Here is a 144179-nt window from a genome sequence, read left to right on the forward strand (position 1 = left end):
AAAGAATGTTAGGGAGAGTTCAAGGTTTTGTTTGTCATCACTCTTGTCCAGTCAGCTAGAACTTTTCAGAAACAAAGTTACATCCAGGGCTCTGAGAACACAACATGAGAAGGTTATCTGTGTGGGCGCTTCAGACACACTTTTTTAAAATTGGGGTTTAGTTGCTTTACAATGTTGCCTTGGCTTCTGCTGTACAAGGAAAGTGAATCAGCTATTGTTGTTCAGTTGCTCAGTCCACTGACTCTTTGCGATCCCCTGGACTGCAGCATGCCATGCTGTCCTTCACTAATCTCCTGGAGTTTGCTCAAATTCATGTTGGAGCTATATGTATACACATATCCCGCCCTTCTTGAGCCTCCCTCCCAAGCCCCTATCCCACCCCTCTACATCATCACAGAGCATTGAACTGAGCTCCCTGTGCTATACAGCAGCTTCCCGCTAGCTATCTGTTTTACAAACAGCTCATGAAACTCAATTATCAAAAAACTCAAACAATCCAATCCACAAATGGGCAAAAGACCTAAATAGACATTTCTGCAAAGAAGACATATAGATGGCCAAAAGGTACACAAAAAAATGTTCAGGCACACTTAACCATCCAGGATGCTGTCAGATCCTAGCACGGTTTAAAAAAAAGGAGTCAGTAGTCAGGCAAGGGTAAACTCTGCAGAGTTAGATGGGGAATATAGCCAATATTTTATAATAACTATAAATGGAATATAAGCTTTAAAATTGTATCATTATATCATACACTTATAACATATTGTATATAACTATACTTCAATTTTTAAAAATTAAAACAAAAGTTTTCAGAGTTCGGAAGGCTGTCCTGCAAGTTGGCTTGGAAGGAGGAGGGGCTGGGTCAGTGGGAACATGTGAGATAAGATGGCCTGGAATCAGAAGGCCTGGGATGAGGGGGCATTACAAGAGGGGCTGATTGCTGACCCCCTTCTCTAGGCCCAGCGATGATTGAGGCTGACCAGTGATTACCCTGTAAGAGGCTGAGTCTGGCTCAGCCTCTTCTTGGTTCTCATCTCCTGTTCTGAGTACCTCTGCCGAGGCTGGACCTTGGTTTTGGTTAAGTCTGCCCTGGGAAAGAAGGCATGAAGGGCAGTCTCTGGCAATGGTAGGTGGTCTGACTCATTTTCTGTCATGGTTCTGTCATGGTCCCTGTGCAGGTTGGAAAAGAATTTTCAGACATAAGGTGGAATGAGAGGAGAACAGTTTATTAGAGTAGAGGCCCTGTTGGAACAACAGGCAGGCTCAAGGGAGAGCCGACGCTTTTCATGGGCTAGTAACCAATTTTTATAGCCTCAAGATAAAGAAAATTCCTGCTGGGAGGGTGGCATTAAGTAGGTGATTTGTTAGGATGCTACAGCGTGGGTGCATGCGTGTGTGCCAAGTCACTTCAGTCGTGTCTGACTCTTTGAGACCCTATGGACTGTAACCCACCAGGTTCCTCTGTCCATACGGATTCTCCAGGCAAGAATACTGGAGTGGGTTGCCATGCCCTCCTCCAGGAGATCTTCCCAATCAGGGATTGAACCCATGTCTCCTGTGGCTCCTGCATTGCAGGCAGATTCTTTACTACTGAGCCACTGGGGAAACCCTATAGAGTGGGCATTTTACCTAATTTGGAGTCAGGAAGCTGGAGGGGCTTAGGTCAGCTTAGGTCAGGGGGGCTCATGGCAACAAGTGCTATGGGGGTTGGTCAGTTCTGAGAGGACCCTGGCACAGGGCTCTGGATCTGGAACCTCTGCACAGGTTCCAGAAAGGGGGAAAAGAAAGAGGAAAGGGTCCCAGCTCTGTTCTGTGGCTTTATTGTCAGAGGCCTTCTGCAATGGAGTAACAGAGCAGAAGGCCTCTTCCCCTCCACTCCCCTGTCCGCAGCCTGCCTTTTCTCTCTTTTAAAATCAGAGAAGTGAGAAAATGCAGAAGCAAAGAAAAGGAGTCAAATAGGACAAAACAATAGTATTTTAAGCAGTAGGCAAAGTCAAGGACCTTTCATGCCTTCTCAAGGGCTACGATAATATTCTGAGCCGTATCGTTTGAGCTCTCTTGTATTGATAGATACTGAAACCGGTACCAGGTGGAAGAAGTTAGCTATATGATGATCAGACTGTAGCCACACACTTCCAAGAATTGGCCTCAAAGAAATGGAAACAAATTGATCCTGGAAATGAAGATTAACTGTACCTAAAACAATCAAGATGACTCTGGTCAGACCACCCATGACCGATTTGAAGATGACTGTGGAGCTAGCTGACTGTGTTGTTTCTGCATGGAGCCCCCTCCCTTGGGCTATAAGAGGCCCTGCCCACTGATTGTCAGTGGGGGGCAGCCAGCCTTTGGACAGGAATCTGCCTACCCCACCCCACTCCCTGCTGGCATCCAAAATAAAGCAGACTTTCCTTTCCACCAACCTGGCCTCTTCACTGGCTTTTGAGTGAGGAGCAGCCAGACTCTTTTATTTTTGGTTCCCCTTCCAGGTACCACCTAATATCTACCGAATTCTAGCGACTCTTCAGCTACAAGGCAATGAACTATTTGGGGTTCCTAGGATGGCTCAGCGGAGAAGGCAATGGCACCCCACTCCAGTACTCTTGCCTGGAGAATCCCATGGACAGAGGAGCCTGGAACACTGCAGTCCATGGGGTCGCTGAGGGTCGAACACGACTGAGCGACTTCACTTTCACTTTTCACTTTCCTGCATTGGAGAAGGAAATGGCAACCCACTCCAGTGTTCTTGCCTGGAGAATCCCAGGGATGGGGGAGCCTGGTGGGCTGCTGTCTATGGGGTCACACAGAGTCGGACACGACTGAAGCGACTTAGCAGCAGCAGCAGCAGCAGCAGGATGGCTCAGTGGTAAAGATTCCGCCTGCCAATGCAAGAGACACAGGAGACTTGGATTATATCCCTGTGTTGGGATGATTCCCTGGAGGAGGGCATGGCAACCCACTCCAGTAGTCTTGCCTGGAGAATCCCATGGACAGAGGAGCCTTGTGGGCTATAGTCCATAGAGTGGCCAAGAGTTGGACACGACTACGTGACTAAGCACACACAGTGAACTATTTGCTTGTTCCATACTGGCCTGGTCTCTCCCCTTAGAGACAGGAACTGTCTTACTCTTTCTGTAGCTTTGTTAATGCCCAGCAAAAATGTCTGGCACAGAATCGGTGCTCCATAAATACTTAAGTAAATAATACAAAACTGTTGACTAATGGCAATTAATCAATAACCAATGAGCACCCCCACCTCATCCAGGCACTACTGGGAATAGTGCACAACTGCTTCCTTATTTACTGAGTGTGTGCTGTGTGAGCAACGGGCCAGGAACTTCCACTGAACACATAAGCTAGTGAAAGCCTAGATTACAAAAGCTTCAGTTGTGTTTGACTGTGACCCCATGGACTGTAGTCCACCAGGCTCCTCTGTCCATGAGATTCTCCAGGCAAGAACACTGGAGTGGATTGCCATTTCCTTCTCTGATAAAAGCCATGTAGAGAGAAAATCAACCTTTTGGGGGAAGGGCATAGGGCTGATGTGTGTGTGAGAAGGGGTGTGGGCGTGAGATGGCTGTAGGGAGAGTAAGATTTCATAGTTTTAAAATAGACTTGCCAACCCACTAATTATATATAGTGTCTGAAAAGTACCAAAGCTGTTCTCTGTTTGGAAAAAAATTGAAGTAAATAACTTGCAAGTACACTATATTTTCTTTCTCCTCTTCTGGGAGGGAGTGTGTTGAGCATGTACAACAATCATAAAAAAGAATTTTAAGGAAAAAAATGTCTGTAATCCCACCACCCTGCAGTTTTCACGTTATTTGCTCATTCTATTTGTATGTGCATGATTTTTTCCACCTTTACAGAAAAGCTAATTTTCAGTCTTTCCTTAGACTTTTCTCCTGAACATTTTTCCTTGTGCCCAAATAAGCTTCGTTATTATTTTCATCGGCTGAAGAAATTGCAGTGCTTGAGACTGTTGTAGTACTGGAGCCATGGAGATCTGCATGCACAAAATGTTTTCCTTTTCCTACTCTGCTGCCGGAGTGTAAATTCCTGGGTGGCAGGGTCTGGATGCTTTCAGGACTGGAGGCGAGTCTGGCACCTCCATCATGAAGGGCTGGTTTGAGCCTCTGTAGCACCAAGCTCAGTGCCTCCCTCGGATGCGAAAATGCAGCACAGGAGACTCCCGCAGCTGCCGCTGACTCTGAGAACTGGAGAGGGCTGTCTGAATACAGAGTGAAAAAGTCTTGCCAGAGGCTGGCCCCTGCCATTCAGATTTGTAGGATGTGGAGCTGCCTGCACTGGGAGCAGGGGAGTAGCCTTTTTGGGCAACACTCAGGAGTCCATCCATTCCCCTTCTCCCCACCCTACAAATTTCACTTGCACATCAATTACCTGAACTCATTTCCAAGGTTCTCTAAATATTGAACTCCTTGCAGAGAACCAAATGTCACTCACGTTTGCACAATATATCCTTCTGATGCTAAAGTGTATGGTATACATGCCAAATACATGGTGTGCCCTTGAAAACGTGTACTGCTCTGCTCAGTTGTGTCCAACTCTTTGGGATCCCATGGACTGTAGCCCACCAGGATCCTCTGTCCACTGAATTTTCCATGCAAGAATACGGGAGTGGGTTAACATTTCCTTCTCCAGATCTCTTGCATCTCCTGCATTGGCAGGTGGACTCTTTACCACTAGCGCCACCTGGGAAGCCCGACAAACACAGTGTGCCCTCTAAAATATGTACTATAAGCATTTCTGAGCTTGAGCCTTAAGAAAAGACATTTGCTTCACTGAAGTGCTTTGTCTTTTATCATAGTTCCCTCTTTTTCTCAACTATTCTGAACAGAGCTAAATGAACCAGCTCAACAAGTGCTGGGTTTTCTGCAAATTTTCTTCTTTCCTGCCTTTTTTTTTTTTTTGTCTTTGAACGTGAACGTGAAGTCGCTCAGTCGTGTCCGACTCTGCAACCCCATGGGCTGTAGCCTACCAGGCTCCTCTGTCCATGGGATTTTCCAGGCAATAGTACTGGAGTGGATTGCCATTTCTTTCTCCAAGGGATCTTCCCAACCCAGGGATCGAACCCAGGTCTCCCGCATCGTAGACACACACTTTACCATCTGAGCCAGTGTTGCAGACACTGTTCATCCATGTTTTAATGGAATACTGCCTCAAAGCTATTTCTCATTGTTTTTTAAACATATGCCAGCTGAGTTGGCCTTTTTTAACTGGACCATTTTTAAAGTCTTTATTGCATTTGTTACAGTATTACTCCTGATTTGTTTTGATTTTTAGGCCTGGAGGCACCATGGGATTAGCTCCCTGACCAGGAATCAAACCTGCACTCTCTGTGTTGAAAGGTGGTCTAAACCCCTGACCGCCAGGTAAGTCCCAGGGTTTTTGCTTTTTGTGTTGTAGGATTCTACAAGTTTGGACAGATGCATAGTTATGTATCCACCATTACTGTGTCATGAAAGCTGTTTCCCTGCCTTAAAACCCCGTGCTTCACCTTTTCATCCCTTCCTTTTTCTACCTGAACACAGAGCACCTCTTGACTGTAGTTTTGAGTTTTCCAGAATGTCATATATTAGCGAGTCTTTTTGGACTGCTTCACTGAGCAATATATATTTAAGGTTCCTTCACTTCTTCTTGTGCCTTGATGGCTCATTTTTTTTTATTGCTAAATACCATTTCATTATACAGATGTACCACCGTTTATCGGTACATATGAAGGACATCTTGGCTAATTTTTGGCAATTATGGATAAATAAAGCTGCTAAAAACATTTGGGTGCAGGTTTTGGTGTGGACATGGTCTTTAACTCATTTGGACAAATACCTAGGAATGCAACTAATTGCTTGTCTGTAAGACTATGGCTAACTTTAAGAGACTGCCCAACTTCTTCCTTCTGTCCCATGTTGCGTTCCCATCACCAATGAACTCAAATTCCTGTTGCTCCACATCCTCAATAGCATTTGGTGTTGTATTTTGGATTTTAGCTATTCTTGTAGGTATTAGTGTCATCTCATTTTAATTTGCTATTCTCCAATGACATTGACCACCTTTTCGTTTTATTTGCCATCTGTGTATCTTCTTGGATGAGGTGTCTAGATATTCGGACCATTTTTTAACGTTGGGTTTGTTTTCTTATTTTTTATTTAGGGTAAGCCTTTGTCACTGTGTTTTGCTCATATTTTCTCCCAGTCTGTGACTTGTCTTTCTGTTCTCTTGGCAATGCCTTTTGCAGAGAAATTTTTAACTTTGAAGTTCAACTTACCCATTTTTTTCTTTCCATGAATCGTGGTTTTGGTGTTTCATTTAAAAAAACATCAAACGTTAGAAACAGTCTATATTAGAAACGGTGGGCATACTAGTAAACTGAGTTACTCAGAACCAAAATCTCAATTAAGCAATTTGTATAATAATCTTGAAAAATGATGACCTCCTTTAAGTATCTGGGGCTTTTTCCTTAAAGTTTTAAGGAATAAATGATGTACATGGGAAAAACATATCAAAACAAAAAAACCATTACCCAGACTCCCGACTTTAACATGTGGTCACCTAAAAATCTTTGTAATTAAGACCATGGACTTTGGGTACTTCTATTTTGTTGTCTCTAGGGCCCACTAGTTTTGATCACTATTTATACTCCATTGTAAGAATATGTCACATTTTATCCATTCTTCAAAGGGAAGGAGTGGTTTCTGGATTTTTGCTTTCTGTAAACAAGGCTTTGAAAATTGCTGTACATGTGTATTGTTCTCTATATGCAGGTTTTTCTTAGAGGAGTAAAACTTGTGCATTATAGGATATATAAAAGTCCAATTTTAAAAGGTACTAGTTTCCAAACCGTCCTAAAGACTGAACCACTTTTGGTTAATGTCAGCAACCTTTCAAACACTGCTGCTAAGTCGCTTCAGTCGTGTCTGACTCTGTGCGACCCCAGAGACGGCAGTCCACCAGGCTCCCCCGTCCCTGGGATTCTCCAGGCAAGAACACTGGGGTGGGTTGCCATTTCCTTCTCCAACGCCTGAAAGTGAGAAGTGAAAGTGAAGTTGCTCAGTCGTGTCCGACTCTTAGCGACTCCATGGACTGCGGCCCACCAGGGTCCTCCGTCCATGGGATTTTCCAGGCAACAGCACTGGAATGGGGTGCCATTAAGAACTAGATACTGCCAAACACTTTTAAATCTTTGCCAACTGAATGGGTATAAAATACTATCTTATTGTGGTCTTAATTTACATTTTAACTTTTCCTGGTTTGTAACTTGGCTTTTCACTTTCTTTGATGGTTTTACCATATGGTATTTTTGGTTTAAAATGCCTCATTTTAATAGACAAATTCATCAGTAACACTTGCAGTCAATACTCTGTGTCTTAAACAGTCCTTCTATATCCAAGGTTGAAGCAGTAATCATCTTTTTTTTGAGAGTTAGAAAATTTTGTGTTTTACATTTAATTCATGAATTTTTTCCTTGTGGTGTGAGATAGGGAGCAATTTTCACCTCTTTTCTATGCTGACGACCAGTTGGGCTAGCTGTCATGATCACAGTCTCCTTCCCCTGATGTGGTGTGCTGTATCTCTTACACCCAGTTCATTTCGTGCATGGCTTTTTTGGGGTATTTTGGTCTAATCTATTAGGATTCTGTACGACCCTTAGTGAATACCATGCTATTTTAATGAACGTGGCTTCTTGCATAGAGTGGAAAAATGCCCACTTCCCTGATTTTTCTTTATTGAAATGTCCTAGCCTTGGGCTCATCTTTATCTTTTAATTTAGAACCACCTTAACAAGTTTCAGGAGGAAACTTGGTGGGGCTCTGAGAGGGACTGCTTTGAATCTATAGGTCTATTTGGGTACAAAATACATCTTCTTGACATTGTCTGCCTAGCCGCAAACTTCTCTCTGTCCCTACTTTTTCAGGTCTTAGTTATTATCTCTTAATAATGTTGGAAAATTTTTTCTTAAAAGAGGTCTTCAACATACATTGTTAATTTCCTAGGTACTTGGTGTTAATACTATTGTAAAATGTGTCCTCCAGTTTTCTGATTGTTACTGATACAAAGAAATGCAACTGGCTTCAGAAAATTAATGTTACACCTACCTCTGTAATGAAACCCTGGTATTTCTGGTACTTTCTCTTTAGATTTGAGTTTTCTACAAAATAAGAACGTGTAATGTACAAATAATTAGTGTTTCCTACTTTTTATTTCTTATAACATTTTTTATTCTATTGACTAGGATCTCCAACACAATTTTGAACATAACCAGTCATAGTGGAAAACCAGCCCTTTGTTTCTGAATTTAAAAGGGTATGAAATTTCCTCTTTGTGGCAGACGCTTGTTTTTTGTTTTACAGATTTACACAGAAGCTACCACCTTAAAGAAATTCCTTTCGAGTCCTAATTTATCAAGAGTTTTTATTATGACTGGGTGGTGTTAAATCCTATTATATACTTTAATTGGATCTACTAAGATAGTCATAATGGTTTTCTCTTATTTAATATTTACAGATTCCAATGCTAAGTCATCATTACAGATGGAGGGAGAATACACATACTAAGATGGAATACACAAGTATTAAGTAAACAAATATAACCTTAGAAATCTGTATTGTAAAATACTATTTAATCTGTTTTACATACTATTTCAAGTTTTTAAAAGGCTGGCTGCCAGATAAGTTTAAAAACCACAGAACAAACGGCTTTTTGGAGATCTTTCTACTCCACAGTTCTCCAGCTCTCCGTGTTTGAGTTGTGCTCTTTCAGTTTCTCTAATCCTACTAGAAAAAGAAGCTTCTACTAGATACTAATTCGTTGTGACAGAGTTCAGAACAGAGAAACAAACAAGAGCTAGAAAATATGACACGTTCAACTCATGGGAATGTAAGATCACAATTTATCATCGTTAAGTATCAGTCACAGATAGACGTGAGAGCTCATCTCACAAAATCAGTAAAGCAGAAAACTAAAGGACCAGAAGTCAAAATGAACTACCAGCAAGAGTAATGGAGAAAAAGTAATACAAGGGAACGTTATGGTTTTCCTTTTTATTTAATCAAAGACTGGTGGATAAACATAAATACAGCACAATTACTTCAGATCATTCTTCATATTGTATACACACAGACCGATGAACATCATCTGAAAGAAACCTGCAGTCAGCAATGAAATGCGTACAGCTTTTCCTTCCTTCGCTCAAAAAAACTTAAAAACACACAAACTTAGAATCTCATCAGCACACACTCTCCTGTGACAAATGATTCAGACATAAATAGTGGGTGCAAAGAAACTATATGCTAACATATGTATAACCTTTGTTAAGGAAAAACAGAAGCAGCCATAATGATTAAGATACATTCAGTTACTGATAACTAGCTGTGCCCTAAAGGACATTATCAAAACAGAAATCGTGCTGCAGAGAAAAGCTATATATACATACACAATGAGAAAATAAACTGCAAGATTAAAGCATGCATGTTTAATACTGGGAAAAATCACAGCCCTCCAAAATTTCTCCACGTTTGTTATAAAAGCCCTCTGCACTCAACTAAAATTTAAATGATCTTAAAAGGATAATACTCGTAAAGTTTACTTTTTTCAGCCACAGAAACTGCAATGGAAATAAATGTTCAGAGTCATTTTCAAAACAAAAACAAAAATCTATTCTTCTGATGACATGTATGATTAAAGGTCTATGCAAGATACATTGCTCTACATTCCCAATGACTAGGAAAAAAAAAAACCTCAAGTCAGTTTTTAGTTTGCAGATGGTCAAAGGATTTTGTATTCCATCAGGAGTTCAAATCTTCTGGATCTTTTCACCAACAACTACTGGATTTTCTTTTCTGATTTTCTCAGCAGCATCAGCTTTGTAATTGTAAGAGCAATTGTGTACATCTGAGTAACGGTGTACACCACAGTAAACATTTCCACACCGGCATTCAAACCCTGAAAATGGATCAATACACGTACATGAGTTGAGTGCAAGGTCTAAATATTAAACTCTCTACATAATTAATGTTAAAAAGATCATGTCTGTAGGGCAGCAATCTAAAGAATCATTCCAAACTAGCAGTTGCACAACCTAGTATACTCTCAAATTCACCAGCTGATGGCTTCAGTTCTTGTTACCACCTACAAACACAGGTCTGTGCCAGCCCAAGTCACAGCCACTTCTCTGAGCTCAAGTTTCTTCACCTGAAACACAACTGCTTCCTATCAAAAACAGGACTGATAAACTGAAAATGTAAGACACTTCTCAAATACTAAAATGTGAAAAAATAAGCATACTGTCAGAAGACAACCTTAAGATTTAGTTAAGAAAGATGAAACTTTGGACAGAACTGTTAACAAATAGAACAGCTCTCCCTGGCCAATCTCTAATGGAGATATGAACTGTAATCTGGCTCAGTGACTAAGAGCATGAGATCCAGTTGCGGTTGCCTAAGCATGAATCTATTTACTAACACAGGCAAATTACCAAGCCTCCCTGAGCCCCAGTTTCTGCACCTCTAATTCTGGAAATCAGTTATAGTAAGAATTAAACAAGGAAGTATTACCTGCCTAACATACAGTGAAGATGCAATAAATGCTACTTATTTTAGGGAAATGCCCCAAGAATTGAAGCCAAAAGAGAGAAATAAGCAGGGTGAATAGTCTTTAAATAATACTAGTCCTGCACCCCTAAAAAGGATTTTACTATATGATGGAATTGTTAGAACACAGCAATCAATATTTTAAATGTTGACATTTGATGCAAACTTCCTTTACCACATTTTTTTAAAACTTCCAAAAGATATTCTGTAACTTCATTTTATTTTTTAAATTTTATTAGTATTATTTTGGCTGCACTACATATCTTGTGGGATCTTAGTTCCCCAGCCAGGGATTGAACCCAGGAGTGAAAGTGTGCAGTCCTAACTCCTGGACCACCAGGAAGTCTCCTGTGACTTCGTAATAATGAATGAAAAATGAAGCCAAAAGTAACACCAGACTAACAAGACTGGACAAGATAGAAGTTACTAAGTCACAGCCTTCTATTCATGAAGTCTAAGTTTCTGAGATTTAGAAAGATAGTATTTGATACTATACATATATATTAGGTAGTATATATATACACACAACCACTTTAAAATGCCTTATTTGTTCATGTTTGTATTCTTTAAATAAATACACTCGCCAAGGCATGAGCCAGTCTTAAAACATCTTTGATATCAGACTATAAATCTCCTTTCCTCTTTTATCTACTCCTTAGTCATATAACCCTCCTAAAACATAATTTTGCTCAAAATCCTATCTATTCTTAAGTCAGTTTCTTAGGCAGAGTTTTCAGCAGAATGCCCTTCACACAGTAAACAATAAATGGAAACTATTTATAGCTGCCACTCTTCCTCATAACCAGAGTACACATCATCAGCCTCATCTGATGGTCTCAAACACCCTTCTGCACATATTTTGTGCTACATTCCCTATTTATTTATGGTCCCTCAACATGCCCTATTCTTTCCTTTCTCTGAGCTTTCATTCAAGCTATCTTTTTTTCTGCCTGAAATGCTCCTATGTCCATCAGTTATAAGTCCTACTCACTTTTCAGGACCCAGCTGAAACATCCTACCTTCCAGATTCTTTGATGGGCCTCTGCTCCTCTCCTATGAATTATCAATAATTACGCACATCTCTGAACTCCCAAAGCAATCTACTTGACTGCATTTAAATGTACTTGCTTTGCCAAATAGCCAAGTAGTATTTCGAACATTTCCCCGTCTCTTAATACCATCTAATAGCTCTGTTACAGCAGTCAGCATGTACTGATTACTTACTGGGTGGCAGGACAGGTCTATCACCTTACATGTATGAACTCTGTGAGCCACACCACCAACCAATGACTGGCCGTTTTACACACAGCTCACCAAGTACTTAAACACCCTCTCTCACACAACAATTTCTGGCTCTCTAAAGGCAGGAGACACACCCCTGCCCTTTCACAGAGCCTGGCATACTGACTTTACTTGTCTAACATTCTCAAATGCAGCTAAAATGAATTTTAAAAGAAAAGCTATTCATTTCACTATTAGGTATGTAATTAAAGCTACTTTTACTTAAGAAAATTCAGGAGGTGAAGCATATCCATTATTAACTCACATGGAAACAGAAATAATCTTAACTGAAGCCATTAATAGTAAGTCAAACATTATCTTAAATAAAATCTTAATTTAAACCTTGTGACTCAGGCCCTTACCAGTAAGTCCCACTTTCTTTCTGCACATGAAACAGCGATTCTTTTTCTGTTTTGGTTTTTCAAGAGACTTGCTTTGCTCTTCAGATGCCTGTTGTGCCGTTTCTGATACTGAAGCTGACAAAAATAGGAAGGCAGTGAAACTTAATTGTGCAATGAGATTCTGAGGTGAGGTGGTTGCTACCCCAACTTGCCCCCACTGATCTGTTTATTCAGATAATTGAGTGTTTATTTATTAGCATGGAAAGATGCCCACAGTTTAAAAAGTTACAAAGTAGTTTATATAATATGACCCCCTTTGCATATATGTATGTTAAAATATGTACATATTTTCTGCATATGTATACACACATGCGGAAAAGCTGAACTATACATTGAGATTTTAACAATAACTCTAGAAAGTGCTGTATTTTCAAAATTTTCTGGTAATTATGTATTTGACCCATAAAAGACATACAACACACAAACACTACTTGGGTATTCTAAAGGAGAAAGCAAGAAAATGTGTAAGAAAATGGTCACATGCAAACTTCTAAATATTGCTGAGTCAGAACTATGTAGATTTCAAAGAGTACAAGGGAAAGAAATCCTAAAACCAAGATTCAGTGGAATACTAAGTATGTTCAAAATTCTCAGAATATTTCATATAAAACCTTTAAAATATGGGTAATAAGATATATTGATTAAAACACTACAATTAAGATAGTAAATTAAGTAGTGAACCCAAGGCCATCTGCACCAAAATTCAGGTCAAATTATTGCCCCTACACCCTAACTTATGGGTTTAATAAACTGGAAACCTGTCACTGGAAACCTGTCATTCCTAACTGATACACATTCCTCACTGTATAAGTGAGATACTGCTATTTATTAAATCACAAGGCATAATTAAAAGAGAAAGATGTTTTAACACAGTAAATCCCCAATTAAACATGAAAAAAATTCTTCAGAGTCATGAGGACCAAATGGAAGCAGTACCACCCACCTGGTGGCAACATATCCTGATTTATGAGCAAAATACCTACAGAAGCAAAATATCTAAAAGAGCTGTTTCAAGGACACCACTCTGAAAACTCCAATAAACAATGTTAGGGAATTCTGGTTTAGGCACACAGCAGCTACTCGTGTGCCTTCTTCCACCTGAGATGATTTTCCTATCCAATAAATTCTGCTTGAGGGATACAAGTGGAACAAAAAGGAAGAGAGAGAACAGATACCTGGGCAAGTCACCAAACCAGCTGACCCTACCCTGGGAACTGAGAGGGGCTGGAGCTGGCAGCAGGAACACACACACAGAGAGCCAACTCCAGGAAGCACCACAGCTGTCTAGTGGAAAGAATAATGGCCTGGAGTCAGGTGCCCAGGTTCCAGTTCCAGCTCAAATGACTACGGCACTTGAGTCAAAGACATCTTTTCTTTTTGTCCATCTATTAAGTAGATGGAAAAAATATTCTCTGCATTTATTCCTATCAAATAGGGAAATCACAGGTATATTGTGTGTCATGAGTGTGTGTATCTGTATAGATACACAGTTGTATGTGGGTTTATAATAAAACATTTTCAACTCAACAGTATAAGCAAGACTTACAAAAAAAAAAAAAAAACAAAAAACTAGCCTAAGAGATTTTACACATGGAAAACTAACCCTCTCAAACTCAAATGAAACTTACACCTGATTGTTCAATAATTCTGCTATGCTGAAATTATGAATGCTAAGTTCTTGAAAGGTACTTAAGTTAATACTGGTTTAACTTAAGTCACTGAAATTACATGTAAAAAAAAAAAGGAGTCTATACAATTTAAAACCCCACTATTTAAAACCTCAACAGTGGTACAGAAAGCGCTTGCCAATGCAGGAGACATAAGAGACATGGGTTCAATTCCTCGTCAGGAAGATCTCCTGGAGGAGAGCATGGCAACCCAGTCTAGTATTCTTTCCTGGAGAATCCTATAGACAGAGGAGTCTGGCAGGCTACAGTCCATGGGGTTGCAAAGAGTTTGGACACAACTGAAGCGACTCAGCATGCACAATTTCTCCTAACATAGCATCAAGACCATCTTTTCCATTAATGTACTCAACACTAGGCGAAGAAAATTGTTATTATTATCCATATACCATAAATGGGTCTTTGAATACAAAGACCCATTTATGGTATATGGATAATAATAATTTACCAACTTAAAATCTTTTTTTTGGTCAAACTTGTAAAATAACCGCTGTTTTATTCTTAAGCAGCATGTAACTTCCCACTACCAACATTCTAAAATTTGTTCAACTTTAAGACGTAAATAACATCTTCATAGTTAGCAGCCTGTTTTCATTCTTCCATCCTTAGCTCTCTCTGGAGACTGCCAAGCAACCCCTGTTTCTCAATTCTCTGCATCTAGGGCCTGAAAGTAACCAGGATCCAGATAATGTATCCTCTCCCTGGTGCAGACTTGGTACCCTACCTGCTCTTCTCCATTCTGCCTCTCATCTTCCAACCTGGGCCAAGGACTTCCAAACCTCAGACTGCTCATACATATAAACACCCATTTACCCATCTACTGCCTCCAATTGAGTCTTTAAGTTTTGAAATGTGACCACTTCCAATTTGCTCTATCTAAAATCTTGTCTCACCATTACTTCTTTCAACCTCCCTGTTGAAAACAAACACATCATTGCCGTTTTCAACTGTCATCCAACTGAAAGCTTTAACATCACCCTTGTCTTATTTCCCATGTCTAATGGATAACTAAATTTGGGGAATTTTTCTATTTCTCCTTTAAAAAATACCCTTTGTCTCCACCCATCCTTAAACTTTTCTATTTAACTAAAAATAAAAGTTATTCACTTATAGTAATCATATTTACAATATTCATAATTGCATGGAATATTTATCCTGATCAAACAGTTAACATTCTCTTTCTACAGCAAAATGTGTAAGGAGGCAAATTATGCCAATCATTTGTTGGGCATGAAATCAGAGGAAGGGGAATTAGCTAGCTTAACTAAATTTTAAACTAAACTTTAGCAAACTTCAGCTAAGATTGCCAGGTATATCTGTCGTCACCCTGTGAACACCATGTACAGTGGAAGGGTTCAATAGGTACAGCATCGTGTCTGTTTAAATCATGTCACAGGTCAAGTGACACACAGCTCATCTTCAGGCTTCTTTCCAGAGTATCCTCTTCAATTAATACATCGTTTCCACACACTAGTAGAATATCATTAACCAAGCACAGATTTTTCACAGCATCCTAAGTGCCTCCTCTACTAGCTCTGCCCATGAAGAAAGCCTTCATACACATATTCCAGTCTTCCTAGATCCACTTCACTTTGGTTCACATAATGGGGATACGAAGAGCATGGGCAAGAACTTGAGATGCCATGCTATAAATAAGAGTAACTGAGTGTGACTGTTGTGCTGGAAGTCACATGTGGGGAAGGGGGGGGTCACTGCCAGTTGAAGTAAATAGATAATCCAAGTCCAAAGCAAGAGATTCCTCTTAAACCAGCAGCCCTGGTTCATGGGAGAGGGAAGAATATTTAGGTTAAAACAGACAAAACAGTAAAAGAGAACAGTATAACACAACCACTCATTCATTTAATTATACTGCTCAAACAAAACAGATTTTAAATTTCTATGTTGATGCTGATGACCTAATTACATATAAGTGGGAAAGGGCTCCCTACATTTCAGTCAATTAAATACTTAAGAATGTAAAACACCCTGCTCATAAAGAAAACAAATATAAAAAATCTGTATCAGGCAGGTAATTTTAAAAACACATGCATCTAGGACAGTGCCTGGCTAGGAATACTCAAACATTAAATAAATGACCAAACATGTGCTAGATCATGTGCAAACCTTGCAGGTCTTCTGTTTCAGGTATTGCTTTGTCCACAGATGTACTGTCCACTTGCGAAGACGCTATAGATTCTGATAAAAGTGACTGATTTGACACAGGGCTAGAAAAGCAAAAATATTTAGATTTTAAAAGATGATTTCTATTCATGACTAGAAACTAAGTGATTAATAAGTAAGAGTTCAACATATCTAAGCAGATCATTAAGACAGGAATTAACCAGAAATGCTTTTTTTTTAAAAAATAACTTTCACATAACTACAGAATTTTGAAACTTAAGACCAATTTGGACCAGAAATTTTTTGATTTTGAAAGCAATAGTACATGTCCACTGTGTATGAATTTACTAAATGAACACTAGTATGATAAAGACATGCTTCAGGAACCCTAACACAAAGTTGTATATGATGCACTGATGGACACAGGAGAACTGGAAAAAGGAACTTCAGAGCAGAAACTTAGTATATGTTTCCTAACAGCAGGGTAAGAATGAAACAAGTATTTCTGTGTTTCCAACTTCTAAAAGACTTCAGTTAAAAAGAAAATACACTACAATACAAATAGATATCAGGACGACATCATGATACATTACACAGAGAACAGGATCACACGATATTAAACAGAGAACCTGTGACAAAACCGTTTTTTAATACAAAGCACTAGTATTTCCACCAAAGGCCTATGACTAGAAGAACTTAACATGCTTCAAAAGGACTTCAGGGGTTGGTCAGGATACATTATGAAGAAAAATAAAGAAAAAAGCTGTCTGAAAAACAAAATCTTTTCATTAAATTTTAAGACAACTCCCTACTCTCACTGTAATGTAATACCAATAAAAAGATTTTTTTGACTAGTCAGTGATAATAATGAGACAGATAACAAGTTTCTGCTAGTTAATCCTAAAGTGACTTTAAATAGTTTTCCTTAAATAACAGAACTGACCAGATACGGAAAAAATGCCTTACTTTTTGATAGCTCTCTGGCCACAGCTCAGAGGCGGCCTCTTACCTTGGCTGCATAGATGAAGCTGTCGAGTCTAGCGCTGACTGAGCCTCTGGGACACTACCGTCTGTGCACTGGACTGGTAAGGACTCAGACAGACTTGTGACAGAAGGCGCTGCAACAGGACCACATCGCACGTTAGTGACTCTGTGCCCTGGGAGGGCCGGCACCTTATCTAAAAAAACCAAGACCAGTTTCCCACGAAATACAGTATACGGGTTTTGTTTTACTATGTAATATACCAGTTCATTACTTTAGCTAAAAGTTTTCAATAATTTTCCTATGAAAAGGATGCTAATTTTACCACATACAAAATATACATAGTCAAGACCTAAACTACTATTTTTCAGGATTATCGCGCAAACTCTTTAATTCATAAATGTCTTCCAAATAATAGTGCACAATGAGATCTTTAAAATAAAAAAGAATTCAGGAGTAAGGCAAATGTAAGTTCAGAATTAAAATCTGCACTCAGGTTATATTATTTTACCTGTTCTTCATAAGGCAAAAATGTAGATAATGATTTTACAAAACAATATAGTAACTTATATTCACTTGATTTTAGCCTCAAGAAAATTTAAAGTCCGGCTTGAACAGGAAGCAATGATGAAATAGACTCCACAAGCAATTTTAAATGAACTAAGTAACAGCCTACACTTTCATTAACCACAGAAACCTACATTCAGGCATTAACCTACATGAGAACTATCCTAGATGAGTAAAGCTCATGTTCAAAATCCCTTTTTACACAATCACTGAAGCAAAAGCCACATCAATTCCAGGAGAATCCTCTGACATAAAACCGCATAAAGAACTCAAGTGAACTGGGGATGAACAAACACCCTTTTCTCTAAGTCAAACTGCCCCCACCTCTCCTTCCTATGCAAAATGGAGGAAGGCTTTCTCTGAAATCATCTGTGGCTATCCATCTGGAACTCTCTCCTCCAACTACCTTGGCCTCAGAAGTCATCCTAGAGAAAAGAATCAAGGTCCTCCTACAGCCCCCACTCCTTCAGAGCTTATTTTCCAAGACACCTCTACATACTTGGAGTGTGCATCTATTTTATTAATTAGTAAGATAAGAGTTCTCAAGCACAGCACGTAAGACTGAGATGGATCTACAGTAGTTCTTTTCAATGAGTGGAGATACTCCTCTTTCTCTTGCCCTACCACTGATCATTTTCCTGATGAAAATGTAGTAATTCAAGTACAGTGTGGAAGCAGGAAGAGGTGCTGGGTATCCTGTGCTACTCAGGTGTATCTCAGTTATGAACAGCGCTGTGTTTTACTTACCAGGTAAGAACTACTTACCAGGTGGGCTTATTCTACCATTACTACTATTCTGTCTTTGAAGATGTTCTTTATAGCACACTGAACACATGCCGTTCGTACGAGGGTTTCCATAAAATCCGCAGCCAGTGGAACAAAGCATAGGCACTTGGCTGTGATTAGTTTCTTGAGCCATGTTCCTCTGTTGCACACCTGAAATTTACACAGAATGAGCAGAGAACTCTGATACATACTACAATCATATATTATCCAAATCTGTTTTATGCAATAAAGGAAAATGCACATATACTCCTCCCCAAACCACTCTACAGCTGTCTGGCATAGAGAGAGGAAAAAAAAAATATCGAAAGGATACAAAAACTGAACTTTTATCTCCGACCCTCACTGTACAAAAGGAGGATTGTACTGGCTCAAACAATGTTATGAACTAGAGAAAGATCTAAAGACTCCACACCATCAGAATGTTAAGAAAAATCCTTTAAGTCTAGTTCAGCTTGGACACCTAGGAATGAGAAATACAGTTTTCTCTTTGTTGTATTAGTAAGGCCTAATCACTTAACTTTTGCTTAAAAAAGTTTGTTTTAACTTGCATAATGTTTTCTGTTTAAAAAGCATTTAACATAATATCAATGCTGGTGAAGATGTGGAGAAATAGAACACTGGTAAAATGAGAAAGTGAGTCAGCCATTTTAGAAAGCGACATTGACAATCCATCTTAAGGGCCTTGTGAAAGACTGCCCTTTTAAAAAAGAACCCATCATCTCCTTCAACAGAATAACTTAGGTAGAATCAGAAAAAAATTATAAATACATATGTACATATGTATATATTCACAGCTTATTTATAATGCTGACAAACCTATTAATCATCAACAAGGATCAGAAAGAATAAATCTAAGGATGGGAAAGCTAACAGATTTTTTTTTTTCTGTTGTGTATCTTCTTTGTACTTTTAAAATCCTCTTAAATGAAGATACTACTATATAATTGGGGACAGAATATTTAAAGTACTTAAAATTTAAAAACTAACAGGCAGAGGAATTGTTTGGGAACCACAGGCAATAATCAATTACAGCAGACAGAAGAACCCTGTGTGCCATTTCTCCCATAGAGCAAGCGGTTCTTTGGCATGAATAACGTGACAGAAGGTAATAACAGGTTCTATCTTATTTAAAAAACAACAACAACAAAAAGCCTCCCAAATGAAATGAAGGTTACTCCAAAATGGGTATAGGTGTCTTTACAGAGGAGTCTATGTTCAAACATCATAAATGATAAGACTAACAATGAAGGACAGTGTTTTGCCACTGAAGTTTTCTCGAATTGATAAACAATGAAAGAAACCTTCACTGTTTACCACTAACGGATTTTTTTTTTTCACCTAAATTATTTGCAAACACTGTTGTGGATTGAGGGGTGAATGGGGTGGGTTTAATGCAAATTTCAGAACCAAGAGCAATAATGCATTTGACTGGATTATAAAACAAAGCAGGTTTAGGTTTAGCATTTACCTTTAAAAAGAAAAACCTAAAACTGTTGATAATCTTTAGACCTTTGGGCCTAGGAACAGAATCTGAGATTCTGAAAAACATCTTTTTTACTTTATGAAGCCAAGTCATCTCAGAATCCAATGATGAGTAAACAGCAAAGGTGGTAAGAACCTGGAGCCTCATCAAGGAGTCAAACCATGACATACAGTACCATTACATTCTTGATCATCATACTGTCACAGCAAAATTCTTAATTTATTAAATCCTGAGACTGAACACACACAACTTGTTAATATTTTGTGTGACAAACTGGGAAATACACATAAAGCATTCCTGTGGCATACAGAGGTATGGTGAGTGAAGAAAAAGCACTTGAACAATTATTTGAGTTACAAGCTGAGTCATCTTCACAGAACAGGTTTTTTGTTTCAAAGAACTGACAAACTGATTATTCAGACTTGATTATATCAGATATTTTCTCAGAAATGAATGAAGCTTGTTACTTCAAGAAAAATAACTAATGGTATTTATTGCCAAGGACAAAATTTAAATAATAAAGTAAAAAAGCTTGACAAGTAATTTTTAGAGAGTCTCTTGAAATGATTAGTGAAAAAAGTGAAAGTGAAAGTGTTAGTCGCCCGGCCATGTCCTAGTCTTTGTGACCCCATGGACTGTAGCCCACCAGGCTCCTCTGTCCATGGGGTTCTCCAGGTAAGCATACTAGAGTGGGCTGCCATTTCCTTCTCCAGGGGATCTTCCCAACCCAAGAATCAAGCCCGTGTCTCCTGAACTGCAGGCAGATTCTTTACCATCTGAGCCACCAGGGAAGCTGATTAGTGGTGATATTAATGACGTGTGAGTACTGGTTCTATTATCAACATTTGGGAGATCTGCATAAGCCAGGAAACCAATATTTTCTAAATGACCAACGTACTATGGTACAAATTATTCATGAACAAAACACTCACTCAAAGGGAAAGATAGACCCATGGGTTTCAGAGTAACAGGACAAAACATTTTTACACAGTATGAGATTCTACACTGTAACTTATCCCTTTAAGAAACTACAAATTGTCACATTTTGGTGTAATACCAAAGAAGAGAGACATCTACTATCCGAAAAGGTTATCAAAATACTCCTTCCTTTTCCTACATATCTGTATGACATCAGCTTTTTTTTTTACACATTGTTCAGTTCAGTTGCTCAGTCGTGTCTGACTCTTTGCGACCCCATGAACCAAAAGACTGAATACGGAGGCAACCATGAGAATCCAGCTGTTTGTTCTAAGCCAGACCTTAAAGAACTTGCAAAAATGCATAACAATGTCATGTTTCTTACTGAACCCTTTGAAGGGGGAGTTATTTTTCACAATAACTTTTAAATAAATTAATAACTAATAAATATTTGTGATTCTCTCACTTTAATTTGTAATATGATAAAATTTTCACAAGATATGACAGACAAAGGCTAAAAGTCTTCAACGTACTCAATAACTTTTGAGAACTCAAAGGTCCTGAAACCAAAAATTCTGAGAACCTGCTGCTGTAACCAGCACGGCAAGCAGCACCAGCTCAAGAAGACAGACTCTGACCCTGGAGATGGGAATACAAAACCCCCTTACTCTGTATGTATAAAACAGATGTACATATAATACATACATAGATAACTGCATCTGTGGAATTAAAATTTTATGGAGGTAGGAAGCCAATAAGGAAAAAACTGTTTCAAAAGACTCCTGGGAGTGGGGTGGGGGGCTATAAAGGAAAAAGATTGAGACACGGTGTTCTTATTTATTTTCACGGCTTGCTGGATCTTAGTTCCCTAAACCACAGATCGAACCTGGGCCTGGGCAGTTAAAGTGCCGGGTTCTAACCACTGGACAGCCAGGGAATTCCCAGGAAACACTGTTCTAAATCACCAACTATTCTATACTGCATATTAATGACATTAAAATTATATAAGAATTAAAAACTTTCCCTACCAGTACTGACAAATTTTTCAGTATATGCTGGCAATTACAAGCATCCAGAAAAGAGACTGGAGAAGGAAATGGTAACCCACTCCAGTATTCTTTCCTGGAGAATCCCAGGGACAGAGTAGCCTGGTGGGCTGCCGTCTATGGGGTCACACAGAGTCGGACACAACTGAAGTGACTTAGCAGCAGCAGAAAAGAGAACTATCTTATTTCTATAAAAACTCAAGCAGAGAGTCACAGGTAAGAAGTACAGCATGACCATGAAGCTTTTTGTATCACAACCTCTGCTTTTGAACAGTAAGACTAAAATTCAAAATGTTGTAACAATTTCCCCAAGCCAAAATACCCTGCACAGTAGCAAATTAGCAGTAATTTTGTAAGTCAAAAGCTTTCAAAAACTATTATCATGGCAGATAAAAAGCACAAAGGATTTCACAGGAAAAAAAGAGAGAAATAAAAGGAAAAAATCAGTTTTATTTATTCATGGTTAGGCCACAAAATGTAACTTTCCATGAAGATTCAGAAAAAAGACGAAGAGCCATAAAAAGGTGTCTTAGTTTATCTTTAAGTGTAGTGGCAAAGATGGGGTGGCTCTGCAGAAACTGAAAGTCTGGTGTCCCCATGCTCTGGTACCTTTTTGGTAGGTAACTATGAAGGGCCCACAAACCTGGCATTCAGGAAGGAAAAGAGGAAAGAGAAGGAGAAAGCAGAACAATTCCTTGATTGCTCTAGGTATTGTGGGATTATAGATAGAATCACAAATCCAAGGAGGTAAAGACTGAGATCACCAGAGAAAAATGGATCAGCACGGTGGAATTGAAAAAAAAAGTACGAATTAGAAGAGAATTCAGAAAATGTGATTTGACTCTTAACAACATTCATAATCAAATCCACACCTAACTGTCTTCTCTACCTTCCTCGGATACTTACTCAGAGCTTACTATGGGCCACAAACCACTTTCATTGTTTTATTTATATTACCTCACTAATTCTCTCCAGAACCCTATGATGTCAGTATTAGTGATATCCTCATTTTAAATGAGAAAACTGATATTCAAAGAAAGTTAGTAACTTGCCCAAGGCCACATATCTGTAAGCTTTGAGGTCAATGTCTTTTTTTTCCAATCAAAAACAAAATTAAAAGAGAATGACTTTCAAAGTCCATCCTGTCCTGCCAAACCTACAAATTTGGGAACATTCACGAATTATTACTCTTTTCATTTAAAGATAATTTAAAATTTTATTCATTTACTCAACCTTAAGGTTGAATACGCAGCTTTTTAAAATTTTTCATTATGCAGCTTTAATAAGCTTAACTAAGTTCTTGAGAAACTTTTTTCCTGTATGTCTTTTAACCTAAGAAATTTTCATTAGCATAAAAAATGCAAGATCAAATACTTTTAAGACTACAAAGAAAGTTCATTACTAATTATTAAAATTCTGACAAAAGAACAGCAATGAATGAATGGAACATACACTCAATTATAACTGCAAATACATGTCAAACTTATTTCACTCTGCTTCATTCCCTAGAGTTCAGTCACCAAGTTCCAATAATTTTCATTTGGAAATATCTCATGCTCTGTTCTTTTCATCCCAATTCTGATTCTCATTTCATACCTGGGCTATTTTAATAGTATTTTTCCTTCTGTTCTACTGCCTCTCCTCAAAATCCACTTATTTAAATTCTCCTAGAACACCAAGTTCTCATCATATTTCTTCCAGTTTAGTTACTCTATATTTGCCCCAGGAAGGAGTACTAGACCTGGGATTCTGAGCTCTACATAATTTACTGTAACCAGTCCAAGTTCCCTGCAAAGTAAATAACCAGTGCAAAGTGAATAGGCTTGGGGTCAGAGCCCAGCTTCGCTGTTTTTATTGCCTATAAGAGCTTGAACATGTTACTAAACTTCCCTAGGTTTCAACTCCTTAAAAGGGTGTTCATATTTATATAACTAGATTAAGTAATACAATGTATACAGAAGGCATCCATAGAGTACCTGGCACAGAGTGGAAACTCAGTAACTGCTGTCTCTGCTCTGCCTAAAAGCAGAGGCTCCTTTGCTCCCATCCGTTTGAAACAAATCATGCTCATTGCTGGAAACAAAAATCTAACTCATACTGCTCCTTCCTTCATAAATCTAACTCATACTGCTCCTTCCTTCATAAATGCCGTCCGCTTCTTCACTTTGCCTACAACAATCCTATTCAGGAATCAGCTTAAATTCTACCTCTTCTGGTTTCATTTCTGTCCACCTCAATCCTCCTCTGTTTTGTATTCCAACAGACACTCTCTGTACCACCTTTTGGGGGCACTTAAGCTCACCCATTATTCAAATGCTTTACAGGTACACAAGTAATTTCCCTTTTCAAATTCCCTTTTTACCTAATATGAATAATACAAAGTATTTTGTTGAATACACACATTTCATTTTTGTTGGACTATTCACATCAGGGCCCCCAAAACGGTTATTTTCCATTGAAAGGGGGAGAAAACAGACTGATGAAAAATGTTTCAACCACAGTACCCATGATTCATATACTGAAACAGTCACCCAGCAAGAATGATCAGTAATCCAAACCAGTTATAAAAGGCACGTATAATTTTTCATTTCATTGTTCTCCCTCCTCCTGAAATAAATAGGGAGGATATATGGTTTACAATGACAAATTAAATACAGAAGTTGTGAACTGGCAAACAAGTGAAATCTGACCCACAGGCATGTTTGGTTAGCGAGCACATATTAAATTTTTTTAATTAGTTGTTAACTTTCAAAAGTTGGGGAAATGTCAAATAAAAAATCTCAGATTTTCAGCTCCTCTTGAAAATAGCAAAACCTGACAACAGTAGACTGATGTTCCCAAAATTAAATCTATCAGCTGGGATCCTTCTCAGAGAGAGCCTATACTCTCCAACTCAAGGCTACCTTCACTTTCAGTTACCTGGCTCATAAGCATCAGAGTTTTAATTCTTAGGTTAACACCTACAACCTTTTCAACTTGGAATCATTACTATTTATTTCAGGAGAAGAAAGAAATATACATGCTGAGTTACATAAGAAAGCCTACTAAACTTCGAACTAATACTGCAGGCACAGAGTGATAAAGACAAGCTTTCCCTTTGCCCCTGGCCTTTACCACTCAAAACTGGCTAATCCTCTGCAATTTTATCAAATGGAAATCTCAGAAAAGAGCAAAGTAGTTGAACATTCTTCTATAATTTGTTTTATTAATAATAACTGATCAAAGAAGAATACCCATTCTGTCACAGGTGTTTGAGATTAATGTCTCCTGATTGCATATAGTAATTTCCCACAGAGTTCTCAGCATTTGGCTCCATCAGCTATCATATAGGCAAGAGACATATGTTCTGGGGGTCAAGAACCTCTGCAAAGGTTATAGAAAACCTAGGGACATTCATAAAGCAAACAGATCAAAGAGTAGAAGATGTGGTGATGGTGCTGTTCACTCTGATAGTCTAGGGTTACTCTGTTCACTCTGAGTTAGGGTTCCTACTGTACTGAGGGTGCCCTGCAGCTCTCTCTCTGTAGAGCAGTTCCTAGGTCCCTATGTTAGCTTGTCTTTCCTGCCGCCGTGTGGGCTGAAGGACAAAATGGCTTGAGTCCAGCTAACACGAGGATGACATCCTATGGGATACCACATATTCCTTCCCAGCAAATAATTAATCCATCAGTTTCAACACACTAAGTTATACAAGGATAAGAGACCTCTGAGCCAGTTCTAGTATACTCAAATCTCACTTCCCTGGTTATTGACATAAAGAAGTTTTCACTGACCAGCACAACAGGTCTCACAAATTGAGGCCACTATGGTGCTTCCAGGTGAAGAAGATAGGCTTCAGGAAAACTGACTGGCATTCCCACCTTAGATGACTCTACTCTGCTGCACCCAAAAATGTGTAAATCAGGGGCCAGCAAACCTTTCTGTAAATAACCAAATAGTAAATATTTTAGATTTCAAGGCCATGCAACTTCTGTTACAATTATTCAATTCACTGTTGTCGCATCAAAGCAGCCACCAACAATGTTTCAATAGAACTGTACTTAATGACCACCAAAATTTGAATTTCCTAGAATTTTCACATTATAAAATGTCCCTCTTGATTTTTACCTTCACCACTTAAAATATACAAAAGCCATTCTTGGGTCATGTGCTGAACAAAAATAGGTGATGAACGACAAGTCTGCCAATTCCTGGATTAAATAATCAAATGGTGTTAATGTAATCATCACCGGAGAGAATGTGGGGAGTCTAGGTGGGCCTGGGACTCCCAGGGGCAGAGGTCCTACTAACTGTGGGACTCTCTCTAATCCAGACAATGTAAATTTAAAGTATTATTTGCTCCCTAAGCTTCATCTCTTAATTAAGTATATGTTCATCACCCAATAAGGGGAAAAAACTATGAAAGGCAATATTTCACACAAATCTTTAACAGCAGGTATAGTTTACAGAGTTGTAGCTATGATGGGAAAAAGGACAGCAATGTTCTTGGTACAAACTGTCCTCTATTTAGCACACTGCTTTCTATTCACCAAGGCTATATAAATAACATCCATGGTGTCTTAATAATTATAAAAGCACTCAATAACTGGACAGGAAGATATCATATTCCTGAACTGACAGTTTCTGTCTGCCTGGTACATTTTCCTCCTTACCCTTTCAGACAGCAGAACCTCTCTCTCACTTGCTGAGATAGGTCTAACCCCGCCTCCTCAGAGCCAGACCTGTCTCAGAGGTGGGCATGTGATCCGAGTCTGGCCTATGACTCAGTCCCTCCTCCCTGGATCTCACTGGTACTGCTGGGAGAGAGGCAGGCTTTGCTGTGATGACACTGAGACAATACCATGTAAACCAGGTGCCAGCCTCCAAGGCGACCCCCAGAGAGCCCCAGGATTCCTGGCATTCAGGCCCTTGGTAGTCCCCACCCGCATTTTCTGGGTGTTGGTCTGGATAACAACAGAATGCTGTGCACGTGATGGTCCGTATCTGAGTCTAGTCACGGCAAACGCTGCACGCTGTGGCTGCTGCCCTGCTCTCTCTCGTGTGGATCGCTCGCTCTGGGGAAGGCCCTACGGTGCTGTAGGAGGGACCCAACTGCTCAGTCACTGAGGCCTCAGGCCACGAGGCATGTGAGTGAATCTGGAAGCAGACCCTTCAGTCCTGGTGAAGTCTTCAGATGACTACAACCTCTGCTGACATCTGAGTTGCAACCTCATGAGAGACCCTGAGTCAAAATTACACAGCTAAGCCGCTTCTCTATTCCTCACAGAAACCATGCGAGACAATAAATGTTTGTTGTTTGAAGCCATTAAGTTTTGGGGGTAATGTGCTATACAGTTATTGATAACCAATACAGTTATTGATACATCTGTCTCCCATGCTTCTCTTACTACCTTCCTATGGTGTATTTTCAATACAGCAGCCAGTGATCATGTTACATCTAAAACAAAGCACACTGCATGCTTGCTCAAAATCCTCCAGCTGACCAAGTAAAAGCCAAACTCCCGACCGACATAGAGGCGCTTTATAATCTGTTCCCCCATTACCTGACCTCCTCTCTCCCACTCCTCCGGATCACATACATTGCCAGGTATGCTACGGTCTTAAGGCCTTTGTAACTGCTATAACTTCTACCTTCCAGAAGTCACTAGGAGGACAGGAGTCCCTCATCTAACTTCAAGCCTTTGCTCACCTGTCATCTTCTGAAGGAGGGTTTCCTTCATCCCCCTATTTGAAATAACCACCAGCATCCTTTATTACCCTATCCAGTTTTATTTTTCTTCAGTGCCCTTATCTTAATCTTTACTATTAAATTACACTTATTTCATCTATCTTCCCTCTACTAAAATGTTACCTCTGTAACAGCAGCGACTCTGTCCATTTTGTCCAATGATAACTTACAAAAATGCTTGGCACATGGTAGATATTCAGTATTTGCTGAATGCGTGAATTAAACTGTATTGAATTAAACTGTGTTGCAAAGTAGCAGCCTTGTACTACAACCTGCAGTAAACAAGCATTTACCCCAAAGCAAATAGGCTGCAATAGGCTCCTTCTAAAGAAACTGAATTTGCTGTTCAAAACAGGATCTAGGTTTGCCATCAAGTACCACTAAATGTTATACAGTTTGTGCCCTGAACAAAGATGTTCAGCCTCACTCTCTTGAGCTTCGGGATATTTTTTTCTAATTCGGTTCACTCAGAGAGGGCTTCATTTAGCAATGTGCTTAAGCTGGCACACCATGTTGTTATTTTATAATGAAAGTTGTAGTCAATTTTATGTTCTCAATTTTATGCAGGTTCCATATTGCATATCTTAAAGAATTTGACATAGTCATTATCTGCACAAAACAATTCCTTTTTTTTTTTTTTTTTTTTGGCAAAATAGGGAACCCACTCAAATTTTCCCATTGGTTCCCATATTTATGTGTTTTCATTTACTTTTCTTCTCCAAACGACTAAATAAATGGGCATAGCTCTGTTCCAATAAAACTTTTATTAACAAAAAGAGGTGGTAATGGGCTTCAGTTTGCCAATTCCTGTTCCAGAGCAATGGCAGGTACACAAGAGGCACTCAAATATAAGACATGAAAAAACACCTTCAAAACTATGCAATTTAGAGTGTGATCAGAAAAGATACAGCAAAATTAAATGATTCTAGGTCGATTTTTCTTTTTATCCCAGTTCCTCATTTAAGGGGCCCTGCTTATACACTTGTGCTGCCTACTGCTCTCCGAGGTACCATAAAAGATGAAAGTTATGACAGACGGCTCTGCTTGTAAGGATCAGTGCAAGTGTTAGGATAGGAATACGGATGTGTGACTTTCATGTATATACACAGATGTCACTTTTAATTTCAATAATCCCTATGAGCCACAAAACTATAAAATGCACCCAAAACACTCTACTTTCATCGAGTTCCTCCCTTCTTTTTAATCAGTTAAAAAACTGAAGTTAGGCATGTCAACTGACTCCTTCAACTCCCTTTTAACACAGTATGTACAACCTACAGGTCTTAACTCTAATCGCCCCACTGGTACCACAGGGTATTTCCAGAAAAGTTAAGTGGAGAGGGGTGAAAACCTGACCCAATGACCCAATCTGAAAAGGTGGTGGAGAAGAGGAAGAACACCAAACACAGAAAAAGGTACCAAAGCTGTAAACCTCTTGCCAATTCCTTGAGATTTTTCACATCTCTTTTAAAATAATCTCCCACTTCCCTTTTTCAGTTAGAATGGGTATCTGTTCCAATGTGTTCTGGCCCCTGATTAGATTCCAGAAAACAGCAAGATCTTACAGAACATAAAACCATGCTTCTACTTCTTGCTATTAGAAGCAGCAGAAACACACACACACACACCACATTTCTACACACACAGTGAGTGATGACCAGTGCTGACTCCAGACTACTTTAAGGTTTAGCAGGACCATCTCCAACAGAGGAAGATTCTCTTATAATAAAACACTGGTACTGAGTCCTTCCTGAGAGACTTAAGTTTGCCATCCATTACATTGCCAAGCTTTCAAAAGTGCTTCTAGATTAGAAAGCACTTTAATCCAAGATGCAATCTCTACTGACAGAACTCAAGACCTTCAATACTGCTTAGTTCATCCATCCATGCCTTTATTTTAAAATATCATTATAATGACTCTAGTCAAAAGCTATGGTTTTTCCAGTAGTCGTGTACGGATGTAACAGCTGGACCATAAAGAAAGCTGAGTGCCAAAGAACTGACGCTTTTGAATTGTGGTGTTGGAGAAGACTCTTGAGAGTCCCTTGGACTGCAAGGAGATCCAGTGAGTCCATCCTAAAGGAAATCAGTCCTGAATATTCACTGGAAGGACTGATGCTGAAGCTCCAGTACTTCGGCCCCCTGATGCCAAGAACTGATTCAATGGAAAAGACTCTGATACTGGGAAAGACTGAAGGCAGGAGGGGAAAGGGATGACAGAGGATGAGATGGTTGGATGGCATCACCAACTCAATGCACATGAGTTTGAGCAAGCTCCGGGAGCTGATTATGGACAGGGAAGCCTGGTGTGCTGCAGTCCATGGGTCACAGAGTCAGACACGACTGAGTGACTGAACTGATACTGACTTTGCTGAAGTGCCTAAAAATCACTTGACCTAAAACTCAGAGAAAATATCCCTAACTTTAACCAATATTCTTCAGTAAGTATTTTTCCTTCCTTTCTTCCTCTTGTGTGGAGTTACATCTGACACCAAGACCAATCTTTCATGTTCTAGACAAATATAGCTGCGTGTCATCAAGATAGGCCATGTTTAAAGTAAATATATTACAGATTCAAATCCAACCATCTAGAACAGCACTGTCCAATACACTTAGCCACATACGTCTACTGAAAACTGAAACTTGGCTAGCTAATACAGCAGAAGGAGAACAGAAGGCAGGAGAGTAAGGTTCTCTATTCTACTGGTCAAGCGAGATCTTCCATGATACCCAACTGAAAATACCCTCCTTTTTGAGTTTCCAATTCTACATCCTCAAGCCTTACAACTGATTACTTTAAGGACTTGGAATAGGCCACTTACTATTATTCCTATCAAAGAAGAAACAAAAGATTAATAATAAAAGCAATAATTTGCGAGTATCGATGACTCACTTAAACCTCACAATACTCCATATCAGGTAACAAATTATTACTGTATCTATTTTACAGATTAGAAAAGAGAGTCACAGAAAGGTTTAAGTCATTTGTTCACTATCATGTTAGGATCTGAATCAGGCAGCCTGACTGTACACCCTGGGCCCTTAACCATGCATGTTACATGGCTTTCAGTGTAACTCAGGAACTCCATGTTACTGCATATTGCAAGACACAACAACATAAGAAGTTAAAATGTACATATGATCTAGGCAAAACTCTGTCACAGAAGTGAGTGCAAGATCAACAAGAAGCCTATGTGGTAGGCTAAGGGTAGGGCAGGCCAGGGACAGAGCAGAAGCAGAGTTTATGAATGGTGCTCACACTCTCCTGCAAGCACTTCCTAGCCCAGGAAACTTAATTAGCTCCTCAGCACTCTGCTCTACCTGCTCAGCAGAATAATAACACAGACACGAAGAATCACCTCAGAGCGATAGAAGGAGAAATGTAAACAGGACCAATCTACTGGCATACAGTTTCCCCCCAAATCCTCCATAGTTATATACAAGCTTCTCTTGTTTCCTACTGTGTGTCCTTTCTGCCTAATTTTATCTTTAAAAATCAAACTTTCGCCTATGGCTGATTCATGTTGAGGTTTGACAGAAAACAACAAAATTCTGTAAAGCAATTTTCCTTCAATAAAAAAATAAATAAATCAAACTTTCACTAAGTATGTACTAAAGGCTTCCTTCACCTACATTTTCTTTATTCGACAATAAAGAAACACTAATTAAAGAGAAGAGCATAGAGTGCTAGAGTATTGCACAAAATAGTACCAAATTAAACTCACCCTTTACAGGGGAAATACCAAATGACTGTAAACTGGAGAGTTAAACCTCATATTATAGACCTTAAAATCTCACTAAAGTGAGACTTGTCATCATTGAACATGATTTCTTTAGAGCTACTGAAAAATTAGGACTAAGGTAACCCCTGGGGATTCATACAGTACTGTCCATTTACTGACCAGCCCAGAAAAGAAAAAAAAAAAATCGACCAAACTGAAACTTCAAGTTTTTTAACTACTTTTGAATGTATCCATATTCCTCTCTTCATTTCTGGCATGTACTCTTTTGACTACTTGCATAAGAATATCCATATTCACTACATGTTCTTCATTATGCTTTCTAAGAGCCTCCTCACTCACTGATTCTAAAATCAGTCAATTTTTATTTTCCTTCAGTCAACACATTCTGATGTGAAAGAGAAAGTAAGCTCATCTTATTGCAAACAGCATTTCTTTTATTTCACAGTTCCCTAAATAGTTAATAAGATTTGATAAATCTTAACCTACACGGTCATCACACTGCTCATGGCAATGTCTTATATTTTAATTATCTTTTCTATAAAACCATACATTTCTCTAGTGCGGGAAATATTCAATTAAGAGTCTTACTCCTAAAAAAAAAAAGAGTCTTACTCCTAAATCCATGAAGGAGGAGGAAAAAACCCAATACAAAAACAAAAAAAGAAAGTAGAAAAAAAAAATCAGACCCCTCTATCCCAAAATGATTCTTAAGGTGATAGCTTTTAGTAAGAGAAAAAGGAGAATTCTTCTTTCCACAGGAATTTATATTAAGTATTTTAAAAACAAAGTTGGCAAGTGTAAAAGACTTCTAACTGCATTCAATAAACTAGAGTTCCTTTATTTTGAAGTACATACTCTCTCTGATTAAACACAGACATTATAAAAATTATTAATTACAATTTGTTATTAAATTATTTCCAAGAGCTATTTTCTATATTAATATCTAACATCATACTTCCAAAATACATTTTATGATTGATTAAAATATTTATTTTAAAAGCATGAAATCAACTATAAAATAGAGTGATCTACAGAATTTTCTTCTTTTGCTTCACAATAATAGAATAATGAAAAAAGAGCATGGTCACTAATGATACTTAGTTGTTAAGTTTTATTCTCAAAAATACTTTATAAATAAAAACCTATCACCCACTCCACCCTCAACATTCTACCCACCAGAAAAAAACAGACCCTAAAAAATACCTCATCATGCTGACTTAAGAGTATCTTTAAGTCCTTTAGATTTTAAAATTGTAAGTTATTATTATGCCTAAGTACACAGTGTTACAGGCTTAAGTCTACTCACACAGTTGAGGTTGATGAGCAAACAGCTGTCCTGTATCTTGAGACAGACATTAGCTTCCTCCCTTCCCTATCCTCATAAGCAGCTACTTAAAGTTTGAGTTTTATGCAAGAAAACATTTTAAAGCCTTCAGTGTTTTATTGCAGCAGACTTCAGATTCATTCCTGTAACACATTTAACATGAAAGAGAGTTGAGACAGTTCAAATTAACTATGCACACTTTAATTGTCTACAAGTTTAAGGAGTGCTTTCACTCTTACAGCTACATAAAAAGGGTTGCAATGTAAAATCAGGAATAACATTTCACTTGCTATCTGACACCAATGTATGTAACAGAACAATATGTAACTGTAACATATAGATTTTTCTACCTTTTATAATCATTTATGCCCAAAGTAAGCAAAACTAGGTCTTTCTTTTTTTCCTAAAGTTTAGCTTATTTCTTTGGCATAAATAATCACCAATGAAAGAACTTTTTTTATAAAGAGACAGTCAGTGGGGTGCCCTGAGTGTACCAAGAATATCCCTGGGGACCCTCTGACTAAGGAGAGTAAGACTCTTGGTCCTGTTGTGACAGAAAGAGGAGCTATACTTCTAACATTACAATGAAAGGTTACAGCACATTTCCCCACAGACTCAAATTCCTATATTATCATTATTGAAACAGGTTCTCCAAGTGTTCTAGACAGCTTATCTGGAAAATAAAATTGTGTTCAATCAATGTGTCCTAAAATACCTGGATAACTGTTCCCCCAACATGTGTGTATTAATAAACTCAGTTTCCATAGTAAATTTTAGGAAAAGTTTTAGGATTTCACAAAGTAAGTTACTATTTATATTAACAACATGGTTTTAAAATGCTGTAAGAAATAGCATACAAACACTCAAAATTCACTGGCTAATTTTTAAAATATTTAATGCTGAAAAACTGATTGTGTATTTGCTATGCACTAAAAGGCTAAAGGTTTTAGGATTCAGTCAAAATAACTCAAATGTTTGTTACTTTATAATCTACTTATAATGGACATATAAATAATTTAAGAAATGACTCTAAACTTTATCAAAGTTGTCACTGATAGAATAATATTCACATAAGTTAAAATATTTATTCAAGAGTCTAACTGTGCTTCAGTAACACTTACTAAAACTTTCTCATTTTCACCACAGATTTAAATGAGCCTACAATAAAAAACAACAGCTAAAAATAAATTGTACCAATCTTGGGTGTAAAAATAGAAGCATCCTTTCTATATACTAACAATAAACATTTGATGAGTGATTACAGTGCAACAGACACCATTCCCAGAATTTTACATGCACACTTAATCCTCATTCCCCCCTAAAAGGTAGCTGCAATTATTACCAACTCTTTTCAGATTATGGAACTCAAGTTCAGAGACGTTACGAACTTGCTGAAGAGGACAGAGCTAATAAGTGGAAGAGACAGGACTTGAATCCAGATTTATCTGACTCCAAAGCCTCATGCTCAAACTAGATTATAAGCAACAGCAATCTATTGTATTGAATAAACCATATCTGGAATTGATATAAACCATATCTGGAACTGGTATCTGGATTTAGTGCTAGATCTATGACATTGATAAATGAGTGCTAGCAGGAAACCAAGAGTATGATTATAAACTCAGGAAAGCTCTCTCTCACAAGAAACAACTGTTAGAAATGGGAGTAGTAACTGAGAGAAAAGACAAAAGTGGAATGCATTCTGAGGGGCTGTTACAAAGAAGAAAACAGCAGGCTTATCTCACAAGTGGCATAAAAGTACAAAATTTGAAATAATGTGTCAAAGTCTCAGAAGAGAAAATCCAGTTCAATACAAAATACTTTATAAAGCCAAGGAAACCAACAGCTGAACAGACTCCCTCCTATACTACTGGGTTTGTGCAATCAAAGACGTGAACTTCAACCACCATACGAACAATAGATTCTGGCAAAACTGCCAAAGATTGTTAAAATTTTTTGAGAATGAAAGTTTGATGATGAAGAGCATATATTAAATCTCAAAGTATCTCCCCAGAAATTGCTTACTGGAGAAAGGAAAACAGTAACTTTACCACACTAATGGGAAGATCAAAGCTGGTATCACTGCAAAGAGTACAAGTGGACACACTCCTCCTGATGAGAGGCCCTGAGAATCACACGCAGTAACGCAGCATTCCTGCTCACCTCCTACATCCAATCACTGCGACACCTCCTACATTCAATCACAAGGACACATCAGACAGACCCCATTCGAGGGAGATTCTGTAAATAAATGGTCTGTCACTCTTCAGAAGTGCCAGTGTCACAAAAGACAAAGAAAGGCTAAGGATAGGGTTCTGATTAAAGGAAACTAGAGACATGACAAGTCAATAAATGATTGAAGATTGGATCCTAGACAGGAAAAAAATTATTAAAGAACGTTACTGAGGAAACTAGAGAAATCTGAATGTGAGCTGTGTGTTACAGAAGTGTACTGTATCAATTTCCTTGATAACTGGAATGTCCTTGAAACTATAAGAATGCTGTTCTTAGATAATATACGTCTTTAAGTACTACATGGTAAAGGGACAGGATGCACACAACTTCTCAAAAAAGTTCAGAAAAAAATAAAATGATAGCCCAAATGTAGCAAAATGTTAACAATGAGTGAATCTTGCTGGGGGTAGATGGGAACTATTTGTATTATTAATGCAATTTTCTATAATTTCAAAATTATACTTGAGAAAAATAAATATTTGGACCTGATGTTCTCAAGGAGTTCAACCAGATACCGAACAAGAGAACCATCATTTCCTATAGCCATCTCTGTACACTCAAATCCAACCCAACAGCAGTCTAAACTGATTTGTGACTATCCATTTTAATCAATTATAAGAAGCAGTGCTCTCATTTAAAACATCGATATGAGAGCTAAAGATTCAAGTGAATGTCTGCCTCTTCTCAACCCTGTTACTCTATGCAGTTAGAAACAAACTTCTACAAGAAAGCACAGCTATTCTTCAACTGGATATGCAGTAGTGGGTGTGTCCTTGCTAAAAACTCCAAATTAAGTTACCTTCTGGGTATGCCAGGTAGCAAAGCATTACCAAAGCCAAGAGATAATCAGTGATCAGTAACCTACAAGGGAAATACCGTTAATAAAACAAACGTCCCACCCAAGCAAATCCTGCACTGCCCACAATAAGCGGATAATGCCACAATGACTACAGAGCACCTGGAAAAGACAAGAGAATGTTAATCACTGAGAGGCCAAGGTATAAATGAATATACAACATTTCAGTGGTCTAAATCCACAAAATAAAGAGAGGGAGGAAAAAAGGAAAGGGGGAGGAAAAAAAAAGAGAAAATAAAGGAATATAGGCAAGGAAGAAGAAAATCCTGACAGCGACATACCACTTCACTGATTTCATGTTCTCCTTTCCCTCCAACGGCTTAACACACTCTCCCTCATTTTATCTTCAATTGTCTTTTACTAACTGTAAGAGTTAGTCTCTGTAAGATGGCAAGAGCTGTTAAGAGCACAGCTTTGACTATACAATCATTATTTGCATCCTATGCCTATCATTTTTGTTTTACTTGTCAGGAGGCCCAGAACAGTAGTCTCTCTAGTAGGAAATCTCACAAACAGTTCATCTTGAAAAGGAACAGAAAAACACATCACCTTGCTCACAGCCTAAAAGAGACAAAGGCAGGAACTGGAGGGAAAACAAGGGTCAGGACAAAGAAGGGATGATTTAGTCTATTATACTAATCTGGATACACCCTCTGTCAGGTATGAGCAACCTAACTGGTAGAATATTCACTGGTACTTAAGCTAATTCCAAGTCAGGAGCACTGTTACTGAACCGTGGCCTTCTTTCAGACAAGCTCTATATCAGATTAATCTTTGATATAGCACCAAACACTACCTTGTTTTAAAAAAAGGCACTTGAATAGGCACTTGTAGGACTGTTGTTGTTTAGTCGCTAATTGCGCCTGACTCTTTGTGATCCCAGGGACTGTAACGCACCATGCTCCTCTGTCCATGGGACTTCCCAGGTGAGAATACTGGAGTGGGCAGCCATTTCCTTCTCCAGGGGATTTTCCCCACCCAGGGATTTAACCCTTCTAGTATGGATTCTACCCAACTACAAAACAGGCAAAATTATTTTATCCCAAACCCTGCCTTCTCTCCCTTTTTCTCAGATAGCATGTGTCAAATACTCTCCAGTACCAAACCTATCTGCTAGCTCTACAAACTTTTCCTCTGATCTCAATTCAAAACTCCAATTCCCTAAATGCTGCAGGTAAACAGTTATAATAAAAGGATCAGAACAACTCATATTGTGAATGAAATATGACCAACTCAAGCCTAAAAATTTAATCCAATTTTAAACCTAAAATCCCTAGCTCAAATATGGGATGTGCACATGGGCATCTGTATGTATACCTGTGTATGTATTTTGGAGGACAGGGAGCAAATTTTCAGGTATCACCTACCTGCTTCTAAATCAACTCTTAACCTACACTGCCAAGGAGACTGTAACACATACACATGTGAGTCAGAAAATGCAGCTCACTTCAGAGCTCTATTAAGTCAGATCAACATGGTCTTCGTCTGAATTTCCAGCAAACCCCTGATACAGGACACGACAAATCATGAACCTTTATCTGTATTTGCCATATTTCCTTAATTCTTCTGGTTCTACAGGTCCCAACTTTGAAGAGAAAGGGAGTGCTATAGAAAGAAATGAAAAAAGGCTCCAAGACATGTTAATACACAAGTCACTTTTGTGGTCAAAGTTAGACCATGTAATTCAGCCCACTATATTTTGATAATGACATATTTTAGGAGTCATCTGTCTTGCTAACCTCTGAATTTCTAGTATTTGGCACACCTACATAGAACAGGTGTTCTAATTATTTATGTTCAAATATTTATATAATGGATTAATACTTGACTTGCATTTACCCACATCACAAAAACAAGCCCTGAACCCTTATATATCAATTATATGAAATCCAATCACCCATGTAAAAATCAAATTACCAGTATCTCCATTTTTAATTTTTAGAATCTGGGAATGCTTTAACAGTGTAGAACACACTAATCCAGTTTAAACTAGTTCCTTTCCCCTTTCCAAGCCATTAAACAACCACCAGATTCATCTATGACAATCTAAAAATAGTATGCCAGATGACAAGTCTGTGTTTAAAACTTTCTAGTTTGTATGATATTCTTTTCAAGAATTTAATGTAACTCATAGTGGAAGTGAGAAATAGATTTAAGGGACTAGATTTGATAGAGTGCCTGATGAACTATGGACGGAGGTTCGTGACATTGTACAGGAGACAGGGATCAAGACCATTCCCATGGAAAAGAAACACAAAAAAGCAAAATGGCTGTCTGGGGAGGCCTTACAAATAGCTGTGAAAAGAAGAGAAGTGAAAAGCAAAGGAGAAAAGGAAAGATATAAGCATCTGAATGCAGAGTTCCAAAGAACAGCAAGGAGAGATAAGAAAGCCTTCCTCAACGATCAATGCAAAGAAAGAGAGGAAAACAACAGAATGGGAGAGATTAGAGAGCTCTTCAAGAAAATTAGAGATACCAAGGGAACAATCATGCAAAGATGGTCTCAATAAAGGACAGAAATGGTATGGACCTAACAGAAGCAGAAGATATTAAGAAGAGGTGGCAAGAATACACAGAAGAACTGTACAAAAAAGATCTTCACAACCAAGACAATCACAATGGTGTGATCACTCACCTAGAGCCAGACATCCTGGAATGTGAAGTTAAGTGGGCCTTAGAAAGCAGCACTACAAACAAAGCTAGTGGAGGTGATTGATGGAATTCCAGTTGAGCTATTCCAAATCCTGAAAGATGATGCTGTGAAAGTGCTGCACTCAATATGCCAGCAAATTTGGAAAACTCAGCAGCGGCCACAGGACTGGAAAAGGTCAGTTTTCATTCCAATCCCAAAGAAAAGCAATGCCAAAGAATGCTCAAACTACCGCACAATTGCACTCATCTCACGTGCTAGTAAAGTAATGCTCAAAATTCTCCAAGCCAGGCTTCAGCAATATGTGAACCGTGAACTTCCAGATGTTCAAGCTGGATTTAGAAAAGGCAGAGGAACCAGAGATCAAATTGCGAACATCCGCTGGATCACTGAAAAAGCAAGAGAGTTCCAGAAAAACATCTATTTCTGCTTTATTGACTATGCCAAAGCCTTTGACTGTGTGGATCACAATAAACCATGGAAAATTCTAAGAGATGGGAATATCTTACCACCTGACCTGCCTCTTGTGAAACCTATATGCAGGTCAGGAAGCAACAGTTAGAACTGGACATGGAACAACAGACTGGTTCCAAATAGGAAAAGGAGTACGTCAAGGCTGTATATTGTCACCCTGCTTATTTAACTTATATGCAGAGTACATCATGAGAAACGCTGGACTGGAAGAAGCACAAGCTGGAATCAAGATTGCCAGGAGAAATATCAATAACCTCAGATATGCAAATGACACCACCTTTATGGCAGAAAATGAAGAGGAACTAAAAAGCCTCTTGATGAAAGTGAAAGTGGAGAGTGAAAAAGTTGGCTTAAAGCTCAACATTCAGAACACTAAGATCATGGCATCTGGTCCCATCACTTTATGGGAAATAGATGGGGAAACAGCGGAAACAGTGTCAGACTTTATTTTTTTGGGCTCCAAAATCATTGCAGATGTTGATTGCAGCCATAAAATTAAAAGACGCTTACTCCTTGGAAGGAAAGTTATGACCAACCTAGAGAGCACAAAAGCCGAGACATTACTTTGCCAACAAAGGTCCATCTAGTCAAAGCTATGGTTTTTCCAGTAGTCATGTATGGATGCAAGAGTTGGACTGTGAAGAAAGCTGAGTGCCGAAGAATTGATGCTTTTGAACTGTGGTGTTGGAGAAGGGTCTTGAGGGTCCCTTGGACTGCAAGGACATCCAACCAGTCCATCCTAAAGGAGATCAGTCCTGGGTATTCTTTGGAAGGACTGATGCTAAAGCTGAAACTCCAATACTTTGGTCACCTCATACGAAGAGTTGACTCATTGGAAAAGACTGATGCTGGGAGGGATTGGGGGCAGGAGGAGAAGGGACAACAGAGGATGAGATGTCTGGATGGCATCACCGACTCGATGGACATGAGTTTGAGTGAACTCCAGGAGTTGGTAATGGACAGGGAGGGAGGCCTGGCGTGCTGTGATTCATGGGGTCACAAAGAATCGGACACGACTGAGCGACTGAACTGATAGGTCATTTAAGAAAGACATTATTACTATACATAAGTAAAATGAAGGGCTTCCCTTGTGGCTCAGATAGTAAAGAATCTGCCTTCAATGCAGGAGACGTGGGTTCGATCCCTGCATTGGGAAGATCGCCCGGAGAAGGGAAAGGCTATCCACTCCAGTATTCTGGCCTGGAGAATCCCATGGACTGTATTATGTATTAGTCCATAGGGTTGCAAAGAGTCGGACATGACTGAGCAACTTTCCCTTTCAAGTAAAATCAATGTAGTCCCTTTTCCACACCATTAAAATATTCTATGTGTATCTTTTCACTACTTCAAAAGCTAAAAAAACCACCCATAATTTTCAAGTCTCCCTAAATTAAGAAAAAAATAGCAGCATATTAACTTTAAAACTACTTAGAAGTCAACACACAAATCTGCATTGGATCTTGTTTCAATAATACATAGAGATCATTTTGATAATTTTAAGTTCCTGTTAGGATACATGCCATTCCAAGATCAGACTTTCCTCTTCTGTTTCTACGTGCAGTTATAAAACACAAAATAAACTGCTGGGCACCATACTCTTTGAAGCCATTTAGCATTCAGCTGAAATTGTATCTACTTCATCAGCAATGGGCCCTATAACACCTACTTATTTGTTTCACATCTGCTGGATGAAGTCCAACTAGTTCCAATATTAGCCTCAAAATACTGCCAGCAAGTTAAAAGTCCCAAGAACCTGGCTTTAAGTCATATAGAATCAAAGACCAAGGATTTGTTGTTTTTGTTGTTTAGTCGCTAAGCTGTGTCCAACTCTTTGCAACTCCATGGACTGTAGCCCACCAGGCCCCTCTGTCCATGGTACTTTCCAGGAAGGAATACTGAAGTGGGTTACCATTTTCTTCTCCAGAGGATCTTCCTGACTCAGGGATTGAACCGGCATCTCCTGCATTGACAGGTGGATTCTCTACCTCTGAGTTACCAGGAAAACCCAAGACCAAGGAAAGTATGATTCAAAATTTCAAGAGATAAGCAAGTTTAAAAAGTCGAGTTTTCCTCATAGTCCGAACACTCTCTGACCTAAATTTTAGCAATTCTTTTTTAATCCATCCCCTAAGACAAAGGAAATAAAAGCAAAAATAAACAAACGGGACCTAATTCAACTTAAAAGCTTTTACGGATAGCAAAGGAAAAATAACCATCGACCAAATGAAAAGACAGAGTACTGAATGGGAGAAAATATTTGCAAATGATATAAACAGTTCATACGACTCAACATTAAAAAAACAAACAACCAGATTAAAAAATGGGCAGAGGATTTGAACACATATTTTTTCAAAGAGGAAATGCAGATGGCCAACAGGCACACGAAAAAAATGCTCAATGCAACTAATCACCAGGGAAACACAAATCAAAAGCACAATGAGATTATCAACTTACACCTGTCAACAGGAATGGCCGTCATCAAACAAAAAGGACACAAATAACAAATGCTGGAGAGGATGTGAAGAAAAGGGAACCCTCATACATACACTGTTGGTGGGAATGTAAATTGATGCAGCCACTGTGGAAGATATGTGGTTTCTCAAACAACTAAAGATAGAACTATCCTATGACCCAGCAACTCCACTCTATATAGGATACATACACATATAAACACTAATTCGAAAAGATACAGGCACCCCAATGAGAAAACAAATATTTAAGAGAGAAAAAAGCACCCTGGTATCACACACTCTGCCTCAATCCTTTCCAGAGGGTGAGAACCAAACCACATGAGAATACTGTCAGTGTTACCCTCCTGTACTAATGGAAGAGACAAAACAAGTCCTTCAACATGTCTATTTCTCATGAACAACTAAGGATTTTATGAACTTTTCTCTGTTTTGTTTTTTAAATAAAAAAGGTAACATATGCGACGTGGGGCTTCCCCAGTGAGTGGCTCAGTGGTAAAGGATCCACCTGCAATACAGGAGACACAGGAGACGTGAGTTCAATCCCCCCTGGACAAGGAATGGCAACCCATTCCAACATTCTTGCTTGGAGAATCCCATGGACAGAGAAGCCTTGGTGGGCTACAGTCCATACAGTCTCAAGGAGTCGGACATGGCTGAAGCGACTTAGCATACACACGCGACAGGTATACAAATGTCTGATTTCATAGAATAAATTATGCCATTATGCCAGTATTATTCCAAGGTGGGTGTATTTTGCAGAGAATAACTTCTGTGGTTAATGTGGTTTCTTTCCCTGCTTTTTCTGAACTTCTAAAACCAACTAACTATGCAATAAAGGTTTCCCTTGAAAAGATGGAATGTCCATTCAATACACACATTCCAATTAAGCAAATGTGAATTATGAAATAATTAGACCTCCTGGGATTACGATCATTTAAAAATGCTCAGCTGTGGCTAACACCTTACAGAAGCTCTGGGGTACAATTATCTTGCTACCTATGTACTTTGAACATTACTTAATACCTTTTTATCTCTTCTAACTATTTAAGGAGCTAGGTCTAACAAATGACAGGTAATGAAAAAAATATTTTACCTGCAATACAAAATAATTCTTTTTCCTGTTAATAAACACTCAAGTTTCCTTCCCCTCGGCTTAAAAAAAAAAAACCTGACACCCACTTTAGACTCATTTTACATGCAAGATTTCTGGTTAGTATGAAATATATTTGTTTCTGTGTTATTCATATATATATTTTTTTGTTTTGTCTTTGTGCTAAGTCACTTCAGTCGTATCCGACTCTTTGCGACTCCATGGACCGTATCCTGCCAGGCTCCCCGTCCATGGGATTCTCCAAGCAGGACTACTGGAGTGGTTTGCCATTTCCTCCTCCAGGGAATCTTCCGCTCCAAGGATCAAACCAGAGTCACTTATGTCTCTGGCATTGACAGGCAGGTTCTTTACCACCAGCACCACCTGGGAAGCCCCTGTTTTCTCTTAAGATGGACCACAAATGTGAAATCAAGAAAACACAAGCAGCAAAACAGGATATTGTTCTCTCTTTATTAACACACACCCTCAATTTATGCGGCAGTCTCATTTTAAGAATTATGGTACTGAAAATATAAGACAGCTTCCATCCCAAAATGTCAACTGAATAATCACTGCAATTGATTTGGTCTTGAGAAGTAAGCTTCCTCACTGTTATCAGACAGTAAAATTTTAAATTCTAGAATGTAAAATTCTAACGCTCACAGTCAGAGTGAGGTATTAAGAGATACCTGTAATTGGGACTGTTTCTTTGTTGTTAGCTGTACCACAAGGCATGCACGATCTCAGTTCCCTAACCAGGCAGGGACTGAACCCCAGCCCCTTGCAGTGCAAGTGTGGGTGTCCTAACCACTGAACCACCAGGAAAAGTCCCAGAATCTGTTCCTTATTAGAGACAACCAAACCAAGGATATTGGTGACAAATCAGCAAGGTTCTGTGCTATTTTTGTAGAATATTTTACCCCTGATTTTCATAGGAAGACAGCACCATAAAGAATAATATTAAAATTTTTATCTACATGGAACTCATTCTGTAAAAGGAATCAGACAAGAGGTCCTGCCCTGGCAACCCATTTCCTTCAAAGGGATAATCATTCTGAGAAAATTATCAAATCATTAAAAGGATAAAATATGGCTTGGAGTTTAATCATATACAAATCAGCAATTAAACATCTAGATTCATCACAGATTCTTGTGATTTTTTTACATTTTCTCTCATCATTTACACTTCATCTGATTTCAGGTGCATCTCCCTTTACTCATCTTCTCTGATAAATCAATCACCTAATGAATAGTGTCTGACATCCTACTGACTAAAAAGACAATACAACATTAATGAAATCTTACTTTGGAATTAATTCCTTTGATGATTTCTCTTCCCCCCTCCATGTTAAATGGGGTCACACTTATGATGACCGTTACCTTCTGAATCAAAACCTAGGATATGTGATCTAACAAGATAGAATATTTTATTGAAAAAAAAAGTACCTTCGGAAAGGGTGCAGGGAATGGGCAGAAATATCAGAATACCTGAAATTTCTATACTACTTCCAGGTATGTGACCCTGCATTTTATGGATGCTAAAAAGTTGGTATTTCTGAAATATTTCAAAAGTTGAGAAGCCAATAAAAAAATACTTGAAAACTGAAATGTCCAAAGGTGTGTGGGTCCTGGACCTGTATCTCAGTATCTCATCACCAGCAATCTGTCTTCTTATGTACAAAGTTCAAGTTTCAAAGCTCTAAGTAGCAGCTCTGCACAAATGTCTTCAAAACATGACTCTAGCCCAGACCTTTCTCCTAAAATTAGAAACTGCCTAATTTCTAGGCAGTTAGTCTCTCTTTGCTAACTGCCTAGAAATTCACTTAGATGTCTCATCAACTCTGCCAGTAAAAGATCATGGCCCAGGACAAACCAGAAGCTTGTAGCTAAATCAAAGTAGTAGGACAAGAGAAGAACAGAAATGAGAGGGTCCATGATAAATTCTTTACCTGCAATGTCTCCTCCAATCTTCACAATAATATCCCTTACAATTAGGACTATTATCATCTCCACTTCAGAAATGAGGGAACTGAGGCTTAGTGAGATTATGGAACTTGCTCAGGTCAAACGGCTAGTAAGTAACTGGTAAAACAAGGATCTAAATCCAGCGAGTCTAACTTTAAAGCCCAAGCACCTATACTTTTAAAACTACAAAAGGAGACAAGATATATACAGATTCTAACATGTAAGGTGTAGTCATTGGTCAAGTCAAGAAGCATTCTCAGAGCACCAAATATGTGCCAGATACAAAGGAGACCAAAAAAAGAGATCTGAATTTAATTCTCCACTTTACCACTTAATAGCTATGTAACCAGGGTAAGCCTCCAGCTTTACTCTCAAATGACTCAGAAAATAAAATATATATATGCCTATATTTTTACACAGAGAAAGAGAGAGAGACAATATAAAGCTGATGGGAAAAAGCATAACAATTAACTGAGAATCTATGAAGAGGGAATGGGACCTTTTTGTACTGTTCATGCAGCTTCTATGTAAGTTTGAAACTAAATCCAAGTAAAACCAAGTAAAAAGCTACAGAAAAGCTCACAGTGGTATCAAAACAAAAAATTTTGTGACTTTCTCTGGTTGCATTCAGTGGCTTAGGTTTAAAAGCAGAGTATATAAACGGTAGAACTGCTCCAAGACTAGAAGCTAAGAATACTAGGAAGAAAAATGATTGAAGAGGGAACTGAAGCGAAGGAAAAGAAAGAGGAAGTAAGGTCTTGATAGAGCTTAAGACTAAGTGTGGTGGGGAAAAGGGGAGTGAGAATTGGAATGACAGGAGGCTAAAGCCAGAGGAACAGTAGGTAGCATTCAACATTTGTCATTTAGGAAACATAAATTAACCCCACAAAGAGATGCCACTTCACGTCTACTGCTAAGTCGCTTCAGTCGTGTCTGACTCTGTGCGACCCCATAGACGGCAGCCTACCAGGCTCCCCCATCCCTGGGATTCTCTAGGCAAGAATACTGGAGTGGGTTGCCATGTCCTTCTCCAACGCATGAAAGTGAAAAGTCAAAGTGAAGTCGCTCAGTCGTGTCCGACTTGTCGTGACCCCATGGACTGCAGCCTACCAGGCTCCTCCGTCCATGGGATTTTCCAGGCAAGAGTACTGGAGTGGGGTGCCATTGCCTTCTCCATCATGTCTACTAGAACAGTTAAATTTAAAAAGACTTAACTACTGTATCAAGTGTTGGCAAGGTTAAAGAGAAAAACTCACACATTCCTGATGGGAACATAGAACACAAAAGAAACTTAGGAGTACAGTTAAACCATTTCTTACAAAGTTAAACATGGAGTTATCACATGACTCAGTAATTCCAGTTCTAGGTTTCTACTTAAGAGAAACAAAAATGTATGCCACACAAAAACTTACACATAAATGTTCATAGCAGCATTATTCAGATTAGCTGAAAATTGGAAACAATCCAAATGTCCATTCGGAGAAGGCGATGGCACCCCACTCCAGTACTCTTGCCTGGAAAATCCCATGGATGGAAGAGCCTGGTAGGCTGCAGTCCATGGGACCGCTAAGGGTGGGACACAACTAAACATCTTCACTTTCACTTTTCACTTACATGCATTGGAGAAGGACATGGCAACCCACTCCAGTGTTCTTGCCTGGAGAATCCCAGGGACGGGGGGAGCCTGGTGGGCTGCCGTCTATGGGGTCACACAGAGTCGGACACGACTGAAGTGACTTAGCAGCAGCAGCAAATGTCCATTAACTGGTAAATGGATAAAGAAAATAACTACTATCTGGCAATAAAGAAGGACTAACCCAAAACAGTCTTTTCAACAAATGGTGCCAGGAAAATAGAATATCCATGCAAAATAATGAAGCTGAACCCTTTACCTTATACCACGTGCAAAAATTAACTGAAAATGGATCAAAGACCTAAACAAAAGAGCTAAAACTACAAAACTTCTAGGAGGAAACACATGGTAAAAGATATAAATACTTAATATCTAGAATATATAAAGAACTCCTACAACTCAACAAACAATTTAATCCAAAAATAGGCAAAGGACTTGAATAGACGTTATTTCCAAAGAAGGTATACCCAAGCATGGCCAACAAGCACATGAAAAGATGCTCAACATCACTAATCATTAAGACATGCAAATCAAAACCAGAATGAGATACCACTTCATACCATTAAGATGGCTATTCTCAAAAAATCAGTACATTTTGCTGAGGATGTGGAGTAACTGGAACTCTTCTGCATTGGTGGTAGGAATGTAAAATGGTGCAGCCTCTGTGGAAAAGTTTGGCAGCTTCTCAAAAAGTTAAATATAGGATTACTTATGATCCAGCAATTCCACTTCTGGGTATATAACACAAAATATTTGAAAGCAAGAACTAGAACAGATATTTACAATGTTTATACCAGCATTACACAATAGCCAAAAGGTAGAAACACTCCAGTGTTCTTGCCTGGAGAATCCCGGGGACGGGGGAGCCTGGTGGGCTGCCGTCTATGGGGTCGCACAGAGTCAGACACGACTGCCTCCACTTAGCAGCAGCAGCAGAAACAACCCAATGGCCGTGGATGGATAAAAAAACAAAAATGTGATAAACATACATACAATGCAATACTATTGCCTTGAAAAGGAATGAAATTCTCATATATGCTACTAGATGAATGAACCTTGAAGACATTATGCTAAGTGAAATGGGTCAGACACAAAAGGATAAACACTGTTTGATTCCACTTAGATTAAAAAAGGCGGGGGGGGGGGGGGCTGCGGAGGATGGTAGAGAAAAGAAGAAGGGAAAAAAAGAAGAGGCAAAAAAAAAAAAAAGAAAGGGAAGGACCAAGCTAATGACACACATGGCTACATGGATATACCTCACAAAAACAACCTAGGTGAAAGAAGCCAAACTCAAAAGACCATGTATTTAATGATTCCATTTATATCAAACGCTGAGAAAGAACAAATCTACAGAGAATAGAGTAGGCTACTGGTTGGTTACCCAGGACTGGGATGGAAATGAGACCTGTTTAAAAACACTCAAAGAATCTTTTTGGAGTGATAGAAATGTTCTAAAACTGGAATGTCCAGCTAATCTAGACAAGATTAGCTGAAGTATTTAACTTTTTTGATGATACAATATTTGATATAAAATACATGTAGCCTATTTCCCTATCTGTAACTTACTCAGAAGTTTGTATGACTTGGGTTCACAGGTAGATTCTTTATAAACCTGGATGCAAAAATGAACACAAGGTTCTGGCTAACATTAAGGAGATTATTAGCATTTTAAATCTCTCAGATGAAGTCCGTTCACACTTTGCCTAATCTTCCTCTTATACAACCAGGTCTCATGCTTTTATTATATGTGAGGAATTCAACAGCTATGAAGTTCAAAACTAACCACACATGGAAAACTACCTTAATTTTTCCTATATTTCAATCTTTTATCTTCTTACATTCTAGGGATGCTAAAATGTTCTCTATCTTTTTAGGCAGGTTCCAAAAAACTGTCAGAACTACATCTTTGAAAACATTAGTCTTTAAGCTCTGGCGTTGTTGTTGTTGTTGTTGTTTCCTGAACCTCATGGCATGCAGATTCTTAGTTCTCTAACCAGGGATGGAACCCATGCCCCCCTGCCCTTGAAGTACAGAGTCCTAACCGTTGGACCACCAGGGAATTCCCTCAGGCAACAGGTTTTGAGTTTGTCTTAGAAGGAAGGACTGCTAATAGCTCAGAATGGTGTGTGGCGGGAGGAGGAAGGGGCCCAGGAGATGCATTAGTAAGCAGGGGTTAGCCTAGAAGTCACATGGCTGGGTGGTAAAAAGGGACTTTGATATGGCAAACTTCAGTTCAAAGTATGCTAGCCACTCACAAGCTAAGGCAACCCTAGACAAATTATTAATAGGAAGTGTTTCTAAATCATCTCACTTGTTAAATGAAGGTAACAATACATCCCCCTCTTAAGGTTGTTGGGTAACTACCTCAGAGAACCCTTAGGACAGAATCAGCTGGTAAAAAAATTCAAAAGGTGATAAGAAATCACTATAGAACTTTAAGCAGAGACAGACGTGAATGAACAGTGAAGAACGTATTATAGAGAGCCAAAACTAAAAGTGAAGATCGGTCAGGGTGCTGTTTTAGTAATCTAAGAAACCAAACTGTCATGCGTGCTAAAACAGTGAAGAAAAAAAGGACTGATTCCAGAGTTACTATGGATTTTAAATCGATGGGAAGTTGTGGCTAACTGGGGAAGAAAAGAAGGAAGGCTCAGAGTGACACCTGGGTTCTGACATGCATGGTTATACCACTGCACATTTATTTTGAGAGTAGGGGAAAAGGACTTGAAGGACACTGCTGGGGAGGACAAAATAAGCCCCTTAGCTTTGATGAGTTTAACACAGGTGTGGAAGAAACATTCATGGAGCGTTCGGTGAACAGGAGTCTTAGGTGCAAACAAAAAATCTGTATTTAAGACACTAATCTCAGAACCATTAATATATAAAGATGTTAACTGATGATATGGGACTGGAGATTATCCCAGAAGTATCGAGTGAGAAGAGTGTTAAGGTCAGAATCCTACGAAATTCCAATACTTAAAAGCTGTAATGAGGAAACAGCAAGGATAGAGATCAGAAACAAAAGGAAGCCCAGGCACATCACTAAACTTAGGGGAGGAGTCTCAAGAAGTAAAGCGTAGTCAATATACTAAGTTCTGCTAAGAAATCACGTACCTACAAAAAACGTGGGAGTAGGGGAAGTAACCAAGATGCTTATTTGTGGAGGAAAAAAATGGGTATAAGGATAGAAAGATTTGTTCGCTTCTACAAAAACAGTACTAACCATAATGTTTTGAGTTCATTTTTTTTCTAACGATATACAAAAACACAGAAAATCAGATTCAGCCAAAGAGGTTAATATACATTATCAGTTAATAAATAAGCATTTTCAAGTTACAAAAACAAAAAACTCCTAAAACATTTACCTACTTTTATATAGAAGCCATAAAGGGAAACCATTGCAAAACTGTAAAGTCCCCTTTTACACAAAGAGACATTGTAACTACTAAGCCACAGTTTCAAGGCTCTTTCACATTTTACCAACTTTCTGTCCATTAACCTTTTTCCTGTCATTAAGAAAAAGAAATCAACGCATTCTACTTGAATGAAGACTAACAACAGACACTGAATGTATTTAATATCCTTCCTCTAGATCACATTTTTCCTTCACTCTAAAAGAATAAAATAGAATTATTGCTACTGTTATCTGGTCTCAATATTAGGTCATTTAGAGATTCTTCTCCCCCTAGAAAATTGTCCTCTACCCTCGGAATGAAACTAATGTACTAAAAGGATACTCCTTAGTTCAAACTGTCCACCAGAAATCAGTAGTAGAGGTACAGAAGAGAAACAATGGAAGATAATCTGTTCTCAAAAGCATTGCAAGCAGATTCTGCACTGTCTGAGCCACCAGGGAAGCCCAACGTTCTAATGTTACCAGAGTACTAGGAGAGGAGGTAAATCTTTATCTTGCCTACTCACTAAAATATAATCTATAGCCAAATTTGAAATGACTTTCACTAAATCTGTTATATTTACAATTACCTTCATCTCTATCTGGCAGCAATAAGATGAATCGGTTAAGAAGAAAATTAAATACATTTTCTTAAATTCAGAACAAAGGAAATATGATACAAATGTTTAAGCACCAACATAAATTTTAAATATTTAGGTGAAACAATTGTTCTACTCATGAATCAAGTATTTAGATTATCTGTATAAAATCCTGACACACCTAGCAAACTTAAATACAGAGAAAATGTATTTCACAACAACTGCTTCATTAATTAAAAGTCATCAGTTTTAATTTTTTTCTCATCCATTTCAAATGTTAAGAAAACCAAAATATCTGGGGGGAAAAAATCACTCCTAAGCCACAACAAACAAAACAGACATGAAAAAAAACTTCCCCCATAAATATACAAAAAGCCAAAGATTTAAGTTTATCAGCAAAAATTTACAGAAAGTAAATTATTTAAACTGAAAAATGAGCTGAACTATTTAATTCAAGATTATGCATACATGCTTAACTACTGGCTCCACCAGTGAATCAGAACTTAACCCATGACTTATCACTGACTACTATTTATAAATTAGATTTTTTTAATGTCTTATAGAATTTTGCTTTAAAATAACTTTTTAAGTTTATTCTGGAACATTAGTTAACAAGGTCACATCCTGACAATCCTAGCCTATTCTATTTAACAGACTAACTGCCAAGCATATACACAATGCGGTAGTTATTGCCAAAGAATGCTCTTAAAGACAAATGGGAAGAACACAGGACTAGTGACACACTCTGTGTATATAAAGTCATCTTACCTGCAACTGAAAACCTAAGGAACACTAGAAAAGTGCTAATATTTTAAAACCTGGATCTATAACATAGATCTATGTTTCTATATTGTACTTAAAAAACCAGAAATGCACAAAGTGACAAAGGCTATTCATATCTGTTCAGAGTAAAGTTAAGTATTACAGCTCCCTCTCTAAAAATGTTTCTGATGTTTTTCTTAGAAGAAAATCCTCTGATATGTGCTACCAGAAGAAACATGTACTAAGGAAAACTTGTGTGAGCAACAATTCCAATGTAAAACATTAAGCCCTGTACTTAACTGATAGCAACACACACAATACAACCAACAAAGATATAACTGCTCACTTAAATAGGCAAAAATTCTCCCAATTTCCTTCAGCTGATTTTAATGTCCAGAAAATGGATTCAGATTCATCTACATCTTGGAAAACGGAATTTAAAATAGCCTATTAGTTTAGGCAAAAACTAATCAACAAGTCAGACACCTTCAGAGGCACACTTTAATGAGAACACTTAGGGCCTACCCATTAGAGAGATTTTGAAGCACATTTTTCTGGTGGCAATATAAACTGGAATAACCTTTTTGAAAAGCAATTTGGCTACTGAAGTGTTTACAGCCTTTGATCTAGGTAAGCCGACTCTAGGGGATTTTCCCAAAAGAAATACAGAAGAAAATATCTTAAAATTTACACAATGAGGTTTGTTCAGCAATACCATTTAAAATGGTGAAAAATTAGGAACAATCTAAATGTAAAACAGGCAAAAAACTGGTCGATTAAGGTCCTATTAACCTAAGAGAATTCTATAGCAAATAAAACGAAAACAATTTTAATAATAAATGATACAGTTTGATAAAAAATAGAAAACTGTCTTTATTCACAATTATGGGAAAAATATAAGAATATGGTAAGGTACAGAATAGAACAGGGAAAGAAATAAGACCACCTCACAACGATCTTGTGGATATTTGGGTGACTTTTCTTGATTTTATTACATAGTATTGCTTATGCAATAGATGGAGCAGAAAGCATTAATTTAAAACCTTTTGCGTGATCTGAAAGAAGCAGCATAGTAAATACAAGTATACTGACTGAAATGCTTAGGTGGCATTTGGGCCAATTATTCAAATTATTCTATACCTTAATTTCTATGAGATCAAAGAGCAACAATATAAAAACAAGGGCCTCTAAAGAAACTTCTGGTACTGAAACATAGTACAATTATTTCTTAAGTAAGAAATGTCAATAGATTCATAGACACTTTTTAAGTTTTGGCAGCCTATCTATACTTCTTAAAAATATAAATTCATTCATTTGCTGTTTCAAAAGGGTGTTGATTGCTTTATGTCCACCTTGAAAGAAATTAAGTTTGAAAGGAGGACAAAGTTTTACCTTGTTCTATATAAAATGAATCTATGATCTTTTAAAAAAGCAAAACTAAAATTATGAGCATACTAAAAAGCGCCAACACATTGGTAGATATAAAATACACTGAAGTTTAAAAAGAGGGGATGTATGCTGGGGGGTAAAAAAAAAAAAAAAAAAAAAATTAACGGTTGGCATTTCCATTCTTTAAAAAGGACACATTTAAACCTACCACATATATCTGTCTTTTAGCAACTTCACATCTTAAGTTTAAGGAAAATGACATAAACAGACCTCCTCAAGATGTCATTTATAAAAACTGACAAATGACTCTTCAAACATCCAATCCGAGAGAAAAGACTGTTACTGGAGATGGTTTTTATGCAAGTATTTTTTAATGACACTTAAATTCTGAACTAAAAATAATGGTAAAAGAAAGTCAAGTTTGATTCTCTGAGCACCTATTTCCTGTCCAAACAGCCCTTTTGTTCTGCTTCCCTGCTTAATTTTAATGTTCAGTCTGCATCAGAAAATACCAACAATGACAAAAGCTAGCATACACAGAAGCACAAAGGAGCAAAAGTGTAAAATAAAGGATCATTAAAAGATTAGAACAAAAATCCTACCAACAAAACCTCCACAATTTTCTGTTTGCTTCACCTCAGATTAACTTCACTTGAAGCTGTACTCCAAAGCAACCAAACCTGAATACCAAGCTCCACCTTCTCCAATTCTAGTGGCTGAAGAGTAAAATCTCCTCCCTGTTAGTGAAACTGATAATTGTGATTGGATACGGCTAATATCCATTATTTTAAAGAACTTTTCCTTGCTAGCAGGTTAGGTTAAACATACTAAAACCCCCTGGATAAGCTGGTTTCTTAAAGAAACAGTAGGTAATGTTTCAGTTTTCCCATCATATACTATTTGCTTACTCTTTTGTCTAGGTAAAAAATAAATAAGCCAAATAACAGCAATGAAAATCTCACAGAAGAAGTGTTAATTTGCAGTTCAGTGACCAAGTGTTTAAAATACAATGCCTTCAAATGAAATTATTTGATTTTTTTTTTTTTTTTACAGAGCCTGAGAGTGAAGTTATGCTTTATAAAGACAAGATTCCTTTTTCAATAGAGTTCACATTTGGTATGAAAATTCTAAAACAGCAACAGAAATCCACTGCAAAAATTTTGCTAATGAGAACAAAGTAGTATTTTCTCTACGACTTAAAACATAAAACTACATCTTAAATGAAAATACACAGCACTAAAATATTGAATGCAAAAATTTCTAAGATATCAAATACAATATCACAAGAATAGAGTAAAATTTTCAGTGACATCAGACTTTTATTTCTATTTAAAACTGAATAAAAATGAGGCAAATATTTCTATGTCACCACACTTACAGGTCTGATGTCATGTTTTGCAAGGTTAATGCTTATCCATTGCAAAAACAAGGAGAAGACAACTTGTTCTAATGAACATGTTCAAGTATAAACTTCAGGATGGTTCAAGTCATTTTCTTTTTTAGTTTTTTTTTAAAAGAAAAGTGAACACTATTTTGCATCCTACTGAGATATTACTCTAAGGTGGCATAGTAACCCTAAGGGAGAGCTGAAGGGTATCCTCCTCTTAAAATATGTTACATTGAATGTTATTTTTACTACAGAGATTCTAAAGAGATTCTGACTTTTGAACAAAGATCTTTGGTCACTTTGTACATTACAAAATTTGCTGTATTTTAAATTTTGCTGTATGCTTAAATTAGAACCGTTTATGTTTTTAGGATTGATCCATTAACTATTACTCTGACATTCATCATTATCTGATTGAATGACAAATTTAAAGAGTATTCACCTCTACCAAAATTGACTGACTTATTAAAAACTCAAAATTAAAACAAATCAGAGTAGCTCCTTCTTAAAATATACTTTCAGTTACTTTACATAAGAATTTTTCATTTAAATTTCATTTTCTGAGTTAAAAATCTTGCAAGCATTTTTCCTCAAAGAAAATTCATACATTAAAACAATATTTTCTGAGTTAAAAATCTTGCAAGCATTTTTCCTCAAAGAAAATTCATACATTAAAACAACATAAAGCCAACAAACTTATTTTGAATACAACAGGAAGTCTTTGTAAGAAACTGAAAATGCACATAATTGCAACTAGACATGAATATGGAGTAATACCCCACAGAAGCCCAAACAGCTGCATAATCTATTATGCCTTTTAAGTGGACAAATTGAAAGAGCCAATTCACAGAGGTCCAGTCCCAAGATCCTTTGCAAGGATTCACAGCTTTGAATGCCCAGTACTTCACAAGTCAAGTTCAGGTTTTCTTCCCACTGTGTGGACACATGCAAAAAGACCCTGGGAGTGGAAGAGGTACAGGAGCAGACAATAGAAAAAATACACAATTTGAGTTACAGCATCAAATTTGAGTTACATCATAAAACAAGTTTTAGATGGCCAAAATTTTATAGAAAAAGAGACAGCAAACATTTTACTTTTAAAATTCGGCAAACATAAAATTAGTATTCAGCTATGGGAACCAAATGAAACCTTTGTTCTAACATCAATTTTTCACATCAAAGTTAACTATTTGCGTACAACAAAGACGTAGAACATACACTAATCTAACACCAAAATCCTCTCCATTTATAACCAAAAGAAAATATAGATTGAAATATAGACTCAACTATTCCAGATGGTTCAAAGACCTCCAGGACCTATTTAAAAGAACTGCAAGTTGATAAATATCATTTTAGGTGGCTTACAGATTAAAAGTAAGAGTATTTTATTCCTCTTCTAAATCTGCAATAGAAGAAAACAACAGAAAAAATAACTAAAAAGAGAGCGATACCACAACTGAGGTTATCTGAAAGTAACTCTGCTTCCTGGGAACAGGGAGGCGGCAAAAGGGTCAAGGCTTCCCCAAGGCTCCCTGATTGCTTGTGACATCACTTTTCCAACATCAAGTATTCAAAGAGTGTACTCTTTGTGAGAGTTCAGAGGTTTTCACAAATCTATCAACTGAAAACAGTTTAGAAGAGACCAAGCCACTAAACAACTTGGTCTCATTTCACTTACTATTAAAAAGACCCTATATAAAAAGGCAATACCTAGACTTTTAGGAATAACCTTTGGTACGTTCAGAGCAGGGGGAAAACTTCCACGGAATTTTCAGGGACTGAGAATGGCTCAAAATATTCTTCCTATAACAGAAATTATTCCTTGGCAGTAATATCCCTGAGTGCTACAGGTAGTTAAGGCAACAGCTGGTGAAATAGTTGGTGACAATAGCAAAACATGACTAGGGTCACTAAGGATAAAGTCTGAAAACCATCAACTGATGGAGGAAAAAAATATTTAAGAAATATTTCCCTGACAAATACACAGTGTCTACAGAAGTGAGGTTATGTATTTGAGTTTGCAACTCCTGATGACTATCTTCTCATTAAGAGAAAAAAATACAAAGTGAGTATGGGGGAGAAGGAGGGGGGCAGTGAGGGTCCATTCAGCAGAATACCAAACACAAAGGAAACACTTAGGAAGTAAACAGGTAAAAAAGGATAAACCAAGCTGAAAAAGAGATACCTTTCTGTAAGACAGTAAATTGTTCTAAGTCTAAAGAAACAGACAAGGTCACCAATAAATGTAAATTAAAAAGGAACAGGGATCATAATATGGAGACGAAAGTATAAGTAAAAGAAAAGCATTCATAGTCCTCAATTATTTAGATTTAATAGTCATGAATTTTCATGTGCCAAACAACACACAATCGATCATCTAAGTAAACTGCTACACAAAGAAAAATGACAGAAAACAGATTGGCAGACTTTAAATTCCCTCTCTGGTTAGCAGCCTAAAGCCAGAAAAACATAACCAAAAGATGAATGATGCACAGCAATTATTTAATAAGGACAGTTCTTTATTTAGCTATCAAAAGAAAAGCTTCTTTTCTCAACAGTTATAGGAAAAAAATTTTAAATTACAGTCCAGAAGAAAACCAACAATTTTAAAAAGCAAAAGTTGAATAGGTAATGTTTTCTACCTACTGAAAAGCTTATTCATTCATCAAACATTTTGAACACCTACTATATATCTGCTGGGCACCACCGGCTGCTGTGAACGCCATAGTGAACTGTCCCTCCATTGTAGAAACTTACGATCTAGAGTCAGATCAGTGCTGACCACCTAGAAAATAATGTGAGTCCCATGCAATCCTCAACTTTCTGGTAGCCACATTAAAACACTACAATAAAGTTACATTAACTGTCCTAAATATTTTCTTTAACAGGAAATATGTAAAGTAGCATTACTTCAATATGTAATCAATATCTTAAAAATTGAGCTCTTTTCCCTTTTTTGTGCTAGAAATCAAGCTTATATTTCATACTTATAGCACATCTCAATTCAGACTTGCCATATTTCAATAGCCAGATGTGGCTACTTAAATACTGTAGCTTTTAGCCACATGATTATTCAGAAATCAAGATAAATTTTCATTACTGCACAAGATTCTTTATCTCTGCTGTCCACTGTAATAGCCACTAGTTGCATATGGATACTGAGCACCTGAAATGTGACTAGTAAAACTGAGGATATGAATTTTTTACACTATTTAATTTTAATTTAAATAGCCACAAGTGGCTAGTAACTACAAGATTGAAAAGTACAGCCCTAGGAGAAAAAGACTGCTGAAACAAATCACATGCATTTAATGAATTGCAGTTGTTACAAGTATTTACAAAAGAAATGTCCAATGGGAAATGGGAAATGAATAAATATAGCCAACAGAGAACTTAACCTGTTTTGCCAGCATTAAGGGTTAATTTATCAAAGGAAATCACAATTTAGCAAATGCGGACAGCCTATGCAAAGATCCTGAGTGGGAGGAAAGTGAAAATACAGTAGAAATAATGAAGGAAAGTACCAAGGAGCAAAATAATCCAGCTTATTTGTAAGTGACCAATTTGGATCACAGACTATAAATAGGATAGGAAGGTGGTGAAGCAGAAGCAGCCTTAGCACTTGGAAATAAGTCTTGCAATAAAGTCTGCCCCACTCTCTTCACTCAGTAAACTCCAGCCATTCCAATCTCCGGTCACCTCCTAAGTTGAGCCAGGTTCTTTTTGTCCCCTTTACTCGGGAAACCTGCCCCAGTATTTTTCAGATCTTAGAAGTCAGATTCACAGTTCCAAAATTTCTATTCCAGACAGGGTTTGAGGCAGTAATCCAACTGGAGGATATGGCGTGGAGGGGGTGGGACAGAGACTTGAACCTGTTTGCAAGACAATTTTTACAAAACATTGTTTACAGAACTAATTCAGTGTGTCACTTTTTTTTTTTTTAATGTTGTGACAGACTGGGGAAGTTAAGAAAACTTCCCAAACACACACACCATCACTAACTTTAAACGTTACATTCTCAGAACAAACATCCCAACTAGCACCTTCCAATCTCGATTATCAGTACACCCTACTTCTCTCCTTCCCAGCGGTTGTCATCTGAAAACTCTACGCAGTGGTCTGTTAACAGCCTAGCTCTTCCAACGGACAGTAAACTCCACGACAGCAAAGATCCTGTATCATTCATCTCTGTCTCCTCAACACTTAGCACAATGCCCAAGTAGCATAGAGGAACAGCTGAATGCAAACTGCAACAGCAGGGATTTTAATAAAGATATTACAGGTTTAATTTAAAGGAAAAAATACCTAAACTAGGCTCAAAGGAAAACTTAATGGCATTAAATTTTTTTCATTATACAACATAAAACATTAAGTAGAAATAACAGTATTTTCTAAATTAAAAAATTCAAGACCAAGAACAACCTGAAGACCCTAAGGAATCAACTAAAAACTAGAGGACTAACAAAGCAACAACTAAAAATTGTAGGGGGAGTGGGGGGAAGAGGATGGTAAAACTTAACAATAACAAAAAGAAAACACATTATTACTCCCAGTTACTAAAACAATGTGCACTGACTGGTACTGAATAAAAGCTAAAAAGAACCAAATATAAATGGATTTAGTATATGACAAAGGCAGCTTTATTTGAAGGCAAAAGAAAAAGTTTTCTTTTATGGGCCTAAAATAACGGATTAACTACTAAGGAAAACTAAGGACAATTTTTTCACTTCACATATTATGTCAAAATAAATCTTGGATGAACAGGAGAGAGAGATGTGAAAAATGAAACCACAAAGAACTAGAAGAAAACAGTTATCTGGGTAGGAGAGTTCAATAACTATGAAAGTAGAAGCTGTAAAAACAATGTTATTAACCTAAACTTCTTAAAAGACAAAAACTTTTAATTATTAAAAAAGTAAATAAACAAAAGGCTAATGAAGAGCAAGGGAAAATGTTAGTAGGATGAGTCAAAGGGTGGCTATCCTAAATATAAACACCACTCCAATGAGCCAAAGACAAACCAGAAGATGTCCAGAACCTATACCTCTATTCATTATCATAACTCATTAATCTAAGAAATAAATTATAAATCTTATGAAAAGAAAGAAAAAATATCATTTCTGGTAAAGATAGGGAGGAAATGTGTACTCTCTCATATTTTTCATCGAACTTCATACAGGTTTGGTCAACTTATACTGCAATGTTAGTCCAACTTTTAAGATAACAGTTGTCAGTATTCATGAGTAAAAAAAATGTTCATATACTTTAAGCAATTTTAAGACAGGCTGAACCCTAAAGAAATAAGAAATACATAGTAAGATGTAGCTCTTAAGATGTAGTTCCACACATTGTAATAGTGAACAAAAGGATAAAGAAGCAAGTTATAAACAGTAAGTGACTAGTTAAATTAACAGTACTTTCATAAAATGAAATGCCATGTACCTTTTAAAAATCTTATTTTCAATATATAGGGACCTAACAGTAAAGCTGTTTTTCCCAGTAGTCACATATGGATTTGAGAGTTGGGACTATAAAGAAAGCTGAGCGCCAAAGAATTGATGCTTTTGAACTGTGTGGTGTTGAAGAAGACTCTTGAGAGTCCCTTGGACTGCAAGGAGATCCAACCAGTCCATCCTAAAGGAAATCAGTCCTGAATATTCATTGGAAGGACTGATGTTGAAGCTGAAATTCCAATACCTTGGCCACTTGATGTGAAGAACTGATTCATTTGAAAAGACCCTGATGCTGGGAAAGATTAAAAAAAAGCAGGAGGAGAAGGGGACGACAGAGGATGAGATGGTTGGATGGCATCACCGACTCAATGGACATGAGTTTGAGTAAACTTTGGGAGTTGGTGATGGACAGGGAGGCCTGGCGTGCTGCAGTCCATGGGGTCGCAAAGAGTCAGGCACGACTGAGCGACTGAACTGAACAGTAAAGCTGAGGAAATCCTTGCCCATAAGCAGTTTACTTCAAGCAGGGGATACAGACAATAACCAGATTAATCACTTCAGATGCTAGGTTCTCAAAGGACACAAAGAAGGTAATACAGCCAGCTGACAGGGAAAGTGGTCTGAGATGGCGTCTCATAAGGAGTGACATTTGAGCAAAACACGACTGGGTGTTCAGGCAGAAAACAATTTTAAGAAAACTAAGCTTGGCATACAGCACTGCTGGGGGTACACGAGTCAGGGTGAGCAGCATAAGATAAGCCTGTGAGGCTGATGGGCTCAACAGTCTAGATCAGCCACAAACAAGGCCTGCCCAAGAGGTACCTTAAATGGAAAACACACAACCAATGGTGAAGATAGTCTGAAAAAAGATAAGTAAAATATATCCCATTAGTAATTTCTTACACTGACTGCTTGCTGAATCACAGTATTTTGGGTTAAAAAATATTTCACCTGTTTCTCTTTGTAAATGTGGCTATTAGAAAATGTTTAACTATTTATGTGGTTCCCATTTGTAGCTCCTATTGTATTTTCATTGGACACTGTTGGTCAAGAGTATTAAAAAATCTGGATTTGTTTTGAGTCTGAGAATAAGATAATCTAATTTACACATTGAAACGATTGTTCTGCACAGGAAAGGGAGAGAACCTTGAAGCAAAGATACCAGTGAGGTGGCTACCACCACCACACCATGTACAACAAAGGTGTTGAGATGGATCATATTTGGTTTAAGTTTTGAACACAGAAGCAGCCTAGTACTGCTTAGAATTCAACGTTTAATTGTTTAGGATAAGAAAAGCAAAAACAAGAGAGACTGGTGGGATACCTGCCAAAATATTAATAATTACTCATTCTTTGTTAACTTTTCTGATGGTTTAGGGGGGAAAAAAGCTGCCCTCATAATGAAATACAAAACTGAGGTGTGTTTTTGTTTTTTTAAAGCAAGATAAAATAGTCCTATCAAAACAAAGCCTCCTGACACTTGTCTGCAGGTTGCGTGCACTGTTCTTAAAAAACAAAAAACACCACTTCTCATGTCTATAAAAAAGTTTATTCAAAGATATACATAAACTCATATTACTTATACACACACCATTTTCAGGAAGTTAATACTGCTTCATAATTTATCTTTGCATTGCTGTTCACACGATAAATCCCAAATCTGAGGGGGGGGGCGGGGGAGGGGGGCGTGGATGGTGGCATAAAAAGTACTTAATTGTGTGTTGCTAACATATCCTGATCAATATCCACCACACACCTTTCTCAAAAGTGTTTCAAAGGACACACTCAATGTAATTTCAGAATAATACCTTGGCCCTAATCATTTTCCTTAAAAGCTCTGTCATTTGATAGGTGCTTCACTTAACTAAAGTCTGCGTGACTGATAGGATAAACTCAGGACCGGTTTCTTTTACACATGTGTACTACGGCACAAGAGAAGTTTTAAGAAACTTGCCAGAGATTAAAAAGTGGAAAAGGGAACCCCAGAAAATTGATTTATTTTATACCCAATCAAGTGTTTTTTTCTACTATATTTACATTTTTGCAGTGAAAAATTTGACAGTAAATAGTGCCTGACTTCTTACCATGGGATTTCCAAGGACAAGATTCATTCAGATTGACAGGAATCCTGGTTTCTCACGCAGATGTTCAAAAACTATGAACCAATTACTATGGATATGAATTTGCCATTAAAAGATAAAAGAGAATCCTAAAGTTTTTCATTTATTTCCAGTATTTCAATCTATTTTACTCCTGAGTACCTAAAATGTCCCAATGAAATCTGCATTCACTCTCAAGCAATTCTTGCACTTGTGTACCAGGAGCCAGGAAACAAGAACTGTTCATGGGACACAGCTAGTGACAGCAGAACAGAATCAAAGACATAGGCTAAAGGCCCATGAGTCGTGGAAGATTAACACAGTATTAATCTTTATATTAACAGAGCAATAAAACGAGTGAACTACAGCCACATATTCTTTTTATAAAAAAGCTCAAAAGAAAAACAAACTAAACACACAGTCTGAGCACACAGACTTTATGTTGTGAAACTCAAGGGGATGGTAAACAAAATACACTAGACTGAAATGATTACCTTGGTAAGGACAGGCAGAGGTATAAGACAGATAAGAAACTCATAAACATATGCAAGTTTTGGTAATATTCCAACTTTTGGTTTGGAGATGGAAAGCATGGATTTTTATTACATTTTATCTCTTTATTGTGTACAGCATACTTTAATACTGTGTTGTGTGTGTTCATACCTTTGTGATATTAAATACACTTTGAATACTTTGCTTAAAAAGCTGTAATTAACATACAATAAACTGCATATACTTACAAGTGTAAAATGTGATCTGTTTTGACACAGGAAATTAAATTATCACAATTGAGATAATAAGCCAACAACCCCGAAATTCTCCTCCTGTACACTTCTGCAATCCCTGTTTCCCTTAAATACATTTTAAAACGTAAAAGAAAAAAAAGTTTAAAAGATAATCTGTTTGGGAAATATAAATGTGCATATTCTGCATAAAGAAAACATTTTCCCTTGAAGCCCTGGACTAAGGGTAATTCGGCAAAATGTCCTAAAATTGGTAACATAAATATTACGTAACTAACCTTAAAAGTCTATGGGATTTTACATTAAAAAAAAACAAATTCCGAATCTGATTTGACAGAGGACTTTAAACCTCTTGCTCGGAGCATTAAATCATTAATAACGAACCAGTTTTTTAACCACCAAATAACTTATACATGGTCTGTGTGTAACTTCTTCACACTGCTGAACAACTAATCTGAGTGTGAAGATAAATCATCGCAGCGTCTTAATCGGGTGGTTGATTTGGCAAAAGTTTCTACATAAAAGTTAAAATCATCTCAGACGCATTATTCTTCTGTCCTTGTTTACGTAGTTAGACGGCAACGTGAAAACACTACTCCAGAGGAAAATCGAGAAATTCTGAGTCCACCCAACAAAAGCAGAGGAAAGAGAGACCCCCCCCGACCCCCTTTCCTTGTCTGACTTGCTAGACTTTCCCCCTGGCTGGTGGCTGGAAATACGGCAGGTGAAAAACCCTTCCAAGAAGGGCTCGGGCTGGGAGGCGTGAGGCGAGGAACTTGACCCGGGCCGGTGACAGGGACGCGCCAGAGGGCGCCCGGGGTCCCTCTAGCCCCCGCCCGTCAACTGCTCGGAATCGGAGGACTGCGGCGGCTCCCCACCCCCCAGAGGCCTGGGGGCAATGGAGGCGGGGGTCTCACCTCGGCGCGCCGCCCCAGCCCCCAGCGGGAAGCCCAGGACCGCGAGGGCCCGCCGCGCGTCCGGGGGAGTCCGCCGCACCTCGGCCCCTGCTCCCGGGGCCAGGAAGCCCCTCACCCCTCAGCAAAAGCCCGGCCCGGGCCCGCGGCCGGCCCACCACCTGCTGCGCCCGCCGGCTGCCCTCCGCTTCCTGCTCCCCTGGGCCGGGAGGGGCCGGGGGCGGGCCTGGCGTCGCCCGAGCCAGTGGGGGAAGGGAGCGGGAGGGGGAGGGGAAGCGCCGGTCGCCGGGGCCCCACGGGCCCCACTCCTCACCTGGCGGCGGCTCCCTCCGCCTGACGCGCTGCCTGCCGCCGCCGGTCGCCGCCGGTGAATGGGGACAGGTGAGGCCGCCAAACCCCTGGTTGCTCCGGCCCCGCCGCCGCCGGCCCCTCCGTCCGCTGTTTATTAAACTTTTCTGTTTGGTTGTTCGGCCTGTGACGCGACTACGGGGCAGAGCTCCGCGATTGGCTGGCGCCCGGCGCTGACGCGGCAACCCCCCGCCCGCAGCCTAATTATTACCGGCCGGGGCGGAGCCGCAGGCCGCAGCCGGCGAAGAGGGGCGGGGCCAGGGCTCGGAGCAAGCGGCGATTGGCTGGAGCGTACGCGGAGGCGGGGCGAAGCGAGGGGAGACGCTCCTCCGGCCTCTCCGCCTCCACTGTCCTTCCTCCGCTGGGGCTTCCTCCCGGCGGTAGGGGGGTCGACAACAGGAGGGCGTTTCCTGGGGTCTAGAGGAGAGTCATCGAGTCTGGGGCGGTAGGTTCAGGTCCCTCTGCAACCTCGAAGGGGGCTGCATGTTCCTGTGGCGGATCGAGTAGCCAGAAAGAGTTGCGTTTCACCTGCCAGTTGTGCAAGAAGGAATTCTGAGCTTTTCCCCCACGTGCAACATTGTGCCCCCACCCCCCATTTTTGCAAGCGCAGAATCCAAGGCCTGGGGCACTACTCTGCCCGGTCCTGAGCCACTGCTTGGAAAGATAAGAAAACTAGTAGAAGCGAGCATGCACAGGTGTGTCCTCCCCGCCCCAACACACACACATACATGGATGCACACGCCCCCACAGGCACCCGGACCCCTTTGCAAAACTCTTCGCAGAAGTGCACGTCCACTTCCCAGCTGAGTGGACTTCCCAGCTACTGCGCTGGGGCGTGGGGTGCTGAGCAGAATGGCTCCCCCGCAGCTTCTCACCCTTGGTCTCCGATGCAGCACAAGAAATATAAGCTCATAGTTCGAGGTCATTCAGTCCTGCCGTGATTAGAGGGGTTCAGATGGGGCTGGCAGGTAGAAGTTGGACCGGGTCCTGCGGGTCCTTTTTGGTTTTATATTTGATGTTTTGCTTAGGAATATTTTGGAAGAAATTTTCATGTTAAAAAAATGGAGTAAAAAATATTATTTGATTATTGAACTTTTTTGGTGCCCCTTAAAATTTTCCGTTTCAAAAATCTCACTATCCTCACCCTAGTTGGATCTCACTTGTGTGGAGAGAGAGATTGATGTGACTGACTAAAGTATTTTGCAACAGGCCTTTGGGATAAGAAGAGGTTAATTATAGAGGAGAGATAGGGGCCAGAAAGTTTTCAAGGAGGAGGTGGCATTGGTTTTTGGCACGGAGAGTGTGTAAGGCTCAGCCTGCTGGCAACCTGGAGAAACATTTTCTTGCTGTCCTAAAGAGGCTGGAAAATGCAGTGTGGGATTGGAAGGACAGAATGTGAAAGGTTGTGAGGTGACAAACAGATGCTTTAGGGGCAAGGTAAGGAACATCCTGTAAAGTTAAACCTAGTGTGAGCATTAGAAGGGGGACTTGCCCAGGAATGTTGATTTAAAAGGCATTCAAATTTAATTGTAAAAACATACATACAAACAATGGACTCACCCAGCACAAGAGGATTTTGCCCAAGGTCATCATCCCTGATACTGCAGACCTGGAGATCAGGTTATAATGGAGACAAGACCCTTTTAGGGTCAGTTATTTGACAGATCTTCAAAGCCACATTGAGTCGTTGACTTAGTGGGAAATAGGAAAGCATCAAATGGTGAATTAGAACAATTTGGTGGATTCTTCCCATACTAGGAATAATTGCAGCCTGGGCCACCTGGGGTACTTTCAGCTATTCACTGCCCTCTTGTCTCCAGGTAGAAGAACTATAGGAAAGAATTTAGGATTTTGGTCAGGATTCAGGTTCCTAATCAGATGGGTCACTCAGTGACCTTGATCAATACTCATAACCTCCTTGGGTCTCAGTTTTTTAATGAGTTTGGGAAACCTCAGCAAACAAAGATCACTCTCTTTATAGATTCTTCATTCTCATGGGGGAAATATAAAACACAATTAGGTCTTTTTGCTGTGAGTAAGAAGATGATAAGTAGTATAGCTTGAAGAAAAATTAGAGCAGGGTGGTGGATGGGGGAGGGTGGGTCACCATGTTCAACAGGATTGTCAAGGTGGGCTTCACTGAGAAAGTGAGGTTTGAACAGAATTGTAAGAGATGAAAGTATAGTCGTGAAAACCTGGGAGAAGAACATTCCAGACTGAGAGAACTGTTGCAGGAATGGGGACCCCCTTCCAGGGCCCTAGAGTGGGCTCTTTAACACTCGGAAATGAATTGTTGGAGAAGACACTCAGGCTGACAAAGCAAAAGACTATTGGGAAGGGGTGCCCAGGTAGAAAGCAGCAAGGTAAGGGAACTGAGGAGACCAGCTCTGCTATGTGGCTCACAGTCTCGGGTTTTATGGTGATGGAGTTAGAGTCCGAGTTGTCTCTGGTCAGTCATCTTGCTTGGCCCGTATTTGGTGACTCAGGGTCCTTCCGGTGGCCGGTGCATCACTCAGCCAAGATGGATTCCAGCAGAGGACTCTGGGAGGTTGGCAGGACATGTGGCATCTCCTTTTGACCTTTCCCGAATTCTTCTAGTTTGTTGGTAGCTTGTTCTGTGTTTCTTACCAGGACCTCCTGTCATGAAATAACTCATGCACATGGTTACCGTGGTGCCTGGATAGGGTAGGTGGTTTCAGTCAGTTTTCCCCGTAACAGAACTGCTAGAACATGGGTCCCTAGGCAGGAATGGCAAGGAAAGTGACCCTGAAACCAGGTGAGCTGGGGAGAGTAGGAAAGGAAGTTAGAGAGGTTGGGAGGACTTGCTCACGTAGGACCTTGGGGGCCATGGGCTTTGACTATGAGTGAAAGGTGGAAGTACAGCCAATGCAAGGTTTTGAACAGAAAGGTCACATGATCTGACTTAGATTTTAAAGGATCATTCTGCCTGTCGTGTTGAGAGTAGACCAATATGGCAAAAAGTGTAAAAACAGGATATTTTAGTACAGAGTGTTGGCATCCACGGCTTCCCCCATGGTTCAGTGGTAAAGAATCTGCCTGCAATGCAAGAAACACAGGAGACGCAGATTCGGTCCCTAGATCAGGAATATCCCCTGGAGAAGGGCATGGCAACCCACTCCAGTATTCTTGCCTGGAGAAGCCCATGGACAGAGGAGCCTGGCAGGTTGCAGTCCATGGGATCGCAGAGTCAGCCACGAATGAAGCAACCAAGCACGCACATTAGCATCCATGTGGGAGATAGTGGTTACTTGGACCAGGTGACAGTGGAAGCAGTGAGAAGTGGTCAGTTTCTGGTATAATCTGAAGGTAGAACCAACAATTTCCTCATAGATGGGATGGAGGGTGGGAGAGAGAAGAGGTAAAGGTAATATCCAGGTTTGGGGCTTGTGTAACTGACAGGAGATCAGGAGATTCTTCTTACACACACTGCACTGGAGATTCTATCTGCACATCCTAGTGTAAACATCAGGCAGGCAGTTGGATGTATAACCCTGGAGTTTGTGGCACGGGTGTCGGAGGGATACAGGTTAGGGAGTCATCATCATAAATGGCACTTAAAGCCTTGAGATGGATCAGGAAGTGAGTACTCAGAAGACCAAGGACTGAGCCCTGGGGGTTCTGACAACTCAGAGTTCACGGAGAAGTGTGGGAATTCACTGGGGAGACCAAGAAGGAGGAATCAGAGGATGAAGGAAAACAGAGTTTGGTGTCCTGGAAGCCAAATGAAACATTGTCACACAGGGAGTGTCAAAAACTGCTGATCATTCAAGTATGAAGAGGACTGAGAACTGACTGTTACATTTAGCGACATGGAATTCACCTTGGAGAGTATCGTTTGGGTGGAGGGTAGAAACCTAATGGGAGTGGTGATAAAATTTTCTTATTGGGGATTTGGTGGGGGGGCAGTTAACGCAACACAGTAAGTCTACATGCGAACCTTTAAGTTGAAAACTTTCAAAGATGTGAATGTGATGCCAACTCCATGTGCCAGCTGTTATACTGAACTTTCCAAGGTATTGTACTGTAAGATTCAAAATGTTTTCTTTATTTTTTGTGTTTGTTTGTTGTATTATTTGTGTGAAAAATACTATAAACCTATGACAGTACAGTATTATATAGCCAGTTACGTTAGTTGGGTACCTAGGCTAACTTTGTTGGACTTTCAAACAAATTGGACTTAACCAACTCACTCCTGGAATGAAACTTGTGTTTATATAGAGGACTGGGGCTTCTCTGGCCATTCAAAGAGTAAAGAATCTGCCTGCAATGCAAGAGACTTGGGTTGGGAAGATCCCCTGGAGAAGGGAATGGCTAGCCACTCCAGTATTCTTGCCTGGGAAATCCCATGAACAGAGAAGCCTGGTAGGCTACAGTCCATGGGGTCATAAAGAGTCTGACATGACTGAGTGACTAACACTTGCAGTTTTTCACTTTTTTTACAGTAATATTTGTGAAGGATCTTTGTGACCTAGCAAGGACGTGAGCAAGTTCATAGGGATTTTGTCTTAAATTTCATTACACTTCTTGCCCAGTGTATCTGGTGTTAACCTTGGCACCTAACACAGTTGGGTATTCACGTATGTTTGTTATGAATTTACAGAAATTGGTTTGTGTGGCCTATTCACTCCCCGGTGTCCCAAGTCTGTACTGAGAGATGACAGCATTGCATAGTGATTTGGAATTCAGAGAGATGGCCGCCCCTAATTAGCTTTATGAAAGTGAAAGTGTTCGTGTCCGACTCTTTGCAACCCCATGGACTGTAGCCCGCCAGGCTCCTCTGTGCATTGGATTCTCCAACAAAGAATACTGGAGTGAGTAGCCATTCCCTTTTCCAAGGTATCCTTCCAACCCAGGGATCGAACATAGGTCCCCCATACTGCAGGCAGATTCTTTACCATCTGAACCACCAGGGAGGCCGATTAGCTTTGTGGTCTTGTGCAAATCATGTAAAATAGGCAAAAACCTACCTCAAAGGGTTGTTATGTGGATTAAAAGCTACTGCATTTGTATCCATCCAGTGAACATTGGATGCTGACTTTCTGCCAACCTGTGTTGTTAAGTACCAGGATATAACAGGAAGAAAGAGAGCTAAAGGCCCCCCTCTCATTGACATGGTTATATAAAACTCACTGGCAGGGTGTACATAAAGCAGTGTTTATAGCACAGGCACCTAATAGATGCTCAAGGCTTCCCTGGTGGCTCAGAGATTAAAGCGTCTGCCTCCAATGCGGGAGACCCGGGTTCGATCCCTGGGTCGGGAAGATCCCCTGGAGAAGGAAATGCTAACCCACTCCAGTATTCTTGCCTGGAGAATCCCATGGATGGAGAAGCCTGGTAGGCTACAGTCCACGGGGTCGCAAAGAGTCGGACACTACTGAGCGACTTCACCTTCACCTTCAAATGATAATTTGCTTTATTGTCTCCAGTCCTTCCTCTTTCCTGTGCTCCAGACTACGAGATCTAGTGTCTGCTCATCAGAGGCATTCGATATGTCCAAAGTTCATTTTCTTCCCCCAAACACATTCTTACCTCCTTTGGTCCCAGTTTTGACCAATGGCAATACCTCATTTTCAGTAATTAAAGCTAGAACCTCATCCTTTTCCTGTCTTTATAAAATTTTTTTTAAGAAAACCTTTATTGAGGTCTAATACACATGCCATAGAATTCACCCATAGAAAGGACACAATTTAAAGAAAGACAAATATTATATGATATCACTTATATGTGGAATCTAAAAAATAATACAAATGAACTTATAAAACAGAAACAGACTCCCAGATACAGAAAGCAAATTGAGGAAGATGGGGAGAGATCAATTAGGAGTATGGGATCAACAGATAATGTGACTGTATATAAAATAGATAAAAAAGATTTACGGTATAGCACAGGGAACTTTATTCAACCTCGTAATAATCTATATTGGAAATGTTATATATATTATACACTCAGTTATATGTAACTGAATGAGTTTGCTGTACACCTGACCCTAACACAATATTGTAAACCAACTATAGTTCAGTTTTTTAAAAAGGTACAATACAGTAGTTTTCAGTATTCACAGAGTTGTACTAATATCACCATAATCAATTTTAGAACATTTTATTACCCTTCAAAAAAACCCTCTACCCATTAACAGTCACTGTCTTTCCCTCCCCCTCAACCCTATATAAGCACTTATTTTGTGTCTCTATAGATCTGCCTATTTTAGTCATAAATATGGAAATCTGGCTCAGAGGTTAAAGCGTCTGCCTGCAATGCAGGTGACCTGGGTTCGATCCCTGGGTTGGGAAGATCCCCTGGAGAAGGAAATGGCAACCCACTCCAGTATTCTTGCCTGGAGAATCCCATGGATGGAGGAGCCTCGTGGGCTACAGTCCATAGGGTCGCAAAGAGTCGGACACAACTGAGCAACTTCACTTTCACTTTCGTGGAATCACACCGGAGAAGGCAATGGCACCCCACTCCAGTACTCTTGCCTGGAAAATCCCATGGACAGAGAAGCCTGGTAGGCTGCAGTCCATGGGGTCACTGAGGGTCGGACACGACTGAGCGACTTCACTTTCACTTTTCACTTTCATGCATTGGAGAAGGAAATGGCAACCCACTCCAGTGTTCTTGCCTGGAGAATCCCAGGGACGGGGGAGCATGGTGGGCTGCTGTTTATGGGGTCGCACAGAGTCGGACACGACTGAAGTAACTTAGCAGCAGCAGCATGGAATCACACAACACACGGCCTTCTATGACTGGCTTCTTTCACTTAGCATGGTATTTTTGAGGTTCATCTGTGTTGTATCAATGCTTTAGTCTTTTTTGTTGCTGAATCATATTTCATTATATGGACATACCCTATTTTATTTATCTATCAGTTCATGGATATTTGAGTTGTTTTTACTTTTTGCCTACTCTGGTGCTACTCCGAGCATTTGTGTACACGTTTTTGTGGAGGTATATGTGTTTATTTCTTGAGTATATACCTAAGAGTGAAATTATGGTAACTCTATTGTCTAGTCGTTTGAAGAAGTACTAGACTGTCTTCAGAGGGGCTATACCATTTTATACTCCCATCAGCAAAGAGTGAGTTGTACTTTCTCCACACCCTTGACAATGTTATTATTATTTGGCCACACTGGGCATCGTGTGTGGTCTTAATTCCCCGACCAGGGATCAACCTTGAGCCCCAGACAATGGAAGTGTGGAGGCCTCACCACTGGACTACCAGGGAAGTCCTGACAACACATATCTTCTTGATTGTAACCATCCTGGTGAGTATGAAGTGATATCTTGTGGTTTTGATTTACATTTCCTAGTGGCTGTTGAGCATCATTCCATGTACTTATTGGTCATTTGTATATCATCTTTGAAAAAGAGTCTACTCAGATCCATTGCCCATTTTTAAACTGAGTTATTGATCTTTTCATGTTGGCTGTGAGAGTTCTTTACATATTCTGAATACAAACCCCTTATCAGGTACATAATTTACAAATATCATCTCCCCTTTATGGATTGTCCTTTCACTTGCTTAATGGTGGCAACATTTTAAAGTTTTAAATTTTGACTCACCCTTTTCTTAAGTCTTCCCTTCCCCAACATCTAATGAGTCACAAATTTCACTGCTTCTTCCTTAGAAATATCTCTGAAATGTACTCCACTGCCACTGTCCTGTACAACCCCTTGTTATTTCTCACCTGAATATAACCACTGGGCTTCCCAAGTGGCTCAGTGGTACAGAATCCACCTGCCAGTGCAGGAGATGAAGGAGATGTGAGTTCGATCCCTGGGTCAGGAAGATCCCCTGGAGAAGGAAATGGTAGCCCACTCCAGTATTCTTGCCTGGGAAATCCCGTGGACAGAGGAGCCTGGCAGGCCACATGTAGTTCATAGGGTCACAAGACTTGGGCACGACTTAGCAAATAACAACACTGAAATCTCAGTAAATAATAATGTACCAGTATTGGTTCATTAATTGTGACAAATGTACAGTAAGTAGTTGATAGTAGGGGAAACTGGGTGTTCCATCCTATCTTTATAACTTTTCTATAAATCTAAAAATTATTCTAACACAACATTGTAAAGCAACTATACTCCAAAAATTACTTTAAAAAGAGATTAAAACTATTCTAAAACAATTATATAAAAAAACCTCTCAGTAACCCCCCTGACAGCCATCAGAGCCTGTTTTCTTGCACGCATCAGTGACCTGCCTTGGCCGGGCCCTGGACCAACAGGCCCCACTCCTGGCCGCTTCTACAGTGCGTCCTCTTCAGTGGGCGAGACAATTGGATGCCCAACCGTTGCTGAGAACCCACCATTGATGATGCTGGATAGTTTCCTTTCTTATTTTTGTTTTCTGTCTGCCTCTTAGGATACACTTTTTTCCTATTTACCCCCAATTCTGTGCCCTGAGAAGCTGACCCACATTAGATGGCCTCAGTGAGCATTCTTGTCTTTCAGCTTCCATCTGGGGTTGGTCCTTGGGAAACCCTGGCAGAAAGTGGGAGGGAGGAAGGTTCGTGAAGTTAGGTTACCCATTTTTGGTCCTAGTCCTGCCAGGTCACAGAAACTTACACAGCTCCTGTCCTCATGGCCTTTTCCATTCAGCTACTCATCCAGGTTCCAGTAACACTGGATCCCGTGATCCCTTATCTGCCTGCAGCACAGCCTCCACTCAGCACTATGGGTGTTGTCCTGAGAGGTAGCCCCTGGCAACCCCTCTGGTGCTTGGATACCAGGTAGTTGTGTGTTTGCCCCTTTGTGCGCCCTCAATATTGTGCTTGTACTTGTTAAGTCGCTTCAGTCTTGTCTGACTGTTTGTGTCACCGTGGACTGTAATCTCTGTCCATGGGATTTCCCAGGCAAGATTACTGGAATGGGTTGCCATTTCCTCCTCCAGAGGATATTCCCCACCCAGGGATCAAACCCACGTCTCTTAAGTCTCATGCATGGGCAGGCAGATTCTTTACCACTAGTGCCACCTTGTAAGCCCCAAGCTCAGTATATGTTTGTCAAATGAATTGGTCAATAAATCACAGAGTGTTAAAGTTAAAAGAAACCCTGGCCAAAAAGCAGCTCAGTGATTAGAACACTGGGCACTCAGTGCTGGGCTTGAATTGTAGCTCCTTCACATACCAGCTGAGTGATGTGGGGTAAGTTAAATTCTCTGAGCTTCAATCCCTTATCTTCAAAGTGAAGATAATTCCATTTTCTTCACTGCATCGATTAAATGTAAAAAGAGTTTATGCAAAGTGCTTGGCACAGTGTCTGGCACAAAAACATTCAGTAAACAGTAGTTATAAATGTTGTCTAATTAGTTATCTAAATCCAATCATGGCTAAAATTATGCGGTCTCTTGCACTAGATAAATGAGTAGCCTGCAGACAATTAGCAAGCAACTAGAAGGAACTGGCCAGCAAAGCTGTAAACACAGGCAACCTAACCAGGAAGAGAAGAAATGCAAATAATAGAGACTATGTCTTGCCTACAAAATTAGGAAATTGCTTTCATAATATGTAAAGCTGGAAAAGGACATAACCAAGACTCTCAATCATGCAGTTTGGGCCCTCCACAATACCAGAACACCATAGTCTTCACAATTTAAAATGCAAGACTTCCTTGGTGGTCCAGTGGCTAAGACTCAGTGCTTCTAATGCAGGTTCCATTCCTGGTCAGGGAACTAGATCCCCCATGCCCCAATTAAGATTTCACATACCACAAGGATGATAGAAGATCCTACGTGCTGCAACTAAGACCCACCACAGTCCAATGAGTGTTAGTTGCTCAGTTGTGTCCAACCCTTTGTGACCCCACGGACTGTAGCCCACTAGGCTCCTCTGTCCGTGGGATTTCTCAGGCAAGACTACTGGACTGGGTAGCTGTTCCTTCTCCAGGGGATCTTCCCGACCCAGGGATCAAACCTAGGTCTCCTGCATTGCAGGCAGATTCTTTACCATCTGAGCCACCAGGAAAGCACCTTTCAGTCCAAGAAAGAAATTTTTTAAAATAAATATAAAAAAAATAAAACCACCTAAATATGTCAATAAGGGAACAGCTGACTAAATTTTGTACAGCCATCCTGTGGGTGACTATGCAGCTGTGGAATACGATTAAGTTCATCTCCAGCTTGAGGGGCTTCCCAAGTAGCTCAGTCAGTAAAGCATCTTCAGGTTGACCACCGCACAAGGGAGCCCACTGAAGTCTCTTCTTGTTCACCTGCTGCACCAATTCCTGCCTCCTGCCCAACTCTTGAGTCTGGAGATTCACACCCATTCCTCATCTGGAAATGGAGGGTGCGCTGTTTGGAGGCCCAGGGACCCTGTGTCCAGGGAGTTCAGATTATATGTGGATAAGAGTGTGGATTCTGGGGCTAACCAGACCTCTTTGTACCCTTGGCAGAGCTGATCAGCTTGTGCAGTAATACCCTAACAAAAATATTTTATCTGAGGAAGGAGTGCCTTTTTCTAAATCTGGTAAAAGGTAAAGGCAATTCAAGGCTGGTAAAGGCCCTTTTGACTTGTGTGTATATGACCAAAGCAAGTTGCATAACAATAGATACAGTGTGATTCCATCTAAATAAATATGTACATACATGTCAATGCATACCAAAGACAATCACTAGCAGTTGTTGCTGGACAGGGGAAATATGGGTGGGGAAGGAAGGAAGGAGACTGAGATTTTTCTTTTTTCTTTGTACTTTGAATTTTTTACACTTTGAATGCATTCAGATACTGCTTGTGTAATTTAAAAAATAAAATCAGGAATAACATCAAAGAAATGCTAAGTGAGTTTCAATAACTATTCAGTTGAATATTTCCGTTTACAGACAGTCTGTAAACTCCGTGTAGAAATTAAGTGAATAAAACCAAAGATTTAGGAAACTATTTCAGTAATATATTAAGTGAAAAGGCAAGTCACAGAACAGTACTATGTTAAGGTCATATTTATGTTAAAAACAGACACAGGGACTTCTCTGGTGGTCCAGTGGCTAAGACTCTGAGTTCCCAATGCAGGTGGCCCAGGTTTGATCTGTGGTTAGGGAACTAGATCCCACATGCTGCAACTAAGAGATCCCATACGGAGATCCTGCATGCCGTAACTAAGATCGGGCACAGACAAAACATTAATTTTTAAAAAAGAAAAGATCTCCAGAGGATCTTTATGCATCTTAGACTTTGAGAAGCACTAGTTTGGATCACGGACTTGGCTTATCAGTGCATGGGCCCCTAGAACAAGGCTCTAGGCCCAAAGGTGAGACCATCACTGAGCAAGACCAACTAGCAGAACAGGACAGGGACCCATCTGAATGGACAGGGACACAAGAGTCCAGACAGAAGGAGTTCCCTGGTGGGGGAGAGGTAGGTGTGATCAGTTACTCAAGGAAATGGATTCTGTGTCTGGAATAAGAAAGAAATCTTAGGGAGCAGCAGAGGCCTGGACCAGGGCCAGAGCCCAGTTACAGCAGGTCCCGTGCACTCTCCCCATTGCGGGGCCTCTCGCAGGCTGTCTGTGCACTTTGCCCATATTTCCTGCTCAGGCCGGCAGCTGCCTGAATCCTGAGCCCTCAGAACTTTGCTCTTTCTCAGCCCCAGACTCAGCCTGATCAAATCCAGATTCTCTGTGCTGCAGGTCCTGCTGATCCAGCTTGCACTCACCAGTAGTTGGTCCAAGAAAACCTGAAACCCCCCACCCCTGCCCCTGGGCCCCACCCCAGCACTGGGAGTCTGGGGTGGACAGTCTGTTTGAAAAGCCTCAGGTCATCCTGATAGACAGACTCCATCTGCCCAGGTTTCTTCCCTTGATCCCACAGGCTTGTGGAGGTACAGCCCCAGTGCTACTGGATGGCTAGACTGGTTAAAGAACCTGCCTGTCAATGCAGGAGACACAGGAGATATGGGTTTGATCCCTGGGTCAGGAAGATCCCCTAGAGGAGGTCATGGCAACCCACTCCAGGATTCTTGCCTGGGAAATTACATGGATAGAGGAGTCTGGTGGGTGACAGTTCATGGGGTCACAAGGAGTTGGACACGACTGAGTGACTAAACAACGACAACATGTACTTCAGGAGAGTTCTTACCCCAAACACAAGGTTGCCCACTCAGCTCATCTAGAAGTTCAACCCGGGAATCCGTCTGTACACAAAGGGGCTGCTTTCCTTGTAAGAGAGAAGCATGTTTCCTTCTTCTCCTTCCTAACGATGGGCACGACCCAACCAGTCCCTAGACACCAGAAATGGGACACTAGATACGTCCCACCAGGTAGATTTAAGCCAAGGCTAAAGGCGACTTCTCTGCAGAAAGCAGCAAGATGGCTTCCCTGAACAGGTGGGAGGCTGGGCTCCTCTCAGCGCTGAGGTGGTTAGTCTAGAAATAGCCCCCACTCCTCCCACACCCTCCTCACAGCTCTCAGGGGACCCAGCCGCCAGCTGGTGGTGAAAGTGTTGATTGGGAAGGAAAAGAGGAAGGTTGACACTTCCCTGGGTGCCTCATTGTCACCTCATCAGCTGCCTGACTCTGACCGGAGAGGATAGCTGGGTAGAGTGGGATGGTCCCAGGGAGCTGCCAACTCAGAGGTTCAGAAAACTCAATATTGAGATTTCCCAGGGGAGGTGCAGGGTAAAACACAGGATCCTAGTCTAGGCAGCTGCCAGACGGCAGACTATGGGCGACCAGGAAGCCAGCACCCTGGAGTTGAGCCCAGGAGGTGGACGCCCTGGCTCTAAGCTGTGGAAAGGAGCTGGCAGGAGCACGGCAAGGCTACTTTGGGGCAGGAAGGGGCAGAGGGCTGTTGGATAATGGCCAGGGGGCCTGGGCAGCTCTAAAGCATCCCCATGGAGTGGGAAAATGAGAGGGGCTGGATTCCAGGCAATGTGGGTGCTCTAGGCTGATTCTCAGGTCTGGACGTCCTATGTGCAGTCGTAACAGAGGTGACCTGAGCAGACGGTCATGCGGCCTGGGTCAAGGGCGTCCCCTAAGCCCCACTGAATGGACAGACCCAGGCTACTCTGAGCGCATCCGTCCTTGGCCACTGTGGCCTGGAACACTCTGCTAGCTGTTAAGACAGAGGATGGAGGAATGAAGGAGAGCAGCAGGGTCTCCGCCCTCCCTCATGGAGCTCAGACCTACCCTTTCTGCCTCCCTGGGGACTGACTCAGCAGCTGAGGTGTGGCTGAGTCAGCAGGCAGCAGGTTGGAACAGTCTGGGGCCTGGGAGCTGGGGCTGGCAGGGTGCCACATCAGAGGGGCAGATGCTGACACCGAGGTCCCTCCGAGTGCGCCAGGGACCGCCTCTCCCTCTGTGAGTCCCAGACCTGCAGCCCTGGCCCAAATGTGCAGACCAGCAAGTATGGCAAAGGGTACAGACTGCAGGGTGATGATCAACTCTCCTGTTTACCTGGGACTGAAGGGCTTCCTGGGACGATGCTAAAATGGAACCAGTCCTGGGGAAACTGGGACAGTTGGTCTCTCTGGCAGAGAGCAATGAGGCCCAATGATTGAGGCCCTCAGGCAGCTGAGAAGGAGAAGTGGCCACACACAAAGTGTGTAATAGCTGGCCCTGAGGTAAACTCCCTAAGCTCGAGCCTTGGAAACCTGAAGGATTCTGGGTTGGTGTTTGTTCCCAGATAGTCTGAAGGGCCACACCACAGCTGGGTGTGTGGGAATCAATTAGTGAATGGCATCTCTGACCCAGATTCTTCCAATTCTGGTTCCTTAGTCATTCTGATATATGAGGAAATGAAGTCAGAAAAAGCACTAAAGCACATATATTATTTTGATTTGGGTATCTGTTCCCAGTGGCCCCTGGGTGCTTTGTTGTCTTATCACCCCGGATTGTGCATGTTTATTTTACGAGACTGACGCACTACCTACTGTGCTAACGAGGCATCTTGTGCGTTTATTTTAAATTTTTTTAAAAATTGTTTTAAATTTATTTTTGGCTACATTGGGTCTTCATTGCTTCAAGCAGGCTTTCTCTAGTTGTGGCGAGCAGAGGCTACTCTCTAGTTGGGGTGCATGGGCTTCTCACTGTGGTGGCTTCTCTTGCTAGCAAGAACCAGTTCTAGGTGTGCAGGCCCAGTAGTAGTAGCACATGGACTTAGTTGCTCTGAGGCACATGGGATCCTCCCGGACCAGGGATCGAACTTGTGTTCCCTGCATTGGCAGGCAGATTCTTAACCCCTGGACCACCAGGAAAGTCCTGCATTTTTATTTTTTGGCTGGCTTTTCTACCAGACCCTTCAGAATCTTCTGAAAATTTAGTATCTAGCACATAATAGGCACTAAGCAAATGTTTAATGAATAAATACAGGAAGATTCAATTTAGCTCTTGCAGAAACTAGGAGCTAAAAGGACAAGATGACATGGTGAAGCTGATCATTCTGAAAGCTGGTAAGTCAAAACAAGAGGACAGGAATAGACAACTGTAGGAAGTCTGGTTACAAGGCAGCAAATAGGAAGCAGTCAGACAACAACCTCATAGTCATCCTGGGGGCCTTGTGTTGCTAGATTTCCTGGCAGAAGGCCCGTTTGTTCAGGGTCCTCCCGACCAGCTGGTCTGACTGTCAGGTCTTCTGCCGGCTGTTCATTGCTTCAACACACACTTGCTGGATCCTACTTCAAGGGCACTGGGTGGGCAGTAGTAGGGTGTGTGCACGCTTAGTCGCTTAGTCGTGTCTCGTGTCTGACTCTTTGCAACCCCATGGACCATAACCTGCCAGGCTCCTCTGTCCATGGGATTCTCCAGGCAAGAATACTGTAGTGGGTTGCCATTTCCTCCTCCATAGGATCTTCCCGACCCAGGGATTGAACGCACATCTCTTGTATCTCCTGCCTTGGCAGGCAGGTTCTTTACCACTGAGCCACTTGGGAAGCCCAGCAGGGTGCTGAATCTAATAGAAAAATGAACTCGCCTGAGAATGCATGTGTCCCAGAGGAACTCGGCCCAAACACACAGAGAGCCACGATGTGGTAGAGAAGCCATGAAGTGTCCAATGTGGGTGTTTCCTTTTGACAGCCATGGCGTGACCTATCAGGTGTAAGCCAAACCTTTTGAAGAGCCGGAGGGTGCCATCACCGGTGACTCGGGCCTGCCCTGTGTTTCCTGCACCTGCGTCCTTGCTCACCTGCGCTGGCTCTGGGCTTGTCTCTAGATGTGACTCTTAAGTGCCACCAACATGTATGTGTGTGTGCCCCATTTGGCTTGCAGCCTCTTTCGTACCAACTGACGCAGGCAGCTGACTCATGTCTTACTCACAGCTGACTCCACCCTCACCTGCCCCCATGACTTTGATTCTTGGTGTTGGCCTCCTGTACCTACCAGCTCATTAAATGCTTATATACAATATTTCCTCTGTGCAGACGGTGGACTGGGCGCCAGGCTACACTGGTAAACAAGACGAGTGCAGGTGGAACTCATCATCAAGGAGGAGGAGGGCAATCACCGGACAATTATACACAGGGTATAAACACCTGTGGACATAGGGTGGCGCAGGGGCTGGAGGTGGGCAAACCCAGAGTAGGGAGAGGACGAGGCTGAAGCTCTAATCCTTGGTTGTACATCGTGACTATTGTATACCATGAATTTCAGCTTAGTGCCTTGCCCATCTGTCCTCTGTCACCCATCGCTTCACTTATCCATTCATTCATTGGCTTGTTCACAAACTGCTGAAACCCTATGATCTGCCAGACACTGTGTTAGATCTGGGGAATATCATGATAAAAAAGACTGGTTCCAGTGCCACATGGGCTTCCCCAGTGGCTCAGATTGTAATGAATCTGCCTGCAATGCAGGAGACCCAGGTTTGATCCCTGGGTCAGGAAGATCCCCTTGGAGTAGAACATGGCAACCCATTTCAGCATTCTTGCCCAGAGAAGCCCATGGACAGAGGAGCCCGGCGAGCTACAGTCCATGGAGTCACAAAGAGTCAGACACTGTTGAGTGACTAACACTTCCTGTGCCACATTGGACTTGAGATTCCCAAATGTGTTTTGCTCCTCCCTGCCTCAGAACCTTCACACTCACTGTTACCTCTGTTTGGAAGATCTTAGTCCTATTCCTCTCAACCCCCACCTTTGCCAGTACACCTCCTCCATCTTTTAGACCTCAGCTCGAAGGTCATCTCCATGGAGACGGCTTCCTTGGCCACTCGACCAGTTTAAGGCCCCAGTGTGTTACTCTCATTACAACCTGTCATTTTCTTTCATAGCATCTGTAATTATTTACTTATTAGTGGAACTATTTCATTAATGTTGGTTCTCCCAATCATCTCTGTCAGAGACTCATTTGTTATAGTATTTATACTATTTATTTTTTTTTCACATGGTGTCGACAATAACTTTATTTTTTTTATTTTATTTTATTTTTAAACTTTACAATATTGTATTAGTTTTGCCAAATATCGAAATGAATCCCCCACAGGTATATCTGTGTTCCCCGTCCTGAACCCTCCTCCCTCCTCCCTCCCCAAGTATTTATACTATTTAGCACAGGGTAATACATTTAATAAATGCAAGTTGAATGGATAGATGGGTGGATGATTAGATGGATGGATGAGTGATGGATAGATGGATGGATGGATGAGTGGATGGGTGGATGGATAGATGGATGAATGGATGGATGATTGGATGGATGCATGGTTAGATGGATGGATTAATGGTGGATGGATGGATGGTTAGAAGGATGGATGGTTGGATGGACAGATGGTTGGATGGATGGATGGATGGATGAACTAGAGCTGAAGCAGATAGGTACCAACTAAGAGACTGACCCAATTGTCAGGGCAAGAGAAAGATGAGAATTGGTGAATAGACCAAGGCAGCACAAGTGGGAAAGTTGAGAAGAGAACTGACAGGAGAGAATCTGCAGGATTTGGTCTCTGGTTGAATTTCAGGAGGGAAGCAGAGAGAGGAATGCAAGGTGACAACCAGGGTTCTGACAGAGGACAGGGCAGACAGAAAGCAAGAGAGCAAGTTTGGAGGTGTTGCATAAAGATGATTTTACCTTAAATTCTCTTGAATTTGAGATACCTGTTGAGACAATGAAGTGGAAATGTTTAATTCTGGCCACTGTGAAAGTTAGGATAATACTAACTGCTCTAAGAAATAAATTGCAGAGAATTCCCTGGGGGTGCAATTGTTAAGTCTCTGTGCTTTCACTGCAAGGGGCATGAGTTTGATCTCTGGTTGGGGAACTCAGACCCCACATGCTGCACAGTTGGCAAAATAAATAAATAAAGGAAGAAAGAAAAATAAATTTCCACAATATCAATGGCCTAAAATAATAAAAGTTTTTATTAAATTTTTTTTTTCGTCCATGCTATCCTGTAAGGATAACAGTTGGATACACAGGTAGAGAACTCTGGGGAGATCTAAGCCAGAGATACCCTTGGAAGGGTGTGAAGCCATGGGAGGGGACAAGATGGATCTGGGAGTCCATGTCATGGCAATGGAAGAGGGCCTGGCCTGGAGACGTGACAGGTAACAGATGAGAAGGGGCTCCCAGGAAAGTGAGAAGGAACCAAGGGTTCAGCTCTGTTCCCAGCATGCCGAGGCCCTTCTAGAGTTTGCTGTTTTGGGAAATGGATTCCTAGTCTGACAAAATAAATCACTTAATTTTTCTTTCTTTCTTTTTGTTTTTTAAAATTTGATTTTTTTTTTTTTTTTTTTTTGGCTATGACAGGTCTTAGGTGTGGCACTGAAGATCTTTAATTGTGGGATCTTTAGAACTGGGATCTAGTTCCCTGACCAGGGATGGACCCAGGTCCCCTGCATTGGGAGTATAGAGTCTTAGCCAACTGGACTACCAGGGAAGTCCCTCCCTTGATCTTTCAAGCCTTGTTCTTTTTCAGGTGATTTTCTGCTGCTTCTTTCATGGCTGGTTTTCTTAAGCCCACCAAAGAAGACTTCTGCCATTATGATGGTAATTACACCACCCACACATCCAGAATGGTAATGTCATGTAGGTGACGTCTATATAGGTGACACCCTCCCATGACAGCAATCTCTGGTGATCACAACAGGCATTTCTACCCATCCATTGTGCTGTTTCCCAATGAACTCAGATACAGCCTCAAAATCCTTCTCAACCCAGGTCTCCAGGCAGCACTAATAAATTCATGGGAGTTGGCTCATGAGATGAAGTCTACTTGCTAGCTCAGGTCAATAATTTTTCAGTTTGCACAGTGTTTTTATATATATTGTTTCCTTTTCTTAACAGCTTTATGAAGTAGTTGCTACCAGACCTGTTTTATAGGTGAAAAAATTGCTGTCTCAGGAAGTTAAATGACTTATCTAAAATTACACATAGAAATCGTGGGAGACTGAGGATGTGAACTCAGAGATCTTGATGTAATAAATCCCAAGGATACTGATAAGGTATTCCTCACCAGTGTGTCTTATAGATTACAGGGATTTTTTCTTTAAACTTTTTTTTTGTATTGGAGTATACCAAAATAATTATGTTGTAATAGTTTCAGGTATACAGCAAAGGGATTCAGCCATACATATACATATATTCATTCTGCCCCAAACTCCCCTCTCATCCAGGGTGCCATATAACATTGAGCAGAGTTCCCTTGTTGGTTATCCATTTTAAATATAGCAGTGTATACCTGTCCGTCCCAAACTCCCTAATTATACCTTCCCCTCATCCTCCCACCCTACAGGGATTTTTTAAAATGCATTTCAGGAGAACAGAAAAGGTCAAGAGCATTTGCTAAGCCTCGTGAGCTGGCCAGCAAAAAATAATGGCTTGTCTAGCTGGGAAACATGAGCACATTCTAGATAAGCAGCTGTCATCTTTAGCTGGAGTTTGGGCAAATATTTGAGTCTACGTTCTAAAAAGCCATGTACACGCCAACAGAGGTAGAAAACAGCAATCTTTAAATGTCCAGGGTAGTGGACTGTGAGTATCTGCAAAACTGGATCATGGGGAGTAGGGCCATAGCCACTGAGATTCAGGGACAGAATTTTGTCCTGTAGTTCACAGTTTTAAAAAAGTAAACACGCTTAGTCCTTTAAAAACATATACTAGGGACTTCCCTAGCAGTCCAGTGGTTAAGACTTCGCCTTCCAATGTAGGGTGTGGGGGTTCAATCCCTGATCAGGGAACTGAGATCCCACATGCCTTGCAGCCAAAAAACCAAAATATAACACAGAAATAATAGTGTAACAAATTCAATAAATTTAAAATGGTCCACATCATCAAAAAATATCTTAAACAAACAAACATATACTAGACCCAGTGAAAGGTACCAAACCATGTGTGGTGGACACGTGGATTAATAGACACACACATACCCATTGTATGAGAGGCTGGAGCTAAAAATGGCATTTTCTAGACTTCCTTGCCCCCAAGTATACAAGGTGTGAATTACTTTTTACTAACCAGATGATCTCGCGTGTGATGTTGAATTATGTCGGGAGGAAAATATGCCAGGGGCTGTGGGAGAAGCCGTATAGACCTGGTGGCTGCTGCGGACATCCTGATTTAGGAATCCACTCCTCAGAGATGCCTGTGGTGGAAGATTTCCTGCTTCTGAAGCTTCTTGGTCATGCAAGAGCCAAAGGTTCCATGGCTGCCCAGTTGTGTGTTGTGGTTTGGGGAGTTCTTCCCAGAGCCTGTCCTGGTGTCTGTTTCTTCATCCCTCCCATGATTCTGTGGTCTGTCTTTGCTGCTTTGTTTCTTTTTTGTTGTTGTTGTTGTGTTGTTCTCAGTCATGTCTGACTCCTTGTGACCCCATGGACTGTACATGCCAGGTTCGTCTGTCCATGGGATTTCCCAGGCACGAATACTGGAGTGGGTTGCCATTCCTTTCTCTAGGGGATCTTCCCGACCCAGGGATCAAGCCCAGGTCTCCTGCATTAGCTGGCGGATTCTTTATCACTTGAGCGACCCAGGAAGCCTTAAACGCTTCATAAATACCTTTCTGCTCAAACTCGCTGGAGTGGATTCTGTGGTCCAGAACCTAGAACTGTGATCAACACCCCACCCCTGGGAGGAATGCCTCTCCCTGCGGTTGGATTCTTCCTGGTAACTCACAGGCCTTCTGAGAGGCACTTTGTGAGCGAGGAGCAGGCCTGCATGCAGCCCTCCCCTGAGACGAGGATTGCGCCCCTGCTCTGGTTCCAGCTGCATGGGGATCCTTTTCTGAAAACAAGCCCAGGTTGCCTGGGAGTTATAACTGGGAGCTTCCAGTTGGAAAGGTGGTTGCTGTTCCTAATGTCCTGGTTGAAAGGAAACAAGAAGGAAGACATGTTCGTTCTCCTTCTAGAAAGAAAGCAGAGAACTATACTTTGAGCACCTCTTTCTTTTTTTCCCCTAATATTTATTTGTTTGGCTGTGCCAGGTCTTGTTTTTGTTCTTTAGCCACTCAGTCGTGTCTGACTCTTTGCAACCCTATCGACTGCCAGGCTCCTCTGTCCATGGGATTTCCCAGGGAAGAACACTAGAGTGTGTTGCCATTTCCTTCTCCAGGGCATCTTCCCGGCCCAGGTATTGAACCTGGGTCTCCTGCATTGCAGGCAGATTCTTCACCATCTGAGCCTTCAGGGAAACCCATGCTGGGTCTTAATTGCAGCATATAGGATCTACTTCCTTGACCAGGGATCAATCTGGGAGCTTGGAGTCTTAGCTACTGGACCACCAGGAGTGTATCTTTTTGCCCATTTTTTAATTGAGCTATTTATCTTTCATTATTGGTTGTAAGAGTTCTTTACGTATTCTGAATACAACCCCCTTATCAGGTATATAATTTGCAGATATCATCTTCTCTTGTGGGTTGTCCTTTCACTTGCTTAATGGTGTCAATATTTCAAAGTTTTAAATTTTGATTCATCCGTTTCTCAAGTCCTGCCCTCTCCAACATGTAATGAGACACAAATTCCACTGATTCTGCCTTAGAAAAATCTCTGAAATGTACTCCACCCCACTGCCCTGTACATCCCCACCAGGGAAGTCCTGAGCACCTGTTTCAATAACCCTGGCCCAGGAGCTGCTTCCTCTGTATGTGCGTGTGTGTGTGTGTGTGTGTCTCTGTTAATAACTGAAGGACTAATCTGGGGAATTCCTTCAGACCAAACACTCCGCTTGCTTCTTATATTAGTCACATCTTCTGTTTGTTGTTCTTTGATACTCTGACATCTTGGGGCCCTGCTGGCCCTGGAGAGATTGCCCTTCTGTGGGATTAGCCAGTTCCTAGAGACAGTAAGCAATTCACCTGGGAGTGGACCTTTCAAATGTAGACCAATCCAGAGCTTGTACCCCTAACCACTTCCTTTACTGGGTTCTTCCACTCCAGATGGTTATCTACCTGCCCTCATCACCCAGGAGCAAGGCCCCAAGTGTCTAAGGACAGCCCCCAATATGCCCAGCATCAGCTGAGATTATTTAAACCAGCCAATCCTCAGCCTTCTTTGCCTGCATCACCTGTCACTTCCTGAGGAAACCCCAGTGAAGGCTCTTGTCCAAACTTCCCCTCACTCCCTCTGCCGCCCAGACTGACTCTGAGGCTTCTCTGTATGTCACCCATGGTTTGCTACATCCCCTTCTCTTGGGATCTGTGGGTGTAACTATTTTTTCAGAGGCAGTTGTCTCCTGATCTGTTGACTTCACCATACCTAAAAAGTAATAAAGCCTAGATTTTAAAAACACTTCATTGAATACTCATTGGAAGGACTGCTGCTGAAGCTCCAATATTTTGGCCATATGATGCGAAGAGCAGACTCATCGGAAAAGACCCTGATGCTAGGAAAGATTGAAGGCAAAAGGAGAAGAGGGTGGCAGAGGATGAGATGGTTGAACAGCATTGTATCAGTTCAATGGACATGAACTTGAGCAAACTTCAGGACATGGTGAGGGACAAGGAGGCCTGGCATGCTGTAGTCCATGGGGTCGCAAATAGTCAGACACGACTTGGCAACAGAATGACAATAATGGTACTTTCTAGGCAGTTGGTTATGTTAAGAGTATTAGGGAGGGATTTCCCTGGGAGTCCAGTGGTTAAGACTTCACCTTTCAATGCAGGGGATGTAGGTTCAATCCCTGGTTGGGGAACTAAGAGCCTACATGCCTTCTGGCCAAAAATCCCAAAACATAAAACAGAAGCAATATTGTAACAAATTCAATAAAGACTTTTTAAAAAGAGTAGGAGAGAAACTAAGGGACAGTTCTGTGTGGTTCATGAAAACTACTGACACTTTCAAGAGGGGTCCAATGGAGAATGCATGGAATTGGAAGAAATACACTGGATTGGGTGTATCGATTTGGCAGATACTCAGACATGTACTTTGCACTAAAGATACAATTTTATTTGTTCTCTTTCTAAATTCCATCTTGGACTTTGAATGAAGCAGTATGGAAGCAGCCAGCAAAATCATTCATTTAAGTACATTTTTGTTTTTAAAAGCTAAGATAAAGAAAGACTGTGGAAATGCTAAACCAAGCAACTCAGCACTTTGGAACAGTATCGGGGGATTATGACGAGGGGATCAGTACATAATCAACTTGTAATATTACATTTCCTACACAAGGAAAGCTGTCCAGTTTATATGTTCTGTCTGAAAGAACGCAAGTAAGGACTAGCTTCAGTTTCCCATGGAATTTCTAGTATGAGACTCTGTTTATGTTAAGTGGAAGGTACCTCTTTACACATAAGTTGGTATGATAAAAAAGATACACAAACATAAAAATAAAAACCCTCCTCTATTCATTCATCCATACATTTAAAGAATATCTTTTGGACTTCCCTACCGGTGCAGTGATTAGGACTCTGAGCTCCCAGTGTAAGGGGCCTGGCTTCCATCCCTGGTCAGGGAGCTAGACCTCACATGCTGCAATGAAGATCCAAGATCCTGCATGCTGCAACTAAGACCCAGAACACCCAAATTAATTAATTAATTAATTAATTTTAAAAAAAAGAATATCTTCTTAAGCCTCTAAAGTGCCAGGTACAATGCTGAGCCTCAAGCATCCAGTGATGAGACAGTCAGACACTATTGTTGCCCTTTATGCCCTTTAGGGCAACAGACAGGGAACAAATAATCACATAAATCAATGTATAATTTAAAATATGACAAATTGCATGAAGAAAAAATTACATAAAGGAGCAGAAAGTTGTTTCTAAACTAAAGCCTGGAGTGTAGGCCAAATGAAGAGAGGAGGAGAAGACCACACAAGAAGAGGGAACAGCACCTGCAGAGGCCCTGAGGCAGGGAAGGGGGTGTATTGGAGGAGAGGAGGGAGGGAGGGTTAGGGTAGCCTGAAGCATCAGGAGTAAAAAGAAGCAGGCATCAGATGGTTGCAGAGAGGCTGGCAGGAGGAGGTTGTACAAAGCTTCTAAGGACAGCTTCAGGATGTCAGAGTTCTCTCTAAAAGTAGTGACATGTCTTCAAAGTATTTGGGACAAAGAGGTATCCAATCTAGTTTACTTGTTTAAAAAAATTAATTAATTAGAACTGGTTTTTCTGTTGCTAAAGAAATGAGGTTGGCTGCTTTTTTTAAAAAGAAAAATCAAGTTTTCTGAGGTAAGATTTACATACAATAAAATGCACCCATTTTAGACATACAATCTGATGTGTTTTTTTTGTTTGTTTTCTTTTCAGTTCAGTGGGTTTTTACGAGTTTTGAAACCCATGTAACTGCCAGCAAGCTATAGAATATTTCCACTACCTCCAACAGTTCCCTCGTGCCCCTGTGCAGTCAGTTCCTGGACTCCAGCCCCAGGAAACCACCGATTTGCAGTCTGTGCTGTTATGAGTTCTGCCTGTCCAAGAATTTCCTATGAAAGAATCAGATGGTGTGTAATTTTTGTGTTTGTCTTCTTTCACTGAGCGTAACGCGTTAAAAAGTCTCCCTGGATTTGCATGTATTGGCAATCCGTTTTTATGGCTGATCGGTGTCCCATTGCATGGATGTACCATTTCTTTTATCCATCCCTCTGTTGATGGACATTTGGGTTGTTTCAGGTTTGGGGATGTTATGAATGAAGCTGCTACAAATGTTGGAGTATGCTTCTTTGCATGGTTATCTTTTTATTTCTCTTGAGTAAAATAGCAAACAGTGGAATTGTGAGGTTGATGATAAATTTATGTTTAACTTCATAAGAAACTGCCAATCTCTTTTCCAAAATGACCGTACGATTTTACAGTCCCACCAGGAGTGTATGAGATCTCACTTGTTCTATGTCCTTGCCACACTTGTTTTCATCTTTTTTGTTTCCTTTAATTCAGCCATGTTAGAGGGTATTGAGAGGTAATTTCTCAAAGTGTTTTATTTCCATTTTTGAGGTACAGTTGACAAATGAGTAATATATACTTAAAGTGTACAATGTGACAATTTGATATATGCATATCTGTGAAATAAATGATTCTCACAATCGAGTTAATTAGCATCTCTCTCACCTCACAGAATTATCTTTCCCCCCCCTTTTTTTGGTGAGAATGCTTGAAATGTACCCTCAGCAATTTGCAAGTATAAAATATTGTAGTATTACCTATAGTCACCATGTTATACGTTATCTCCAGAACTTCTTTTTAAAAAATATTTATAATTATTTATTTATTATTAAGATATGGCTGCACCACATCTTAGTTGTGGCATGCAGGATCTTCTGTCTTCATTGTGGCATGCCAGATCTTTAGTTGCAGCATGCCCTGGTGGTCCAGTGGTTAAGACTCCACACTCCCAATGCAGGGTCCCTGGGTCAATCGCTGGTCAGGAAACTAGATCCACTTGGGCCGATTAAGAGTTCACATGCCACAACTAAGAGTTTGCATGCTGCAACTTATTATTGTTGTACCTGAAAATTTGTACCCTTTGAGCAACATCTTCCTATTGCCTCCAGCTCCTGGCAGCGACCAATCTACTCTCTGTTTCTAGGAAGCTGATTTTATTTCTTAGATTTCACATATAAGAGAGATCATGCATTATTTGTTTTTCTCTGACTTATTTTACTTAGAATAATGCCCTCAAGCCCCATCCATGTGGTTGCACAGGCAGGATTTCCTTCCTTTTATGACTGAATAATATTCCATTGTATGTATAGACCACATCTCCTTTATCCATTCATCTCTCAACGGACATTTAGATTGTGTCCAAGACTTGGCTATTGTGAATAAATACCACAATGAACACGGGAGTGCAGATGTCTCTTCCAGACAGTGATTTCATTCATTGGATATATACCCAGAAGTGAGATTGCTAGATCAGATGGTAGTTCTATTTTTAATTTTTTGAGGAGCCTCCATACTGTTTTCTGTAGAGGCTGCACCAATTTACCATCCCACCAGCAGTGTGTGAAGATTCCCGTTTCTCACATCCTTGCCAAGTCTCTCAGTGTGGTTTTAGTTTGCATTTCCATCCCAAGGAATGATGTTGAGCTTCTGTTCATGTGCTAATCAGCTGTCGATATATTGTGAAATGCCTATTTAAGTCTTGTGCAAATTTTTCAAAGTTGTGTTGTTCATCTTCTTGTTATTGAGTTATAAAAGTTCTTAGTGTATTCTGGGTGCAAGTCCTTGGTCAGATATATGCATTCTGTCCACTTTTTCTCCCAGTCTCATTTTCTTAATAATATCTTTTGAATATTTTCCGAAAATTGGTGAAATCCAATGTATTATTATTTTCTTTTATTGTTTAGGCAATAGGATAGCTTCTTTGTGAAGTAATCAGGCTCTGTCTGATAGGAACTCTACAGCTACTGTAAGAAAAAATGAGTGAATAAGGACTTTTGGTGTCCAGGGGTAAAGAAAGGTGGGTAGGAATTTGGAGGAGCCTGGGGGAGGAAGGAAGAATTATGAGGGATGTTTCAGATGTCAGGATCTTGAACCAAGAGAGTGGAAACAGTAATACCAATAGTAGCTAGTATTAATTGAATGCTTACTATGTTCCAGGCCCTGTTGTAGGATCTTCATGTGTGTTAATCATGAAATCTTCAGAACAACCCTGTAGAAGAAATACTATTATTATCCCCATTTTACAGATACGGAAACTGAGTCACAGGTGATTAAGTAACTCGGGGCCATCCAGCTAACAAGCAGCAGAGTCAGGATTTGAACCCATACAGATTGAGCAACCTCACTTTCACTTTTCACTTTCATGCATTGGAGAAGGAAATGGCAACCCACTCCAGTGTTCTTGTCTGGAGAATCCCAGGGACGGGGGAGCCTAGTGGGCTGCCGTCTATGGGGTCGCACAAAGTCAGACACGACTGAAGCGACTTAGCAGCAGCAGCAGCAGCAGCAACAGATTAACCCCTGACTCTTAACTCTTATGCTATGACTGCTCACAGAGCTGGTATTAGGCAAATAGGCTGAAAAATTCTGCTTCAGGGGTACTGTCTGAATGTCCACTGGTCTCTTCACCAGAATACTATTCAGGCTTCTGTATCAACAAGCTGCTCAGTCATCACATAAGCTAACCTAAATTTCTGGTTCCCTCAGATTCAGAAGTCTTCCCAGGTGGTGATAGTGGTAAAGGACCAGCCTGCCAATGCAGGAGACATGAGAGACATGGGTTCAATCCCTGGGTCAGGAAGATCCCCAGGAGGAGGACATGGCAACCTACTCCAGTATTCTTACCTGAAGAATCCCTTGGACTAGAGCCTAGTGGGCTACAGTCCATGGGGTCCCAAAGAATTGGACACGACTGAGTGACTTAGCATGCATGCCCCAGATACAAAGCAACATTTAATGTCCCAGGAAAACAGAGGGTAGGGAGACCAGAGCATAGGGAGACCAGAGTCCCCTATCCTGCTTCTCAACCTGCCCCCTGGAATGTTCCATGGGATTTTTGCCTCTCACCTCCCACATTCTGAAATTTACTTCCATCCTTGCTGGGGCTCCCTCAGTCCAGGATATTCCCCTTCTATTTGCATCTCCATCTCTACCTTCACCTCCAGCCTTTTTATACCATTTGGTCCATTGACCCCATTTGTACCCCAGTTTTGAGGGAGCTCCCTTAGAATTCCACTGTCCCCTGCACACCCCCCACAGACCGGGGAGCTTGGGAGAATGTAGGGTGGGTTCTGTGCTTCCAGTTCTGTAGGTTGAGTTGCTGGCCTCTCATTATAAAGATGTAAGAACAGGGACTTCCCTGGTGGTCCAGTGGTTAAGACACTGCCTTTCAATGTAGGGGATGTGGGTTCAATCCCTGGTCAGAGAACTAGGGTCCCACATGCCATGGGAGTGTGGCCAGAAATTTTAAAAAGAGAGAGTTAGGTATAGAAAATAAATTTTAAAATTAGCTGTTAGGTATAGAAAATAAATTTTTAAAAAATATGAGAACATTAAACAGAGTAAACATATTTCAAAAGATAACTTTATGAAACACAACTCTCCGCTACACACACTTTTTTTAAGCTATGAGAAAAACCTGCATAGTTTGAGATTATTGCAGTGACAGAGTAGTTTCTGGCTTCTTCATCCTGGAAAGAGTAGCCGTGTCTAAGCATTTGCAGATGAATAGGTGACAATAACAGAGACTAGAAAATGGGAACTAAAAAATTACAGCATTCTGTATAGTCAAAATATTGCTCTGTCTAAAGACCTGGGTTAAAAAAAAAAAAAAAGACTTCAATAGGTTCAAATCCAGGAGACAATTAGGTGTAATGGAGCCTGAAGGGCTTAAAATGAGAGAGATGAGCTATTGAAAATATTAACAAAGTCAAGGCTTTGATAAAGTTTGAAACTAAGATGAACTTCTAATTGAACTCACTTTTGGTGAGGTTTAAGCGAGACCCCTAGGCCACTATAAGCCATATGTTTCATGAAGATTTATCCTTAATGGAAGATCACTAACTCTCAATGCAGATATTTTTTTAAATTTAATAATTTAAAATTATATTCTTTTCATTACACGGTAATTATACATGACTGAGTTTCATTTTGAGGTACTTATGCCTCATCTTCCTAACTGTCATGCAAAATGTATTAGCTGCTGCTGCTGCTAAGTCCGAAGAAGGCAATGGCACCCCACTCCAGTACTCTTGCCTGGAAAATCCCATGAACCGAGGACCTGTCGTGTCCGACTCTGTGCGACCCCATAGACAGCAGTCCGACAGGCTCCGCCGTCCCTGGGATTCTTCAGGCAAGAACACTGGAGTGGGTTGCCATTTCCTTCTCCAATGCATGAAAGTGAAAAGTGAAAGCGAAGTCGCTCAGTCGTGTCCGACTCTTAGTGACCCCATGGACTGCAGCCTACCAGGCTCCTCCATCCATGGGATTTTCCAGGCAAGAGTACTGGAGTGGGGTGCCATTGCCTTCTCCAAAATGTATTAGAGCATCAGATTAAACGGCCAACTTTTGAACCTCACCTCTGGCTTTTCTTGTGACGTGGTTGATGTTAGTCACTCAGTTCAGTTCAGTTCAGTTCGGTTGCTCAATCGTGTCCGACTCTTTGCAACCCCATGAACTGCAGCACGCCAGGCCTCCCTGTCCATCACCAACTGCCAGAGTCTACCCAAACCCATGTCCATTGAGTCGGTGATGCCATCCAACCATCTCATCCTCTGTCATCCCCTTCTCCTCCTGCCCTCAATCTTTCCCAGCATCAGGGTCTTTTCAAATGAGTCAACTCTGCCAAAGGATTGGAGTTTCAGCTTCAGCATCAGTCCTTCCAATGAACACCCAGGACTGATCTCCTTTAAGACGGACTGGTTGGATCTCCTTGCAGTTCAAGGGACTCTCAAGAGTCTTCTCCAACACCACAGTTCAAAAGCATCAATTCTTCAGCACTCAGCTTTCTTTATACTCCAACTCTCACATTCATACATGACTACTGGAAAAACCATAGCCTTGACTAGACGGACCTTTGTTGACAAAGTAATGTCTCTGCTTTTTAATATGCTATCTAGGTTAGTCATAACTTTCCTTCCAAGGAGTAAGCATCTTTTAATTTCTTGGCTGCAGTCACCATCTGTAGTGATTTTGGAGCCCAGAAAAATACAGTCAGCCACTGTTTCCACTGTTTCCCCATCTATTTGCCATGAAGTGATGGGACCGGATGCCATGGTCTTAGTTTTCTGAATGTTGAGCTTTAAGCCAACTTTAACTCTCCTCTTTCACATTCATAAAGAGGCTCTTTAGTTCTTCTTCACTTTCTGCACTCAGTCGTGTCCAATTATATGGGACCACCAGGCTCCTCTGTCCATGGAATTCTCCAGGCAAGAATACTGGAGTGGGTTGCCACTCCCTTCTCCAGTTTGATCTCCAAGAGATCAAACCCAGATCTCCAGCACTACAGGAAGATTCTTTACCATCTGATCCACCAGGTAAAGTGTGGAGCAGTTAACTCCAACTAGATGAAGCATAGTAACAAGCCTCTCTCCCACCTCTTCTGTTATCATGTCAATCCTAAAGGAAATGAAGCCTGAATACTCACTGGAAGGACTGATGCTGAAGCTGAAGCTCCAATGCTTTCACCATCTGATGCAAGGAGCCGACTCATTGGAAAAGACCTTGATGCTTGGAAAGATTGAGGTCAGGAGGAGAAGGGGGCAGCCAAACTGCCTTGTTGCTAAAGCCCCTCAGTGCTCCAGGACCCCCTAAGTCTTGCTTGTCTGGGAGCCTGGGGCCAATGGGAGTCAGAGAGCCACAGTGAGGAAAGGAGGACAGCTGAGAGCCTAGCAGGTGCTGATGTGTTCACGAGGAATGGTCAACATAGCATGGCTTCCTGCTCACCTTCCTGCTGACTTGAAGGGTATTTGCTTATACTTAGTTTTCTTACCCATCTAATAAAGGGGAGATATTCAGCCAATACCAGACCTTTTTTAAAAGTCATATTTATTTATTTTATTTGGGTGGTGGGAGGCTGTGCTGGCTTTTTACTTTGTTGTGCCAAGAGGGCTAAGTTGCCCGTGGCATGTATAATGGTGTATCATTGAAATACTTTCAGCTGAGAGTTAACATGATCTGATACAGATCTTAAGATCTCTCTGGCTACTGTATGTGAAATCTCAAGAAGGAAGGAGGCAAGAGTAAAAACAATCATAGGATGAAGGTAAACTAAACGAAGGGCTTCTCAGGTGGCACTGGTGGTAAAGAACCCACCTCCAATGCAGGAGATGCAAGAGACACGGGTTTGATCCCTGGGTTGGGGAGGAAACGGCAACCTTCCACAGTATTCTTGCCTGGAGAATTCTATGGACAGAGGAGCCTGGTGGGCTACAGTCCGTGGGGTCACAAAGAGGCAGACATGACTGAGCAACTGAACAAAGCATGTAGAATCCTAGTTCCCTGACCAGGAGTTGAACCTCACCCCCTGCTTTGCAAGGTGGATTCTTAACCACTGGACCCCCAGGGAATTTCCCCAATACAAGGCCTTTGTAGTGAGAAGCTAAAGTGCAATGGAGTGGGGTGGGAGGTGGGATTGAGGAAACTCACCTGGACAGTTGCAGGCCTTACACCTCATGTCAGACTCTTCGCTGGTCCCTCTGACCCCACTGTCCACAAAGCCTGCCCCTGTAAAATCTCTGCCAACAGCCTGGCCTTTCCTTGTTCTGTGTTTTGGAACAGTTGGGACCTGCCCCACCTGTGAGGTCACCACATTCTACTAATGACTATAATGGCTTAATTCTTCTGCCATCTGTGCCCAGCCTCAGTAATGATGCTGAGTGGAGGCAAAGAGCCCGTGGGTTGGTGACTGTGATGTTTGATGAATGCTTCCCAGATGCAGAGGGGCAGAGGATGGCCAAGAAGCCAAAGGCTCTCTTTAGGAGCCCTCACCTTGGGCCGGGAAGTGGGTGTTGCACAGACTTGAGGAGTCTGATGTTGGTGCATATTATCATGTGGCAATACCTCCAGAGTAAAGTCCCTTGTCTTAACCATATTGAAAAAAGAAAACTTCAGACTTACAGGAGAAAATAATATGAAGAGATATTGCCCCTTCCAGGAAGTGGAACTTTTTTTAAGTTTCTTTTTTTCCAATGGGGACCATTTTAAAAGTCTTTACTGAATTTATTACGATATTGCTTCTGTTTTATGCTTTGGTTTTTTGACCCCCAGACATATGGGATCGAACCCACACCCTCTGCATTGGAAGGTGAAATCTTAACCACCTGCTGGGTTAAGTCTGGGCCATCAGAAAAGTCCTGAGGAAGTGGAACTTTGTGCAAAATAGAACTCCCTTCCTCTAACAGACACGGCACATGCAGGGTGGACCCCTTGCCCTCTTGGCTGAGTGTAGCACAGCCTCACAGGCTCACATAGTGGCTGTATTCATGGTCCTGCACAATCTGGTCTGGAATTGTCCTGGCTTCATCTCCATTGCTCCCTTTTTTGTTGGGGGACTATCAGACAATCCTCCTGCCCACCGTGGCGTGGGCTCTGTAAGGCCTATATCTCTCTGATGCCCTTTTCTCTTCTCTGCTTGGTGGAGTCCTCTATACTGTATTTTTCCCCCAGTAATTTTTGTCTCTTCTTAAAAAATATTGTGAAATGTAACACTCACACAGAAAAAAAAGTGCATAAAATATAAATTCACAGCTCCGTGGATTATTATAAAGCAAATATCCAAGTAACAACACCTACTTCAAGAAATAGAACCTCCTCAGTCGGCCAGCATCGCCTCCTCCAGCTTCAATTTTCCTCCCCCAAGCCTTTTCTAATTACAATCCTCTCTCTCCATCAGCCTGACTTATATGTAAACCACGTCCCTGCCTTTTCTTTTTTTCTTGTTACCACATAGGAATGCAGCCCTAAATTCTACCATTTAGTTTTGCCTGTTTCGAGCACTGTATACATGGAATCATGCAGAATGTCCTTTTATGTTTTGTTTCTCTGCTTCAGTTGTGTCCTCATGAGATTCATCGAGGTTGTTGTGCGTAGCTGTAGGTAGTTCACTTACAAAGTGGCATAGATTTCCTTCATATAAATGCACCACAGATTATTTATCCATTCTACTGTGACAGGCGTTTGGATTATGTCCTTTTTTGCTGATTGTGAATAACGTTACTGCGGGTATTCTTTAGCACCTCTGCTGTTCTATACACACCTTCGTTTCTGCTGGAGACATACCTTAGAGTGGAATTTTTGGATCTTAGAGTGTGCATGTTATCCACTGGAACAAATCCAGCACACTAGTGATTGTATCAGTTTATGTTCCCATCAGAAGGTTATGAGAGTAGAGGCTGCTTTGTATCTGTACCAGTACTTGGTATTGTTGGTCTTTTAAGTTTTAGCCATTCTGGTGGGAGTAAACGGTTTTAATTTCCATTTCTTTGATGATTAGTGAAATTAAACACCTTTATATCTATTTATTGGCCCTTTTGGAGAAGGCGATGGCCCCCTACTCTAGTACTCTTGCCTGGAAAATCCCATGGACGGAGGAGCCTGGTGGGCTGCAGTCCATGGGGTCACGAAGAGTCGGACACGACTGAGCGACTTCACTTTCACTTCTCACTTTCATGCATTGGAGAAGGAAATGGCAACCCACTCCAGTGTTCTTGCCTGGAGAATCCCAGGGACAGGGGAGCCTGGTGGGCTGCCATCTATGGGGTCGCACAGAGTCGGACACGACTGAAGTGACTTAGCAGGAGCAGCAGCATTGGCCCTTTAGTATTCTCTATTGCAAAGTGGTCATCCAAGTCTTTCACTATTTTTTTTTTACTCTGTATCCTTTTTTTCCTCATTATATATATATATCTCTCTCTCTCCAGGATAATATATATATATAGTAATATATATAATAAAATAATTGATAATATATGTACACACGTTGTAAATATGCATATATTTCATATGTGTATATATATATCTCCATAATAATATACATAACAATAATATATACACACATATATATGTATGCATGTGTATATAAATGTACATATTTTTATACATGTATATATATATATCTGGAGGAGGGCATGACAACACTTCAGTATTCTTGTTTGGAGAATTCCATGGACAGAGGAACCTGGTCAGCTACAGTCCATAGGATCACAAAGAGCTGGATATGACTAAAGTGACTTAACGTGCATGATCCTCTGAGAGCTTAAGTATACCGCTCAAGGAATTTTTACAGAGTATAAACCCATGTAATCACCACTCAGATCAAGACAGAAACTTATAGCAAACCGAAGGGCTTCCCAGTGTCTTTTCAAATCACTTAGCCTCCTTCCTAAGAGAACTACTATTCTAAATCTGTTTATCTCTTCTCTGTTGGGGGATATCTGAGTTGTTTTAGTTTTTTACTATCATGAATAAGTTGCTATGAACACTCTCTTATACACAGCTCCAAGTTCACCTCTCCTAAGCTGCAGACCCCTTGGACTGCCTCCCTTGGATATTCCTTCAGCATGTCCTGGGCAGCTCTCCTCCTCTCCACCAGACACGCCCTCCTTCTTGGGTGTCTGAGAGTGTGTCCTTTACCTCCTGTGCACCTCCAGCTTCCTCATCCCCCTGTCGCTAGTCATTGCTGGTCTGCTTCACAAATGCCTTTCCCCCATCCTTTCCTCTCCATCCTCAGGAGCTCTACTTTTATTTGGGTCCCGAGCATCTCTCTCCTAGTTTTACAAGCATTGTGTGTGCGCATGCTCAGTCGTGTCTGACTCTTTGCTACCCTATGGACTGTAGTTCACCAGGCTCCTCTGTCCATGGGATTCTCCAGGCAAGAATACTGGAGTGGGTTGCCATGTCCCGCTCCAGGGTGTCTCTTCTGTCTCCTACATTGGTGGGCGGGTTTTTTTTACCATTAGCGCCACCTAGGAAGCCCACACAAGCATTACAAAATTACAAAAGAATCCTAGGTCTTCCCTAGTGGTTCAGTGGCTAAGACTCCACACTCCCAATGCAGGGCCCCTGGGTTTTATCCTTGAGCATGGAACTAGATCCCGCATGACTCCATAAAGACCTGTTGTAGCCAAATAATTAAAAATGAGTATTGAAAAGAAAAAACCCCAAAGCATCCTACCCGGCCTTCATCCTTTCCAGTCCTCTCCCATCCAGAGTCTCCTCTGTTCCTGAAATGTTTTTTCTCAAATGCAAGTCTGACCTTGTCAGTGCCTTACTTCAAGCCCCACTATCCACAGGATAAGTACTACTCTTGTTAGCATGACTTAAGACTCTATGACTGGGACCCCTGACCACTGCTCCCCTTTCTTCCCCTGGTTTTTGAGGCTCCGTTTGTAGGGCACTGGGTGATATTGAGCTGGCCCCTGACGTCTATTCTCTTTCCCACCCTATCTCTCCATGCCTCCTTCTCAGCCTGATAAACTCCTACACATGCTAGAGTGCCAGTTCCCTGGTAATCTAGTGGGGAGGCTCTCCAACCTGCCCTGTGTTCCCTTCTATCAGAGCACTTGGCACATGGGATTACAATGCTCATGCACTTGGCCATCTCTTTTCTAGACTGTGAACAACTCAAAGGACAACCTCTTCCCTCCCAAATCTCTGGTGCCTCCCAAACAGCTGTGACAGACAAGGGATTTCTGAAAATAAAAAGGACTTTATTGTAAACAAAAGAGATAGCCACTTAGACTTGCAGGTGCTTCCCCAAGAAGGGTTGCTATTGCCCTTGTCAGGGGCTTGGCTTTTTCCCACTGAAGCCAAATCTTTGGTAATGGGCACTGCAGCCCTTTCCACATGATATTGTTGGTGTTATTCAGTCGCTTAGTCATGTCCATCTCTTTTCAACCCCATGGCCTGCAGCACGCCAGGGTTTCTTGTCTTTCACTATCTCCTGGAGTTTGCTCAAACTCATGTCCATTGAGTCAGTGATGCTATCTAACCATCTCATCCTCTGTCATCACCTTTTCCTCCTGCCTTCAATCTTTCCCAGCATCAGGGTCTTTTCAAATGAGTCAACTCTTCGCATCAGGTGCCCAAAGTACTGGAGCTTCAGCTTCAGGATCAGTCCTTCCAATGAATATTCAGGGTTGATTTCCTTTAGGATTGACTGGTTTAACTCCTGCATTGGCAAGCAGATTCTTTACCATCTGAGTCACCAGGGAACCCCCTCTCTGGATATTCAATTCAGTTCAGTTCAGTTGCTCAGTCGTGTCCGACTCTTTGAGACCCCATGAATCGCAGCATGCCAGGCCTCCCTGTCCATTACCAACTCCCGGAGTTCACTCAGACTCAGGTCCATCAAGTCAGTGATGCCATCCAGGCATCTCATCCTCTGTCGTCCCCTTCTCCTCCTGCCCCCAATCCCTCCCAGCATCAGAGTCTTTTCCAATGAGTCAACTCTTCGCATGAGGTGGCCAAAGTACTGGAGTTTCAGCTTTAGTATCATTCCTTCCAAAGAAATCCCAGGGCTGATCTCCTTCAGAATGGACTGGTTGGATCTCCTTGCAGTCCAAGGGACTCTCAAGAGTCTTCTCCAACACCACAGTTCAAAAGCATCAATTCTTCGGCGCTCAGCCTTCTTCACAGTCCAACTCTCACATCCATACATGACCACAGGAAAAACCATGGCCTTGACTAGACGGACCTTTGTTGGCAAAGTAATGTCTCTGCTTTTGAATATGCTATCTAGGTTGGTCATAACTTTCCTTCCAAGGAGTAAGCGTCTTTTAATTCCATGGCTGCAATCATCATCTGCAGTGATTTTGGAGCCCCCCAAAATAAAGTCTGACACTGTTTCCACTGTTTCCCCATCTATTTCCCATGAAGTGATGGGACCAGATGCCATGATCTTCGTTTTCTGAATGTTGAGCTTTAAGCCAACTTTTTCACTCTCCACTTTCACTTTCATCAAGAAGCTTTTGAGTTCCTCTTCACTTTCTGCCATAAGGGTGGTGTCATCTGCATATCTGAGGTTATTGCTATTTCTCCCGGCAATCTTGATTCCAGCTTGTGCTTCTTCCAGTCCAGCGTTTCTCATGATGTACTCTGCATAGAAGTTAAATAAGCAGGGTGACAATATACAGCCTTGATGTACTCCTTTTCCTATTTGGAACCAGTCTGTTGTTCCATGTCCAGTTCTAACGGTTGCTTCCTGACCTGCATACAGATTTCTCAAGAGGCAGGTCAGGTGGTCTGGCATTCCCATCTCTCTCAGAATTTTCCACAGTTTGCTGTGATCCACAGAGTCAAAGGCTTTGGCACAGTCAAAACCCAGGCAAAGGCTTCTGTTCCTCCACTGCAGTCCCACTTGGAAACACGAGGTGGCGATCTACGGAGGCCAGTGGAGGTAGGTCTGGACTAGGAGCTTGCCTAGTCCAGCAACAAAGGAGCCCTGATGATCCGGAACAAAACTGACACTTCATGTGTTTGTCATGATGAATAGAGCTAACAAATGTTTACATATCTTCATTTATGTGTGTATGTGAATGTAAGAAAAACTTACAGGCAGCATTTTATCTATGTATTTTGGATTCAGACCATGCCGGTGTCACTCCTTGCTCTGCTGCTTCTAGCTGTGTGACCTGTCAGGTTCTAGCGGTCAGATTCCGTCCCAGTGGAATAGAGTTGATACTTCTATGAGCTTTGAATGAAATGAGGTTTCCAAGGTTTCTGGCATCCTTTCTGGCACATGCTGGATGTTCAAAAAATATTCATTTTCCTTTTAAGCATTTTTGTATCACCATCTATGCCTCCTTAACACTCACCGCTTTCTATTTTCTTTTCTTTTTTTTTAGTTCTACCAGTTTATTGCTACCAACCTATTTCCCTCCACCCTCATGCACGCATACTCAGTTATGTAACCCTGTAGACGACAGCCCTCCAGGCTCCTCTGTCCATGGACTTTTCCAAGCAAGAATACTGGAGTGGGTTGCCATTTCCTTCTCCATCTATTTTCTTTTTTAATAGCTTCTATATCTGTCTCGGGCTCCCCAGGTGGCTCATTGGTAAAGAATCTGCCTGCTAAACAGGAGACAGTGGGTTCGATTCCTGGGCCAGAAAGAGCCCCAGGAGAAGGAAATGGCAACACACTCCAGTATTCTTGCCTGGGAAATCCCATGGACAGAGGAGCCTGGCGGGCTACAGTCCATGGGGTCATAAAGAGTCAGACATGACTTAGCCACTCAACAAGATCATCTGTCTTGTTGCTACTTATTCTAATCTGGGAACTTCTTGAGGGCAGGGCTTGTCTGATCTTTCTCTAACTTCAGCAGGCAGCTCAGAACCAGGTACACAGTGGATATTTGGTAAATATTCCATGAAATGATAATAAGTAAACACAGCACTCTTTTCCCCTCCCTCTCCTCAAAATCCTCATCTGGCACCAGTGTCCTCTTCCTGGGCCAGATAAAAACCTATGTTATTCAGGTCTAGGTTCATGGCTATTTTTTTGCATTAAACACACAAAGGGGAAAATCTGGTAAAATCTGAACTGATACTTATGCTGCCAGCAACCCCGGAGGCTTATTTGGCTGCAGGCACTGTCTGCAGCCTGCCTGCAATCCCGTGGTTGGAAAGGCCACCCTCCTGGGCTGTGCAGAGGTGCACAACTCCTCAAGGTAGATGCAAACTCACCTGTTGTGGGCAGGAGCCAGTAGGTGGCCCTTACAACCCTGGCTTGCTTGCTGGGCAGGGAGAGCACAGAGCCAGAGAGGGCGGGTGGGCTGGGGTTGCCCTCCTTCTGTTTAGGGTTCTGTTTTTTTTTTCTTTTTTAAATATTTATTTGACTGTATCAGGTCTTAGTTGTAGCCCATGGGATCAAGTCCTGGGGTTCTGTTTCAGTTTCAGTAATCCTGCCAGCAGGTGGCTCAGTGGTAAAGAACACGCCTGCCAATATGGAGGAGACTCAGATTCAATCCCTGGGTCGGGAAGATCCTCTAGAGGAGGAAATGACAACCCACTCCAGTATTCTTGCCTGGGAAATAGCAGGGACAGAAGAGCCCAGTGGGCTACAGTCCAAGGGGTTGCAAAGAGTCGGACATGACTTAGCGACTAATAACAGCAATCCTGAAAACCCTTTTTTCCCCCGAGGGAAGAGGTTCAGGCCTCTCCCTGGGAGCCTTTTCCTGGGCTGGGGAGACCAACACGTGCCCTTGGGTTTGCCAGCCCAGCCAGGTTGGCAATGGGGAGTGACCTCAAGTCCTCTCAGGCTGAGGGAAGAACTGAGCAGCTCACCCCAAACTGCAACCAGTTCACCAGTGAGCAGCGGCCCTGGGAGACTTCCTTAAATCCCCTAAGTTAGCTGACCCTGGATTTGAGTTTTCCCCTGTTTGTGACTTTTTTCTTTAGAAATGTGATAGTTCATCTCTTGAGAAATGGGAAGTGGGAATTGAAGATTCTGGAAAGTCCCCAAGCTTTTCTAAGGCTGGAGCCGCATAGCAGCTGAGGTTGTCTGTCCCAGGGATGGAGATGTGGATGCCAAGGGTGACAAAGAGAGGGGCTTTCCTTTGGAAGGTACCTGTTATTAGGATGGTTACTTCTCGAGGGTGCCAGAAAATAAAGATCATAGAGACACTCAAATTCAATGGAACTTTTATTTAAAAAAAAAAAAAAGACAAAAAAAACATTTTTTAGCATAGAATTTTTTTAAATTTGTATTTATTTTTGTGCTGGGTCTTCATTGCTGCATGCGAGCTTTGTCTGGTTTGAGTGAGAGGGGCCACTCTCTGGTTGTGATACACAGGCTTCTTGTCTTGGTGACTTTTCTTGTTGCAGAGCACGGGCTCTAGGCACACAGGCTTCCGTAGTTGCAGCACATGAGCTCAGTAGTTTCAGCTCCCAGGCTCTAGAGGACAAGCTCAATATTTGTGGTGCATGGGTTTAGTTCCTCCAAGGCATGTGGGATCTGCCTGGATCAGGAATTGAACCCATGTCTCCTGCACTGGTAGGCAGATTCTTCACCACTGAGCCACATTAGAAACCCTAACATAGAAAAATGGTGTTAATAACATACACAAGGTAAAGAGAATAGAGAACTCCCAAGTGCTCCTCAACCAGCTTCACATATTTCCAGCCTTTTGCCTAACTTGTTTCATCTCTCTCCCGACTTCTCCCTGCTCCTACCTTTTTGTTAGAGTAGCCACTACTTGACTTATTTTAGGAGGCTAATAAGACCTTATAAGGATTTAAGATAAGGATTGAAGAATTTGTGGAGGTAGAAGGAAATCTGAAAACGTTCTGGTCCAATATTCTTAGGTTGTTGTTTAGTTGTTCAGTTGTGTCCTACTGTTTGTGACCCCATGGACTATATAGCCCACCAGCCTCCTCTGTCCATGGGGATTCTCCAGGCAAGAATACTGGAGTAGGTTGCCATTCCTTCTCCAGGGGATCTTCCTGACCCAGGGATCGAATCCATGTCTCCTGCCTTAGCAGGTGGTTCTTTACCACTGAGCCACCAGGGAAGCCTTTCTTAGGTTTCAGGTGCAAAAACTGAGGCCCAATAAGGAAAATGGGCCAAGAAACCAGGCCTGGGCACTCCCAGTGCATGGATTCTTCTGGTTCCAGGCAATGAAAGGCCACTGACCCCTGCAGCAAAATCTACTGTGAAGGAGGGAAAATGTTAGGAGCACTCAAATCCCAGAGTCCTGAGAGCACAAAGAAGCAGCTCACACTGACATGGAGCTGCTGGTTATGGAATGTGGTTATAGAGTTTGATCCCCACAACATCTCTAATGGTAGGTGTTATCATTCTAGGGGCTTCCCAGGTGGCACTAGTGTAAAGAATCCACCTGCCAATGCAGGAGACTCAGGAGACTTGGGTTTGATCCCTGAGTCAAGAAGATCCCCTGCAGAAGGGAATGGCTACCCACTCCAGTATTCTTGCCTAGAGAATCCCATGGACAGAGGGGTTCACGGGGTCACAGTTAATGGGGTCACAAAGAGTCGGACACGACTGAGCACACAGTGTGTGTATATGTCAGTGCTAATCTCCCAATTCATCCTGCCCTCCCCTTCCTCCCCTGTGTCCACTAAGCCATAGAAGTGAGTGGCAGAGCCAGGACTAGCACCCAGATCTGAGAACATCTTTCCCGGCCCCAGGGCCATTCTCTCATCTGGGCTGTGTCCCTGCTGGAAGGTGGGGGTGGGGCTTTACTGCTGGATCCCTGCTCTCTGAACTCTAAGAGCCTTGGGCCTCCAAGGACTAATTATAGCCTTTCCTTGAAGAAGAAAACCCACAGAGTCAGTGGCTTTGTCAGGGGAGGGAATCTGTTCTCCTTTGAGAGATCTGCTCATGGCTGATGCCACAGTGATTTCTGACTAAGGCCAGGGTGCAGGGGGTTCCCCCTCAAGCAAGAGAGCATCTTCCTGCTTCCTGGTGCAGCGGAGCAAAAGAACATCCCAGAAACCTTTGGGTATGAAGGAACACAGGCTTTTTCTGGAGTGAGTCTTCTCCCTCACTGCCCACTGGGAGGTATCCTTAAAGGCAGGGGAGGGGCTAAGGCCCTGTGCTCCCAATGCAGGGGGCCTGGATTCCATCCTTGGTCAGGGCAATCCAGATCCCGCATGCCACAACTAAAGACTGACCACATGCTGCTGCAATAAGGATAGAAGATCCCACATGCAGCAATCAAGACCTGGTGCAACCAAAAAAATAATAATAATGGAGGTCATGAGACCACCGTTCCACACTGCAAAGGGAGAAACGCTGGACCTGACACGCACAAATGCATCTAGTTCATGGCAGCCACTGTTCACCTCCCTCGATGATGAACTGTGTTTCTTAGGACACTTTAATCTGGACCATTTTTTCAGGAAAGTTCTTAACAGAGACAAAGCCTGCTCTTCTGCTGGCACTGTGTTGGGGAAATACATTTGTTTGAAGCCCTTCCATGAAACAACTCTAACTTTGACAAGAAAAAGAATTTATTGGGCTTCCCTGGTGGTCCAATGGTAAAGAATCCACTTTGCAACACAGAGGACACCAGGTTAATCCCTGGTCCAGGAACATCCCACATGCCTTGGGGCTAAGCCTTTGAGCCACAATTACTGAGCCCATGTACCTCAACCACTAAAGCCTGCATGTTCTAAAGCCTGTGCTCCACAACAAGATAAGCCACCGCATTGAGAAGCCCACATACCCCACCCAACTAGAGAGTAGCCCCCTCTCGCTGCTACTAGGGAAAGCCTGCATGTAGCAACAAAGACCCAGAGCAGCCAACAATAATTTTTTTTTTTTAAAGACTTTATAGGAAGCACCCTGAGATGTCTCAGATACCTGAACAGGGATGGAACAACTGGAACAGAGGATTGGAAGGCCAATCCTCCAGAAAGCCCCCCTCCTTTCTGCACATGGACTTCATTCATTTTTACCAACTTCCTTCCCAAAGCAGGAAGTATGGCCACATCCAAGCCTTCTCTGGGAAGCCCTTACTTTCTCCTTCCGGCTGAACTTTCACATCTCAGAGTCTCAAGGCACTTATTCTACATTTGAATTTTCCAGTGGTTTTATGTGAGATCCCTTTACACCTGTATTAATGAAACAAACTCCTTGCATACCCATCCCCAGCTCCAGGGCAGGGCCAGTGCATGGTGGGCGCTTTGTAAAATTTGTTGAGCAATTAGCCTAGTGAATGGCTATGGGCTGTTTACGCTTTGCTCTTTGGGGAAATCTGAGTTCTGGCCTTTCCAACAGAGACTTGCCCTTAAGGGGCCCAGTTTCATTTGCTCTCACCAAGCACACTTCCTGCATTTGCTTTGTGTCTTATGGCCATTCCATTTAGGGAGTGGAAAGTCCGAGGCCCTCTACCCAGATCACTTGAAGGTCCTATTCAAATAGGCTTCTGTCTTGTACTTCCCCTGAAGTGACATTTGGGGAAAGAAAAGATAATTTTACTTTTGCTTTGCCAAGTAAAACTTCACAGACATAGTAATACAGCTTCAGCCCCTTGTGGCTCAGACGGTAAAGATTCTGCCTGCCATGCAGGAGACCTGGGTTCAATCTCTGGATCAGGAAGATCCCCTGGAGAAGGGAATGGCAATCATTCCAGTATTCTTGCCTGGAGAATCTCATGGACAGAGGAGCCTGGTGGGCTAGAGTCCATGTTGTCGCAGAGTTGGCACAACTGATCAACTGATTTTTCTAAAAAAAGAAAGTCCAAGTCCTTCTGCCTAGATCACTTGAAGGTCTTATTCAAATAGGCTTTTCTCTTGTACTTCTCCCAAGGTGACATTTGAGGAAAGAAAAGATAATTTTACTTTCAGTTTGCCAAGTAAAACTTCACAGACATAGTAACAAAGCTTCTGCCCCAGGATCAATCTGATTGTGAAGCGGGCAATTGGTCGAATATTCGGTGTTACTGGCAATGATGATAGTAGAATCCAGTCCATGTGTGTCTTGCATGTCAAAGATAAATAGCTCTCTTCCTTGGGGAGCCACCAGCCAAGGGCACCAGCCAGCACCACGGCTTCAGTATAAGATGTACCAGGAGATGTGCACGGGCACAGGGTCCCATGGGAACACATACTGAGATTTCTCCTGGCTCAGGTGAGTGGGAAAGGCTTATTTTCACTGGATGTGGAAGATGGAGGAGGTTTGAAGACACATGCATGGAAGAAAAAAGCCCCTGCCATTGGAGACAGCTGGAAGAACAAGTTCCTAGAGACAAGAAAACACATCACAGAGTCAGGTCAGGGGGCAGAATCGGGGTAAGAGGAGGTCGAATCAGAGCACCAAGACCCTTCCAGGATTTGGGCTCCTCTTCATAGTCAACATGAAGCCCTTCATTTGGTGAGCAGAATGAGCAATGGGTGTTCCAGTGAGATTCAGAGAGGGTAAGGGAAAATGGGTCTGGGCACGAACCTGTGCACACAGGTGTGCAAAAGGGATGTATCACAAATCAACACATCAGGACATGTTGTACTCAGACATTCTACCTTATGTGCGACCATCTATAATTTTAACCTCTGCTGGGACTTTCCTGGTGGTCCAGTAGTTAAGATTCTGCACTTTCACTGCACAGGACACGTGAACTGTTTGATCCCTGGTTGTTGTTCAGTTGCTAAGTCCTGTCCAGTTCTTTGCGACCCCATGGAATGCAGCACATCAAGCTCCCCTTTCCTTCAACTATCTCCCAGAGTTTGCTCAAACTCACCTCCATTGAGTCGGTGATGCCATCCAACCATCTCATCCTCTGTTGTTCCCTTCTCCTCCCACCCTCAATCTTACCCAGCATCAGGGTCTTTTTTTCAATGAGTTGACTCTTTGCATCAGGTGGCCAAAGTATAGGGGCTTCAGCTTCAGCATCAGTCCTTCCAATGAATATTCAGTGTGGGGGAACTAAGATCCCACATGCCATGCTGCTGCTGCTGCTGCTGCTAAGTCGCTTCAGTCGTGTCCTACTCTGTGTGACCCCATAGACGGCAGCCCACCAAAATAGACCAAAAAAAAAAAAAATCAACCTTTCTTTGGCTTTTCCCTCTCCTCTTTTCACCTCCATCTCCTTTGTAGCCTCTACAATGTTAGTCAAAAACCCACCCCCACAAGCCTCATTTATGACACCTGCCGTCTTCCCTCTCTGCCTCTCAGCTTCCTTGGTTCACAACTGGTTGTTCTCTTCAGGGCCCACTTTCAGCCTTGTCTCTAAATTCGACAGGGGAACTGGGGGAAGTCCCACCTGCTTATTTTGCTCATAGGATTTCCTGGATATTGATCTCCCGGATAGGAACCAAGTTTCCGCTGGGAGTCCTGTCATACTGAGCAACTCGTTTTTCCTGACACAGAGTGTGGACAAGCTTCCATTGTGCTTTCTGATGATCAAGGCTTGGCCCCACCAGACCCAGGGAGATGATGCGGGGGTGGGGGGCATGCAGGTGACTTCTATTTCCCCCTCCCTTTTGTGTTACGACGGCATTCCCACTGAAGACCATTGTTCTCTGCTTGGCGTGAAAAAAGGAAGAGGCGTGGAAAAAGGAAGTTGTCATGATAAGCTCAGAGGACCTGAAGAGTGAGCCAGGCTGGGAGTTTCCCCGGGCCACCTCCTCTGAAGCAGCCGAAAGCGCAGCAAGTTTCCTCCCAACGTCTGCATTTGGAGAAAAGAGAGTGTGACCTCAGCAGCCCCTCCCTGAAGTCACGCACATGGGCCCCCCGTCCCGGAGTTTGGGTTCCTCTGGCCACTCGTCAGCCAGGGTGGCTTCAGGGTTCTCCCCTCAGATTCCCCATCAAAACTCCACCTCTGTCAGTCATTGCTCTCCCCTCCTGGGTCATAGCAGGAGGTGGGCTCGTGACCTAATAAGATCTCTGAGGTCAGGAGGGAGATGAAATGAAATCTTCAGGCAGTTGTGCTTCAGGCCACTTAGAATACCTCTGTCTTCGGAGGGTCTACTTTTCAGAGGATTCTCAGACCTCTAGTAACTTGATGGTTATAGAGGTGAGCAAGGTGGCTTTGAAGGACCTCATGGATCACTCAAAGATTTGAACTGCCTCCCTGCTTTCCCAGTCCAAAGGATGGCAGGAGGGTATTGTTGTTGTTCAGTCACTAAGTCGTGTAGGAGAGTGACATTGGTTAAATTGTACGTGATTGTGCCTATAAGTGACCTTGCATGTGAGTTGCATGCTGTGGCAATTTTAAAACATGGCTACCAATTCTTGACACTCTTCTTATCAATAAAAATATCTATGTTTCCTTTCCTTGAATTTGAGCAGTCATGTAATAACTTGTACAACTAGATTAGTATAGAAATTAGTATAGTATGAGTTCTTTTTGGTTTTGTTTTTGTTTTGCTGTACAGCATGTAGGATCTTAGTTTTCTGACCAGGGATTTGAACCTGTGCCTCCTGCAGTGGAAGCAAGGATTCTTAACCACTGGACCACCAGAGAAGTTCTGATACTCTGTGAATTCTAACCTGGGTTATAAAAAGCTATTCAACTCCTATGTTGGTCACTGGAATGCTTGCTCTTGGCACCTTTAGCAACCACATGAGAAGTATGACCAATCTGAGATTGCCATGCTGGACAGACCACACAGAAAAATTCTGTGACTACATGAAGAGAGACGCCCAGCCAACCCCAGCTGTTCCAGCTGCCACCGTTTGAAACACTCCAGCTAAACCCCAGATACCATGGGGGAGAGACCAGTCATCCATCTGAGCCCTGCCCAAGGTTCATTTCATGAGCAAAATGCATGATTATTGTTTGAAGCCACTGAATTTGGGGAACTCCTTTGTGAGGAAGCAGTTAGAAAGCAATAGATAACATACGTATACAGATGTGGCAATTTACATAAACACCACAGATAGACACGAAGGTGTAGTTCGTGTGTGTGTGTGTGTGTGTGTGTGTGTTTAGTTGCTCAGTCGTGTCTGACTCTTTGTGACCCCTTGGACTGTAGCCCACCAGGCTCCTCTGTCCATGGGATTTTCCAGGTAAGAATATTGGTGTGGTTGCCATTCCCCCCTCCAGGGGATCTTCCCGAGCCAAGGATGCAACTACGTCTCCTGTGTTGCAGGCAGATACTTCACTGTCTGGGCCACCAGGGAAGCCCTGGAGCCTGTGAATGCAAACCCAGGTCACAGTGGCGTTAACAAAGGATACGTCCTTTTGTCTTTATACCTGCTTCATGATCAGCTACTTGTCTCTGTCCCACATGGCCCTCCATCCCAACACACCTGAGAAATGGGACATTTCCTGCCCTATCAGTAAATAAGAATTTCACAGTCATCAGCAGGTGCCACCTTCCAGAGTCAGGGAGCCTGAAGGAGCTTAAGAAGGAAAGAACACCTGCTATCTAGCAGCCATGCCCTCCGGTAAGCCCTGAGGAAACTCAGGATGAGAGAACACAGGACACTGGTCCCAGATACCTGGGGTGCATATCAAAGGAATGATTTCAGTGAGCCCAGACTCTTACATCTTCCTATACAAAGAAAAGCACTATCTTGAGATGTCTGGTTTTCCTTTAACAAACAACAACCTTTTGACCTTCCCTTTGTTGCAAAACTTCTATAAACTGGCTCCCACCTCACCTCCTTGGAGCAGTTCTCTCAGGGTTACTTAAGATGCTACTTCCTAGCCTGAAGTCCTAAAAATTCCCACTGAATAAAACAACTCAACTTTTAGGTTGTGATTGTTTTTTAAGCCTACAAACCCCATTCCAGTCTTTTCATACTTTATATACAAATAATTCTTTCTGGAAAAGATTTTGTCTTTCCTCCATCTATCCTGGAAAAGTGATTATTTGGAAATACTACAAAATAAACTAAAGCAGACTACAATATTTAAGACTTTTTACAACAATTTCTTTTCAATTCCAGATAAGGAACCCAGAGCCCTAAATGTAGTTGGCTCCAGGTGTGACATTGGTCATGTTTTATTTATTCAACAGAGATCTGTCCCTGGCTTCCCTAGGTCCAGGCTTGGACACTGGCAAGAGAGGGTGAAAAAGGTAGACCCTGACCTTAGGAGACTGAATTGCAACTCTTTAAAGTCAGACTTTTTTTTTTAAGTCTTTATTGAATTTGTTATAACACTGTTTCTATTTTATGTCTTGGTTTTTTGGCCCAGAGGCTTGTGGAATCTTAACTCCCAGACCAGGGTTCGAACCTGCACTCCCTTCATTGAAAGGCAAAATCTTAACCACTGGACCAGGGAAGTCCCCTGTACAGTAACTCCTAAACCACCTACTCATACTATTTTTCCAGAAATGCTCATCACCATGGGAATGTAATTGGGCAGGGGTGGAGGGTGGCAGGATATAATAAATTTTCCCATCATTGCCATGGTTCTTATGGTGCTCAAGGATGATTTGAGGAGAAAAAGCTGGCTGTACTTGGCTTCCTGCTCCTGTGGGCCAAGAGGCATTGTCCCGGGTGGTGGGAGGAGGGGAGGAAGAATCTCCCCAGGGGAAATCCCAGAGAAGTGTCTTGACCACAGGCCTGTGTGCTCCTTTGTTCTATAACTCTAGGCGGAAAATGCCAAGAGAGGGTTAGATGTGCGAGAGATTTAGTGGGGGGAATGCCTGTGAGGGAGAAGCGGGAGGGAGCTGTCAGACCACAGTGTGGGCCGGCCTGGGCTGAAGAAGAACCAGGAGGAAGGAGGACCCAGGAGGAAGAGTCTCAATTGGAACAAAGTCTCAGCCATTCTTCACAAAGCTGATAAGGAGTCATCGAGCCACCTTTCAAAGGAGGCTGACCTACGGGAATGGCTCTTCCTACTTGTGCCTTGACCAGTCATTGACAGGGACAGCCTGCAGGCAGCACAACCTCTGTGCAAAGTCATGGGGGCGATAGATTAAGGGCCCAGCCGTGGGGCCCTTGGTCAGTTACAGCAATTACGCCACTGTGGCACAAGGTTCACAGTGCATTGTTGTTTTCTTTCTTCTTTTTATTTTTTAAGTAATTAATTAATTTATTTTTAAACTTTTGGCCACACCCTGTGGCCTATAGGGTCTTAGTTCCCTGACCAGGGATCTGACCTGCACCCTCTGCACTGGGAGGCTGAGCCTTAACCACTGGACCACCAAGGAAGCCCCAGGGGTGCATTTTCACGGCCACCACAAGTCCTTCTCAGCCAGCACCCTAAGCAGCAGCTCTCCCATCCTCCTTAACCCTTTGGAGATAATTCAGAAATACAAGGTATGTGGGATTTTTTTTTTTTTTCCTGTTTGCCACTCTTCAGAGACACTGAGGCAAAGAATTAAAGTTACTCCATATGTGGATAGAACAACAACAACAAAAATAGTGAATCCCATCTCTCTAGGGACCCTGCACTGTTAACTCTTTCTCCCACTCTCTACTCCTGCCTACTAGCAACCCTGGCTTCTCCAGCAGACAGGGATACAGCGCCCTGACTGCCTCATTGCCACATAATCTGTTCCCCAGGGCTCTTCTTAGCCAACACTTTCACCGTTTCCACCAACTGTTTCCCAGAACTGGTGCCAAAGCTAAATGAATGACAGATTTGCAATTCACTTGAACCTAAGCGTTGAGGAAGTTATGCTCTTATTGGGAAGCCGAATTTCTCATTTGTCTGTAAAGATTGATGGAGAATTAGGGCTGATGAAGCCCCCACATTGTGCCAGCTGTGGTCACAGGTGCTACACGGGTCATCAGTTGCATACCTCACCCCTGGGAGTTCATTGCGCATGGCTGCATTTTACAAACCCTGGGCACATACTGAGTAAGGGAACAGAGATTTGGGTGGGAATGAGGCTTGGGTCCTCTGACTCCAAGTTTAGTGTTCCTTCTGGCCCCGAAATTCTATCTGCATGTTGGACAATTTGGCTGACTTAAATAAGAGGAAATAGAGGTATTGGCTTATAGCAGGATTTTGTCTTTTTTTTTTTTTTTTAAATTATTTGTTTATTTGGCTGTGCTGGGTCTTAGTTGTGGCATGTGGGATCTAGTTCCCTGTGTGTGTGCTCTGTCGCTCAGCCGTGTCCGACTCTTTGCGACCCCATGGACTGTAGTCCACCAGGCTCCTCTGTTCATGGCATTTTCCAGGCAAGAATACTGGAGTGGGTAGCCATTCCCTTCTCTCCAGGGCATCTTCCCAACCCAGGGATTGAACCCACATCTCCTGTGCATTGGCAGGTGGACTCCTTACCCACTGAGGCATCAACCCAGGCCCCCTACATTGGGAGCCCAGAGTCTTAGCTACTGGACCACCAGGGAAGTCCCAAACCCCTTTAGTTTTGTCTAGAAGTATCTCATGTTGCAGTCTTTAGATTTGTATGTGTTTAACGCCTAACCCATTGCTTAATGCTCTTGAGAAACGTATTTTTCATTCTTGATTGTACTTTTAAAAAATTTGTGTTCATCTGTTATGCAACAAATATTTGCGTAAAAAAAACAAAGTTCTAGGGTAAATGGGATGTGAGGAATGAAGCAGATACATTTTTCTTCCCTCCCATGTCATCCTATCTGAGCACCAAAGTGTCAAGCGCCGTGTTGCCTCAGCAGTGCTTGAGAGGCCCTGTTTACTGGCCGTTTGTTAATCTGTATTCCAAATTTTCATTAATTCAGCTTAGCCACTGGGCTATATTGAACTTTTTTCCTTTGGAGGTTAAATTCACATAATGTAAAAATGATCCATTTTATTTTCTTCCCTTTATTTTTTATATTTATTTATTTCACTGTGCTGGGTTTTAGTTGTGGCATGAAGGATCTTCACTGTGGCATGTAAGATCTAGTTCCCTAACCAGGGATCAAACCTGGGCCCTCTGCATTGGGAGCTCGGAGTCTTGCCCACTGGACCACCAGAGAAGTCCCCACATGACCCATTTTAAAGTGTACAATTTAGTGACGTCACCCCACTCCAGTACTCTTGCCTGGAAAATCCCATGGATGGAGGAGCCTGGTAGGCTCCAGTCCATGAGGTCACTAAGAGTCGGGCACGACTGAGCGACTTCACTTTCACTTTTCACTTTCATGCATTGGAGAAGGAAATGGCAACCCACTCCAGTGTTCTTGCCTGGAGAATCCCAGGGATGGGAAGCCTGGTGGGCTGCCGTCTGTGGGGTCGCACAGAGTCGGACACGACTGAGGCGACTTAGCAGCAGCAGCAGCAGCATCTTCACAATGTTTCACAGCCAGCCACCACCTCGATGTAGTTCCAAACCATTTTCATCACAAGACAGAAACCTGTACCTACTCAGCAGTTACTCCCTTCTCCCCTCAGCCCCCAGCAATCACCAGTTTGCTTTCTGTCTCTGTGGATTTACTTATTCTGGCTATTTCACATAATGGGATCATACAGTAGGAGAGCTCTTACCTTTGGCTTCTTCCACTGGGCGTCCTGTTTTGGAGGTTTGTCCATGCGGTAAAGTGTATGGGGACTTCATTTCTTTCTGTGGCTTAAGAACGTCCCACAATTCATTTATCCCTTCATCTGTGGGTGAACATTTGGTTTGTCTCCACCTTTTGGCTATTGTAAATGATGCTGCTGTGGACATTCATGTGTCAGGAGTTGTGTGCGTCCCTATTTTCATTTCTTTTGGGCATATACTTATAACTGGAATTGCTGGGTCATATGGAAATTCTATATTTAACTTTTTTCCTTTGTTTTTGGCCACACTACTCGGCATGTAGAATCTTAGTTCCTCCACCAGGGATAAAACCTGCGTCCCCTGTGTTGGAAGTGGAAATTAAACACTGGCCCCCAGGAAAGTCTCTATATTTAAGTTTTTGAGGAACTGCCAAATTTTTCACAGTAAAAGTTCATGAAAACTGTTTTACAATCCTACCAGCAATGCAGGAGGGTTCTGATTCCTCCACTTCTTTGAATTTAAGGCTTCAAAAGCTACATTAATCACTTACAGGATGAGGAAGTGTCCTGTCTTTGAGACATTTTCCTTTTTCACATTTTATACTTTCTCTTTCACTTGCAGCCCACGCCTGAAAGCGACCAGGAGGAAGGATAGCTTTAGATGATGCAAACAGAAATTCCACCGGCCTCCAGATACTATCATGTGTCATGTTTCGCCAGGCTCCACAAGCTTGAGCTTCAGACTGTCTCGGTCACTTGCAGGTGAGCAGGCTCAAGACTCTGCTCCCCAGCCAGGAGAAGATGACTGACACTGAGTTTGGCTACGTTCACGGGCTGGCCGAGGACTATCTGAAATATGTGTTACAGATACAGCAACCTGGATCCAAGCCAAGCAAAACATCCAGGGTGTTACAAGACGTGGCTTCCTCTGTCCAGGACGAAGTGGAAAGGACTTTGAAGCAGTGCTTGGATAAGTTTGACGTGGTGTCCGTAGACACCGCCAGAACAATATTCAACCAAGTGATGGAAAAGGAATTTGAAGATGGCATTGTTAACTGGGGCAGGATTGTAACCATATTCGCCTTTGAAGGTATTCTTAGCAAGAAACTTCTGGGCAAGTGTATTGCCTCAGACATGGACATGTGCAAGGACATTTCTTACTTTGTGGCGGAGTTCATCACCGAAAACACAGGAGAGTGGATAAAGCAAAATGGAGGCTGGGTATGTGTGATGGAAGTATTCTTCTTTGTTCTTTACTTTAAAATAGGAAATGAAATAGCAAGTCTCTTTGGTAATTTAAAAAAGAGATTTACCTAAAGGATTATATTTTCTTTGAGTAGTTTGTTTTAATTTTTTTTTTAATTTTAAAATAAAGAGGAATTTCCCTGGTTGTCTAGTGGATAACACTCTGCACTTCTAACTCAGAGGGCCTGGATTTGAATCCCTGGTCAGGGAACTAGATCCCACATGGTGCGACTAAGACCCAGCACAGCCAAACAAATTAAAATAATAAAAAAAGACATTTCTAGCTGATTTCCAGTGAATCTTAAAATTTTATAGCTGAGAAACACTTGAGGTTTCAGTTTTTATACCTACAGTGTAAATTGAAGAAGTGAGTTTGGGGGATTAATAAAGCACCTCCCTAATGCTTCTTCAGAGTCTAGTCCACAGGACTGAGCTCTTGCCAGGGTTGTCATGACAATGTAGAATTAGTACAGAATGAGTTGGTATTAGAATCTGTTATATTTAGGTATTTATTATGTTGCAAAAGACAGGTGTAAATTTTTGCGAGTTTGTTGCTTCCTGCCCCCTCTCCCTGCCCCACCCAGTTTTCTAATATACCAAATTCTGGCCAGTAAAGCTTGGTGATTTAAAAAACATAATGTACTATATCACCAGCTAGAATCTATTCAAGATTTTCCAAATAAAAATTCACTTTATTATCAATGCCTCAAAAACTGAGACCATGCAGGGGTCCTAGATCACAACTCAAATTGTAGCATATCATGCATGCTTAGTCGTGTCTGACTCTTTGCAGCCCCATGGACTATACAGCTTGCCAGGCTCCCCGGTCCATGGGATTCTCCAGGCAAGAATACTGGAATAGTTTGTCATGCTCTCCTCCAGGGGGCTCTTCCTGACCCAGGGATCGAACCCGGGTGTCTTGCATTGCAGGCAGATTCTTTATTGTCTGAGCCACCAGGGAAACCCCACACAACTCATTGATAAGGGGCCTGTCCCAGCTGAATGCACATACTTTTCTTGATATTCCAGTAAACTCAGTGCTCACTTTTCTTACAGCACTGATTTCCCATAGATCCTCTCTTCAACCCACAATCCCTGGCCTCCCCTCTTCTCAAAGCTGTCCACTGTTATCAATTATTTTACATGCAAAGCATCCCTATTAATAAAAAAAAATGCTTGTTGGATATATCTATAGAAAATATACATAGCACTTCTTTGTAAAAAAAATTATAAGTTGTTAAATAATATTTAACAATACTAATACTAATATTTGAAGTGAAATTTGCTCAGTTGTGTCTAACTCTTTGCGACCCCATTGACTATACAGTCCATGGAATTCTCCAGGCCAAAATACTGGAATGGGTAGCCTTTCAGAAATTGTTTGTGTAAATAGTTCTTGACATGGGCTTGATCTGTGGGTCAGGAAGATCACCTGGAGGAGAGCATGGCAAACCCACTCCACTATTCTTGCCTGGAAAATCCCATGGACAGAGAAGCCTGGCAGGTTATAGTCCATGGGGTCCAAAAGAGTCAGACATGACTGAGCTCAGCACAAGGACTTCCCCGGAGATCCAGTGGTTAAGATTCCTGCAAGGGGATGGGTTCCAATCCCTGGTTGGGGAACTAAGATCCCGTCCTTCGCCAGGATATCTTCCTGACCCAGGGATTGAACCCGGGTCTCCCACATTGTTGGCAGATGCTTTATCGTCTGAGCCACCAGGGAAGTCCTAACATGGCCACACATACACACAAAAGAGTACTACATATATGCTGTTGTATGTGAATGCTGTTGAATGATCATTTCTAGCTGATGGATAGTTATTTATTTCGAGTTATTCCAGAGCTCTCATGAACAATACTTCATTGGATATCTTTAGTCATGTCTTCCCTGTGCATGTGTGCTTTTCTAGGATGAATACTGGGATATAGAATGGCTAAGTCATGGTGTCAACACATTTTCAAACTTAGTAGATGCTTGTCCTCCTAAATGATTCTAACCTAGTTACCCCCCTATCACAGCTTGATGGAATACACCACATTTCCTTTCATCCCGGCTGACTAATATGATGTTATGGTGGTCTGTCATATTTTCCCTACTCTGTTGGCTTAAAAATACATACCTAATTATCTTTTTGTTGTTGTCCACACCCTGTGGCATATGGAATCTTAGTCCCATGCCCCCTGCAATGGAAGCGCAGAGTCTTAACCACTGGACTGCCAGGGAAGTCTTCTGTCTTGCTGTTTTAATTCTTTTTAAAATCAGTTTCCTTGATTACTAGTGTCTTTTCACATTGAGCATCTTTTCATATGTTTATTGACTATTTGTAATTCTTATTCAGGGAACTGCCTATTTTTCTCCTGTGTCCATTTTCCCATTTTTTGTCTTTTTCTCACTGATTTGTGGAAATTCTTGGAATATTCTGGACACAAATTATTATATATATATATATGTTTTATATATGCTAAGTCACTTCAGTCGTGTCTGACTCTTTGCTACCGTATGGACTGTAGCCCACCAGTTTCCTCGGTGCATGGGATTTGCCAGGCAAGAATACTGGCATGGGTTGTCATTTTCTTCTTCAGGGAAATCTTCCCCAGGGATTGAATGTCTCTTACATCTCCTGCATTGACAGGCAGATTCTTTACCACTAATACCACTTGGGAAGCCCCTTGTATATGGTGGATATCGTCTAATATGTTGATTGCTTTTTAAAACTATAGATGTCTTTGGTGCTCATAAATGTTTTAAAAGTTGATGAAATCACACGTATTAATGTTTTACTTGATGTCTTTTGCACTTTGTTTGAGATCTTTCTGCATAATGAAAGGGTTTCCTTCAATCACTCTCCTTTCTCTATCACCTTTTTTTCTTGGAACTCAGCCTGACTTGGGGCTGGACAAAGCATGCAAGATATTTGCTCATGTTCTCTTCTGGTTGCTGTGGGGAGCTATACTGAAGGATGGGTGGAAATTCCAGCTATTATGCTGTGTAGATTTCAAATGAATGCAGGAAGGTTTCTAGCACAGAGGTCTATGTGTAGAGAAATCCTAGTTGGCAAACTCCATATGAGGGGCTCAATGGTAAAGATTCTGCCTGCCATTGCAGGAGATGCAGGTTTGATCTCTGGGTCAGGAAGATCCCTTGAAGGAGGAAATGGCAACCCACTCTAGTATTCTTGCCTGGAAAATTCCATGCACAGAGGAGCCTATCTGGCTACAGTCCATGGGGTTGCAAAGAGTCAGACACTAGAGTACTAGGAATACTAGAGTGGGTTGCCATTTCCTCCTCCAGGGGATCTTCCCCACCCAGGGATGGAACACGAGTCTCACATGTCTCCTTAGTGACTCAACAACAGTAACAAAAACAACATATAAGCTTGCACTGTATTTGTAACACACAAAAAATTAAGAAATGTTCCTGAAAATTTTTAACTTATTCACAGTAAATGTTGTAAGTTCCTGGAATTCATAATTAGTGGATGGTATGGAATTGTCTCTGAGAAATTCTAGAAGGCTACTAATCTTTCGGGGGTGGTACAGGTGTGTGGAGGTTTGTAACATTGTACAGGAGGTGGTAACCAAAACTATCCCAAAGAAAAAGAAATGCAAGAAGGCAAAGTGGTTGTCTAAGGAGACCTTACAAATAGCTGAGAAAAGAAGAGAAGCAGACGGCAAAGGAGAAAGGGAAAGATATATCCAACTGAATGCCGAGTTCTAGAGAATAGCAAGGAAAGAAAGAAAGCCTTCTTAAGCAGGAAACTCAATACAAGTTTCGAGCTACTGTTATAATTAGTAGCATCATAGTATCGCCTAAGTTTCCTGAATATCTGCTCAGTCACTCAGTCGTGTCCGATTCTTTGCACCCCATGGACTGTGGGGCATGGGATTCTCCAGGTAGGAACACTAGAGTGGGTTGCCATTTCCTCCTCCAGGGGATCTTCCCCACCCAGAGATCGAACACGAGTCTCACATGTCTCCTGCACTGGCAGGCGGGTTCTTTACCACTAGCACCACCTGGGGAAGCCCAACTTCCCTGAATAGATAGGTGTAATCTCCAGAAATTATATCACCAGCTATATAGTTAGATATTAGCCACCATCTAAAACAGATGCCCTAAAGAGAGTGGGGGGGAACCAGTGAGATTTATTCTTTTTTCATTTTTATCATCTTGAGCTGCTTTTCTTTCCTTCTTCCTTCCCTCCTTTCCCCCTCCCTTGTTTCTCCCTTCCTTTCTTTCTTTCTTTTCTTTGCTGCTTCTCATGTCACTTGTTATTCCTCTTCCACATTTACCATTACTTCCTCCTGCCTCTGCCAGCGTGACGTGCTAGAAATGAAAAGGCTCTCGTAGGTCTGACAGGAGAGCCGGTGCCATTATTATTTATTTTTTTTTTTAGCAGTCTTTGGCATTCATGAGGAAAGGCTGGTTCTTAAAAACCAGTAGAATGTGTCTGAGAAGAGACTCATCTCACTGCCTGGGACTGCCTTTCCTTTGCAGCCAGGTGGCTTTCCTGCTTTTGCCCACTTCAGTAAAACACTCTCCTGCCCCTGTACTGGTCGAGTGGAAAGGATACTCTACCTCCAGCTTCACATGAGAGGAATCACCTCTACCTCATGCACACTGAATACATCATGCTTGGCCCAGGGCCTGTGGTATAGAACATAGCCAGCAAATATTTGTTAATGGGGTGATGGAATGAACTAGCATTGAAAGTGAGATCTAAATTCCGATTTTCCCACTCACTAGAAGTGTGATCTTGGATGAGTTGCTGAAGTCACTTGAGACCCAAATTCCTAATATAATATAAAATAATATTTTCCATAATATAGCGGCTTCCCTGGTGGCTCAAACAGTGAAGAATTCCCCTGCAATGCAGGGGACACGGGTTCAATCCCAGGGTGGGGAAGATCCCCTGGAGAAGGGAATGGCTGCCCACTCCAGTATGCTTGCCTGGAGAATCCCATGGACAGAGGAACCTGGGTGTCTACAGTCATGGGTTCACAAAGAGTCAGACACAACTGAGGGACTAACATTTTCACTTCACCTCACATAATGTATAATAAAGACAATAATATATACTGTTAAAAGTTGAAAGAACTTTTCTGTAAGAGTGTTTTGTAAACTGTCAGATATAATACAACTGTGAAGGTTACATGGAAAATTCCAAAAAGTTTAAATATGCAAATTCTTAAAACTACTCTAATACCAAAAGAAAGCCCCTTTTGAAAGTAGGAATGTATAATCAGAACTGGTGCTTTCCATGTAACCAGCATGTTGAAGTCTGAGTCATAAGTGTTATGCAAAGTAGGTTTTATTTTCTTATGATCATCTTGCTCTCAATAATGGTCTGGTGAATTTGAGGGCAAATCAAAGGACCTACACAGGCATGTAGATGATTAACCAAGTGTTCAGCCTGGCAAAGGCATTTCCAAAATGATGTAATACAAGCTCAAAATTTTTTATATATCCTTTGATATATAAAATAGATTTGGGGGCCAGATTCTTCTTGTATATCTTTTTGAATTTTAACTTGAGATTTAAAAATTGTTTAATGAAGAATAAGGTTAGATGTAGTTCAGGTCTCCCTGAGGGCTCCTTCAGGGAGTATCTGTGGAGTATCCTTTCCACTTGACCAGCTCAGCTCTCTCCCCTTGGGAGTCCTCTGTGACTCGTTCCGTGCATACCCTGCACTTGACGCATCAGCAGATTCTGATTCTGCACACCCAGCACATTGGAGCAACTGTCTTCTCTCACTTAACTGTGTCAATAGGCTCCTCCCAGCTTCCCTGCTTCCAAGCTTGCCCTGCGATGCTCTGTTCCCCACATAGCAGAGTGATCAGAGCCGTCAGAGGAATTTTTAAAATAACTCGCCTTACATATTCCATGTTAACACTTCCAATGTTTACAGACTATCCTATCATTTTTATGCATCATAATTTACTTAAGCAATTTCCAACAGCTAGACATTTGGGTTGTTTTCTGTTTTTCCTTCTTAGAGATAATGCTTCAATACTAAACATGGAGATGGTTTTCCACCCCCACAGCATAAAAGAAGACTGCCTTTCACTGCCCCTCCCTCTCCATTCTGCCTTTTGACTTTAGTTCCTCACTGCTTCTCTCTCTGACACTAGAAAAGAACTTGGTATCCAGGGCCCAACGGATGGTTACTTTGAGACTAAAGTCTGCCATCTTCTCAGTCAGCTGGGTTTCCAAATAAAGTCTTATTCCTTGCCTCAAAAAAAAAAAAAAAAAAAAAAAAGAAGGCTGCCTCATGATCACCTTCTCACAATAGAATGATTGGTTCATCTATAATCACACTACTCATACATTTTGGAATACACATTGCCTTCAAAAGTTTTGCTACCAATGGGACAAGCTCACAACTTGATCAGCATTAGATGGAACCATTAAACATAATCTTGAGGGTTTAATAGACTTCTATTAACAAGGTCAAGTTAATAAGTCTAAAAAACAGTAAGATTCCATTACAATGTGAATTTAACAGCTGATAATGTGGAGTTTTTTCCCTATATACTTGCTCATGATTGATATTTATCTTCTCAACAGCCTTTGCCTTTTAAATTATTGAGGGCTTGATGATTTCCTCTTATGTTTGAATGAACTCTTTCATGGCAAATGTGTAATAAATAGTATCCTGGTCTGTTGTTCTTATTTTAGTTTCTTATAGCTTAAAAAAAAAAAGAATCTTCATATAGCTGAATTGTCAGTTTTTTTCCTTTGTTGTTGCTTTAGAACTTTAATAAATATAAGAGGGTGACATATTAACCATTAACTGCCTGATCGTAATGGTGATCATTGTGATAATAAAAATCATTGTAGAGTTGCCCCCACAGTACGGGGTTTATAGAAATTCTAGGAAGAGGAACACTGAAGTGGATCCCACACCTGGGATGGGTGGGAAATGCCTGAGTGTGTAAAGGCAGGAGAAAGAGGAAGAAAAGCAGGAGCAGCCTGTCCCTTCTGTGAGCATGTGACAGCAAGCATCTCCAGGCATGACGTCACACTTCACACGGAGGCGGAAGTTGGCTTTCTTATGCAATCTTTTCAATGGAAAATTCTTCTGAATGGTGTTAGTCTTCGCTGCCGGTGATGCTCCAAAAGACAGTTCCACAGCATTACTGACTTCTTAGTCAAAGAAATATGTTTGGTTTACACTTTATGTAAATATGTTAGTCACACTAGACTGTGAACCACGAACTACTTGAAGACGTTTGTAACCCCAGAAATGGAACTTTACTAGATGAACATCTAAAAAAATTGTTTTAAACAATTTTCTAATCTTCTTGGGAGTGGTTTGAAAATTTATGGATTGAAAAGAGCAGTGCTTTCATTTCAGTACAAGTCCAGGTACTAAGAAATCAGGTAACCTTACTTACATAACATTTTTTTCTGGATCTCTGTTTCCTCATTTGTCAAAATAAGAGAAGACATTAGGCTGGATAAGCTCAGAGGTGCTTTTCAGTGAGGGTGCTCTATAATATATCAAAAGTTAATTAAATACAGTGTCCAGTTTATGTGTGCATGCAGTCTCAGTTGCTCAGTTGTGTCCAACTCTTTGCAACCCCATGGACTATAGCCTGCCAGACTTCTCTGTTCATGGAATTTTCTGGGCAAGAATACCAGATTGGGTTGCCATTTCCTACTCCAGGGGGGTCCAGTTTACATGCTTCTTAAAAAAAAAAAAAAGTCTGATTAAAAAAGGAATGAATGTAATCTGACTTTACTGTTGCATCCTCATGACTCTCAGCACAAAGGAGTTTCCCTAGTGGCTTAATGGTAAAGAATCCACCTGCCGATGCAGGAGACATGGGTTCGGTCCTTATCCATGAAGATCCCACATGCCTTGGAGCAACTAAGCCCATGTGCCACAACTATTGAGCCTGTGCTCTAGAGTTGGAGAGCCACGACTACTGAGCCCACATATTACAACTACTGAAGCCTAAGCACCTACAGCTCTTGCTCTGCAGCAAGAGAAGCCTCTGCAACGAGAAGCCTGAGCACTGAGAAAGCCTGCATGTAGCAACAAAGACACAGCACAGCCAAAAACAAATCAATAAATAAAATTATTTAATAAATGCATATTTTAGTCCCAAACATTCAGAAGAAAAAGAGGGTGGGGGGCAGGGGGGGAAGATAGACTCTCTACCCTCTAGCGCTATGCCATCCAATACAGTAGCCACTTGTCACTGGTGACTGTTGAACAGTTTCAGTGTGGCTGGTCTGAATTGAGATATGCTGTAAGTTCAAACACACATTGGATTGTAAAGATATAGTACCAATAAAGTAAAATATCTTATTTCCATCATGCTTACATATTGAAATCACAATTTATTTGTTTGCTTATCTATGTATTTATTTATTTTTGGCAATGCACAGCAAGGCATGTGGGATCCTAGTTTTCCACCAGCGATCAAACCCACACTCCCCACATTGGAAGCACAAAGTCTTAATCACTGAACCACCAGGGAAGTCCCAAAATCATAATATTTTTAGATAAATTGATTATATTTTTAAAACTAATTTTGCCTCTTTTTACTTTTAAATATGTGGCTACTGGGAATTCCCTGGTGGTTCAGTTGTTAGGACTCTGTGGTTTCAATTCCAGGGGAGAAGATTCAATCCCTGCTTGGGGAAATAAGAACGATCCAGCAAAAAAAAAAAAAACAAAAACCTGTGGCTAAAAAGATTACGTATGTAGCTTGCACTATATTTCTGTTGGACAGTACTGCTCTAGGGTGGTCTGGAATTGAAGATGGAGAATGGTAATGAGGCTGACCAGAATAAAACCAGTGAAAATATAGAGAAGACTACCTACATTAATTAAATGAAAGTTTATTTGCTTTTTATTCCAACAAATTTAGTCTCCACTGATTTTTTAAAATGTTAACTTTGTTCTCTTGTAGGAAAATGGGTTTGTAAAGAAGTTTGAAACCAAATCTGGCTGGCTGACTTTTCTGGAAGTTACAGGAAAGATCTGTGAAACATTATGTCGCCTGAAGCAATACTATTGACTGAAAAGGACACTCCACATTGTGAAATTTGTCTAATTTTTTAAACTCATACAAGAAGTACTGTTAACACTTACTTCTACTTCTAAACAGAGAACTCTGATGATGTAACTTGACATTCTGGACTTATGGGAATTTTCTCCCCATTTTAGCGAATAAACTGTATGTATATGTGATGTGTACTGTCTGGGAGTCTAACAACAAAATGATAAAGCTCAATAAAGGGAACAGGGGCTGAACTAAGAGAAGGATGACCCGGAAGGTGACGTCTTTGGCAGATTTTCTTAAGGGTGTGTCCACTACCCCCAAATCATTTCCAGTGTCAGTAGTCTAGATTGATGGACTTCCCAGGTGCTGTGCTCAGTCACACAGTCGTATCTGACTGTTTGCAACCCCATGGATTGTAGCCCGCCAGACTCCTCTGTCCATGGGAATTCTCCAGGCAAAAATACTGGAGTGGGTTGCCATGCCCTCCTCCAGGGGATCTTCCCGACCCAGGGGTCGAATTATAGCCAGATTCTTTACCATCTGAGCCATCAGGGAAGCCCCTTCCCAGGCAGCTCAGTCAGTAAAGAATCCGCTGCCAAGAAGGAGATGCAGGAAACCCGAGTTCGATCCCTGGGTCAGGGAGATCCCCTGGAGGAGGAAATGGCAACCCACTCCAGTATTCTTGCCTGGAAAATTCCATAGGCCAAGGAACCTGGTGGGCTATAGTCCTTGGGGGTCACAAAGAGTCAGACATAACTTATCGACTAAACCACTACACCACAGTCTAGACTGATAGTGGGTGAGGTCTGCTGCCCACATGCCTCTGGGATCCAAGTTTTCTGAAGACCCCAGGGCCCCTGAATGGTTACATGTGGTTTTCCACTGATGCCCTCTCAGCTCACTTCAGAGGTGTCCTTTAAAGCTTATGAATACGGCAGCGAGATATGGAGGATACCTTGGGAGAATCTGAACAAGGATAGTCAGGTAAATGACTCAACGTTGAGCCACTGTTAAACTCTCCATTTAAGAAATTTCACAAAATAGGGACTCCCTTGTGGTCCAGTAGAAGGTCCATTGGAGGGTCTGCCTTCCAATATGGGGGACATGGGTTCAATCTTTGGTTGGTGAACTAAGATCCCACATGCCACAGAGCAACTAAGCCCACGAGCTACAGCTACTGAGCCTGTGTGCTGCTACAACCTAACCCTAAGATCGGATGCAGCCAAAAACAAATACAAAAAAATTTTCACAAAGTGGAAAATGATGTCATTTATTAGCCCCTGTGTTCTGATTTTTATGTCAGCACATCAGATTGCAATATGGGAGCACTGTACCTTGTTCAGGGGAGCCTGGTGGGCTGCCGCCTATGGGGTCGCACAGAGTCGGGCACGACTGAAGCGACTTAGCAGCAGCAGCAGCAGTACCTTGTTCTAGACTTTCTCCTTCTTCCTCTCCTCCCACAATACAATCTCTACCCACCCTGGGGCTGTTTTACCCTTCCTCTGAAGTTGTCTTTGCATCCAGTAAAGAAACCAGAGCCTCCTTTCCCCATTGCCCTTCAGGGGATTTCAGTTAATTTATGTTTTACCTCTCATGGTGATTCCTTTTTTTCGGTTGTGCCATGCAGCATGTGGGATCCTAGCTCCCTGTTGTTGTTCAGTTGCTGTCGAGTCTGTCTCTGCAATCCCAATGACTGAAGCATGCCAGGCTTCCCTGTCCTTCACTTTTTAGCCGTCTGACCAGGGATCCAATCTGTGCCCGCTGAAGAAGAGTTGGATACAATTTAGTGACTTAATAGCAACAACTGCATTGGAAACTTGGAGCGTTAAGCACTCAGTCAGTCAGTCAGTTCAGTGGCTCAGTCCTGTCCGACTCTTTGAGACCCCATGAATCGCACCACGCCAGACCTCCCTGTCCATCACCAACTCCCTGAGTTCACCCAGACTCACGTCCATCGAGTCAGTGATGCCATCCAGCCATCTCATCCTCTGTCGTCCCCTTCTCCTCCTGCCCCCAATCCCTCCCAGCATCAGAGTCTTTTCCAATGAGTCAACTCTTCGCATGAGGTGGCCAAAGTACTGGAGTTTCAGCTCTAGCATCATTCCTTCCAAAGAAATCCCAGGGCTGATCTCCTTCAGAATGGACTGGTTGGATCTCCTTGCAGTCCAAGGGACTCTCAAGAGTCTTCTCCAACACCACAGTTCAAAAGCATCAATTCTTCGGTGCTCAGCCTTCTTTACAGTCCAATTCTCACATCCATACATGACCACAGGAAAAACTATGGCCTTGACTAGACGAACCTGTGTTGGCAAAGTAATGTCTCTGCTTTTGAATATGCTATCTAGGTTGGTCATAACTTTCCTTCCAAGGAGTAAGCGTCTTTTAATTTCATGGCTGCAGTCACCATCTGCAGTGATTTTGGAGCCCAGAAAAATAAAGTCTGACACTGTTTCCACTGTTTCCCCATCTATTTCCCATGAAGTGGTGGGACCGGATGCCATGATCTTAGTGTTCTGCATGTTGAGCTTTAAGCCAACTTTTTTACTCTCCACTTTCACTTTCACCAAGAGGCTTCTTAGTTCCTCTTCACTTTCTGCCATAAGGGTGGTGTCATCTGCATATCTGAGGTTATTGCTATTTCTCCCGGCAATCTTGATTCCAGCTTATGTTTCTTCCAGTTCAGCATTTCTCATGATGTACTCTGTATAGAAGTTAAATAAGCAGGGTGACAATATACAGCCTTGACGTACTCCTTTTCCTATTTGGAACCAGTCTGTTGTTCCATGTCCAGTTCTAACTGTTGCTTCCTGACCTGCATACGGATTTCTCAAGAGGCAGGTCAGGTGGTCTGGTATTCCCATCTGTTTCAGAATTTTCCACAGTTTATTGTGATCCACACAGTCAAAGGCTTTGGCATGGTCAATAAAGCAGAAATAGATGTTTTTCTGGAACTCTCTTGCTTTTTCCATGATCCAGCGGATGCTGGCAATTTGATCTCTGGTTCCTCTGCCTTTTCTAAAACCAGCTTGAACATCAGGAATTTCACGGTTCACGTATTGCTGAAGCCTGGCTTGGAGAATTTTGAGCATTACTTTGCTAGCGTGTGAGATGAGTCAATTGTGCGGTAGTTTGAGCATTCTTTGGCATTGCCTTTCTTTGGGATTGAAATGAAAACTGACCTTTTCCAGTCCTGTGGCCACTGCTGAGTTTTCCAAATTTGCTGGCATATTGAGTTGGCACTTTCACAGCATCATCTTTCAGGATTTGAAGTAGCTCCACTGGAATTCCATCACCTCGACTAGCTTTGTTCGTAGTGATGCTTTCTAAGGCCCACTTGACTTCACATTCCAGGATGTCTGGCTCTAGGTCAGTGATCACACCATCGTGATTATCTGGGTCGTGAAGATCTTTTTTGTACAATTCTTCTGTGTATTTTTGCCATCTCTTCTTAATATCTTCTGCTTCTGTTAGGTCCATACCATTTCTGTCCTTTATTGAGCCCATCTTTGCATGAAAGATTCCCTTGGTATCTCTAATTTTCTTGAAGAGATCTCTAGTCTTTTCCATTCTGTTGTTTTCCCACTATTTCTTTGCATTGATCACTGAAGAAGGCTTTCTTATCTCTTCTTGTTATTCTTTGGAACTCTGCATTCAGATGCTTATATCTTTCCTTTTCTCCTTTGCTTTTTGCTTCTCTTCTTTTCGAAGCTATTTGTAAGGCCTCCCCAGACAGCCATTTTGCTTTTTTGCATTTCTTTTCCACGGGGGTGGTCTTGATCCCTGTCTCCTGTACAATGTCATGAACCTCATTCCATTGTTCATCAGGCACTCTATCTATCAGATCTAGTCCCTTAAATCTATTTCTCACTTCCACTGTATAATCATAAGGGATTTGATTTAGGTCATAGCTGAATGGTCTAGTGGTTTTCCCACTGGACCACACGTAAGCACTGGTGATTCTTAACGGTGGGAATTAGGACACTGGGGTGAGTTAGCAGGGAAATATTCCCAGTGAAAGTAGCTCTGGCTGCTGAACAAATCCTAGGTCACCTGGGCAGTGTCTGCAGCAGGTGAAGAGCATTTTCCTTTTCCTCCTTCACCACCCCTCCCCCTACCAAACTGTGTTCAGTATTAATCACTTTTTGCATTAATCAGCACTAAGGTGGGAATGAATAGTCATGAATGGACGTCAACAGGAAGTGTGTGTCAGAGCAGTGCTACCTGGAATAGGTTTGCACAGGAAACCACAAACCCTGGCTTTTATATTCTGTGATAATCTATTTAACAAAGTGACGGTGAGATATCACTGACCGTTTCTGGCTTGGCTGGTGACCTGGTCTTTCAGACTACAGCTTGCTGCGTGCTTTGTTTAGCACCTTACTTAAAATAAAAAAGCTTTGAGGAACCTCAACTTCTAACTGATGCCATAAACAAAAATGAAAGTGAAACAGATCACAAACATATATGTTAAGTTGAAACTATAAAGCTCCTGGAGAAAACCTTCACAAGCTTGGAATAGGTAGATTTCTTAGTGACAACACAAAAACCTGAACTGGAAAAAAAAAGATTGGTAATTTAGAAATCACCAAACTTTTAAAAATTATTTTTAAAAGACACAGTTGAGAAGTCAAAGAGGGTATGTGAATTATATCTCAATAAAGCTGTTTAAAAAAATAACTCAAAGCAAGTCACAGAATGGGAGATAATATATGCCACATTACTATCTGACAAAGGACTTGTCTCCAGAAAAAAAATAATACTCTTACAATTTGATAAAAACATGACCATTGATCTAATTTAAAATTTGGCAAAAAATCTGACCACACACTTAGCAAATGTAGATGGTCAACAGACATGAAGAAGATTCTGGACACCGTTAATCATGAGGGAAATGCAAATTAAAACCACAATGAGAGGACTTCCCTGAAGGTCCAGTGGTTAAGAATCTGCCTGCCAATGCAGGAGACATGGGTTCTATCCCTGGTCTGGGTAGATTCTACATGCTGTGGAGCAACTAAGCCTGTGTGACACAACCAACGGAGCCCATGCACTGCAATTGAAAGCCCACACGCTGCAGCTAGGGAGAAGCCCCTGCAGTGCAGCCAAAATATAAAAAATCTTAAAACAAAAATAAAAACCCACAATGAGACCATTGGACACCCTCAAGGATGGCTAAAATGAAGAAGATTGATTATACCATCCTTGGGGAAGATATGGAATAACTGGAAGTCTTGGCCACTTCTGGTGGTAATGGAAAACCACAACTGTTTTGGAGAACAGCTTGGCAATTTCTCATAAAGTAAAAGTATACTTACTGTAAGACCCAGACTTTCTACTCCTAGGTATCTACTCAAAAGAAATAAAAACATATGTCTGTACTATTCATCACAACTCTATTCACAATGGCCAAAAGAAAAAAAAAAAAACAAACCTAAACCCTGGAAACAACCCAAATGTTTATTTGACAGGTGAGTCATTCAGCAAATTGTAGCATATCCACATGATGGAATATTACACAGGAAAAAAATGAATGAAGAACTGATACATAAATGGAATGGATAAACCTCAAAAGCATGTTGAGCAGAAGCAGCTGGTCACAAAAGCAGTGTATATCATACTGTATCATCTAAGTGAAATTCTAGAAAAGACAAATCTAATACATAGTGACAGAGAGCAGCTGAGTAGTGGCCCGGGACTGGTGTGTGGGTGAAAGGAGTGAAGAAAACATTCTGTCTTGCTTGAGCTGGTAGAAATTTGCCAAAATTCAGAGAGGTTCACACTTAAAATAGGTGCCTTTTATTGTAGATAATATCTCAATGAAGTTGACTTAGAAAAAAAGTTCTTGTGTGAGGGGAAAAAAATGATGAACACTCATTACAAATGATGTAAACAATAAGGAAAAATACACAAGGAGAGAAATAAATACCACTCTCAATACTAATTTGAAGTGAAATGCTATTCACACTCAGATAAAATCATGTAGCACTTGATTTTCACCTCCTTGTCATGCAAAAGGACTTGGCCAGATATTAAAGACTTGCTGATGCCCTACTAGGCAGTGTGTGTGTCTGGCCCTCCCTTCATTCATCCCTCTTGTTTCCAATGCTTCCTCCCAGTGGCTTGTCTTTTCTGCATCTTCGCTGGTCTGTTTTCATAACCCTTGAGACCACGGTCTTTTCATCTGTTGTTCCCTCTGCTCAGGACACATCTTTGACCCCCGCACCTGGTCATGTTTACTTGCCCTTTGGATTTCAGTTTAAAGGTAATTTGCTTAGGGATGCCTCCTCTGACTAGGTTAGACTCTCCTATTATAGTCTCTGGAAACACTACAGTCTCAATTACAGTTTCGTATTTGTGTGAGTTTGGAATCTATAGACCTGTTTCCTCAACAGGAGGGCAGGATCCATGGCTCTCTGTACTCACCATTCTCTCTCAGAGTCCTGTTCAGAGCCAAACGAAAGTTCAATAAATATGTGTTTCAAAAATAAATGAGTGAGGACTTCCCTGGCAGTCCAGTGGTTAAGACTCCGCCTTCCAATGCAGGGGGTACAAGTCCCATCCCTGGTCAGAAAGCTAAGATCCTACATGCCCTGTGGCCAAAAGAAAAAAAAAATGTAAAACAGAAGCAATATTGTAACAAGCTCAATAAAGGCTTTTAAAATGGTCCACATTTTTAAAAAAATCTTAAAAGAAATAAATGAATGGACGTCAACTGGTTTGGGGACGGGTCACACACAAGGCTGCGGTGGGGCTGAGTGTTGTGCGTAGAAGGGAGTGATGGCTGTTTATTGGTTGTCTTCCACATGCTAGGAGCTTCAGATATTCAATCTCTTTCTATTTTCATGGCAGTTCCCTGAAGTAGGTCAAACAAGTTGATCCTAAAAGAAACCAATCCTGAATATTCATTGGCAGGACAGATGCTGAAGCTGAAGCTCTAATGCTTTGGCCACGTGATGCAAAGAGCCAACTCATTGGAAAAGACCCTGATGTTGGGAAAGATTGAAGGGCAGGAGGCGAAAGGGATGAAAGAGAAAGAGATGATTGGTGGATGGCATCATTGATTCAATGGACCTGAGTTTGAGCAAACTCCAGGAGATGGTGAAGGACAGGGGAAGCCTGGAATGCTGCAGTCCACGGGATCGCAAAGAGTCAGATAGGACCAGAGACTCAACAACAATACCTAGAACAAGGTATTACCCCCATTTTGTATGCATGTGTGTTAGTCACTCGGTCATGTCCGACTCTTTGTGATCCCATGGACTGTAGCCCGCCAAGCTCCTTTGTCCATGGAATTTTCCAGGCAAGAATACTGGAGTGGCTAGCCATTTCCTTTTCCGGAGGATCTTCCCAACCCAAGAATCAAACTGGGATCTCCTGCATTGAAGGCAGATTCTTTACCATCTGAGCCACCAGAATAGCCTACTCCCATTTTACTAACTGGAGAAACAGGCATAAAGGCAGTGAGAAACTCACCCCAGGTCCTGGAGTTGCATGGGTGTGTCACACTGGCCCCTGTGCCCCAGACTGGGGCTCACTGCCCTGGGGTTCCTCTCTCTGCTGCACTTCCTCCTCATCTCCTGGGGCCACCCAGACCCTCTACTTCCTTCTCTAGCCTTTTCACAAGCTGGAGTTGTGTGTGAAGGCCAGCTGGCTCCCAGCTGACTGAGCGTGTCTTTAGCAATCCCGTGGGTGTCCTTGGCCTTTCCCCTCATCATCTTCACTCCACTATGCATGTCCTCCTTGGAGCATCAGCCCAATTCAAATTGGCTATTATGATTCTGGATCTGGAAACTTAAAAAAAATAATTAATTAATTAATGACTGCACTGGGTCTTTATTGCTGTGTGTGCTTTCTCTAGTTGTAGCGAGTTGGGGCTCCTCTCTGTTGGGGTGCTTCGGCTTCTCATCTCACTGGTTTCTCTTCAGAGCATGTGTTCCAGGAGAGAGCGCTTCAGTAGTTGTGGCGCACGGGCTTGGTTGTTGCCCAACATGTGGGATCTTCCTAGACCAGGGCTGGAATCTGTGTTTCCTGCACTGGCAGGCCAATTCTTTACCACTGAGTCTCCAGGAAAGTCCTACATCTTGAAACTGTTTTCGGAGGCTGCAAACCTGCTGACAGGAAAATGTTGCTTTGTATTAATATAATTCCATGGAACATAAAGATAAAACAGACTGTTTCCTTATAATCGGTTGCTCTGTGTGGCCATTTCTGCTGGAAGATGCAGTTAGGGATTGGGCATTGGGGTTAAATCATTTCCCCATGGTGCTGGCGGGTTTCTCTGATTCATCTGCCTCATGACCAAAGGTGGGACTTCAAGACAGCTGAATGACCCTACAGCTATGATTTATCAACTCACGTGAGAGTCAAACCCATTACCAACATTCTCTGAAACTACGTTCAAATTAAAGGTTGATGATTGTGACATGAGGACGTCTATACGAGAAGCATTTTTTAGAAACACCTGCAACATGATTATTTTGACACAATTTGATTCCTATTGACTCAACTTTTTATTTCACTGAGAATTTCAACATATCTGCCCCCCCCATATCAAGTTAACTCAGTATGAGTTAATATCCAAGTTTTTAAAAAACTTTTCTTTTGTATTGGCATATAGCTGATTAACAATGTTGTGATAGTTTCACGTGAATAGCGAAGGAACTCATCCATACAGATACATGCATCCATTCTCCTCCAATCTCCCCTCCCATCCAGGCTGTCACCTAACACTGAGCAGAGTTCCCTGTGCTGTATACAGTAGGACCTTTTAGTTATCCATTTTAAATATAGCAGTGTGGACATGCCCGTTCCAAACTTCCAAACTATCCTTTCCCCTATCCTTCCCTCACCCCTGGCAACCAAAAATTCATTCTCTAAGTCAAGGAGAATCTTTCTGTTTTGTAAGTAACTTCATTTGTATCATTTCTTTTTAGATTGCATATATAAGGGATGTCATACAATATTTCTCCTTCTCTGACTTCACTCAGTATGACACTCTCTAGGTCCATTCATGTTGCTGCAAATCACATTATTTCATTCTTTTTAATGAGTAGCCAATTCTTATAGCCTCAAGTCAAAGAACATTTCTGCTGGAATGTTGGTGTTAGGTGATTTGTTAGGGTGCTATGAGGAGACTACTGAGATGGGTGTTTGTGTCTAATCTGGGGCCAGGAAGCCTGCTGGTAATGATCGGGAGGCTTTTGGCAATGGTTACAAAGGGGCTCCATCAGTTGCAGAGGTGACCTTGGTTCTGGGCTCCACCTCTGTGGCCTTGGTGCAAGGCCTCCCATCTGTGGCCTTGGGGCAGGACTCCACACGTCTCTTCCCTCAAACGCAGTGGAAACTAGCTTCATGAGCTCCACAATCTCTCCCCTTCTTTTTTTTTTTTTCCCAATTTGAGTCACTACCCTCCTTCTCTTCCTTTGTGAAGCAACATAAAGTCATCTTATGCACAGCAGTTTAGGGACCATCTTTTCAGGACTCTGGTTTTCACTCTCTAACCCCAGTGAATGAAGCTTTCTCTGTATCAGCACGTTGTAACAGCTCTGACATCAGCCATGCACGGAGGTCTCTAGGAGCACTGCACGCTGTGGGCCAAGTGGTGAGTTATGCAGCTGTTCAGTTCATCTGGGTCCAGGCTGAGAGGAGCCTTGTGTCCCATGATGCGAGGCTGGTTTTGAAAGTAACTTTTAAAAGAGACAGTGATATGGACAGAATGTTTTCTTTGTAAGGAAGCTGGGTTTGGTGGTGGTGGTGTGCCCTGACTGCAGGAGAGCTTACTGGCTGGGAGATGCGTGAGGAGCCTGCTGGAATAGATGGTTAGTGAATACTTGTTGATTTACACCTCGATCAACTAAAATTTCACAGTAGGAGCCTTCCCATTCCATGCTTTCACTAGTTTATTTTTCAAACTTTTATTGTGAATTGGTATTTCCCTGGTGGTCCAGGGATAAGACTCCGAGTTCCCAATGCAGGGGGCCTGGGTTAGATCCCTGGTTGGGGAACTAGATCCTGAATGCCACAACTAAAGATCCTGCATGTCTCAACAAAGATCAACAAGCCCGAGTGACAATGCAGCCAAATAACCGCCCCTTCCCACTATATTTAAAACCATGGGTCATACTGACACTTCTATTTGTGTGTGTTAGTTTAAATACTGACACTTCTTTTTTTTTTTTTTGGCCATATCACCCAGCACGTGGGCTCTTAATACCCCCACCAGGTATTGAACCTATGCTCCTTGCAAGTGCAGAGCCTTAACCACTAGACTGCCAGGGAAGTCCTGGTACTGAGACTTCTAACTACAATCCTTTATTTTCTTGGACTCCAAAATCACTGCAGATGGTGACTGAAGCCATGAAATTAAAAGACTCTTGCTCCTTGGAAGAGAAGTTATGACAAACCTAGACAGTGTATTAAAAAGCAGACATCACTTTGCTGACAAAGGTCCGTATAGTCAAAGCTATGGTTTTTCCAGTAGTCATATACAGATATGAGAGTTGGACCATAAAGAAGGCTGAGCACCGAAGAATGGATGCTTTCAAATTGTGGTACTGGAGAAGACTCTTGAGAGTCCCTTGGGCAGCAAAGAGATCAAACCAGTCAATCCTAAAGGAAATCAATCCTGAATATTAATTGGTAGGACTGATACTGAAGCTCCAATACTTTGGCCACCTGATGGGAAGAACTGACTCATTAGAAAAGACCCTGATGCTGGGAAAGATTGAAGGCAGGAGGAGAAGGGGATGATAGAGGACGAGATGGTTGGATGGCATCACCAACTCAATGGACATGAATTTGAGCAAGCTCCTGGAGGTGGTGAAGGACAGGGAAGCCTGGCATACTGCAGTCCATAAGGTCATGAAGAGTCGAACACGATTGAGTGACTGAATAACAGAAAAACAGTTACAACCCAGCACTAGAGGGTTCTTTCCCCAATTCTCTCTTTATTTGTAACTTGTTTTTCCAACAGGAAGAAACCTGGCTCTCACTATCCAGAATATCTTTCGTTATTGTTCAATTCTAGAATAAAGTCATTTCACAATTGTTAATACTCACCCCTGTGAAAAACAAATGTACTAACTAGAGTGCAATATTTTTATAAAGTTATTTTTGTCTTCGGCCTTATGGTATACAGTCAAAATACTCTTTTCCAAAGTTACTTAACTTGGTTCTTTACTTCTCTACCCACTTCGTTGTGGTTAATCATTTACATTACAATTCAGTTTGTTTGTCCCTGCGTGTATTCTAATATTTTGACATCTCTCCACACTTGGCTTGCATGTATATATATGTAGGACATGGTAACAGTTTCAATTTCTCCGAACTCTTGTCAACATTTGTGTCCTGTTTTTTTGACTGTTGACACTTTAGTGCGAAGTGGTATCTCTCTGTGGTTTTGATTTGAATTTCTCTAATGACTAATTATGATCTTTTTAAGTGCTTATTGGTTATTTGGATATTTGATGTGGAGAAATGTCTATTCAAGTCTTTTGCTCATTTTAAAATAGGATTATATTTTTTTCTTAAATTGTTGAGTTTTATGAGTTTTTGTATATTTTAGATACAGGTCCCTTTTAGATATATGACTTGTGAATAGTCTCTCCCATTCTGTAGGCTGTTTTTTTCATTTTCTTGATGGTGTCCTTTGATGCACAAACGTTTTTAATTTTGATGAAGTCCAATGTACTTTTCTTGCTTGTGGTTTTGGTGTTATAACTAAGAAACCATTGCCTAATCCAAGGTGATGAGAATTTGTGCCTATGTTTTCTTCCAAAAGTTTCATTTGAGCTCTTATATTTAGGCTTTTTAAAATCTATTTTGAGTTAACTTTTGTATGTAGACATTCAGTTGTCCCAGCATCATTTGTTAGAAAAGACTATACTTTCCCTATAGAATTATCTTGGTACTCTTGTTTACAAAAAAAAAAAAAAAAAAAAAAAAAATTGACTATAAATGTAAAGGCTTATTTCTGGATTCTCAATTCTGTGACATTTTCCTATCTCCCTTTAATCAAACACTGTACTGTCTTGATCATTGCAGCCTTGAAACAACTTTTAAAGTTTGAAAGAGTGAGTTTTCCAACTTTGTTCTTCAAGATTGCTTTGGTTATTCTGGGCTCCCTGCATTTACATATGAATTTTAGGACTGGCTTATTGGTTTCTGCAAAAAGGCCAAGTTTGACAGGTATTGCATCGATTCTATAATTTGTGGAGTATTACTATCTTGAAAATACTAAGTCTTCCAGTCTACAAACATGGGCTGTCCTTTTGCTTATACCGGTCTTTCTTTCAACAATGCATTTGGCTTTCAGAAGTTTAACACCCTCTTTGTTAAATTTATTACTAAGTATCTTGTTTTTTTAATGCCGTAGTGGTGGTGGTTTGTGTCCAACTATTGTGACCCCATGGACTGTACCCCGCCAGGCTCTTTTATCCCTGGGATTCTCCAGGCAAGAATACTGGAGTGGGTTGCCATTTCCTTCTCCAGGGGATCTTCCCACCTCAGGAATCATAGGTCTCCTGCATTGCAGGCAGATTCTTTACCAACTGAGCTACGAGGGAAACCCCTTTTGATGCTATAGTAAATGGAATTGTTTTTTTAAATGTCATATTGCTCATTGCTAGCATATAGAAAAATATATTAATCAGCTTTCTTCAGAGAAGCTGATCCTATAGAATATAAATACATATGCCTTCAGTTCAGTTCAGTCACTCAGTTGTGTCCAACTCTTTGCAACCCCATGAACTGCAGCACGCCAGGCCTTATATTTTATTATATATACTTAATAATGTATCTATTATCTTTTGATATGTGTGTATATATATAAATATATATATATATTTATAAAAAAACTATGGTTTTTTTCAATAGTCACAGACAGATGTGAGAGTTGGACCATAAAGAAGGCTGAGCACCAAAGAACTGATGCTTTCGAATTGTGGTGCTGGAGAAGACTCTTCAGAGTCTCTTGGACAGCAAGATCAAACCAGTCAATCGTAAAAGAAATCAATACTAAATACTCATTGGAAGGACTGATGCTGAAACTAAAGCTCCAAAACTTTGACCACCTGATGCAAAGAGCTGACTCACTGGAAAAGACCCTGATGTTGGGAAAGACTGAAAACAAAAGGACAAGGGGGAGGCAGAAGATGAGACAGTTAGGAGCATCTCTGACTCAATGGACATGAGTTTGAGCAAATTCTGGGAGAAAATGAAGGACAGGGAAGCCTGGTGTGCTGCAATCCACGGGGTTGCAGAATCCGTACGACTTAGCCACTGAGCACACCCAACAGATTCTATTGAGTCAATGATGCCATCCAACCACCTCATCCTTCCAGCTTCTGGAAAAGAAAAAGAGGAAGGCAATGAAACAGTAGGGAAAGGAAGCAGGGCACAATCTTGAACAGAATGACACAGCCCAAGGACACAACATAAACTGATTAGATTAGAACCAAATAGATCCAAGATGGCATATCTCAAGAGATCTTGAGCCTCAGTATAGGCTCATTACAACACATCAGAAAGTAGATAACACACCCACCAACACCAAGACAGTTCCAAGGCTGACCACAAAGGTCAAAAAGTGGGCAGTGGCCCACTTTCTGGAAATCCCCACCCCTTTCCCAAAATAGCTGGAATAGGCCTCCTACTCATTAGTCTTACCCACCCCTATCAACAGTGACAACCCGGTAACCCCCGAACCCTGAAGCTGCTCTTGCTCTCTGAGCGGGCTCACACTCTGTGGACTGTGTCTGTCTCCAGATAAATCCACTTCTTACTTTTCACTTCATCTCTCTCTTAATTCTTTCCACAATGAGACATCAAGAACCTGAACTTCTTTAAGAGGCTAGGTTTAAGATCTCAGTTAACAGATCATGGTTTCCGGTCCTGATCTGAGTTACACAGTTTCAGAGTTATTACGAACAAAAATGGTCGTTTTCCCTTTAGCTAGTAGGACTGCCATGTCATGTGAATTGCTCAACTCCACCGGCCTCTGCTTTTTCAGGCCCCAGTACTGCAGGAGCCATGGCACCCAGGGATTCGAGAGCATTTGTGTGTGTGTGTGTGTGTGTGTGTGTGTACAGGGGGGCCCTACAGGACTCCTTCCAGCAGTACCCCAGGCCGAGAGGTCAGGCGTGTAGAGCTGTCACCGCTGCAGAGCCAGAGAACAGCAGGGAAGCCCTTGCCCTTCGTCTGCTGGGGGTGGGGCGCGCATCGATCGCGAAGGCTGCAGGATGCCGGGTCGCAAGGGCGGAAGGCGTGGTGCGCCCGGGGCCGGAAGCGGAGAGGGTGGGGGCGCGCCCGGACCCTCCCTTGGGCTGGCGGACTTCGCGAAGTGCGGACGGGGGCCGGATCGCACCAGGAAATGGCGGCAGCGGTGGCCGTGAGCGGCGCCAAGCGGAGCCTGCGGGCCAAGCTGAAGCAGCGTCTGCGGGCGCTGAGCGCTGAGGAGCGGCTGCGCCAGTCCCACCTCTTGGCCCAGAAGGTGAGAGCCCGCGACGACAGCCACCGCAGCGCCAGACCTGCGGATCTGCGCAGGCGCGGCCCTTTGGGCGCGCGCACGTCCGCCCGCCGCGCGCATGTCCGCTGAGCGCGCGCATACCGTGTCCCCGTGAGCCCGCATGAGTCCCACGATGGGTGTAGGGTACTGTTGGGTACAGTGTGGAGGGAATCAGCGCCACATGGAGAATTATGAGCCTTGTGAAGGAGGGGATGGAGGTGGGTGACAGGGTGCTGAGACAAGAGCAGCATGAGAACAGATCTGGAGGGCGGGACCACCTGGGTCTAAAATGCCTTCAGTTCGGTTCAGTTCAGTTCAGTCGCTCAGTCTTGTACGACTCTTTTTGACCCCATGAATCACAGCACGCCAGGCCTCCCAGTCCATCACCAACTCCCGGAGTTCACTTAAACTCATGTCCATCGAGTCGGTGATGCCATCCAGCCATCTCATCCTCTGTCGTCCCCTTCTCCTGCCCCCAGTCCCTCCCAGCATCAGAGTCTTTTCCAGTGAGTCAGCTTTTCGCATGAGGTGGCCAAAGGACTGGAGTTTCAGCTTCAGCATCAGTCCTTCCAATGAATACCCAGGACTGATCTCCTTTAGGATGGACTGGTTCGATCTCCTTGCAGTCCAAGGGACCCTCAAGAGTCTTTTCCAACAACACCACAGTTCAAAAGCATCAGTTCTTCAGCGCTCAGCTTTCTTCACAGTCCAACTCTCACATCCATACATGACCACTGGAAAAACCATAGCCTTGACTAGACGGACCTTTGTTGGCAAAGTAATATCTCTGCTTTTCAATATGCTGCTTAGGTTGGTCATAACTTTTCTTCCAAGGAGTAAGCGTCTTTTAATTTCATGGCTGCAATCACCATCTGCAGTGATTTTGGAGCCCCCCAAAATAAAGTCAGCCACTGTTTCCACTGTTTCCCCATCTATCTGCTGTGCCTTCAGTGACTCTTAAAGAATACAGGGACTTCAGATGGTTCGGACTGCAGCCTCCCAATGCAGGGGCCGCGGGTTTGGTCTTGGAGAACTAAGATCCCTCACGCTTCGTGATGTGGCCGGGAAAAAAAAGTTATGAAAGAGAGTCCATAGCGGTAAAATGACCAGAGAACGATACGATTACTTCAGAGGAGCGAGTGCAAAATAGGGTGCAGAGATGCTCAAGGATGGAAGCCCTTCGGAGCCTGTGGAGGGCTGGGCCCTGCCTCCGTGGCCTCGGGCCTATCCTTCTGTCACGCAGTAGGTGAACGTTAAGTACATTTTTGAATTAATGACAGAACTGATTCTCATACTCAGCCTGCTCAAGAAGATAGGAAGCAGGAGAGATTAGGGAACTGAGTCGGGTTTCCTGTCTCTTGGTTATGATGCCTCCAGTTTGTTACTTTAACAGACTAACTTGCTATATATTAATACTTTGTTCATGTGATGATACCAGTTTCTCTTATCAGTTAAACAGTCGACAGATCCTGTCCCAGAGGCATGTGCCAAAGGTGTCTGTGAGACTGGTTTTTGTTGGACACCAGAGGGGGAAAAAACGAGTGTCCTGTGAATAACTAAATATTAGTGATTCTGTGTCAAACTAGTGACCCGTCTTCCTCAACATCCAGATGTTATATTTGGATGTTATCAGGATGTTATATACCAATGTTATATTTGGAAATTAGCTTCTTTTCCTTGATGTGTCTTGAAATTAGATGTGCCATAAGAATCTCTTAATTACCCTTCACTATTCTACCATCCATTAGTTTCTCAAATTCAAAGTTCCTATGAGTTAAAACAGTAAAGCAAATACAAGCATTTCATTCCACTCTTTGTGTATATAGGTGTGCATGAAGGGGGTTCTCTGCAGATGGTGTCTATGCAGATATTAGTTTATTCAAACTCAGTATTTTTTAGCAATTATGAGGAAGGCATTGGTTGCTTTAGTGAATGTAGAGACGCATACCATCTTATCCTTACTCTCTAGGTGCTTAAAATTTAGTTAATTCACATATACTAAACCCTTTGTTTGGAGAAGGCAATGGCACCCCACTCCAGTACTCTTGCCTGGAAAATCCCATGGACGGAGGAGCCTGATAGGCTGCAATCCATGGGGTCTCGAAGAGTTGGACACGACTGCGCGACTTCACTTTCACTTTTCACTTTCATGCACTGGAGAAGGAAATGGCAACCCACTCCAGTGTTCTTGCCTGGAGAATCCCAGGGATGGCGGAGCCTGGTGGGCTGCCATCTATGGGGTTGCACAGAGTCGGACATGACTGAAGCGACTTAGCAGCAGCAAACCCTTTGTTGTTTAGTCGCTAAGGGATGTCTGACTCTTGTGATCCATGGACTGTAGCATGCCAGGCTCCTCTGTCCATGGAATTTTTCTGGCAGAAATACTGGTGTGGGTTGCTATTTCCTTCTCCAGGGGATCTCCCTGGACCAAGGATTGAACCGATGTCTCCTGCACTGAAGGAGCCATCAGTCTTTACCTCTGAGCCACCAGGGAAGCCCATATTGAACCCTACTGTGGCCCATACTTTGCCATGTACTTAGTTATAGGATGAAAAAGATAGGATTGTTGCTCTAAAGGTCTGGAAGAAGAAACAGACATGTGAATAAAGAATTCCAGTGCTTTCAGATAATCTGGTAAACATCAATTGTAGAAATATAACTTAGGGGAGGGGGACTCAGAAGGCTTTCCTTCTATAGGGAGATGTTTGAGATTTTTTTTGTAGTACAAGATGAATTTTGTCAGGTGAAGGGAAAGTAGGATGGGTGAACATGTACAGGAATATTTTGGCAAGAGAAGGAAGGGCACAGTTGAACATGTATTTTGGAACTCTGCAGATCTGGATTTAATCTGGCTACACTGCATTTTAGCTGCCTAGTGAAAGTGAAGTCGCTCAGTCGTATCCGACTCTTTGTGACCCCATGGACTGTAACCTACCAGGTTCCTCTGTCCATGGGATTTTCCAGGCAAGAATACTGGAGTGGGTTACCATTTCCTTCTCCAGGAGATCTTCCTGATCCAGGGATTGAACCCGGGTCTTCCACATTGTAGGCAGACGCTTTACTGTCTGAGCCACCAGGGAAGTCCATAAGCTGTCCATTAGCTGCCTAGGGCCTTGAACAAATCCCTTAATCATTCTGAGCCTCTGGTTCCTTATCTGTAAGAGGGATAATGCCATTCTTGCAAGACCTATTGTGAGGATTAAAGAAGTGGCTAAGGGATGTATTGATAAGTCCTGTAGGGAGAGAATATTGGCAGCACTTTTGGAAAATAGGTTGGGGATGGAAGAATGAGGGAAAAATATGTAGAGGGCATTAAGGGGCTGTTGTGATAGTTTGGATGAGAGATAATAAAAGGCGTGGATGGTGAAGCTGAGGGGAAAAAGGCAGGTGAATGGGAGACTATGCAGTGAGACCCAGCAGGATTGGGCAATTAACTGGATGACATTAGAAAGTACTGGAAAAGGGGAGTCACTTATGATTTCAGAATTTAGAGCTGGAGGTAAAGGTTTGCTTATTTATTTTTTAATATTTATTTGGCTGTATTGGGTCTTAGTTGAGGTACATGGGCTTAGTTGCTCCCCAGCATGTGGGATCTTAGCTCCCCAACCAGGGATTGAACCTGCTTTCTCTGGATTGCAAGGTGGATTTATAAATTCTGGACCACCAGGGAAGTCCTGATAAAGGGTTTTTAACATTACTAGGTGCAAGGAATGTAGGTGTTGGAGTGGATTTTGGAGGGGCATGGGGTAAATAAAGATGAGTTCAGTTTGGTTTCTTTGTCTTATGGTACATTAGAAACAAAGCACTCCAGGTGGGAATAGGAGCCAATAGAGACAGGACCGCTGGTAGTAGTATACTGACAGCTGAGCACTGGCGTCTGAGGAGAGACCCACAACTCTCAGTAATACATACACTTGAGCACATATACCCAGCTGTACTCATGTAAGACATCTGTTTCATAACCAAAGATTTCATAGCTCTTACTGTATATGATGAACTCTAATATTTTCTATTTCATTTGCTGATTATAACTCACTGTTGTTTCATGACCAACCATGGATCAAGGCCCCAAATATCAACATACTGGTACTAGAACAGTGATTTGCCATAATGTGTGTTCAATACGATAAAGGTATTAAATGATAAGTAGGCATATTCTTATTGACACAGAAATTTTTAAAAAATAATTTAGAATTTTACCAGAAAATGACATATAGTAAAGAAATTAAACTTTATGCTATAGTTTGACTCCTCAGCAAATAAGATGAGGAAATTAGTGCCCAGTATTCATTTTATCTTATATCCTATGTGCCAATTTCTTTCTTTTTTAAAAAGTATTATTTGACTGTGCTGGGAGTGCTTCCCTGGTGGCTCAGATGGTAAAGAATCTGCCTGCAATGCGGGAGACCTGGGTTCGATCCCTGGTTTGGGAAGATCCCCTGGAGGAGGGCATGGCAACCCACTCCAATATTCTTGACTGGAGAATCCCCATGGACAGAGGAGCCTGGCAGGCTGCAGTCCATGGGGTCACAAAGAGTTGGACACAAATGAGTGACTGAGTACACAGGAGGGACTTAGTTACAGCAGGTGGGATCTAGTTCCCTGACCAGGGATGGAACCCAGGACCCTTGCATTGGGAACACAGAGTCTTAGCCACTGGACCAGCATGGAAGTCCCACTTCTGAATTGTTTTAATTTTGGTAATCTTAATTTTAATTTCCAGGTATTTAAAAAAATTCTCTGCTTTCTTTCCAAAGCAGCCTTTTTTTGCCCTATAGATGCATCTATCTTCTTGAACTTGTCTGAGAAGACTAATTAGAATTAAAAAAAAAAAAACTCATGTTCTCTGTATTATAATTATCTGTTTCCTGCTGGATCACTCCCCTCACCTCCCCTTTTAAAAAATCCTTCTAATTAGTGTTTGGCTTTCTAAAATGTTTGAAAGTGAAAGTGACGTCACTCAGTCGTGTCCAACTCTTTGTGACCCTAGCCTACCAGGATCTTCTGTCCATAGGATTTTTCAGGCAAGTGTACGGGAGTGGGTTGCCACTTCCTTCTCGATGAACCTTTATTGTCTGTACATATTTATGAATGAAGGTGTGATCACTAAAATGGGGATTTCCTTTGCTTTTAGTAATTCACTTTGGAATTCTGTGGTAAGAACGGACTCTTGCCTGACCTACATCCTTGTTCTCACAGTGTTGTAATCTGTTGCTCTTATCTGTAAATGTTGTCCTATTCAGGGCTTTTCTAGTGGCTCAGTGGTAAACCTACCTGACAATGCAGAAGATGCAAGTTCCATCCTTGGATCGGAAAGATCCCCTGGAGAAGGAAATGGCAACCCACTCCAGTATTCTTACCTGGGAAATCCCATGAACAGAGGAGCCTGCCGAGCTACAGTCCATGGGGTTGCAAAAGAATCGGAAAGGACCCAGCACTTAACGTGCACACACGCGCACACACACACACACACACATTGTCCCATTCACTGTCTTGCAGAAACTAGTTAAATACCTATTCTCTTGTTATTGGTGTTATCATGCTTTTCTTTTTTACTGTGTTTCTTTACTGTCATATAAATGAGATTTGAGGAAGAAAGGTAAGTGTGCATACACAGTCTTGTTGCAGGAAAGGAGACCCCTTCCAGGGCCCGAAACTGGGCTCTTGTCTAACACTTGAAAATGAATTGTCCGAGGAGACACATCTGCTGACAAAGCAAGAGATTTTATTGGCAAAGGGCACCCGGGTGGAGAGCAGTAGGGTAAGGGAACCCAGGAGAACAGCTCTGCCGCGTGGTTCACAGTCTTGGGTTTTATGGTGATGGGATTAGTTTCCGGGTGGTCTTTGGTCAATCATTCTAATTCAGTCTTTCCTGGTGGCACACACATCGCTCAGCCAAGATGGATACTAGCGAGAGGGATTCTGGGAAGTGGACGGACACCCACTGTCTCTTTTAGACCTTTCCTGAACTCTTCTGGTTGGTGGTGGCTTATTAGTTCCATATTCTTTATCAGGATCTCCTGTCGTAAAGCAACTCATGTAAATGGTACTGCGGTGCCTGGCCAGGGTGGGCGGTTTCAATCAGTGTGCTTCCCCTAACAGTCTCACACTGAATTTTAACTGATGTTTGTTTCTGCTTGTTCAGGTTTTGATTTTCTATGTTCTGCTTTAAAGAGCCCAAGATAGACACTTAACTTTCCCAGAAAGTACTTGGGTGTTAAAAACCTCAGGTCTGCCCAGTGTCCAGGTCTCACAGTTCCACTTGCTTTGCCCACTTTGGGCCTGATAACAGCTTTGTAACTGCTCAGAAAGATGGAGTTAGCTTCCTTCCTTGGCACTGTTTTGGTGTGTTTTGTCTGCTTAACTCTGTGTTAAGTTATTCCTTTTTATTAGGAATAGCTGGACATTCTGTGCCTGTGTCTTTCTGGCACTCATATTTATAAGCCACCTTTGCAGTCACTTTTCCTTCTTAGCTTGGAGAACAGGGAAGAACAGAAAAGGAAGAAAAAGGGAGCTGAGGGCTAACCAGAGACTAGGGATGTTCTGGGATTATTAACATTTCTATAGTGAGCAAAGCTCAGCCCATTGCTCCTGCTTCTTGTTAAACTGAGTACAAAAGAATGCTTTCACCCAGGTTCTCCTTATTAACACAACAAGGCACTCATTTAGAGGGCCTTTGCTTCTCCAGGATCCCCCACCTTCCATCTATGTGAACACTTTTATTTTTTATATTATTAAAA

General features: G+C 41.7%; 3 protein-coding genes across 5 annotated transcripts in view; 2 read left to right on the forward strand and 1 right to left on the reverse strand.

Moving 5' to 3' along the window:
* Positions 1-9044: 9044 nt before the first annotated feature.
* Positions 9045-63299, reverse strand: ZFAND6 (zinc finger AN1-type containing 6). Of its 3 annotated transcripts, XM_025271591.3 has the most exons (7): positions 63100-63233; positions 32655-32815; positions 18410-18580; positions 17105-17213; positions 16099-16199; positions 12251-12364; positions 9045-9960 (listed from the first exon to the last, which is right to left on the reverse strand). In XM_025271591.3, exons 3-7 carry the CDS (start codon positions 18561-18563, stop codon positions 9812-9814), a joined length of 627 nt encoding a protein of 208 aa, XP_025127376.3. In that variant the 5' UTR covers positions 18564-18580; positions 32655-32815; positions 63100-63233; the 3' UTR covers positions 9045-9811. The 3 variants fall into 3 exon arrangements, with proteins under 3 accessions (XP_025127376.3, XP_025127377.3, XP_006076654.3); XM_025271592.3 differs by lacking the exon at positions 32655-32815 and having other exon boundaries at positions 63100-63299; XM_006076592.4 differs by lacking the exons at positions 32655-32815; positions 63100-63233 and adding an exon at positions 52793-52880.
* A 47115-nt stretch (positions 63300-110414) lies between these two features.
* Positions 110415-123124, forward strand: BCL2A1 (BCL2 related protein A1). Its single transcript, XM_006076590.4, has 3 exons — positions 110415-110545; positions 113299-113897; positions 122844-123124. The coding sequence occupies exons 2-3, from the start codon at positions 113478-113480 to the stop codon at positions 122949-122951; spliced, it is 528 nt and encodes a 175-aa protein (XP_006076652.1). The 5' UTR covers positions 110415-110545; positions 113299-113477; the 3' UTR covers positions 122952-123124.
* A 14077-nt stretch (positions 123125-137201) lies between these two features.
* The window catches only part of MTHFS (methenyltetrahydrofolate synthetase), a 16096-nt gene continuing 9118 nt past the window's right edge, over positions 137202-144179 (forward strand). Inside the window, exon 1 of the mRNA XM_006076589.4 lies at positions 137202-137424. Within this exon, the coding sequence (XP_006076651.2) occupies positions 137305-137424 (120 nt within the window). The 5' untranslated portion in view covers positions 137202-137304. The remainder of the gene's footprint in view (positions 137425-144179) is intronic.

Source organism: Bubalus bubalis, chromosome 20 (genome assembly GCF_019923935.1).
Source record: "Bubalus bubalis isolate 160015118507 breed Murrah chromosome 20, NDDB_SH_1, whole genome shotgun sequence".
In the NCBI taxonomy this organism is placed as follows: domain Eukaryota; kingdom Metazoa; phylum Chordata; class Mammalia; order Artiodactyla; family Bovidae; genus Bubalus; species Bubalus bubalis.

Bases quoted from the DNA above. Each gene is read 5' to 3' on its own strand.
- ZFAND6 (XM_025271592.3), bottom strand. From the start codon at position 18,563: ATGGCTCAAGAAACTAATCACAGCCAAGTGCCTATGCTTTGTTCCACT. The intron at 16,200-17,104 runs GTAAGAGGCCGC...TTGCTTTTCTAG, and splicing joins GCTTCATCTATGCAGCCAAG to CCCTGTGTCAAATCAGTCAC. The intron at 12,365-16,098 runs GTTTGCACATGA...TATTTTTGTCAG, and splicing joins TGAAACAGAAGACCTGCAAG to CTTCAGTATCAGAAACGGCA.
- BCL2A1 (XM_006076590.4), top strand. From the start codon at position 113,478: ATGACTGACACTGAGTTTGGCTACGTTCACGGGCTGGCCGAGGACTAT. The intron at 113,898-122,843 runs GTATGTGTGATG...GTTCTCTTGTAG, and splicing joins TAAAGCAAAATGGAGGCTGG to GAAAATGGGTTTGTAAAGAA.